Source organism: Heptranchias perlo, chromosome 24 (genome assembly GCF_035084215.1).
Source record: "Heptranchias perlo isolate sHepPer1 chromosome 24, sHepPer1.hap1, whole genome shotgun sequence".
Classification (NCBI taxonomy): Eukaryota; Metazoa; Chordata; class Chondrichthyes; order Hexanchiformes; family Hexanchidae; genus Heptranchias; species Heptranchias perlo.
This window is the reverse complement of record NC_090348.1, coordinates 3,738,714-3,860,127: the sequence shown is the minus strand read 5'-3', so window position 1 is coordinate 3,860,127 and position 121,414 is coordinate 3,738,714. Positions and strand designations below refer to the sequence as shown.

At 47.0% G+C, this 121,414-nt stretch overlaps 1 protein-coding gene across 6 annotated transcripts; it reads right to left on the bottom strand.

Annotated features, from left to right (window-relative positions):
• Positions 1–17,644: 17,644 nt before the first annotated feature.
• Positions 17,645–116,202, bottom strand: LOC137341501 (histidine ammonia-lyase-like). 6 transcript variants are annotated; one of them, XM_068004618.1, is made up of 20 exons: positions 116,000–116,202; positions 94,251–94,305; positions 91,311–91,332; positions 91,013–91,087; positions 90,851–90,923; positions 90,433–90,499; positions 90,317–90,354; positions 84,214–84,339; positions 83,942–84,081; positions 83,793–83,840; positions 77,376–77,523; positions 75,627–75,722; positions 75,492–75,550; positions 75,257–75,337; positions 72,940–73,005; positions 71,825–71,990; positions 70,930–71,064; positions 67,017–67,125; positions 27,508–27,577; positions 17,645–19,329 (listed from the first exon to the last, which is right to left on the bottom strand). In XM_068004618.1, the coding sequence occupies exons 2-20, from the start codon at positions 94,259–94,261 to the stop codon at positions 19,270–19,272; spliced, it is 1,590 nt and encodes a 529-aa protein (XP_067860719.1). In that variant the 5' UTR covers positions 94,262–94,305; positions 116,000–116,202; the 3' UTR covers positions 17,645–19,269. The 6 variants fall into 6 exon arrangements, with proteins under 6 accessions (XP_067860719.1, XP_067860718.1, XP_067860720.1 ...); XM_068004617.1 differs by lacking the exon at positions 116,000–116,202 and adding an exon at positions 109,749–109,794; XM_068004619.1 differs by lacking the exon at positions 116,000–116,202 and adding an exon at positions 102,935–102,953.
• Positions 116,203–121,414: the final 5,212 nt, after the last annotated feature.

Genomic DNA, 121,414 nt, shown 5'->3' with positions numbered 1-121,414 from the left:
GTTGAGTATATTCAAGGCTGAGTTCGATAGATTTTTGGACTCTAAGGGAATCAAGGGATATGGGGATCGGGCAGGGAAGTGGAGTTGAGGTCGAAGGTCAGCCGTGATCTGATTGAATGGCGGAGCAGGCTCGAGGGGCCGTATGGCCTACTCCTGCTCCTATTTCTTGTGCTCTTATATAGGGCATTATTTTAGCCTGAAAAAATGGGTGGGTTGGGAGTGGGGCAGTAAAAATTACAAAAATGTAAAACCCGCCCCCAACCCGCCCATTTCCGGTTTTCCCGGAGGTGGGATGAGGGACGGACAACCAACCCGCTCCCAGGGGGCTGGTCGTGCATTAAAAGCTTTCAAGGAGTCTACAGGCCTCCATTTTCAAAGCTTTTTAACCCCTGGGAGCCAGGATTCCCAGGCCTTCAACTTCACGCCACGTGAGAGGAGGCGAGAAGGCCCGCAGGTAAGTGCCTTTATAGCACAGGTTGTGGGCCCGGAGGAGCAGGAGTGCTTCCCCCAGGCTCAATAAGCCTGCAGCGATCACCCCATGATCTCCGCACTCCCCCCCCCGCAACCATCGATCGCCGACCCCCGTGATGACCCCGGCCCCTCCAACGATCGCTGACCCCCACAACGATCACCGACCCCCTCCAATGATCGCCAACCCTCCGATGACCTCTGATCCTCCCCGATGACTGACCCCCGATGACTGACCCCAATGACTGACCCCTCCCCCTGATGACTGACACCTCGACACCCCTCCCCAATGTCCCCCACAGGCACCCCCCCATTCCTCCCAACTAACACTGACCTGAACACATCCTCTTCCTTCCTCTTCTCCCGTCCGACTGAGACCAGCCTGTCATTCAGGCCGGCCTGTCAGGCAGGAAACAGTCAAAAAAAACACGGGTCCTTACGTCAAAATCGTAACCCGTACTTCCAGGTTTCCTGTCCGCAATTCAGCCCCCGCCCCCTTCCCAGCTCCGGGCTAAGATTATGCCCATACACTCATAAACTCACACACACACTCACACATAAACTCACACACACACAAACTCACACGTAGAAATACTCACACTCACCCACACACTCACATATGCACACAAACACTCCCACGAACACACGCACACACATAAACTCACACATAGAAATACTCACTCACACAAATTCACATACTCACATACACTCACAAACACAAACTCACATGCACACACACCCGCACTCACTCACACAGACATACTCACACTCACACTCACTCTCACACTCACTCACAAACTCACACACACATACTCATACACACAAACTCACATGGGTCAGTCATGTGTGTATGAGGTGAGAGTGACTGCCCTTGACATCAAGGCAGCATTTGACCGAGTGTGGCACCAAGGAGCCCTAGTAAAATTGAAGTCAATGGGAATCAGGGGGAAAACTCTCCAGTGGCTGGAGTCATACCTAGCACAAAGGAAGATGGTAGTGGTTGTTGGAGGCCAATCATCTCAGCCCCAGGACACTGCTGCAGGAGTTCCTCAGGGCAGTGTCCTAGGCCCAACCATCTTCAGCTGCTTCATCAATGACCTTCCCTCCATCATAAGGTCAGATGTAGGGATGTTCGCTGATGATTGCACAGTGTTCAGTTCCATCTGCAACTCCTCAGATAATGAAGCAGTCTGTGCCCGCATGCAGCAAGACCTGGACAACATCCAGGCTTGGGCTGATAAGTGGCAAGTAACATTCACGCCTGACAAGTGCCAGGCAATGACCGTCTCCAACAAGATGTGGAGATGCCGGTGATGGACTGGGGTTGACAATTGTAAACAATTTTACAACACCAAGTTATAGTCCAGCAATTTTATTTTAAATTCACAAGCTTTCGGAGACTTCCTCCTTCCTCAGGTAAATGTTTACCTGAAACATTTACCTGAGGAAGGAGGAAGTCTCCGAAAGCTTGTGAATTTAAAATAAAATTGCTGGACTATAACTTGGTGTTGTAAAATTGTTTACATCTCCAACAAGAGAGAGTCTAACCATCTCCCCTTGACATTCAATGGCATTACCATCGCCGAATCCCCCACCATCAACATCCTGGGGGTCACCATTGACCAGAAACTTAACTGGACCAGCCATATAAATACTGTGGCTACAAGAGCAGGTCAGAGGCTGGGTATTCTGTGGCAAGTGACTCACCTCCTGACTCCCCAAAGCCTTTCCACCATCTACAAGGCACAAGTCAGGAGTGTGATGGAATACTCCCCACTTGCCTGGATGAGTGCAGCTACAACAACACTCAAGAAGCTCGACACCATCCAGGACAAAGCAGCCCACTTGATTGGCACCCCATCCACCACCCTAAACATTCACTCCCTTCACCACCGGCGCACCGTGGCTGCAGTGTGTACCATCCACAGGATGCACTGCAGCAACTCGCCAAGGCTTCTTCGACAGCACCTCTCAAACCCGCGACCTCTACCACCTAGAAGGACAAGAGCAGTAGGCTCAGGGGAACAACACCACCTGCACGTTCCCCTCCAAGTCACACACCATCCCGACTTGGAAATATATCACCGTTCCTTCATCGTTGCTGGGTCAAAATCCTGGAACTCCCTTCCTAACAGCACTGTGGGAGAACCGTCAACACACGGACTGCAGTGGTTCAAGAATCGTAGAATCATAGAAAGTTTCGGCACAGAAGGAGGCTATTCGGCCCATCGTGTCCGTGCCGGCCAAAAAAGAGTTATCCAGCTTAATCCCACTTTCCAGTATTTGGTCCGTAGCCCTGTAGTTTACGGCACTTCAAGTGCACATCCAAGTACTTTGTAAATGAGTTGAGGGTTTCTGCCTCTACCACCCTTTCAGGCAGTGAGTTCCAGACCCCCACCACCCTCTGGGTGAAAAAGTTTCTCCTCAGCTCCCCTCTAATCCTTCCACCAATTACTTTAAATCTATGCCCCCTGATCACTGACCCCTCTGCTAAGGAAAATAGGTCCTCCCTATCCACTCTATCTAGTCCCATCATTATTTTATACACTTCAATTAAATCTTCCCCTCAGCCTCCTCTGTTCCAAAGAAAACAATCCCAGCCTATCCAATCTTTTCTCATAGCTAAAATTCTCCAGTCCTGGCAACATCCTCGTAAATCTCCTCTGTACCCTCTCTAGTGCAATCACATCCTTCCTGTAATGTGGTGACCAGAACTGTGCACAGTACTCAAGCTGTGGCCTAACTAGTGTTTTATACAGTTCTAGCATGACCTCCCTGCTCTTATATTCTATGCCTTGGCTAATAAAAGAAAATATTCTGTATGCCTTTTTAACCACCTTATCTACCTGTCCTGCTACCTTCAGGGATCTGTGGACATGCACTCCAAGGTCCCTCACTTCCTCTACACCTCTCAGTATCCTCCCATTTATTGTGTATTCCCTTGCCTTGTTTGCTCTCCCCAAATGCATTACCTCACACTTCTCTGGATTGAATTCCATTTGCCACTTTTCTGCCCACCTGACCAGTCCATTGATATCTTCCTGCAGTCTACAGCTTTCCTCCTCACTATCAACCACACGGACAATTTTTGTATCATACAAAAATTGGCCATGTGGTTGATAATGAGGAGGAAAGCTGTAGACTGCAGGAAGATATCAATGGACTGGTCAGGTGGGCAGAAAAGTGGCAAATGGAATTCAATCCAGAGAAAAGCTGTAGATAAGGACAGGTAGATAAGGTGGTTAAAACTTCTTGATCAAGCTCCCCCATTCAAGTCCAAATCATTAATATATAACACAAAAAGCAAGGGACCCAGTACTGAGCCTTGTGGAACCCCACTGGAAACATGTTTCCAGTTGCAAAACACCCTTGAACCATTACCCTTTGCTTCCTGCCACTGAGCCAATTTTGGATCCAACGAGCCACTTTCCCTTGGATCCCATGGGCTTTTACTTTTCTGACCAGTCTGCTACATGGGAACTTGTCAAAAGCCTTGCTAAAATCCATGTAGACTACATCAAACACGTTACCCTCATCGACCCTCCTTGTTACCGCCTCAAAAAATTCAATCAAGTTAGTCAGACACGACCTTCCCGTAACAAATCCATGCTGACTGTCCTTGATTAATCCGTGCCTTTCTAAAAGACGATTTATCCTGTCCCTCAGAATCGATTCAAATAATTTGCCCACCACTGAGATTAGACTGACTGGCCTGTAATTACTTGGTCTATCCCTCGCTCCCTTTTTAAACAACAGTACAACGTTAGCAGTCCTCCAATCCTGCGGCATCACGCCTGTAGCCAGAGAGGATTGGAAAATGATGGTCAGAGCCTCCGCTATTTCCTCCCTGGCTTCTTTTAACAGCCTGGGATACATTTCATCCGGGCCTGGTGAATTATCTACTTTCAAAGATGTTAAACCTTTTAATACTTCCTCTCTCACTATGTTTATCCCATCCAATATTTCACACTCCTCCTCCTTAACTACAATCAATGCATCGTCCCTCTCCTTTGTGAAGACAGACGCAAAGTATTCATTAAGAACCATCCCCACATCTTCCGCCTCCACACATGGGTTACCTTTTTGGTCTCTAATAGGCCCTACTCTTCCTTAGTTATCCCCTTGCTCTTTATGTATTAATAAAACGGCTTAGGGTTTTCCTTAATTTTATTTGCCAGTACTTTTTCATGCCCTCTCTCTGCTTTCCTAATTTCCTTTTTAATTTCACCCCTGCACTTTCTATACTCCTCTAGGCTTTCTGCAGTATTGAGCTCTCGGTATCTGACATAAGCTTCCCTTTTTTGCCTTATCCTACACTATATGCTCCTTGACATCCAGGGGGCTCTAGATTTGGGAGTCCCACCCTTTTTCTTTGTGGGAACATGTTTACTCTGAACCCCTCGAATCTCCCCCTTGAATGTCTCCCACTGCTCTGACACTGATTTACCTTCAAGTAGCTGTTTCCAGTCCACTTTTGCTAAATCACTTCTCAGCTTAGTAAAACTGACCTTTCCCCAATTTAGAACTTTTACTCCTATTCTATCTTTGTTCTTTTCCATAACTATGCTAAATCTAACTGAATTATGATCACTACCACCAAAATGCTCTCCCACTGATACTCCTTCCACCTGCCCAGCTTCATTCCCTAAAACTAAATCCAGAACTGCACCCCCTCCTGTTGGGCTTGCTAGGTACTGGCTAAAAAAGTTCTCCTGAATGCAATTTAAGAAATCCCCTACCATTACTGTCCTATTGTTTTTGCACTTCTCAGAAATTTGCCTACATATTTGCTCCTCTATCTCCCTCTGACTGTTCGTGGGTGTATAGTACACTCCCAGAAGTGTGACTGCCCCTTTTTTGTTCTTTAGCTCAACCCATATGACCTCATTTGATGATCTTTCTAACACATCATCCCTCCTCACAGCCATAATTGTTTCTTTAACCAATATTGCCCCCCCACCTCCTTTTTTATCCCTCTCTATTTCGTCTGAAAACCCTGTAACCAGGAACGTTGAGCTGCCAGTCCTGCCCCTCTTTAAGCCATGGCTCACCACCACCTTCTCAAGGGCAATTAGGGATGGGCAATAAATGCCGGCCTTGCCAGCGACGCCCACATCCCATGAATGAATTTTTTAAAAAACACACACTCACACTCATACATGCAAACTCACATACACACTTACACACACACACACACACACACACACACACAAACTCATACACACACTCACTCACATAAGCGCACACACACATACTCACATACATACACGTACACACATACTCACAACTCACTCACACACATACTCACACTTGCACACATACTGACACACCCACCCTCACACATTCTCACACATAGACACACACACACTCACACACTCATTCTCTTTCCCATGCCGGTGAACACGAGCAGTTCACTCCTCAGGGGGATGGAGTGGGAAATCTGCCGCTGTTCTGCAGAGCCAAACGGAAGCCTGATGTTAAGGGGGGAGGCAATGGATGGGTGGGCGTTGGGCAGGAAGATTCATGTGGGCCAGGAGGAACATTGATCTCCCTCGAGGCCACACAGAAATCTTTTTTAAAAATTTTACTTACCTGTTTTCTGAGTGTCTGCAGCGGCTCCTTTAAGGGCCACTAGTTGGGTTTCCTGGTACCAATGGTTAAGCGTTTAAAAAAGCAAACGAGATCCTGGGCTTTATAAATAGAGGCATAGAGAACAAAAGTAGGGCAGTCATCATGAACCTTTATAAAACACTAGTTCAACCACAACTGGAGTATTGTGTCCAGTTCTGGGCATCGCACTTTAGGAAAGGTGTGAAGGCCTTAGAGAGGGTGCAGAAGAGATTTACTAGAATGATTCCAGGGATGAGGGACTTTAGTTACGTGGATAGACTGGAGAAGCTGGAGTTGTTCTCCTTGGAACAGAGAGGGTTGTGAGGAGATTTGATCGAGGTATTCAAAATCATGAGGGGTCCAGACAGAGTAGATAGAGAGAAACTGTTCCCATTGGCGGAAAGGTCAAGAACCAGAGGACATAGATTTAAGGTGATTGGCAAAAGAACCAAAGGTGACATGAGGAAAAACTTTTTTACACAGCGAGTGGTTATTATCTGGAATGCGCTGCCCGAGGGGGTGGTGGAGGCAGATTCAATCATGGCTTTTAAAAGGGAACTGGATAAGTACTTGAAAGGAAAAAATTTGCAGGGCTATGAGACTAGGGCGGGGGAGTGGGACTAGCTGGATTGCTCTTGCATAGAGCTGGCGCGGATTTGATGGACCGAATGGCCTCCTTCTGTGCTGTAACCTTTCTATGATTCAATGCAGAGACTGGCACAAGTGGGTTGCTGGGCTAGCCTAGTGAACACCCTTGGGTTATTGGGCGGATCGGAAGGGGGAACATGGCAGTAAATTCTGTGCCATGATTTTTGAGGCACTATCGCCCTGTTCCTGTCAGGCAGAGGCCCTCAAAATCGACTTTATCAACTTAACCCTCCCACTTTTAAAGATTTGTGAACCTGAGCCTACAAGTCCCTGTGCTCCTCTACACCTTCTAAAGTCTTACCATTTCGTCTTCCTCCCAAAATATTACACCTCACATTTCTCCGCGTTAAATTTCACCTGACATCTATCTGACCAATTCACTAATCTGCCTAAATCCTGAAGTCATTTACAGTCCTCATCACAGTTAACCATTCTCTTTATTTTTATATCATCTACAATCGTTGGTATTATGCCCCCTTTCTCCAAGTCCAGGTCATTCCTTTATATTGAGACGAGCATTGGTCCCAACACTTGACCCCTGGGGGATACCACTGTTTAAATAACCTCCATTCTGAAAAACATCCATTAACATCTGCTCACTATTTTCTGTCCTTTAACCAAATTTCTACCCATGCTGCCACATTCCCTTTAATACTGTGTGCCTTAATTTCATCAACAAGCCTCCTGTGTGGCACCTTATCGAATCCATATACGCAACACCTTCAGACTGGAGGGAGGTGTACAGTGGTGTTCCCCAGGGGTCGGTACTGGGACCACTGCTTTTCTTGATATATATTAATGACTTGGACTTGGGTGTAGATGGCACAAAACTTGGAAAGGTTGCGAACAATGTGGAGGATAGTGATAGACTTCAAGAGGATGTAGACAGGCTGGTGGCATGGGCGGACACATGGTAGATGAAACTTGACCTGACGAAGGAGGAAGCCTCCGAAAGCTTGTGGAATTAAAAATAAATTTGTTGGACTATAACTTGGTGTTGTAAAATTGTTTACAATTTATAAATAGAGGCATAGAGTACAAAAGTATGGAAGTCATGATGAACCTTTATAAAACACTGGTTCGGCCACAATTGGAATATTGTGTCCAGTTGTGCACTGCACTTCAGGAAAGATGTGAAGGCCTTAGAGAGGATGCAGAAGAGATTTACTAGAATGATTCCAGGGATGAGGGACTTCAGTTACGTGGATAGACTAGAGAAGCTGGGGTTGTTCTCCTTGGAACAGAGACGGTTGCGAGGAGATTTGATCGAGGTATTCAAAATCATGAGACAGAGTAGATAGAGAGAAACTGTTCCCATTGGTGGAAGGGTCAAGAACCAGAGGACATAGATTTAAGAACCAAAGGTGACATGAGGAAAAACTTTTTTTACGCAGCGAGTGGTTATGATCTGGAATGCACTGCCCGAGGGGGTGGTGGAGGTAGATTCAATCATGGCCTTCAAAAGTGAAGGCTACGATAGAAAGGAAAAAAAATTGCAGGGCTATGGGGATAGGGCGGGGAAGTGGGACTAGCTGGATTGCTCTTGCATAGAGCTGGTGCGGACTCGATGGGCCGAATAGCCTCCTTCCATGCTGTAACCTTTCCATGATTCTATGATTCTATGATCTACTACAGTTCTTTCATCAATACATGTTTATTCCTTGAAGAACTCTATTAAACTTCTCCATCCTTAATTAGCTCATGTTTTCAGGTGATTATTCGTTTCATTCTGTATTATGTCCTTTACATACTGCTGATGTTGTCCTATAGTTACCTGGTTTATCCCTTTTGAATAGAGGTGTTACACTGGTAACTCTCCAGTCCAAAGTTGTTTGACAGATTGTGGTCAGAGCCTCTGCTGTTTCTTCTCTGACTTCACTCAGCATTTTAGGATGCAGCAATCAGGGCCCAGGGCCTTTCCCATTTTAAGTTCCACCAATTCTTTTCAGTGCAACTTCCTTCTCTGTAGTTATCCAATCTAATTGCTCCACCTCCTCCGCTTCTCACCTTTAATTCCCATCACCCCTCCCTCCTGTGAAGTTTCTGCCATTCTTTCATTCCCGATAAGAAAATTCCCTTTATCATCTGTAATTGGCTTTCCCCCATCCTTAACCAATTCTACGTTTTATGTCTTTATAAAATTCTTTACTGATTCTCCTTATACCTTACCTGCCGGATTCTTCTCATAGCCTCTCTTAGTCTTTCTAATCTTTTTTGCTACCCTGTATTTCCTGTACTCTGCTGGATTTTTTCTTGTGTTATTAGCCCTGATCCCCTTGCCTACACTGATCCAGATTTACTGACATGGTGCTGGAACCGACACCACAGCGGGTGAGGGCAGGGGTAGGAAGTGAGGGATGGCAGGGAATGAGGTGATGGAGAAGTGTTTTCTTTGGCGTGGCGAGCCTGGTCACATATGAGGTCAATGCTGCCTGCAGCCGCCAGAGGACCTGGGTGCAAATTCTTATACCTTGGCACATCCAATGAAACTTGGGAAGGCAAAGCTCCTAAACTGCTTTCTGTGCCAAGTAAGCATGTCAAACAGTGATTGTTCACCATCTATAATTCATTACACATTGCCCCACCCAAAGAATTCTCCCAGTGTTCAGCCCTTTGAATGTTCACCGTGCACGGCACCAAACACAAGACACAACATTGATCTGAAACTCCTGTCACATCAACATCTGAAGGGAGCTTCACACAAGGTGACCTTCTTTTTATTTATTCTCAGAATCTGGGCATCACTGGCATTTACTGCCCAATCCCAGTTGCACTGAGAAGGTGGTGGTGGGCCAACTGAGGGGGCTTGCTGGGCCACTTCAGAGTCAAACACATTGGTGTGGGACTGGAGTTACATATAGGCTCAGACCAGGTAAGGACGGCAGGTTTCCTTCCCTAAAGGACATTAGTGAACCACTTGGGTTTTATGACAATCCGACAGCTTCATGGTCACTTTTATTGATTCCAGCTTTTTATTTCCAGATTTGAACTATATTCAAATTGTCAAACTGGTGGGATTTGAACTCATGTTCTCAGCATTACTAATCCAGTAACATAACCACTACACTAGCGCACCCGGCAGGATGAGAGCTCTTTGTAGTTTTGGAGTACGCAACAAGAGGATAATGATGTTGAAGACAATGAGAGATTCCCCCTCAGATATTGAGACAGCGAGGCACTGCTTCAAGATGCCAATGATATCCTCTGTAAAGATCCTGACAGCAGCCTGGGCCTTGCTGTACACGGGCTCTGCTTCTGTCCAAGGTGTTGCAAGGGTTTCATTTAGCTCAGGCTGAAGTGGGTAATCTCGGTGCCCTAAAAGTGGTTCTGCCACTCTCCATCTGCCTTCAGATAAGCCTGGCACAGATAACTGCCCGGGAGGTGAGCATTGATCGGCAATACACAGTGCCCTCACTCAGAGTACACACCCCCTGCCCTCACTCAGAGTACACACCCCCTGCCCTCACTCAGAGTACACACCCCCTGCCCTCACTCAGAGTACACACCCCCTGCCCTCACTCAGAGTACACACCCCCTCCCTCACTCAGAGTACACACCCCCTGCCCTCACTCAGAGTACACACCCCCTGCCCTCACTCAGAGTACACACCCCCTGCCCTCACTCAGAGTACACACCCCCTGCCCTCACTCAGAGTACACACCCCCTCCCTCACCCCCTCCCTCACTCAGAGTACACACCCACTGCCCTCACTCAGAGTACACACCCCCTGCCCTCACTCAGAGTACACACCCCCTCCCTCACCCCCTCCCTCACTCAGAGTACACACCCACTGCCCTCACTCAGAGTACACCCCCCCTCCCTCACTCAGAGTACACACCCCCTCCCTCACTCACAGTACACACCCCCTGCCCTCACTCAGAGTACACACCCCCTCCCTCACCCCCTGCCCTCACTCAGAGTACACACCCCCTCCCTCACTCACAGTACACACCCCCTCCCTCACCCCCTGCCCTCACTCAGAGTACACACCCCCTCCCTCACTCACAGTACACACCCCCTCCCTCACCCCCTGCCCTCACTCAGAGTACACACCCCCTCCCTCACTCACAGTACACACCCCCTCCCTCACCCCCTGCCCTCACTCAGAGTACACACCCCCTCCCTCACTCAGAGTACACACACCCTCCCTCACCCCCTGCCCTCACTCACAGTACACACCCCCTGTCCTCACTCAGAGTACACACCCCCTCCCTCACTCACAGTACACACCCCCTCCCTCACCCCCTGCCCTCACTCACAGTACACACTCCCTGCCCTCACTCACAATACACACTCCCTGCCCTCACTCACAGTACACACTCCCTGCCCTCACTCCCTGCCCTCACCCCCTGCCCTCACATCCGGCACACTGATGTAGTGGAACTCCTTTCTAAGAACATAAGAACATAAGAAATAGGAGCAAGAGTAGGCCATTCGGCCCCTCGAGCCTGTTCCGCCATTCAATCAGATCATGGCTGATCTTCAACCTCAACTCCACTTTCCCGCCCGATCCCCATATCCCTTGATTCCCTTAGAGTCCAAAAATCTATCCATCTCGGCCTTGAATATACTCAACGACTCAACATCCACAGTCCTCTGGGGTAGAGAATTCCAAATATTCACGACCCTCTGAGTGAAGAAATTCCTCCTCACCTCAGTCTTAAATGTCCGACCCCTTATCCTGAGACTACATTTCCTAGTTCTAGACTCTCCAGCCAGGGGAAACATCTTCTCAGCATCAACCCGTCAAGCCCTCTTAGAATCATTTTTGTTTCAATGAGATCACCTCTCATTCTTCTAAACTCTTCTAAACTAGTCCTTAGGTAAGGAGTCCAAAACTGTACACAGAACTCCAGGTGTGGTCTCACCAAAGCCCTGTACAATTGCAGCAAGACTTCCTTACTCTTCTGCTCCAACCCCCTTGCAATAAAGGCCATTTGCCTTCCTAATTGCTCGCTGTACATGCATGTTAACTTTTTGTGTTTCATGTACAAAGACGCCTAAATCCTTCTGAACACCAACATTTAATAGTTTCTCACCATTTAAAAAAATATTCTGTGTTTCTATTTTCCTTCCGAAGTGAATAACCTCACATTTCCCCACATTATACTCCATCAGCCACCTTCTTGCCCACTCACTTAACCTGTTTATATCCCTTTGTAGACTCTTTGTGTCCTCCTCACAGCTTACTTTCCCACTTAGCTTTTTATCGTCAGCAAACTTGGATACATTACACTCGGTCCCTTCATCTAAGTCATTAATATAGATTGTAAATAGCTGAGGCCCAAGCACAGATCCTTGCGGCATCCCACTAGTTACAGCCAGTCAACCTGAGAATTTTTTTTTGATTCGTTCATGGGATGTGGGCGTCGCTGGCGAGGCTGGCATTTATTGTCCATCCCTAATTGCCCTTGAGAAGGTGGTGGTGAGCCGCCTTCTTGAGCCGCTGCAGTCCGTGTGGTGACGGTTCTCCCACAGTGCTGTTAGGAAGGGAGTTCCAGGATTTTGACCCAGCGACGATGAAGGAACGGTGATATATTTCCAAGTCAGGATGGTGTGTGACTTGGAGGGGAACGTGCAGGTGGTGTTGTTCCCATGTGCCTGCTGCTCTTGTCCTTCTAGGTGCTAGAGGTCGCGGGTTTGGGAGGTGCTGTCGAAGAAGCCTTGGCGAGTTGCTGCAATGCATCCTGTGGATGGTACACACTGCAGCTACAGTGCGCCGGTGGTGAAGGGAGTGAATGTTTAGGGTGGTGGATGGGGTGCCAATCAAGTGGGCTGCTTTATCTTGGATGGTGTCGAGCTTCTTGAGTGTTGTTGGAGCTGCACTCATCGAAGCAAGTGGAGAGTATTCCATCACACTCCTGACTTGTGCCTTGTAGATGGTGGAAAGGCTTTGGGGAGTCAGGAGGTGAGTCACTCGCCAGAGAATACCCAGCCTCTGACCTGCTCTCGTAGCCACAGTATTTATATGGCTGGTCCAGTTAAGTTTCTGGTCAATGGTGACCCCCAGGATGTTGATGGTGGGGGATTCGGCGATGGTAATGCCGTTGAATGTCAAGGGGAGATGGTTAGACTCTCTCTTGTTGGAGATGGTCATTGCCTGGCACTTATCTGGCGCGAATGTTACTTGCCACTTATGAGCCCAAGCCTGGATGTTATCCAGGTCTTGCTGCATGCAGGCTCGGACTGCTTCATTATTTGAGGGGTTGCGAATGGAACTGAACACCGTGCAATCATCAGCGAACATCCTCATTTCTGACCTTATGGTGGAGGGAGAATGACCCGTTTATTCCTATTCTCTGTTTTCTGTATGTTAACCAATCCTCAGTCCTTGATAATATATTACCCCCAACCCCATGAGCCTTAATCTTGTGTAACAACCTCTTATGAGTATGATATTGTTGCTGTCACAGAGACATGGCTGAGGGAGGGGCAAGACTGGCAGCTCAATATTCCGGGGTACAGAATCTTCAGGCGAGACAGAGGGGGAGGTATAAGAGGAGGGGGGGTCGCAATATTAATTAAAGAATCAATTACTGCCATAAGGAGGGATGATATATTAGCAGGTTCCTCTAATGAGGCCATATGGGTGGAGCTTAAAAACAAAAAGGGGGCAAGCACTTTGATGGGAGTGTACTATAGGCCCCCAAACAGTCAGGGGGAGATAGAGGAACAGATATGTAGGCAAATCTCAGAAAATTGTGCAAATAATAGGGTAATAATAGTGGGGAATTTCAACTTCCCCAATATTAACTGGGATACTCAGAGTGTAAAAGGCTTAGAGGGTACAAAATTCTTAACGTGCATCCAGGAGAGCTTTTTGAGCCAGCATGTAGAAAGTCCTACAAGAGAGGGGGCGGTACTGGACCTAATTCTAGGGAATGTGGCCGGCCAAGTGGAAGAAGTGCTAGTAGGTGAGCACTTTGGTGACAGTGACCATAATTCGGTGAGATTTAAGGTGGTCATGGAAAAGGACAGGGAGGGGCCGGAAATAAAGGTTCTAAATTGGGGGAAGGCCGATTTTAATAGGATAAGGCAGGATCTGGCCAAAATGGACTGGGATCAGCTGCTTGTAGGAAAATCCGCATCGGAGCAATGGGAGTCTTTCAGAAGGGAGATTGAGACCATACAATGGCAACATGTTCCCGTAAAGGTCAAGGGTGGTTCCAAGAACTCCAGGGAACCGTGGATGTCAGGGGATATACGAGAATGGATTAGGAAAAAAAGGAGGGCTTTTGGCAGATACAAAAGGCTAAAGACGGAGGAAGCCCTAGAGGAGTACAAAAAGTGCAGGGGGATACTTAAAAAAGAAATTAGGAGATCAAGGAGGGGCCATGAAATAACACTGGCGAGCAAAATAAAGGAAAATCCTAAGATGTTTTATAAGTATATTAAGGGTAAGAGGATGACTAGGGAAAAAATAGGGCCCATTAGGGACAAAAATGGCAATCTGTGTGTGGAGCCGGCAGATGTAGGAGGGGTTCTAAATGAATTTTTTGCATCTGTTTTCACTATGGAGAAGGACGATGTGGACATAGAAATACGGCAGGGCGACTGTGACATACTCGAACATATTAACATCGAGCGGGAGGAGGTATTGGCGGTTTTAGCAGGCCTAAAAATGGATAAATCCCCAGGCCCGGACGAAATGTATCCCAGTCTACTGTGTGAGGCAAAGGAGGAGATTGCGGGGGCTCTGACACATATATTCAGAACCTCTCTGGCCACAGGGGATGTGCCAGAGGACTGGAGAACCGCTAATGTAATACCATTATTCAAGAAGGGGAGTAGGGAAAAACCGGGGAACTACAGGCCAGTGAGCCTAACATCAGTGGTAGGAAAATTATTGGAAAAAATTCTGAAGGACAAAATTAGTCTCCACTTGGAGAAGCAAGGATTAATCAGGGATAGTCAACATGGCTTTGTCAAGGGAAGATCATGTCTGACTAATTTGATTGAATTTTTTGAGGGGGTGACTTGGCGTGTGGATGAGGGTAACGCAGTGGATGTGGTATACATGGATTTCAGTAAGGCCTTCGATAAAGTCCCCCACAGGAGACTGGTCAAGAAGGTACGAGCCCATGGAATCCAGGGTGCCTTGGCACTTTGGATACAAAACTGGCTTAGTGGCAGAAGGCAGAGGGTGATGGTCGAAGGTTGTTTTTGTGACTGGAAGCCTGTGGCCAGTGGGGTACCACAGGGATCGGTGCTGGGTCCCTTGCTGTTTGTGGTCTACATTAATGACTTGGATATGAATGTAAAAGGTATGATCAGTAAGTTCGCTGATGATACAAAGATTGGTAGGGTGGTAAATAGCGAGGAGGATAGCCTCAGTCTGCAGGACGATATAGATGGGTTGGTCAGATGGGCGGAACAGTGGCAAATGGAATTTAACCCGGAAAAGTGCGAGGTGATGCACTTTGGAGGGACTAACAAGGCAAGGGAATACACAATGAATGGGAGGACCCTAGGCAAGACAGAGGGTCAGAGGGATCTTGGTGTGCAAGTTCACAGATCCCTGAAGGCGGCGGAACAGGTAGATAAGGTGGTAAAGAAGGCATATGGGATACTTGCCTTTATTAGCCGAGGCATAGAATATAAGAGCAAGGAGGTTATGATGGAGCTGTATAAAACACTGGTTAGGCCACAGCTGGAGTACTGTGTGCAGTTCTGGTCGCCACACTACAGGAAGGATGTGATCGCTTTGGAGAGGGTGCAGAGGAGATTCACCAGGATGTTACCAGGGCTGGAGCGCTTCAGCTATGAAGAGAGACTGGGAAGATTGGGTTTGTTTTCCTTGGAGCAGAGGAGGCTGAGGGGGGACATGATTGAGGTGTACAAAATTATGAGGGGCACAGATAGGATGGATACTAAGGAGCTTTTTCCCTTCGTTGAGGGTTCTATAACAAGGGGACATAGATTCAAGGTAAAAGGCGGGAGGTTTAGAGGGGATTTGAGAAAGAACTTTTTCACCCAGAGGATGGTTGGAGTCTGGAACTCACTGTCTGAAAGGGTTGTGGAGGCAGGAACCCTCACAACATTCAAGAAGCATTTGGATGAGCACTTGAAATGCCATAGCATACAAGGCTACGGACCAAATGCTGGAATATGGGATTAGAGTAGACAGGGCTGATGGCCAGTGCGGACACGATGGGCCGAAGGGCCTCTATCCGTGCTGTATAACTCTATGACTCTATGACCTTATCGAATGCCTTTTGAAAATCCAAATATACTACATCCACTGGTTCCCCTTTATCTACCCTGCTAGTTACATCCTCAAAAAACTTGAACAAATTTGTCAAACACGATTTCACTTTCATAAAACAGTGTTGACTCTGCCTAATCATATTATGAGTTTCTTAGTGCCCTGTTACTACGTCCTTAATAATAGGCAGCATTTTCCCTACTACTGATGTCAGGCTAACTGGCCTGTAGTTCCCTGTTTTCTCTTTTCCTCCTTTCTTGAATAACGGGGTTACATTTGCTACCTTCCAATCCACTGGATCATTGTCGAATCTAGGGAATTCTGGAAGATCATAACCAATGCATCCACTATCTCTGCAGCCACCTCTTTTAAAACCCTAGGATGTAGGCCATCAGGTCCAGGGGATTTGTCGGCTTTTAGTCCCATAAATTTTTCTAAAACGTTTTCTTTACTAATCCAATTACTTTAAGTTCCTCCCTCTCATTAGCCCCTTGGTTCCCCACTATTTCTGGTCTGCTTTTTGTGTCTTCTACTGTGAAGACAGATACAAAATATTTGTTTAACTTCTCTGCCATTTCCTTATTCCCCATTATAATTTCTCCTGTCTCAGCCTCTAAGGGACCAACGTTTACTTTTGCTACTCTCTTCCTTTTTACATACTTGTAGAAGCTCTCACAATGCACTTTTATATTTCTTGCTAATTTACTCTCATATTCAATTTCCAGCTCTTTATCAATTTCTTGGTTATCCTTTCTGTTGACGTAGACCAGTGCATTATGGCTAGGGGCCTGACGGGCAAGTGTCATCAACGACCACCTGCCCTGGACTTTCAGCCGCACACTGAAATTGACCAGCCCCATCTCGCTGCTGTTGATAAACAGAGCAACTGTTTGGTATGTCTGCGCACAGCAAGATGGCAGACTCTGCAGATGTTCCTCCAATGCCAATCTCTCATTGGCATCTGGAAGGAGACAGCAACACCTCGATTTTAAAATTCTCATGCTTGTTTTCAAATCCCTCCATGGCCTCGCTCCTCCCTATCTCTGTAACCTCCTCCAGCCCTACAACCCTCCGAGATCTCTGAGCTCCTCCAATTCTGGCCCCTTGCACATGCTCGATTTTAATCGCTCCACCATCAGTGGCTGTGCTGTCAGCTGCCTAGGCCCTAAGCTCTGGAATTCCCTCCCTAAACCTCTCTACCTCTCTCCTCCTTTAAGATGTTCCTTAAAACTCTTTGACCAAGCTTTTGGACACCTGTCCTAACATCTTATTTGACACAGTGTCAAATTTTGTCTGATTAGGCTTCTTTGAAGCACTTTGGGACATTTTACTACGTTAAAGGCACTGTAATAATACAAGTTTTTGTTATTGTTGTATAAAGGTTCAGGGTGATGATTGTGACTGGTTAAAATTTACCTCCCAATAGGTCAGGGATCATCACCCCAGTGAAATTATTGGGAAGTTTTGATCTTGGTTTATAAGTGTGGGGTGTGATGTATAATTGTCAATGCAACACAGCAATTTGTGTCACTGGGACATTGTTCATATCACTAAGATGTTGTTCCATTGCTCACACATAATGACAAACTAACACTTGTCTCTCTCAGGACTGAATGATTGATGCTTGCTCCTTAAAATAGCGCTAAATCTCTTTGAATGGAATTAAATAAAGTGTAAAATCTGACAGTTTGTAGAAAAATAATGGCATTTCAGCACGTTGTTATCTGTATTTATTTATATTCCGATCACATTAAAAGAGACATGTTTTCATTGACATGATGATTGGACAGTACATCCCCCACTATGACACAGGCTGAAATGGACAAAGGTTTGTATTTTGTGTTTATGATCATGTCACACACTGGTGTTAGCGCATGAAATAACAGAGGCAATTTTCTTATCACATTGTAGAGAAAAAAGAAAAACAGCAAATGCTGAAAATCCGAAATGAGATGGAAAATACTGGAAATACGGAGCAGGTCAGTCTGAAAACCAGGTGGCTTCATGTTTCAGGTGTAGGCCCTTCTTCACAAGGACCGAAAGTTCTGACCAACCTCCTTTTTTATAGTGGACCTGGACTTCCAGAAAGCCTTCGAGAAAGTTCCACATGAAAGGCTGCTAGACAAGAGTAAGACTGTGGGTATAACAATTCAATTGGAATTGCAGAAGGAATTGGCTGAAAGAGAGGAAGCACAAGGTACTAATGTTGGACTGGGGACCATGTACTGAGTTCAGTGTCTAGGGATTGGTGTCAGGGCCCTACTGCTGCATCTATATAAATGGCCTGGATTGAGAAATGCAATGCAGGTTGGTGAAAACCGAAGACGATACGAAACCTGGTGGGGAGGGGGTGATGAAGAGCTACAGAAGGATCGAAACAAAATTTTCATGTGAGTGGAACTATGGCAAATGAAATTTAATACAAATATAAGGTGGACAAATGGGAGATGTGCTCGCTCAATGGACGGCATTGAACTTGCAGGAAGATTAGTCGACTCAACACTTACCACATCCAATCATTGCAATCACCAAATGCAAACAGGACGGGGAGACAAAGTGCCGGATTAATAGAGTGAAAGTCTGAGGCTATACAGCGCTCGAATAGTCAAGTCACAAGATGAGTCCTGTGAGACACAAAGCGAGACAAAAAAGGAAACATCGATGCAGGATAGGACCACGAGGCTGGTCCCTAGTGTCAGAGGTCAGAGTGATGAGGACAGGTTAGAAAAACTCAAGAGTCTTCAGCCTTGAAAAGTAGTGAAAGAGAGGGGCGTTATAGAAATATATGAGATATCTAGTGCAAAGGAACGAGGTTAACCTGAAGAACTATTCAAGTTAAGTTACAAGACAAGGGGACATTGGTACAAACTGGGAAAAAGACAAGTTCAGGACTGATGTCAGAAAGAACGTCTTCATTCAAAGAGAAAGCAAGGGAGAACCTTCACCACACGGACTGCAACAGTTCAAGGAGAAGGCCCACCCTTTCTCAAGGGCAACTAGGGACGGGCAATAAATCCCGACCTTGCCAGCGACGCCCACATCCTGAGTTTGAATAATAAGAAAAAAGATTAATACCTGGAATGGGGTCTGGTATTGGAGGCAAAAACTCGGGAATCATTCTGGAGGCTGTTGCTATGATGGGAGGCTAACAGTTTCTATGGTAACAGGAGCTAGGCAGGGCAAATAGCCTCCCCTCTCTCTTCGATTTTCAGATGCTGAGGGGATTACTGCATCCCTCTGTCTCTTTTTGTTTTTATTTCTGATCATATTGTGGTTTATCTTACAAGCGCACATTTACTGATGGAATCTTTGGAAGAGGCGGTGAGTAGAGCAGATGTCTATTCTCGTGTTTGAACTAATCTGTAGCGTTCCATGTAGGATTCTGCTGCTTGCCAAACCTGGGAAAAGAAACCATTGTGGACACACCATTAGACCAAGAGTGATAACAATAACGATGAATGAAATAAGAATCACTTTTCTCACTACCTGTCTCTGGGATGGAGCTGTCCCCAGATCTCACAGCAATTTGCTCAATCAGAATCCAAACTACTGCATTTTCAGGAGGTGGTGTAGTGTGATGTCAAACTACTTTGACTAAGGTTACTCAATATGGAGCTGTTATGGGCACGTGAAGTGATTCTCTATAGGATGTGACCCAACTCATCGAGCTCCCAATTCTCTCACAGCAGATTATAATCTCGCAGTTACAGCGGATCAGTAAGTCCCAGCTCCAGAATCCACAGCAACAGGGAAATGTAGGTTTAATAGGGCATGTTCATCAGCATTATGGATTCTGACTAAGCCTTGTCTTCTAAGTGTAATGATGTGGAGATGCCGGTGATGGACTGGGGTTGACAATTGTAAACAATTTTACAACACCAAGTTATAGTCCAGCAATTTTATTTTAAATTCACAAGCTTTCGGAGACTTCCTCCTTCCTCAGGTAAATGTTTACCTGAGGAAGGAGGAAGTCTCCGAAAGCTTGTGAATTTAAAATAAAATTGCTGGACTATAACTTGGTGTTGTAAAATTGTTTACAATTCTAAGTGTAAGAAAGTTAACTCACAGTAATGACATTAACTGCAGACCAGTGGGCTGTGAAAATAGAAATAGAAAATAAAAACAGACACACAGACACATACAGGCACAGACACACACAGATACACAGATACACAGACACACACAGGCACACCCACACCCACACCCACAAACACACAGATACACAGACACAAACATCCAGACACACACAAACATTCACACACACACAGACACGCACACACACAGACACAAACATACACACAAACTGGTCCAGGTCATTGATAGTGTTAAAGGTAAAATAAATACTTAAGGTCCCGAAAAAAATATAGGCAATATTAACAAAATAACTGATCAAAATACAACAGAAGTGATGAAAAACAACAAATGTGATAAGTTAAAACATGTGTTAAAAACATAAAGGCAGGGTAGGGTCTATTGCCAAATTAAAAGTTCTTTACACTAATGCACGTAGCATAAGAAATAAAACAAGTGAATTGGAAGCACAAGTTCAGCTAAAAGCATTTGATGCAGTGGCTATCATTGAGACCTGGCTACAAGCTGGGCATGACTGGAAAATAAATATTCCAGGTTGTAAAGTCTTTAGAAAGGACAGGGAAATTGGCAAAGTAGGAGGAGTAGCAATAATGATAAGGGATATTATTACAGCATTAGAAAGAGGGGATATCAGTAAGGGTGAGCAAGCAGTAGAAATGCCATGGGTAGAATTGAGGAATAGAAAAGAATGCAAAACTTTGGTGGGCGTTGTTTATAGACCTCCAGAGAGCAGTGATAAAGTAGCGAGATACATAAACGTGGAGATCAGAGAAGCTTGTTGCAAAAACGGAGTGGTTATAATGGAAAACTTTAATTGTCACATAGACTAGGGGTAGGAGAACAGCTCGAGTCCCAAAGGCAGTGAATTTCTAAAGTGCGTTCAAGACAGTTTTCTGGAACAACTAGTTTCTTGAACCAACAAGAGAACAGGCCATCTTAGATTTAATAATGAGTAATGAGCCTTAATTAGTCAATAATCTAATGGTAAGGGAACACTTAGCTAACAGTGACCATAATATGATAGAATTCGATATTAGGTTTAAGAGTGAGACGGGTGGGTCACAAACTGAGGTTTTAAATTTAGGCAAGGTTGACTTTGGAGAGATGAGGCAGGAATTGACCACAATAGACTGAGCAGAACTATTAACGGATAAAACTAGGGATGAACAGTGGGAGGTGTTCAAAAAAGTATTTGGTAGGATGCAAGATCTGTACATACCCCCTAAAGGGCAAGAGTTCTACGTGTGTAATTAAACAACCTTGGTCAATAAGGGAAGTGAGAGTTAGTATAAAACTAAAAGAAAGGGCTTATACAAAGGCAAAGAACAGTGGAGATCCCACAGACTGGAAGAGATATAAAGATTAGGAAAGGGATACAAAGAAAGTGGTAAGAGCTGCAAAAAAGGAATACGAGAATAGGTGAGGGATATCAATCATAGAATCATAGACATTTACGGCACAGAAGGAAGCCGTTCGGCCCATCTTGTCCATGCCGGCTCAAAAAGAGCTAGCCAGCTTATTTTTCCAGCTCTTGGTCCGTAGCTCTGTAGTTTACGGCACTTCAGGTGCACATCCAGATACCTTTTAAATGAGTTGAGGGTTTCTGCCTCTACCACCCTTTCAGGCAGGGAGTTCCAGATCCCTACCACCCTCTGGGTGAAAACATTTCTCCTCAGCTCCCCTCTAATCCTTCTACCAGTCATGTTAAATCTATGCTCCCTGGTCACTGACCCCTCTGCTAAGGGAAATAGGTCCTTCCTATCCACCCTATCTAGGCCCCTCATAATTTTATACACCTCAATTAAATTTCCCCTCTGCCTCCTTCATTCCAAAGAAAACAACCCCAGCCTATCCAATCTATCCTCATAGCTAAAATTCTCCAGCCCTGGCAACATCCTCGTAAATCTCCTCTGTACCCTCTCTATCTTTCCTGTAATGTGGTGGCCAGAACTGTACGCAGTACTCAAGCTGTGGCCTAACCAATGTTTTATACAGTTCTAGGATAATCTCACTGCATAGAATATCAATGCCTCAGCTAATAAAGGAAAGTATCCTGTATACCTTTTAAACCATCCTATCTACCTGTCCTGCTACCTTCAGGGATCTGTGGACATGCACTCCAAGATCCTTCTCTTCCTCCACACCTCTCAGTGTCCTCACATTTATTGTGTATTCCCTTGCCTTGTTTGCCCTCCCCAAATGCATTACCTCACACTTCTCCAGATTGAATTCCATTTGACACTTTTCTGCCCACCTGACCAGTCCATTGATATCTTCCTGCAGTCTACAGCTTTCCTCCTCAATATCAATCACAAGGCCAATTTTTGTAACATCTGCAAACTTCTTGATCAAGCTCCCCCATTCAAGTCCAAATCATTAATATATATCACAAAAAGCAAGGGACCCAGTACTGAGCTTTGTGGAACCCCACTGGAAACAGCCTTCCAGTCACAAAAACACCCGTCAACCATTACCCTTTGCTTCCTGCCAGTGAACCAATTTTGGATCCAACTTGCCACTTTCCCTTGGATCCCATGGGCTTTTACTTTTTTAACCAGTCTGCCATGTGGGACCTTGTCAAAAGCCTTGCTAAAATCCATGTACACTACATCAAACGCGTTACCCTCATCGACCCTTGTTACCTGCTCAAAAAATTTAATCAAGTTAGTCAGACACAACCTTCCCTTAACAAATCCATGCTGACTGTCCTTGATTGACCCATGTCTTTCTAAATGACGATTTATCCTGTCCCTCAGAATTGATTCCAATAATTTGCCCAACACCGAGGTTAGACTGACTGGCCTGTAATTACTCGGTCTATCCCTTTCTCCATTTTTAAACAACGGTACAACGTTAGCAGTCCTCCAAACCTCCGGCACCATGTCTGTAGCTAGAGAGGATTGGAAAATGATGATCAGAGCCTCCGCTATTTCCTCCCTTGCTTCTCTTAGCAGCCTGGGATACATTTCATCCGGGCCTGGCGATTTATCTACTTTCAAAGATGCTAATCCCTTTAATACTTCCTCTCTCACTATGTTTATCCCATCCAATATTTCACACTCCTCCTCCTTAACTACAATGTCTGCATTGTCCCCCTCTTTTGTTAAAGACAGACGCAAAGTATTCATTAAGAACCATACACATAACTTCTGCCTCCACACATAAGTTACCTTTTTGGTCTCTAATGGGCCCTACTCTTTCCTTAGTTATCCTCTTGCTCTTTGTGTATTTAGAAAACATTTTTGAGTTTTCCTTAATTTTATTTGCCAGTATTTTTTCATGCTATCTCTTTGCTTTCCTAATTTCCTTTTTAATTTCACCCCTGCACTTTCTATACTCCTCTAGGCTTTCTGCAGTATTGAGCTCTTGGTGTCTGACATAAGATTCCCTTTTTCTGCCTTATCTTATCCTGTACGTTCCTTGTCATCCAGGGGGCTTTAGATTTGGGAGTCCCACCCTTTTTCTTTGTGGAAACATGTTTACTCTGAACCCCTTGAATATCTCCCACTGCTCTGACACTGATTTACCTTCAAGTAGCTGTTTCCAGTCCACTTTTGCTAAATCACTTCTCAGCTTAGTAAAATTGGCCTTTCCCCAATTTAGAACTTCCACTCCTGTTCTATCTTTGTCCTTTTCATATTTGTCCACATCAAGGACAACACTAAAGGTTTTTACAAATATATTAAGAGAAAGAGGGTGGCCCAGGGTAATGTGGGCCCTTAATGACAGACACAGGTGATATTGTAATTGGAAATCAGGAAATGGTAGACTTACTAAATAGTTACTTTGTATTGGCCTTCACAGGGTGTAGAGGATGAGGATAAAGTACAGGAAAACTAAAAATAAATCAAGGGGAGGAACAAACTAGATTCAATATAAGTAATAAAAAAGGTGATGGAGAAAATAATGGGATTAAAGATAAACAAATCTCCAGGACCCAATCGTTTCCATCCCAGGGTATTAAAAGAAGTGGGTGAGGAAATTGTCGATGCTCTAGTCATGATCTTTCAAAACTCTCTCGATTCAGGAATTGTCCCCTTGGATTGGAAAATTGCCAATGTCACTCTATTATTTAAGATGGGTAAGAGAGATAAAACAGGAAATTATAGGCCTATTAGTCTAAAGTCAGTTGTGGGGAAGTTACTAGAATCTGTTAATAGGGACAGAGAGACTGAGCATTTGGACAAATATGAGCTGATCGGAGAGAGTCAGCATGGATTGTAAAGGGTAAGTCATGTCTAATGAATCTAGTTGAATTTTTTGAGGAAGTAACAAACGTGGTAGATAAGGGCGTGTATATGGATGATATTTATATGGACTTCCAGAAGGCATTCGATAAGGTTCCACATAAGAGACTGTTAACAAAAATGTGACACATGGAATTAGAGGCAACCTATTGGCTTGGACAGGGAATTGGTTAGGAGTTCGGAGACAGAGGGCCCGATTTTACCAGGGGTGCGGGTTCTGGGCGGGTGGGCCAGCGGGCGCGTTTTCAACGCGCCCGGTGAAATTAGTGGGTTGCCTGCGCGATCGTAGCAGGCAACACACTAATTGGATCCACTTACCTGCTCCTCCGGGTTCCCCGATGCTGATCTGCGCGTCGGGCGGGCTGCGCATGCGCAGTAAGATCTGTCAGCTGGAGGCGCTCTATTTAAAGGGGCAGTCCTCCACTGACAGATGCTGCCACAAACAGCAAAAATTATATCATGGAGCAGCCCAGGGGGAAGGCAGCTCCCAGTTTAATGATGCCTCACCCCAGGTATCATTAGATGGGGTGAGGAGGAGGGGGAGGACAGAGATCTTCCCCTCGGCGGGCGGGAGGAAGCGGCCTGCCTCTGCCACCAAGAAGGCCTGGCTCAAGGTGGCAGAGGAGGTCACCAGCGCCACCAACATATCGCCCACCTGCATACAGTGCAGGAGGCGCTCCAATGACCTCAGTAGGTCAGCCACAGTGAGAACACGTAGTCTTTCCCCTACACTCCGCCTGCCACAACACTGCCCCCACCCCACATCTCCTTCGGCACTGCCAACACTACTCTGTCACATCACCCCTCATACCCACTCAAACCTCATCCTCATCTTACCTGCACCTACTCACCTCGCGAGTACTCACCCTCTCGTGCATCTCTCTCATGGCCAGCCTCACTCAACCTGCCACTACCTGTGCTGCAGCCACAGGGCATGCATCACATATGTGCAGTAGGCAGCGTAAGGCAAACGTGTCGTGAGCATGAAGGGGATGCACAAGGGTGTTTGAGGGTTTTTCATGGTTCTTACTTCTATTGAATTAAAGAACAACTCACATCACACATTATATTGGCACCACTACTGCCATGTCTTCGCGAATCCTGTCCGGTTTGTGCAATAATGCCCGCTCCTGGGTATCCCTATGAGGACCCACCACTGATGCCACCCAGTGTGTCACTGCAGAGTGGGTGTAGGTGTATTTGCAGGGTTCTTCTGCGCAGACGACTGAGAGATGTCGGGGATGTCCCCGGTTGCAGCCTGGAAGGCTGTGGAGCAGAAGTTGTGGAGGGCAGTGGTGACTTTGACAGCGACAGGTAAGAAGATGGTGCTCGGGCCAGCCAGGAGCAGCTCAGCATGAAAGAGGCTGCAGATGTCCACGGCTACATGTCGAGTGACTCTGAGCCTCCGTGTGCACTGCTGCTCAGAGAGGTCCAGGAGGCTGAGCCTCGGTCTGTGGACCCTGTGGCGAGGGTAGTGCCCTCTGCGACGCATCTCTCTCTGCGGTTGCCCTCCCTCCTGCTGTACAGGTGGATGTGTCACAGCACTCTGTTGTGGAGCTCCACGTGTCAGAGGTGGACGGCGTGGATGGTGAGGCTGGTGATGCTGTTCGCCCTCCGAGGAGGTCATGACTGCAGCTACGGCGGCCCCCATCCGCAAGATGTACATCTGAGGGGGTCCGCAAGGTAGGTACATGTCTCCGGACCCCGGGGTAAGTGTGCAGGTTGGTGACTTTGACCGTCAGGAGGAGGGTGGTGGAGGCCAAACTTTGTCCCAAGTGACAGAGCGGCCTCTTGCAATGGCTGAGGGTCTCCCCCCCAACCTGTCAAATGGACCTTTGCAGCTGCCACAGGCTGACAGCTGCAACACGTCCATTTCAACTGGGAGTGTTTCCCCCAGTGTGGGAAACAGTCCCATGTTTATCCAAAATCACACACAGTCCCTTAATCAGGTCAGTTAATGACCTGAAATAGCAAAGTAAATACACTCAAGTGGCATCCCGCTGGCTTTAATTGCCTGCGGGATTCCCACCAGCGGGGGCTGCGCGTGCACGCCGGCGCGTCATTGGGGAACCCGGAAGTGGGCGGGATCGAGGCGCGATCCGGTCCCGCACCTGGATTTCGGGATTTTCGGGGGGCCCCTGCCGAGAACGCACCCGGTAGCGGGTGCTAAAATCGGGCCCAGAGAGTACGATAATGGGAATGTACTCCAATTGGCAGGATGTGACTAGTGGTGTCCCCCAGGGATCTGTACTGGGGCCTCAGCTTTTCACTATTTATAAATGATTTGGATAAAGGAATGGAGAGTCGTATCTATGTTTGCTGATGGCACTAAGTTAGGTGGCACAATAAATAGTGTAGATGGGAGCAGAAAGTTGCAAAGGGACATTGATAGATTAAATGAGTGAGCAAAACTGTGGCAGATGGAGTTCAATGTGGGGAAGTGTGAGGTCATCCACTTTGGACCTAAGAAAGAGAGATCAGAGTATTTTCTAAATGGTGAGAAGCTCGGAACTGTGGGGGAGCAGAGAGATTTAGGGGTCCAAGTACAGAAATCACTAAAAGCTAGTGGACAAAGGGGTGGAAGTAATGTTACAGTTATATAAAGCTCTGGTTAGACCCCATCTGGAGATTGCGTTCAGTTCTGGGCACCGCACCTCAGGAAGGATATATTGGCCTTTGAGGGGGTGCAGCACAGATTCACCAGAATGATACGTGGGCTAAAAGGGTTAAATTATGAGGACAAGTTACATAGACTAGGTTTGTATCCCCTCGAGTACAGAAGAGTAAGGGGTGATCTAAATGAGGTGATTAAAATGATTAAAGGATTTGATAGGGTAGATAGAGAGAAACTATTTCCTGTGGTAGGATAGTCCAGAACAAGGGGGCATTACATTAAAATTGGAGCTAGGCCGTTCAGGGGTGATGTCAGGAAGCTTTTCTTCACACAAAGGGGAGTGGAAATCTGGAACTCTCTTCCCCCAGAAAGCTGATGAGGCTGGGGGTCAATTGAAAATTTCAAAACTGAGATTGACAGATTTTTGTTAGGTAAGGGTATTAAGGGTTACAGTACCAAGGCGGGTAGATGGAGTTATGATACAGATCAGCCATGGGTATAACTGAACGGCAGAATAGGGTCGAGGGGTTGAATGGCCTGCTCCTGTTCCTATGCTCCTAGGCGTCTGTAAACCCTTGAGGTGTCTGTAAACCTGTGAAGTGTCTGATGCAGTAATAACTTGCCTTTTCTTCAGTCAGCAGCCTTCGAACGATTTCAAAGTCTGGGGCCATAAATCGATCTTTAACTAAGGGCCTGCGAAGGAGAAGCAGGAAAAATGGAATGTTAAGGGAGGAGCAACACATTAGTGAAAACACATACACTTTCTACGACAAAATATTACATGTTTGGGTTTTAATACTGGATATTTTCCACCAGTTCGGTATCACGGACCATTTCTGTGAGTTCAGTATCACGGACCATTTCTGTGAGTTCGGTATCACGGACCATTTCGGTGAGTTCAGTATCACGGACCATTACCTTGAGTTCAGTATCACGGACCATTTCGGTGAGTTCAGTATCACGGAACATTTCTGTGAGTTCAGTATCACGGACCATTTCTGTGAGTTCAGTATCACGGACCATTTCGGTGAGTTCAGTATCACGGACCATTTCTGTGAGTTCGGTATCACGGACCATTTCCTTGAGTTCGGTATCACGGACCATTTCCTTGAGTTCAGTATCACGGACCATTTCCGCGAGTTCAGTATCACGGACCATTTCTGTGAGTTCGGTATCACGGACCATTTCCGTGAGTTCAGTATCACGGACCATTTCGGTGAGTTCAGTATCACGGACCATTTCGGTGAGTTCAGTATCACGGACCATTTCCACCAGTTCGGTATCACGGACCATTTCCGTGAGTTCAGTATCACGGACCATTTCCGTGAGTTCAGTATCACGGATCATTTCGGTGAGTTCGGTATCACGGACCATTTCCGCGAGTTCAGTATCACGGACCATTTCCGCGAGTCCGGTATCACGGACCCCATTTCTGTGAGTTCGGTATCACGGACCATTTCGGTGAGTTCAGTATCACGGACCATTTCCGTGAGTTCAGTATCACGGACCATTTCCGTGAGTTCAGTATCACGGACCATTTCCGTGAGTTCAGTATCACGGACCATTTCCGCGAGTTCGGTATCACGGACCATTTCTGTGAGTTCGGTATCACGGACCATTTCCGCGAGTTCAGTATCACGGACCATTTCCGTGAGTTCAGTATCACGGACCATTTCCGCGAGTTCAGTATCACGGACCATTTCCGTGAGTTCAGTATCACGGACCATTTCCGTGAGTTCAGTATCACGGACCATTTCCGTGAGTTCAGTATCACGGACCATTTCAGTGAGTTCAGTATCACGGACCATTTCCGCGAGTTCAGTATCACGGACCATTTCCGTGAGTTCAGTATCACGGACCATTTCTGTGAGTTCAGTATCACGGACCATTTCTGTGAGTTCAGTATCACGGATAATTTCCGCGAGTTCAGTATCACGGACCATTTCCGTGAGTTCAGTATCACGGACCATTTCCGTGAGTTCAGTATCACGGACCATTTCTGTGAGTTCAGTATCACGGACCATTTCTGTGAGTTCAGTATCACGGATAATTTCCGCGAGTTCTGTATCACGGACCATTTCTGTGAGTTCAGTATCACGGACCATTTCTGTGAGTTCAGTATCACGGACCATTTCCGCGAGTTCAGTATCACGGACCATTTCTGTGAGTTCAGTATCACGGACCATTTCTGTGAGTTCAGTATCACGGACCATTTCCGCGAGTTCGGTATCACGGACCATTTCTGCGAGTTCAGTATCACGGACCATTTCCGCGAGTTCAGTATCACGGACCATTTCTGTGAGTTCAGTATCAAGGACCATTTCTGTGAGTTCGGTATCACGGACCATTTCTGTGAGTTCAGTATCACGGACCATTTCCGCGAGTTCAGTATCACGGACCATTTCCGTGAGTTCAGTATCACGGACCATTTCCGTGAGTTCAGTATCACGGACCATTTCCGTGAGTTCAGTATCACGGACCATTTCCGTGAGTTCAGTATCACGGACCATTTCAGTGAGTTCAGTATCACGGACCATTTCCGTGAGTTCAGTATCACGGACCATTTCCGCGAGTTCAGTATCGCGGACCATTTCGGTGAGTTCAGTATCACGGACCATTTCTGTGAGTTCAGTAACACGGACCATTTCCGCGAGTTCAGTATCACGGACCATTTCGGTGAGTTCAGTATCACGGACCATTTCCGTGAGTTCAGTATCACGGACCATTTCCGTGAGTTCAGTATCACGGATCATTTCGGTGAGTTCGGGATCACGGACCATTTCTGTGAGTTCGGTATCACGGACCATTTCCGCGAGTTCAGTATCACGGACCATTTCCGCGAGTCCGGTATCACGGACCCCATTTCTGTGAGTTCGGTATCACGGACCATTTCGGTGAGTTCAGTATCACGGACCATTTCCGTGAGTTCAGTATCACGGACCATTTCCGTGAGTTCAGTATCACGGACCATTTCCGTGAGTTCAGTATCACGGACCATTTCCGCGAGTTCGGTATCACGGACCATTTCTGTGAGTTCGGTATCACGGACCATTTCCGCGAGTTCAGTATCACGGACCATTTCCGTGAGTTCAGTATCACGGACCATTTCCGCGAGTTCAGTATCACGGACCATTTCCGTGAGTTCAGTATCACGGACCATTTCCGTGAGTTCAGTATCACGGACCATTTCCGTGAGTTCAGTATCACGGACCATTTCCGTGAGTTCAGTATCACGGACCATTTCAGTGAGTTCAGTATCACGGACCATTTCTGCGAGTTCAGTATCACGGACCATTTCCGCGAGTTCAGTATCACGGACCATTTCCGTGAATTCAGTATCACGGACCATTTCTGTGAGTTCAGTATCACGGACCATTTCTGTGAGTTCAGTATCACGGACCATTTCCGCGAGTTCAGTATCACGGACCATTTCTGTGAGTTCAGTATCACGGACCATTTCTGTGAGTTCAGTATCACGGACCATTTCCGTGAGTTCAGTATCACGGACCATTTCCGTGAGTTCAGTATCACGGACCATTTCGGTGAGTTCAGTATCACGGACCATTTCGGTGAGTTCAGTATCACGGACCATTTCTGTGAGTTCAGTATCACGGATAATTTCCGCGAGTTCAGTATCACGGACCATTTCTGTGAGTTCAGTATCACGGACCATTTCTGTGAGTTCAGTATCACGGACCATTTCCGCGAGTTCAGTATCACGGACCATTTCTGTGAGTTCAGCATCACGGACCATTTCTGTGAGTTCAGTATCACGGACCATTTCCGCGAGTTCGGTATCACGGACCATTTCTGCGAGTTCAGTATCACGGACCATTTCCGCGAGTTCAGTATCACGGACCATTTCTGTGAGTTCAGTATCAAGGACCATTTCTGTGAGTTCGGTATCACGGACCATTTCTGTGAGTTCAGTATCACGGACCATTTCCGCGAGTTCAGTATCACGGACCATTTCCGTGAGTTCAGTATCACGGACCATTTCCGTGAGTTCAGTATCACGGATCATTTCCGTGAGTTCAGTATCACGGACCATTTCCGTGAGTTCAGTATCACGGACCATTTCCGTGAGTTCAGTATCACGGACCATTTCCGTGAGTTCAGTATCACGGACCATTTCCGTGAGTTCAGTATCACGGACCATTTCCGTGAGTTCAGTATCGCGGACCATTTCCGCGAGTTCAGTATCGCGGACCATTTCGGTGAGTTCAGTATCACGGACCATTTCTGTGAGTTCAGTAACACGGACCATTTCCGCGAGTTCAGTATCACGGACCATTTCGGTGAGTTCAGTATCACGGACCATTTCTGTGAGTTCAGTATCACGGACCATTTCCGCGAGTTCAGTAACACGGACCATTTCCGCGAGTTCAGTATCACGGACCATTTCGGTGAGTTCAGTATCACGGACCATTTCTGTGAGTTCAGTATCACGGACCATTTCCGCGAGTTCGGTATCACGGACCATTTCTGCGAGTTCAGTATCACGGACCATTTCTGTGAGTTCAGTAACACGGACCATTTCCGCGAGTTCAGTATCACGGACCATTTCGGTGTGTTCAGTATCACGGACCATTTCTGTGAGTTCCATTTCCGCGAGTTCGGTATCACGGACCATTTCTGCGAGTTCGGTATCACGGACCATTTCGGTGAGTTCAGTATCACGGACCATTTCCGCGAGTTCAGTATCACGGACCATTTCTGTGAGTTCGGTATCACGGACCATTTCTGTGAGTTCAGTATCACGGACCATTTCTGTGAGTTCAGTATCACGGACCATTTCAGTGAGTTCAGTATCACGGACCATTTCTGTGAGTTCAGTATCACGGACCATTTCTGTGAGTTCGGTATCACGGACCATTTCTGTGAGTTCGGTATCACGGACCATTTCTGTGAGTTCAGTATCACGGACCATTTCGGTGAGTTCAGTATCACGGACCATTTCGGTGAGTTCAGTATCACGGACCATTTCTGTGAGTTCAGTATCACGGACCATTTCTGTGAGTTCAGTATCACGGACCATTTCTGTGAGTTCAGTATCACGGACCATTTCGGTGAGTTCGGTATCACGGACCATTTCCGCGAGTTCGGTATCACGGACCATTTCTGTGAGTTCGGTATCACGGACCATTTCTGTGAGTTCAGTATCACGGACCATTTCTGTGAGTTCAGTATCACGGACCATTTCGGTGAGTTCAGTATCAGGGACCAATTCGGTGAGTTCAGTATCACGGACCATTTCCGTGAGTTCAGTATCACGGACCATTTCCGCGAGTTCAGTATCACGGACCATTTCGGTGAGTTCAGTATCAGGGACCAATTCGGTGAGTTCAGTATCACGGACCATTTCCGTGAGTTCAGTATCACGGACCATTTCCGCGAGTTCGGGATCACGGACCATTTCTGCGAGTTCAGTATCACGGACCATTTCCGCGAGTTCAGTATCACGGACCATTTCTGCGAGTTCAGTATCACGGACCATTTCCGCGAGTTCAGTATCACGGACCATTTCTGTGAGTTCAGTATCAAGGACCATTTCTGTGAGGTCGGTATCACGGACCATTTCTGTGAGTTCAGTATCACGGACCATTTCCGTGAGTTCAGTATCACGGACCATTTCCGTGAGTTCAGTATCACGGACCATTTCCGTGAGTTCAGTATCACGGACCATTTCCGTGAGTTCAGTATCACGGACCATTTCCGTGAGTTCAGTATCACGGACCATTTCCGTGAGTTCAGTATCACGGACCATTTCCGTGAGTTCAGTATCACGGACCATTTCCGTGAGTTCAGTATCACGGACCATTTCCGCGAGTTCAGTATCACGGACCATTTCCGTGAATTCAGTATCACGGACCATTTCTGTGAGTTCAGTATCACGGACCATTTCTGTGAGTTCAGTATCACGGACCATTTCCGCGAGTTCGGTATCACGGACCATTTCTGTGAGTTCGGTATCACGGACCATTTCTGTGAGTTCAGTATCACGGACCATTTCCGCGAGTTCGGTATCACGGACCATTTCTGTGAGTTCGGTATCACGGACCATTTCCGCGAGTTCGGTATCACGGACCATTTCCGCGAGTCCGGTATCACGGACCCCATTTCTGTGAGTTCGGTATCACGGACCATTTCGGTGAGTTCAGTATCACGGACCATTTCCGTGAGTTCAGTATCACGGACCATTTCCGTGAGTTCAGTATCACGGACCATTTCCGTGAGTTCAGTATCACGGACCATTTCCGCGAGTTCGGTATCACGGACCATTTCTGTGAGTTCGGTATCACGGACCATTTCCGCGAGTTCAGTATCACGGACCATTTCCGTGAGTTCAGTATCACGGACCATTTCCGCGAGTTCGGTATCACGGACCATTTCTGTGAGTTCAGTATCACGGACCATTTCTGTGAGTTCGGTATCACGGACCATTTCTGTGAGTTCGGTATCACGGACCATTTCTGTGAGTTCAGTATCACGGACCATTTCGGTGAGTTCAGTATCACGGACCATTTCGGTGAGTTCAGTATCACGGACCATTTCTGTGAGTTCAGTATCACGGACCATTTCTGTGAGTTCAGTATCACGGACCATTTCTGTGAGTTCAGTATCACGGACCATTTCGGTGAGTTCGGTATCACGGACCATTTCCGCGAGTTCGGTATCACGGACCATTTCTGTGAGTTCGGTATCACGGACCATTTCTGTGAGTTCAGTATCACGGACCATTTCTGTGAGTTCAGTATCACGGACCATTTCGGTGAGTTCAGTATCAGGGACCAATTCGGTGAGTTCAGTATCACGGACCATTTCCGTGAGTTCAGTATCACGGACCATTTCCGCGAGTTCAGTATCACGGACCATTTCGGTGAGTTCAGTATCAGGGACCAATTCGGTGAGTTCAGTATCACGGACCATTTCCGTGAGTTCAGTATCACGGACCATTTCCGCGAGTTCGGGATCACGGACCATTTCTGCGAGTTCAGTATCACGGACCATTTCCGCGAGTTCAGTATCACGGACCATTTCTGCGAGTTCAGTATCACGGACCATTTCCGCGAGTTCAGTATCACGGACCATTTCTGTGAGTTCAGTATCACGGACCATTTCTGTGAGGTCGGTATCACGGACCATTTCTGTGAGTTCAGTATCACGGACCATTTCCGTGAGTTCAGTATCACGGACCATTTCCGTGAGTTCAGTATCACGGACCATTTCCGTGAGTTCAGTATCACGGACCATTTCCGTGAGTTCAGTATCACGGACCATTTCCGTGAGTTCAGTATCACGGACCATTTCCGTGAGTTCAGTATCACGGACCATTTCCGTGAGTTCAGTATCACGGACCATTTCCGCGAGTTCAGTATCACGGACCATTTCCGCGAGTTCAGTATCACGGACCATTTCCGCGAGTTCAGTATCACGGACCATTTCCGTGAATTCAGTATCACGGACCCCATTCTGTGAGTTCGGTATCACGGACCATTTCCGTGAATTCAGTATCACGGACCCCATTTCCGTGAGTTCAGTATCACGGACCATTTCCGCGAGTTCGGTATCACGGACCATTTCTGTGAGTTCGGTATCACGGACCATTTCCGCGAGTTCGGTATCACGGACCATTTCCGCGAGTCCGGTATCACGGACCCCATTTCTGTGAGTTCGGTATCACGGACCATTTCGGTGAGTTCAGTATCACGGACCATTTCCGTGAGTTCAGTATCACGGACCATTTCCGTGAGTTCAGTATCACGGACCATTTCCGTGAGTTCAGTATCACGGACCATTTCCGCGAGTTCGGTATCACGGACCATTTCTGTGAGTTCGGTATCACGGACCATTTCCGCGAGTTCAGTATCACGGACCATTTCCGTGAGTTCAGTATCACGGACCATTTCCGCGAGCTCGGTATCACGGACCATTTCCGAGAGTTCGGTATCACGGACTATTTCCGCGAGTTCAGTATCACGGACCATTTCGGTGAGTTCAGTATCACGGACCATTTCTGTGAGTTCAGTAACACGGACCATTTCCGCGAGTTCAGTATCACGGACCATTTCTGTGAGTTCGGTATCACGGACCATTTCTGTGAGTTCGGTATCACGGACCATTTCTGTGAGTTCAGTATCACGGACCATTTCTGTGAGTTCAGTATCACGGACCATTTCGGTGAGTTCGGTATCACGGACCATTTCCGCGAGTTCGGTATCACGGACCATTTCTGTGAGTTCGGTATCACGGACCATTTCTGTGAGTTCCGTATCACGGACCATTTCTGTGAGTTCAGTATCACGGACCATTTCGGTGAGTTCAGTATCAGGGACCAATTCGGTGAGTTCAGTATCACGGACCATTTCCGTGAGTTCAGTATCACGGACCATTTCCGCGAGTTCGGTATCACGGACCATTTCTGCGAGTTCAGTATCACGGACCATTTCCGCGAGTTCAGTATCACGGACCATTTCTGCGAGTTCAGTATCACGGACCATTTCCGCGAGTTCAGTATCACGGACCATTTCTGTGAGTTCAGTATCACGGACCATTTCTGTGAGGTCGGTATCACGGACCATTTCTGTGAGTTCAGTATCACGGACCATTTCCGCGAGTTCAGTATCACGGACCATTTCCGTGAGTTCAGTATCACGGAACATTTCCGTGAGTTCAGTATCACGGACCATTTCCGTGAGTTCAGTATCACGGACCATTTCCGTGAGTTCAGTATCACGGACCATTTCTGTGAGTTCAGTATCACGGACCATTTCCGTGAGTTCAGTATCACGGACCATTTCCGCGAGTTCAGTATCACGGACCATTTCTGTGAGTTCAGTATCAAGGACCATTTCTGTGAGTTCGGTATCACGGACCATTTCCGCGAGTTCAGAATCACGGACCATTTCCGTGAGTTCAGTATCACGGACCATTTCCGTTAGTTCAGTATCACGGACCATTTCCGTGAGTTCAGTATCACGGACCATTTCCGTGAGTTCAGTATCACGGACCATTTACGTGAGTTCAGTATCACGGACCATTTCCGTGAGTTCAGTATCACGGACCATTTCCGTGAGTTCAGTATCACGGACCATTTCCGTGAGTTCAGTATCACGGACCATTTCTGTGAGTTCAGTATCACGGACCATTTCCGCGAGTTCAGTATCACGGACCATTTCTGTGAGTTCAGTATCACGGACCATTTCTGTGAGTTCAGTATCACGGACCATTTCCGCGAGTTCGGTATCACGGACCATTTCTGCGAGTTCAGTATCACGGACCATTTCCGCGAGTTCAGTATCACGGACCATTTCTGTGAGTTCAGTATCACGGACCATTTCTGTGAGTTCAGTATCACGGACCATTTCCGTGAGTTCAGTATCACGGACTATTTCCGCGAGTTCAGTATCACGGACCATTTCGGTGAGTTCAGTATCACGGACCATTTCTGTGAGTTCAGTAACACGGACCATTTCCGCGAGTTCAGTATCACGGACCATTTCGGTGAGTTCAGTATCACGGACCATTTCTGTGAGTTCAGTATCACGGACCATTTCCGCGAGTTCGGTATCACGGACCATTTCTGCGAGTTCGGTATCACGGACCATTTCGGTGAGTTCAGTATCACGGACCATTTCCGCGAGTTCAGTATCACGGACCATTTCTGTGAGTTCGGTATCACGGACCATTTCTGTGAGTTCAGTATCACGGACCATTTCTGTGAGTTCAGTATCACGGACCATTTCAGTGAGTTCAGTATCACGGACCATTTCTGTGAGTTCAGTATCACGGACCTTTTCTGTGAGTTCAGTATCACGGACCATTTCTGTGAGTTCGGTATCACGGACCATTTCTGTGAGTTCAGTATCACGGACCATTTCGGTGAGTTCAGTATCACGGACCATTTCGGTGAGTTCAGTATCACGGACCATTTCTGTGAGTTCGGTATCACGGACCATTTCTGTGAGTTCGGTATCACGGACCATTTCTGTGAGTTCAGTATCACGGACCATTTCTGTGAGTTCAGTATCACGGACCATTTCGGTGAGTTCGGTATCACGGACCATTTCCGCGAGTTCGGTATCACGGACCATTTCCGCGAGTTCAGTATCACGGACCATTTCGGTGAGTTCAGTATCACGGACCATTTCTGTGAGTTCAGTATCACGGACCATTTCTGTGAGTTCAGTATCACGGACCATTTCTGTGAGTTCAGTATCACGGACCATTTCGGTGAGTTCAGTATCACGGACCATTTCGGTGAGTTCAGTATCACGGACCATTTCGGTGAGTTCAGTATCACGGAGAATTTCCGCGAGTTCAGTATCACGGACCATTTCTGTGAGTTCAGTATCACGGACCATTTCGGTGAGTTCAGTATCACGGACCATTTCCGCGAGTTCAGTATCACGGACCATTTCCGTGAGTTCAGTATCACGGACCATTTCTGTGAGTTCAGTATCACGGACCATTTCCGCGAGTTCGGTATCACGGACCATTTCCGCGAGTTCAGTATCACGGACCATTTCCGCGAGTTCAGTATCACGGACCATTTCTGTGAGTTCAGTATCAAGGACCATTTCTGTGAGTTCGGTATCACGGACCATTTCCGTGAGTTCAGTATCACGGACCATTTCAGTGAGTTCAGTATCACGGACCATTTCCGCGAGTTCAGTATCACGGACCATTTCCGTGAATTCAGTATCACGGACCATTTCTGTGAGTTCAGTATCACGGACCATTTCCGTGAGTTCAGTATCACGGACTATTTCCGCGAGTTCAGTATCACGGACCATTTCGGTGAGTTCAGTATCACGGACCATTTCTGTGAGTTCAGTAACACGGACCATTTCCGCGAGTTCAGTATCACGGACCATTTCTGCGAGTTCAGTATCACGGACCATTTCCGCGAGTTCAGTATCACGGACCATTTCTGTGAGTTCAGTATCACGGACCATTTCTGTGAGGTCGGTATCACGGACCATTTCTGTGAGTTCAGTATCACGGACCATTTCCGCGAGTTCAGTATCACGGACCATTTCCGTGAGTTCAGTATCACGGACCATTTCCGTGAGTTCAGTATCACGGAACATTTCCGTGAGTTCAGTATCACGGACCATTTCCGTGAGTTCAGTATCACGGACCATTTCCGTGAGTTCAGTATCACGGACCATTTCCGTGAGTTCAGTATCACGGACCATTTCTGTGAGTTCAGTATCACGGACCATTTCCGTGAGTTCAGTATCACGGACCATTTCCGCGAGTTCAGTATCACGGACCATTTCTGTGAGTTCAGTATCAAGGACCATTTCTGTGAGTTCGGTATCAAGGACCATTTCTGTGAGTTCGGTATCACGGACCATTTCTGTGAGTTCAGTATCACGGACCATTTCTGTGAGTTCAGTATCAAGGACCATTTCTGTGAGTTCGGTATCAAGGACCATTTCTGTGAGTTCGGTATCACGGACCATTTCTGTGAGTTCAGTATCAAGGACCATTTCTGTGAGTTCGGTATCACGGACCATTTCTGTGAGTTCAGTATCACGGACCATTTCCGCGAGTTCAGTCTCACGGACCATTTCCGTGAGTTCAGTATCACGGACCATTTCCGTGAGTTCAGTATCACGGACCATTTCCGTGAGTTCAGTATCACGGACCATTTCTGTGAGTTCAGTATCACGGACCATTTCCGCGAGTTCAGTATCACGGACCATTTCTGTGAGTTCAGTATCACGGACCATTTCTGTGAGTTCAGTATCACGGACCATTTCCGCGAGTTCGGTATCACGGACCATTTCTGCGAGTTCAGTATCACGGACCATTTCCGCGAGTTCAGTATCACGGACCATTTCTGTGAGTTCAGTATCAAGGACCATTTCTGTGAGTTCGGTATCACGGACCATTTCTGTGAGTTCAGTATCACGGACCATTTCCGCGAGTTCAGTATCACGGACCATTTCCGCGAGTTCAGTATCACGGACCATTTCCGCGAGTTCAGTATCACGGACCATTTCCGTGAGTTCAGTATCACGGACCATTTCCGTGAGTTCAGTATCACGGACCATTTCCGTGAGTTCAGTATCACGGACCATTTCCGTGAGTTCAGTATCACGGACCATTTCCGTGAGTTCAGTATCACGGACCATTTCCGCGAGTTCAGTATCGCGGACCATTTCGGTGAGTTCAGTATCACGGACCATTTCTGTGAGTTCAGTAACACGGACCATTTCCGCGAGTTCAGTATCACGGACCATTTCGGTGAGTTCAGTATCACGGACCATTTCTGTGAGTTCAGTATCACGGACCATTTCCGCGAGTTCAGTAACACGGACCATTTCCGCGAGTTCAGTATCACGGACCATTTCGGTGAGTTCAGTATCACGGACCATTTCTGTGAGTTCAGTATCACGGACCATTTCCGCGAGTTCGGTATCACGGACCATTTCTGCGAGTTCAGTATCACGGACCATTTCTGTGAGTTCAGTAACACGGACCATTTCCGCGAGTTCAGTATCACGGACCATTTCGGTGAGTTCAGTATCACGGACCATTTCTGTGAGTTCCATTTCCGCGAGTTCGGTATCACGGACCATTTCCGCGAGTTCAGTATCACGGACCATTTCGGTGAGTTCAGTATCACGGACCATTTCTGTGAGTTCAGTATCACGGACCATTTCTGTGAGTTCAGTATCACGGACCATTTCTGTGAGTTCAGTATCACGGACCATTTCGGTGAGTTCAGTATCACGGACCATTTCGGTGAGTTCAGTATCACGGACCATTTCTGTGAGTTCAGTATCACGGATAATTTCCGCGAGTTCAGTATCACGGACCATTTCGGTGAGTTCAGTATCACGGACCATTTCTGTGAGTTCAGTATCACGGACCATTTCTGTGAGTTCAGTATCACGGACCATTTCCGCGAGTTCAGTATCACGGACCATTTCTGTGAGTTCAGTATCACGGACCATTTCTGTGAGTTCAGTATCACGGACCATTTCCGCGAGTTCGGTATCACGGACCATTTCTGCGAGTTCAGTATCACGGACCATTTCCGCGAGTTCAGTATCACGGACCATTTCTGTGAGTTCAGTATCAAGGACCATTTCTGTGAGTTCGGTATCACGGACCATTTCGGTGAGTTCAGTATCACGGACCATTTCCGCGAGTTCAGTATCACGGACCATTTCCGTGAGTTCAGTATCACGGACCATTTCCGTGAGTTCAGTATCACGGACCATTTCCGTGAGTTCAGTATCACGGACCATTTCCGTGAGTTCAGTATCACGGACCATTTCAGTGAGTTCAGTATCACGGACCATTTCCGCGAGTTCAGTATCACGGACCATTTCCGTGAATTCAGTATCACGGACCATTTCTGTGAGTTCAGTATCACGGACCATTTCCGTGAGTTCAGTATCACGGACTATTTCCGCGAGTTCAGTATCACGGACCATTTCGGTGAGTTCAGTATCACGGACCATTTCTGTGAGTTCAGTAACACGGACCATTTCCGCGAGTTCAGTATCACGGACCATTTCTGTGAGTTCGGTATCACGGACCATTTCTGTGAGTTCGGTATCACGGACCATTTCTGTGAGTTCAGTATCACGGACCATTTCTGTGAGTTCAGTATCACGGACCATTTCCGCGAGTTCGGTATCACGGACCATTTCTGTGAGTTCGGTATCACGGACCATTTCTGTGAGTTCAGTATCACGGACCATTTCTGTGAGTTCAGTATCACGGACCATTTCGGTGAGTTCAGTATCAGGGACCAATTCGGTGAGTTCAGTATCACGGACCATTTCCGTGAGTTCAGTATCACGGACCATTTCCGCGAGTTCGGTATCACGGACCATTTCTGCGAGTTCAGTATCACGGACCATTTCCGCGAGTTCAGTATCACGGACCATTTCTGCGAGTTCAGTATCACGGACCATTTCTGTGAGTTCAGTATCACGGACCATTTCTGTGAGTTCAGTATCACGGACCATTTCTGTGAGTTCAGTATCACGGACCATTTCCGCGAGTTCAGTATCACGGACCATTTCTGCGAGTTCAGTATCACGGACCATTTCCGCGAGTTCAGTATCACGGACCATTTCTGTGAGTTCAGTATCACGGACCATTTCTGTGAGGTCGGTATCACGGACCATTTCTGTGAGTTCAGTATCACGGACCATTTCCGCGAGTTCAGTATCACGGACCATTTCCGTGAGTTCAGTATCACGGACCATTTCCGTGAGTTCAGTATCACGGAACATTTCCGTGAGTTCAGTATCACGGACCATTTCCGTGAGTTCAGTATCACGGACCATTTCCGTGAGTTCAGTATCACGGACCATTTCCGTGAGTTCAGTATCACGGACCATTTCCGTGAGTTCAGTATCACGGACCATTTCCGTGAGTTCAGTATCACGGACCATTTCCGCGAGTTCAGTATCACGGACCATTTCTGTGAGTTCGGTATCAAGGACCATTTCTGTGAGTTCGGTATCACGGACCATTTCTGTGAGTTCAGTATCACGGACCATTTCCGCGAGTTCAGTATCACGGACCATTTCCGTGAGTTCAGTATCACGGACCATTTCCGTTAGTTCAGTATCACGGACCATTTCCGTGAGTTCAGTATCACGGACCATTTCCGTGAGTTCAGTATCACGGACCATTTCCGTGAGTTCAGTATCACGGACCATTTACGTGAGTTCAGTATCACGGACCATTTCCGTGAGTTCAGTATCACGGACCATTTCCGTGAGTTCAGTATCACGGACCATTTCTGTGAGTTCAGTATCACGGACCATTTCCGCGAGTTCAGTATCACGGACCATTTCTGTGAGTTCAGTATCACGGACCATTTCTGTGAGTTCAGTATCACGGACCATTTCCGCGAGTTCGGTATCACGGACCATTTCTGCGAGTTCAGTATCACGGACCATTTCCGCGAGTTCAGTATCACGGACCATTTCTGTGAGTTCAGTATCAAGGACCATTTCTGTGAGTTCGGTATCACGGACCATTTCTGTGAGTTCAGTATCACGGACCATTTCCGCGAGTTCAGTATCACGGACCATTTCCGTGAGTTCAGTATCACGGACCATTTCCGTGAGTTCAGTATCACGGACCATTTCCGTGAGTTCAGTATCACGGACCATTTCCGTGAGTTCAGTATCACGGACCATTTCTGTGAGTTCAGTATCACGGACCATTTCCGTGAGTTCAGTATCACGGACCATTTCCGCGAGTTCAGTATCGCGGACCATTTCGGTGAGTTCAGTATCACGGACCATTTCTGTGAGTTCAGTAACACGGACCATTTCCGCGAGTTCAGTATCACGGACCATTTCGGTGAGTTCAGTATCACGGACCATTTCTGTGAGTTCAGTATCACGGACCATTTCCGCGAGTTCAGTAACACGGACCATTTCCGCGAGTTCAGTATCACGGACCATTTCGGTGAGTTCAGTATCACGGACCATTTCTGTGAGTTCAGTATCACGGACCATTTCCGCGAGTTCGGTATCACGGACCATTTCTGCGAGTTCAGTATCACGGACCATTTCTGTGAGTTCAGTAACACGGACCATTTCCGCGAGTTCAGTATCACGGACCATTTCGGTGAGTTCAGTATCACGGACCATTTCTGTGAGTTCCATTTCCGCGAGTTCGGTATCACGGACCATTTCTGCGAGTTCGGTATCACGGACCATTTCGGTGAGTTCAGTATCACGGACCATTTCCGCGAGTTCAGTATCACGGACCATTTCTGTGAGTTCGGTATCACGGACCATTTCTGTGAGTTCAGTATCACGGACCATTTCTGTGAGTTCAGTATCACGGACCATTTCAGTGAGTTCAGTATCACGGACCATTTCTGTGAGTTCGGTATCACGGACCATTTCTGTGAGTTCGGTATCACGGACCATTTCTGTGAGTTCAGTATCACGGACCATTTCTGTGAGTTCAGTATCACGGACCATTTCGGTGAGTTCAGTATCACGGACCATTTCGGTGAGTTCAGTATCACGGACCATTTCTGTGAGTTCGGTATCACGGACCATTTCTGTGAGTTCAGTATCACGGACCATTTCTGTGAGTTCAGTATCACGGACCATTTCTGTGAGTTCAGTATCACGGACCATTTCGGTGAGTTCGGTATCACGGACCATTTCCGCGAGTTCGGTATCACGGACCATTTCTGTGAGTTCGGTATCACGGACCATTTCTGTGAGTTCAGTATCACGGACCATTTCTGTGAGTTCAGTATCACGGACCATTTCGGTGAGTTCAGTATCAGGGACCAATTCGGTGAGTTCAGTATCACGGACCATTTCCGTGAGTTCAGTATCACGGACCATTTCCGCGAGTTCAGTATCACGGACCATTTCGGTGAGTTCAGTATCAGGGACCAATTCGGTGAGTTCAGTATCACGGACCATTTCCGTGAGTTCAGTATCACGGACCATTTCCGCGAGTTCGGGATCACGGACCATTTCTGCGAGTTCAGTATCACGGACCATTTCCGCGAGTTCAGTATCACGGACCATTTCTGCGAGTTCAGTATCACGGACCATTTCCGCGAGTTCAGTATCACGGACCATTTCTGTGAGTTCAGTATCACGGACCATTTCTGTGAGGTCGGTATCACGGACCATATCACGGACCATTTCCGTGAGTTCAGTATCACGGACCATTTCCGTGAGTTCAGTATCACGGACCATTTCCGTGAGTTCAGTATCACGGACCATTTCCGTGAGTTCAGTATCACGGACCATTTCCGTGAGTTCAGTATCACGGACCATTTCCGTGAGTTCAGTATCACGGACCATTTCCGTGAGTTCAGTATCACGGACCATTTCCGTGAGTTCAGTATCACGGACCATTTCTGTGAGTTCAGTATCACGGACCATTTCCGCGAGTTCGGTATCACGGACCATTTCTGTGAGTTCGGTATCACGGACCATTTCTGTGAGTTCAGTATCACGGACCATTTCCGCGAGTTCGGTATCACGGACCATTTCTGTGAGTTCGGTATCACGGACCATTTCCGCGAGTTCAGTATCACGGACCATTTCCGCGAGTCCGGTATCACGGACCCCATTTCTGTGAGTTCGGTATCACGGACCATTTCGGTGAGTTCAGTATCACGGACCATTTCCGTGAGTTCAGTATCACGGACCATTTCCGTGAGTTCAGTATCACGGACCATTTCCGCGAGTTCGGTATCACGGACCATTTCTGTGAGTTCGGTATCACGGACCATTTCCGCGAGTTCAGTATCACGGACCATTTCCGTGAGTTCAGTATCACGGACCATTTCCGCGAGTTCGGTATCACGGACCATTTCCGAGAGTTCGGTATCACGGACAATTTCGGTGAGTTCAGTATCACGGACCATTTCTGTGAGTTCAGTATCACGGACCATTTCCGCGAGTTCAGTATCACGGACCATTTCTGTGAGTTCGGTATCACGGACGATTTCCTTGAGTTCAGTATCACGGACCATTTCCGTGAGTTCAGTATCACGGACCATTTCCGTGAGTTCAGTATCACGGACCATTTCTGTGAGTTCAGTATCACGGACCATTTCCGCGAGTTCAGTATCACGGACCATTTCTGTGAGTTCAGTATCATGGACCATTTCTGTGAGTTCGGTATCACGGATCATTTCTGTGAGTTCAGTATCACGGACCATTTCCATGAGTTCGGTATCACGGACCATTTCCGCGAGTTCAGTATCACGGACCATTTCGGTGAGTTCAGTATCACGGACCATTTCCGCGAGTTCGGGATCACGGACCATTTCCGTGAGTTCAGTATCACGGACCATTTCCGCGAGTTCAGTATCACGGACCATTTCTGTGAGTTCAGTATCAAGGACCATTTCTGTGAGTTCGTTATCACGGACCATTTCGGTGAGTTCAGTATCACGGACCATTTCGGTGAGTTCAGTATCACGGACCATTTCCGCGAGTTCAGTATCACGGACCATTTCCGTGAGTTCAGTATCACGGACCATTTCCGTGAGTTCAGTATCACGGACCATTTCCGTGAGTTCAGTATCACGGACCATTTCCGTGAGTTCAGTATCACGGACCATTTCAGTGAGTTCAGTATCACGGACCATTTCCGCGAGTTCAGTATCACGGACCATTTCCGTGAATTCAGTATCACGGACCATTTCTGTGAGTTCAGTATCACGGACCATTTCCGTGAGTTCAGTATCACGGACTATTTCCGCGAGTTCAGTATCACGGACCATTTCTGCGAGTTCAGTATCACGGACCATTTCTGTGAGTTCAGTAACACGGACCATTTCCGCGAGTTCAGTATCACGGACCATTTCGGTGAGTTCAGTATCACGGACCATTTCTGTGAGTTCAGTATCACGGACCATTTCCGCGAGTTCGGTATCACGGACCATTTCTGCGAGTTCGGTATCACGGACCATTTCGGTGAGTTCAGTATCACGGACCATTTCCGCGAGTTCAGTATCACGGACCATTTCTGTGAGTTCGGTATCACGGACCATTTCTGTGAGTTCAGTATCACGGACCATTTCTGTGAGTTCAGTATCACGGACCATTTCTGTGAGTTCAGTATCACGGACCATTTCAGTGAGTTCAGTATCACGGACCATTTCTGTGAGTTCAGTATCACGGACCATTTCTGTGAGTTCAGTATCACGGACCATTTCTGTGAGTTCGGTATCACGGACCATTTCTGTGAGTTCAGTATCACGGACCATTTCGGTGAGTTCAGTATCACGGACCATTTCGGTGAGTTCAGTATCACGGACCATTTCTGTGAGTTCGGTATCACGGACCATTTCTGTGAGTTCGGTATCACGGACCATTTCTGTGAGTTCAGTATCACGGACCATTTCGGTGAGTTCGGTAGCACGGACCATTTCCGCGAGTTCGGTATCACGGACCATTTCCGCGAGTTCAGTATCACGGACCATTTCTGTGAGTTCAGTATCACGGACCATTTCTGTGAGTTCAGTATCACGGACCATTTCTGTGAGTTCAGTATCACGGACCATTTCGGTGAGTTCAGTATCATGGACCATTTCTGTGAGTTCAGTATCACGGATAATTTCCGCGAGTTCAGTATCACGGACCATTTCTGTGAGTTCAGTATCACGGACCATTTCTGTGAGTTCAGTATCACGGACCATTTCCGCGAGTTCAGTATCACGGACCATTTCTGTGAGTTCAGTATCACGGACCATTTCTGTGAGTTCAGTATCACGGACCATTTCCGCGAGTTCGGTATCACGGACCATTTCTGCGAGTTCAGTATCACGGACCATTTCCGCGAGTTCAGTATCACGGACCATTTCTGTGAGTTCAGTATCAAGGACCATTTCTGTGAGTTCGGTATCACGGACCATTTCCGCGAGTTCAGTATCACGGACCATTTCCGTGAGTTCAGTATCACGGACCATTTCCGTGAGTTCAGTATCACGGACCATTTCCGTGAGTTCAGTATCACGGACCATTTCCGTGAGTTCAGTATCACGGACCATTTCCGTGAGTTCAGTATCACGGACCATTTCAGTGAGTTCAGTATCACGGACCATTTCCGCGAGTTCAGTATCACGGACCATTTCCGTGAATTCAGTATCACGGACCATTTCTGTGAGTTCAGTATCACGGACCATTTCCGTGAGTTCAGTATCACGGACTATTTCCGCGAGTTCAGTATCACGGACCATTTCGGTGAGTTCAGTATCACGGACCATTTCTGTGAGTTCAGTAAAACGGACCATTTCCGCGAGTTCAGTATCACGGACCATTTCTGTGAGTTCGGTATCACGGACCATTTCTGTGAGTTCGGTATCACGGACCATTTCTGTGAGTTCAGTATCACGGACCATTTCCGCGAGTTCGGTATCACGGACCATTTCTGTGAGTTCGGTATCACGGACCATTTCCGCGAGTTCGGTATCACGGACCATTTCTGCGAGTTCAGTATCACGGACCATTTCCGCGAGTTCAGTATCACGGACCATTTCTGCGAGTTCAGTATCACGGACCATTTCCGCGAGTTCAGTATCACGGACCATTTCTGTGAGTTCAGTATCACGGACCATTTCTGTGAGGTCGGTATCACGGACCATTTCTGTGAGTTCAGTATCACGGACCATTTCCGCGAGTTCAGTATCACGGACCATTTCCGTGAGTTCAGTATCACGGACCATTTCCGTGAGTTCAGTATCACGGAACATTTCCGTGAGTTCAGTATCACGGACCATTTCCGTGAGTTCAGTATCACGGACCATTTCCGTGAGTTCAGTATCACGGACCATTTCTGTGAGTTCAGTATCACGGACCATTTCCGTGAGTTCAGTATCACGGACCATTTCCGCGAGTTCAGTATCACGGACCATTTCCGTGAATTCAGTATCACGGACCATTTCTGTGAGTTCAGTATCACGGACCATTTCTGTGAGTTCAGTATCACGGACCATTTCTGTGAGTTCAGTATCACGGACCATTTCCGCGAGTTCAGTATCACGGACCATTTCGGTGAGTTCAGTATCACGGACCATTTCTGTGAGTTCAGTATCACGGACCATTTCCGCGAGTTCAGCATCACGGACCATTTCGGTGAGTTCAGTATCACGGACCATTTCGGTGAGTTCAGTATCACGGACCATTTCTGCGAGTTCGGTATCACGGACCATTTCTGCGAGTTCGGTATCACGGACCATTTCTGTGAGTTAAGTATCACGGACCATTTCTGTGAGTTCGGTATCACGGACCATTTCTGTGAGTTCAGTATCACGGACCATTTCCGTGAGTTCAGTATCACGGACCATTTCTGTGAGTTCGGGATCACGGACCATTTCGGTGAGTTCGGTATCACGGACCATTTCTGTGAGTTCGGTATCACGGACCATTTCTGTGAGTTCTGTATCACGGACCATTTCTGTGAGTTCTGTATCACGGACCATTTCTGTGAGTTCAGGATCACGGACCATTTCTGTGAGTTCAGTATCACGGACCATTTCTGCGAGTTCAGTATCACGGACCATTTCCGCGAGTTCAGTATCACGGACCATTTCCGTGAGTTCAGTATCACGGACCATTTCTGTGAGTTCAGTATCACGGACCATTTCTGTGAGTTCGGTATCACGGACCATTTCTGTGAGTTCGGTATCACGGACCATTTCTGTGAGTTCAGTATCACGGACCATTTCTGTGAGTTCAGTATCACGGACCATTTCGGTGAGTTCAGCATCACGGACCAATTCGGTGAGTTCAGTATCACGGACCATTTCGGTGAGTTCAGTATCACGGACCATTTCTGTGAGTTCGGTATCACGGACGATTTCCTTGAGTTCAGTATCACGGACCATTTCTGTGAGTTCAGTATCACGGACCATTTCCGTGAGTTCAGTATCACGGACCATTTCCGTGAGTTCAGTATCACGGACCATTTCTGTGAGTTCGGTATCACGGACCATTTCTGTGAGTTAAGTATCACGGACCATTTCCGTGAGTTCGGTATCACGGACCATTTCCGCGAGTTCAGTATCACGGACCATTTCGGTGAGTTCAGTATCACGGACCATTTCGGTGAGTTCAGTATCACGGACCATTTCCGTGAGTTCGGTATCACGGACCATTTCGGTGAGTTCCGTATCACGGACCATTTCGGTGAGTTCAGTATCACGGACCATTTCTGTGAGTTCAGTATCACGGACCATTTCTGTGAGTTCAGTATCACGGACCATTTCGGTGAGTTCAGTATCACGGACCATTTCGGTGAGTTCAGTATCACGGACCATTTCCGCGAGTTCAGTATCACGGACCATTTCCGCGAGTTCAGTATCACGGACCATTTCTGTGAGTTCAGTATCACGGACCATTTCCGTGAGTTCAGTATCACGGACCATTTCCGCGAGTTCGGTATCACGGACCATTTCTGCGAGTTCGGTATCACGGACCATTTCCGCGAGTTCAGTATCACGGACCATTTCTGCGAGTTCAGTATCACGGACCATTTCCGCGAGTTCAGTATCACGGACCATTTCCGTGAGTTCAGTATCACGGACCATTTCTGTGAGGTCGGTATCACGGACCATTTCGGTGAGTTCAGTATCACGGACCATTTCCGCGAGTTCAGTATCACGGACCATTTCCGCGAGTTCAGTATCACGGACCATTTCCGTGAGTTCAGTATCACGGACCATTTCCGTGAGTTCAGTATCACGGACCATTTCCGTGAGTTCAGTATCACGGACCATTTCCGTGAGTTCAGTATCACGGACCATTTCCGTGAGTTCAGTATCACGGACCATTTCCGTGAGTTCAGTATCACGGACCATTTCCGTGAGTTCAGTATCACGGACCATTTCTGTGAGTTCAGTATCACGGACCATTTCCGCGAGTTCAGTGTCACGGACCATTTCGGTGAGTTCAGTATCACGGACCATTTCTGTGAGTTCAGCATGACGGACCATTTCGGTGAGTTCAGTATCACGGACCATTTCTGTGAGTTCAGTATCACGGACCATTTCCGCGAGTTCGGTATCACGGACCATTTCTGCGAGTTCGGTATCACGGACCATTTCTGTGAGTTAAGTATCACGGACCATTTCTGTGAGTTCGGTATCACGGACCATTTCTGTGAGTTCAGTATCACGGACCATTTCCGTGAGTTCCGTATCACGGACCATTTCTGTGAGTTCGGGATCACGGACCATTTCGGTGAGTTCGGTATCACGGACCATTTCTGTGAGTTCGGTATCACGGACCATTTCTGTGAGTTCTGAATCACGGACCATTTCTGTGAGTTCAGGATCACGGACCATTTCTGTGAGTTCAGTATCACGGACCATTTCTGCGAGTTCAGTATCACGGACCATTTCCGCGAGTTCAGTATCACGGACCATTTCCGTGAGTTCAGTATCACGGACCATTTCTGTGAGTTCAGTATCACGGACCATTTCCGTGAGTTCAGTATCACGGACCATTTCCGTGAGTTCAGTATCACGGACCATTTCCGTGAGTTCAGTATCACGGACCATTTCCGTGAGTTCAGTATCACGGACCATTTCTGTGAGTTCAGTATCACGGACCATTTCCGTGAGTTCAGTATCACGGACCATTTCCGTGAGTTCAGTATCACGGACCATTTCCGCGAGTTCAGTATCACGGACCATTTCCGCGAGTTCAGTATCACGGACCATTTCTGTGAGTTCAGTATCACGGACCATTTCTGTGAGTTCGGTATCACGGACCATTTCCGTGAGTTCGGTATCACGGACCATTTCTGCGAGTTCAGTATCACGGACCATTTCCGCGAGTTCAGTATCACGGACCATTTCTGTGAGTTCAGTATCACGGACCATTTCTGTGAGTTCAGTATCACGGACCATTTCTGTGAGTTCAGTATCACGGACCATTTCCGCGAGTTCGGTATCACGGACCATTTCCGCGAGTTCGGTATCACGGACCATTTCTGCGAGTTCGGTATCACGGACCATTTCTGCGAGTTCAGTATCACGGACCATTTCCGTGAGTTCAGTATCACGGACCATTTCTGTGAGTTCGGGATCACGGACCATTTCGGTGAGTTCGGTATCACGGACCATTTCTGTGAGTTCGGTATCACGGACCATTTCTGTGAGTTCCGTATCACGGACCATTTCTGTGAGTTCTGTATCACGGACCATTTCTGTGAGTTCAGTATCACGGACCATTTCTGTGAGTTCAGGATCACGGACCATTTCTGTGAGTTCAGGATCACGGACCATTTCTGTGAGTTCAGGATCACGGACCATTTCTGTGAGTTCGGGATCACGGACCATTTCGGTGAGTTCGGTATCACGGACCATTTCTGTGAGTTCGGTATCACGGACCATTTCTGTGAGTTCTGTATCACGGACCATTTCGGTGAGTTCAGTATCACGGACCATTTCTGTGAGTTCAGGATCACGGACCATTTCTGTGAGTTCAGTATCACGGACCATTTCCGCGAGTTCTGTATCACGGACCATTTCCGCGAGTTCTGTATCACGGACCATTTCTGTAAGTTCAGGATCACGGACCATTTCTGTGAGTTCAGTATCACGGACCATTTCCGTGAGTTCGGTATCACGGACCATTTCTGTGAGTTCAGTATCACGGACCATTTCTGTGAGTTCTGTATCACGGACCATTTCTGTGAGTTCAGGATCACGGACCATTTCTGCGAGTTCAGTATCACGGACCATTTCCGCGAGTTCAGTCTTACGGACCATTTCCGTGAGTTCAGTATCACGGACCATTTCTGTGAGTTCAGTGTCACGGACCATTTCCGTGAGTTCAGTATCACGGACCATTTCCGCGAGTTCAGTATCACGGACCATTTCCGTGAGTTCAGTATCACGGACCATTTCTGTGAGTTCAGTATCACGGACCATTTCCGCGAGTTCAGTATCACGGACCATTTCGGTGAGTTCAGTATAACGGACCATTTCTGTGAGTTCAGTATCACGGACCATTTCCGCGAGTTCAGTATCACGGACCATTTCGGTGAGTTCAGTATCACGGACCATTTCCGCGAGTTCGGTATCACGGACCATTTCTGCGAGTTCGGTATCACGGACCATTTCTGTGAGTTCAGTATCACGGACCATTTCCGCGAGTTCGGTATCACGGACCATTTCTGTGAGTTCGGTATCACGGACCATTTCCGTGAGTTCAGTATCACGGACCATTTCTGTGAGTTCAGGATCACGGACCATTTCTGTGAGTTCGGGATCACGGACCATTTCGGTGAGTTCGGTATCACGGACCATTTCTGTGAGTTCGGTATCACGGACCATTTCTGTGAGTTCTGTATCACGGACCATTTCTGTGAGTTCAGGATCACGGACCATTTCTGTGAGTTCAGTATCACGGACCATTTCCGCGAGTTCTGTATCACGGACCATTTCTGTGAGTTCAGGATCACGGACCATTTCTGTGAGTTCAGTATCACGGACCATTTCCGTGAGTTCGGTATCACGGACCATTTCTGTGAGTTCTGTATCACGGACCATTTCTGTGAGTTCAGGATCACGGACCATTTCTGCGAGTTCAGTATCACGGACCATTTCCGCGAGTTCAGTCTTACGGACCATTTCCGTGAGTTCAGGATCACGGACCATTTCTGCGAGTTCAGTATCACGGACCATTTCCGCGAGTTCAGTCTTACGGACCATTTCCGTGAGTTCAGTATCACGGACCATTTCTGTGAGTTCAGTGTCACGGACCATTTCCGTGAGTTCAGTATCACGGACCATTTCCGCGAGTTCAGTATCACGGACCATTTCCGTGAGTTCAGTATCACGGACCATTTCTGTGAGTTCAGTATCACGGACCATTTCCGCGAGTTCAGTATCACGGACCATTTCGGTGAGTTCAGTATCACGGACCATTTCCGCGAGTTCGGTATCACGGACCATTTCTGCGAGTTCGGTATCACGGACCATTTCTGTGAGTTCAGTATCACGGACCATTTCCGCGAGTTCGGTATCACGGACCATTTCTGTGAGTTCGGTATCACGGACCATTTCCGTGAGTTCAGTATCACGGACCATTTCTGTGAGTTCGGGATCACGGACAATTTCGGTGAGTTCGGTATCACGGACCATTTCGGTGAGTTCGGTATCACGGACCATTTCGGTGAGTTCAGTATCACGGACCATTTCTGTGAGTTCAGTATCACGGACCATTTCGGTGAGTTCAGTATCACGGACCATTTCTGTGAGTTCAGTATCACGGACCATTTCTGTGAGTTCAGTATCACGGACCATTTCTGTGATTTCAGTATCACGGACCATTTCGGTGAGTTCAGTATCACGGACCATTTCGGTGAGTTCAGTATCACGGACCATTTCCGCGAGTTCAGTATCACGGACCATTTCCGCGAGTCCTTTATCACGGACCCCATTTCTGTGAGTTCGGTGTCACGGACCATTTCGGTGAGTTCAGTATCACGGACCATTTCCGCGAGTTCAGCATCACGGACCATTTCCGCGAGTTCGGTATCACGGACCATTTCTGTGAGTTCGGTATCACGGACCATTTCTGTGAGTTCGGTATCACGGACCATTTCGGTGAGTTCAGTATCACGGACCATTTCTGTGAGTTCGGTATCACGGACCATTTCTGTGAGTTCGGTATCACGGACCATTTCGGTGAGTTCAGTATCACGGACCATTTCTGTGAGTTCGGTATCACGGACGATTACCTTGAGTTCGGTATCACGGACCATTTCTGTGAGTTCGGTATCACGGACCATTTCGGTGAGTTCAGTATCACGGACCATTTCTGTGAGTTCGGTATCACGGACGATGACCTTGAGTTCGGTATCACGGACCATTTCTGTGAGTTCGGTATCACGGACGATTACCTTGAGTTCAGTATCACGGACCATTTCGGTGAGTTCAGTATCACGGACCATTTCTGTGAGTTCAGTATCACGGACCATTTCCGCGAGTTCAGTATCACGGACCATTTCCGTGAGTTCAGTATCACGGACCATTTCTGTGAGTTCAGTATCACGGACCATTTCCGCGAGTTCAGTATCACGGACCCCATTTCCGCGAGTTCGGTATCACGGACCATTTCCGTGAGTTCAGTATCACGGACCATTTCTGTGAGTTCGGTATCACGGACCATTTCTGTGAGTTCGGTATCACGGACCATTTCTGTGAGTTCGGTATCACGGACCATTTCTGTGAGTTCGGTATCACGGACCATTTCTGTGAGTTCGGTATCACGGACCATTTCTGTGAGTTCGGTATCAGGGACCATTTCTGTGAGTTCGGTATCACGGACCATTTCTGTGAGTTCAGTATCACGGACCATTTCTGTGAGTTCCGTATCACGGACCATTTCTGTGAGTTCAGTATCACGGACCATTTCTGTGAGTTCCGTATCACGGACCATTTCTGTGAGTTCGGTATCACGGACCATTTCCACGAGTTCAGTATCACGGACCATTTCCGTGAGTTCGGTATCACGGACCATTTCCGCGAGTTCGGTATCACGGACCATTTCCGTGAGTTCCGTATCACGGACCATTTCTGTGAGTTCGGTATCACGGACCATTTCCGCGAGTTCGGTATCACGGACCATTTCCGCGAGTTCGGTATCACGGACCATTTCCGCGAGTTCGGTATCACGGACCATTTCCGCGAGTTCGGTATCACGGACCATTTCCGCGAGTTCGGTATCACGGACCATTTCTGTGAGTTCGGTATCACGGACCATTTCCGTGAGTTCGGTATCACGGACCATTTCCGCGAGTTCCGTATCACGGACCATTTCTGTGAGTTCGGTATCACGGACCATTTCCGCGAGTTCGGTATCACGGACCATTTCTGTGAGTTCGGTATCACGGACCATTTCCGCGAGTTCGGTATCACGGACCATTTCCGTGAGTTCCGTATCACGGACCATTTCTGTGAGTTCGGTATCACGGACCATTTCCGCGAGTTCGGTATCACGGACCATTTCTGTGAGTTCGGTATCACGGACCATTTCCGCGAGTTCGGTATCACGGACCATTTCCGTGAGTTCCGTATCACGGACCATTTCTGTGAGTTCGGTATCACGGACCATTTCGGTGAGTTCGGTATCACGGACCATTTCGGTGAGTTCGGTATCACGGACCATTTCCGCGAGTTCAGTATCACGGACCCCATTTCCGCGAGTTCGGTATCACGGACCATTTCCGTGAGTTCGGTATCACGGACCATTTCCGTGAGTTCGGTATCACGGACCATTTCCGCGAGTTCGGTATCACGGACCATTTCCGCGAGTTCGGTATCACGGACCATTTCTGTGAGTTCGGTATCACGGACCATTTCTGTGAGTTCGGTATAACGGACCATTTCTGTGAGTTCGGTATCACGGACCATTTCCGTGAGTTCGGTATCACGGACCATTTCCGCGAGTTCGGTATCACGGACCATTTCTGTGAGTTCGGTATCACGGACCATTTCGGTGAGTTCGGTATCACGGACCATTTCCGCGAGTTCGGTATCACGGACCATTTCCGCGAGTTCGGTATCACGGACCATTTCCGCGAGTTCAGTATCACGGACCATTTCCGCGAGTTCAGTATCACGGACCCCATTTCCGCGAGTTCGGTATCACGGACCATTTCTGTGAGTTCGGTATCACGGACCATTTCCTTGAGTTCAGTGTCACGGACCATTTCCGCGAGTTCAGTATCACGGACCATTTCCGCGAGTTCAGTATCACGGACCATTTCTGTGAGTTCAGTATCACGGACCATTTCCTTGAGTTCAGTATCACGGACCATTTCAGTGAGTTCAGTATAACGGACCATTTCCGCGAGTTCGGTATCACGGACCATTTCCGTGAGTTCTGTATCACGGACCATTTCCGTGAGTTCAGTATCACGGACCATTTCTGTGAGTTCAGTATCACGGACCATTTCCGTGAGTTCTGTATCACGGACCATTTCCGTGAGTTCGGTATCACGGACCATTTCCGTGAGTTCTGTATCACGGACCATTTCCGTGAGTTCAGTATCACGGACCATTTCTGTGAGTTCGGTATCACGGACCATTTCTGTGAGTTCAGTATCACGGACCATTTCGGTGAGTTCAGTATCACGGACCATTTCCGCGAGTTCAGTATCACGGACCCCATTTCCGCGAGTTCGGTATCACGGACCATTTCCGTGAGTTCAGTATCACGGACCATTTCTCTGAGTCCGGTATCACGGACCATTTCTGTGAGTTCGGTATCACGGACCATTTCTGTGAGTTCGGTATCACGGACCATTTCTGTGAGTTCGGTATCACGGACCATTTCTGTGAGTTCGGTATCACGGACCATTTCTGTGAGTTCGGTATCAGGGACCATTTCTGTGAGTTCGGTATCACGGACCATTTCTGTGAGTTCAGTATCACGGACCATTTCTGTGAGTTCCGTATCACGGACCATTTCTGTGAGTTCAGTATCACGGACCATTTCTGTGAGTTCCGTATCACGGACCATTTCTGTGAGTTCGGTATCACGGACCATTTCCGCGAGTTCAGTATCACGGACCATTTCCGTGAGTTCGGTATCACGGACCATTTCCGCGAGTTCGGTATCACGGACCATTTCCGTGAGTTCCGTATCACGGACCATTTCTGTGAGTTCAGTATCACGGACCATTTCTGTGAGTTCAGTATCACGGACCATTTCGGTGAGTTCAGTATCACGGACCATTTCGGTGAGTTCAGTATCACGGACCATTTCCGCGAGTTCAGTATCACGGACCATTTCCGCGAGTCCTTTATCACGGACCCCATTTCTGTGAGTTCGGTGTCACGGACCATTTCGGTGAGTTCAGTATCACGGACCATTTCCGCGAGTTCAGCATCACGGACCATTTCCGCGAGTTCGGTATCACGGACCATTTCTGTGAGTTCGGTATCACGGACCATTTCTGTGAGTTCGGTATCACGGACCATTTCTGTGAGTTCAGTATCACGGACCATTTCTGTGAGTTCAGTATCACGGACCATTTCTGTGAGTTCGGTATCACGGACCATTTCTGTGAGTTCAGTATCACGGACCATTTCTGTGAGTTCAGTATCACGGACCATTTCTGTGAGTTCGGTATCACGGACCATTTCTGTGAGTTCAGTATCACGGACCATTTCTGTGAGTTCAGTGTCACGGACCATTTCGGTGAGTTCAGTATCACGGACCATTTCTGTGAGTTCAGTATCACGGACCATTTCTGTGAGTTCGGTATCACGGACCATTTCGGTGAGTTCAGTATCACGGACCATTTCTGTGAGTTCGGTATCACGGACGATTACCTTGAGTTCGGTATCACGGACCATTTCTGTGAGTTCGGTATCACGGACCATTTCGGTGAGTTCAGTATCACGGACCATTTCTGTGAGTTCGGTATCACGGACGATGACCTTGAGTTCGGTATCACGGACCATTTCTGTGAGTTCGGTATCACGGACGATTACCTTGAGTTCAGTATCACGGACCATTTCGGTGAGTTCAGTATCACGGTCCATTTCTGTGAGTTCAGTATCACGGACCATTTCTGTGAGTTCAGTATCACGGACCATTTCCGCGAGTTCAGTATCACGGACCATTTCCGTGAGTTCAGTATCACGGACCATTTCTGTGAGTTCAGTATCACGGACCATTTCCGCGAGTTCAGTATCACGGACCATTTCCGCGAGTTCGGTATCACGGACCATTTCTGTGAGTTCGGTATCACGGACCATTTCCGCGAGTTCGGTATCACGGACCATTTCCGTGAGTTCCGTATCACGGACCATTTCTGTGAGTTCGGTATCACGGACCATTTCCGCGAGTTCGGTATCACGGACCCCATTTCCGCGAGTTCGGTATCACGGACCATTTCCGTGAGTTCAGTATCACGGACCATTTCCGTGAGTTCAGTATCACGGACCATTTCCGTGAGTTCAGTATCACGGACCATTTCCGCGAGTTCGGTATCACGGACCATTTCCGCGAGTTCGGTATCACGGACCATTTCCGCGAGTTCGGTATCACGGACCATTTCCGTGAGTTCCGTATCACGGACCATTTCTGTGAGTTCGGTATCACGGACCATTTCCGTGAGTTCGGTATCACGGACCATTTCCGCGAGTTCGGTATCACGGACCATTTCCGCGAGTTCGGTATCACGGACCATTTCCGCGAGTTCGGTATCACGGACCATTTCCGCGAGTTCGGTATCACGGACCATTTCTGTGAGTTCGGTATCACGGACCATTTCCGTGAGTTCGGTATCACGGACCATTTCCGCGAGTTCGGTATCACGGACCATTTCCGCGAGTTCCGTATCACGGACCATTTCTGTGAGTTCGGTATCACGGACCATTTCCGCGAGTTCGGTATCACGGACCATTTCTGTGAGTTCGGTATCACGGACCATTTCCGCGAGTTCGGTATCACGGACCATTTCCGTGAGTTCCGTATCACGGACCATTTCCGTGAGTTCGGTATCACGGACCATTTCCGCGAGTTCGGTATCACGGACCATTTCTGTGAGTTCGGTATCACGGACCATTTCCGCGAGTTCGGTATCACGGACCATTTCCGTGAGTTCCGTATCACGGACCATTTCTGTGAGTTCGGTATCACGGACCATTTCGGTGAGTTCGGTATCACGGACCATTTCGGTGAGTTCGGTATCACGGACCATTTCCGCGAGTTCAGTATCACGGACCCCATTTCCGCGAGTTCGGTATCACGGACCATTTCCGTGAGTTCGGTATCACGGACCATTTCCGCGAGTTCGGTATCACGGACCATTTCCGCGAGTTCGGTATCACGGACCATTTCCGTGAGTTCGGTATCACGGACCATTTCTGTGAGTTCGGTATAACGGACCATTTCTGTGAGTTCGGTATCACGGACCATTTCCGTGAGTTCGGTATCACGGACCATTTCCGCGAGTTCGGTATCACGGACCATTTCTGTGAGTTCGGTATCACGGACCATTTCGGTGAGTTCGGTATCACGGACCATTTCCGCGAGTTCGGTATCACGGACCATTTCCGCGAGTTCGGTATCACGGACCATTTCCGCGAGTTCAGTATCACGGACCATTTCCGCGAGTTCAGTATCACGGACCCCATTTCCGCGAGTTCGGTATCACGGACCATTTCTGTGAGTTCAGTATCACGGACCATTTCTGTGAGTTCGGTATCACGGACCATTTCCTTGAGTTCAGTGTCACGGACCATTTCCGCGAGTTCAGTATCACGGACCATTTCCGCGAGTTCAGTATCACGGACCATTTCTGTGAGTTCAGTATCACGGACCATTTCCTTGAGTTCAGTATCACGGACCATTTCAGTGAGTTCAGTATAACGGACCATTTCCGCGAGTTCGGTATCACGGACCATTTCCGTGAGTTCTGTATCACGGACCATTTCCGTGAGTTCAGTATCACGGACCATTTCTGTGAGTTCAGTATCACGGACCATTTCTGTGAGTTCGGTATCACGGACCATTTCTGTGAGTTCGGTATCACGGACCATTTCGGTGAGTTCAGTATCACGGACCATTTCCGCGAGTTCAGTATCACGGACCCCATTTCCGCGAGTTCGGTATCACGGACCATTTCCGTGAGTTCAGTATCACGGACCATTTCTCTGAGTCCGGTATCACGGACCATTTCTGTGAGTTCGGTATCACGGACCATTTCTGTGAGTTCGGTATCACGGACCATTTCTGTGAGTTCGGTATCACGGACCATTTCTGTGAGTTCGGTATCACGGACCATTTCTGTGAGTTCGGTATCAGGGACCATTTCTGTGAGTTCGGTATCACGGACCATTTCTGTGAGTTCAGTATCACGGACCATTTCTGTGAGTTCCGTATCACGGACCATTTCTGTGAGTTCAGTATCACGGACCATTTCTGTGAGTTCCGTATCACGGACCATTTCTGTGAGTTCGGTATCACGGACCATTTCCGCGAGTTCAGTATCACGGACCATTTCCGTGAGTTCGGTATCACGGACCATTTCCGCGAGTTCGGTATCACGGACCATTTCCGTGAGTTCCGTATCACGGACCATTTCTGTGAGTTCAGTATCACGGACCATTTCTGTGAGTTCAGTATCACGGACCATTTCGGTGAGTTCAGTATCACGGACCATTTCGGTGAGTTCAGTATCACGGACCATTTCCGCGAGTTCAGTATCACGGACCATTTCCGCGAGTCCTTTATCACGGACCCCATTTCTGTGAGTTCGGTGTCACGGACCATTTCGGTGAGTTCAGTATCACGGACCATTTCCGCGAGTTCAGCATCACGGACCATTTCCGCGAGTTCGGTATCACGGACCATTTCTGTGAGTTCGGTATCACGGACCATTTCTGTGAGTTCGGTATCACGGACCATTTCGGTGAGTTCAGTATCACGGACCATTTCTGTGAGTTCAGTATCACGGACCATTTCTGTGAGTTCGGTATCACGGACCATTTCGGTGAGTTCGGTATCACGGACCATTTCTGTGAGTTCGGTATCACGGACGATTACCTTGAGTTCGGTATCACGGACCATTTCTGTGAGTTCGGTATCACGGACCATTTCGGTGAGTTCAGTATCACGGACCATTTCTGTGAGTTCGGTATCACGGACGATGACCTTGAGTTCGGTATCACGGACCATTTCTGTGAGTTCGGTATCACGGACGATTACCTTGAGTTCAGTATCACGGACCATTTCGGTGAGTTCAGTATCACGGTCCATTTCTGTGAGTTCAGTATCACGGACCATTTCTGTGAGTTCAGTATCACGGACCATTTCCGCGAGTTCAGTATCACGGACCATTTCCGTGAGTTCAGTATCACGGACCATTTCTGTGAGTTCAGTGTCACGGACCATTTCCGCGAGTTCAGTATCACGGACCATTTCCGCGAGTTCGGTATCACGGACCATTTCTGTGAGTTCGGTATCACGGACCATTTCCGCGAGTTCGGTATCACGGACCATTTCCGTGAGTTCCGTATCACGGACCATTTCTGTGAGTTCGGTATCACGGACCATTTCCGCGAGTTCGGTATCACGGACCCCATTTCCGCGAGTTCGGTATCACGGACCATTTCCGTGAGTTCAGTATCACGGACCATTTCCGTGAGTTCAGTATCACGGACCATTTCCGTGAGTTCGGTATCACGGACCATTTCCGCGAGTTCGGTATCACGGACCATTTCCGCGAGTTCGGTATCACGGACCATTTCCGCGAGTTCGGTATCACGGACCATTTCCGTGAGTTCCGTATCACGGACCATTTCCGTGAGTTCGGTATCACGGACCATTTCCGCGAGTTCGGTATCACGGACCATTTCCGCGAGTTCGGTATCACGGACCATTTCCGCGAGTTCGGTATCACGGACCATTTCCGCGAGTTCGGTATCACGGACCATTTCTGTGAGTTCGGTATCACGGACCATTTCCGTGAGTTCGGTATCACGGACCATTTCCGCGAGTTCGGTATCACGGACCATTTCCGCGAGTTCCGTATCACGGACCATTTCTGTGAGTTCGGTATCACGGACCATTTCCGCGAGTTCGGTATCACGGACCATTTCTGTGAGTTCGGTATCACGGACCATTTCCGCGAGTTCGGTATCACGGACCATTTCCGTGAGTTCCGTATCACGGACCATTTCTGTGAGTTCGGTATCACGGACCATTTCCGCGAGTTCGGTATCACGGACCATTTCTGTGAGTTCGGTATCACGGACCATTTCCGCGAGTTCGGTATCACGGACCATTTCCGTGAGTTCCGTATCACGGACCATTTCTGTGAGTTCGGTATCACGGACCATTTCTGTGAGTTCGGTATCACGGACCATTTCGGTGAGTTCGGTATCACGGACCATTTCGGTGAGTTCGGTATCACGGACCATTTCCGCGAGTTCAGTATCACGGACCCCATTTCCGCGAGTTCGGTATCACGGACCATTTCCGTGAGTTCGGTATCACGGACCATTTCCGTGAGTTCGGTATCACGGACCATTTCCGCGAGTTCGGTATCACGGACCATTTCCGCGAGTTCGGTATCACGGACCATTTCCGTGAGTTCGGTATCACGGACCATTTCTGTGAGTTCGGTATAACGGACCATTTCTGTGAGTTCGGTATCACGGACCATTTCCGTGAGTTCGGTATCACGGACCATTTCCGCGAGTTCGGTATCACGGACCATTTCTGTGAGTTCGGTATCACGGACCATTTCGGTGAGTTCGGTATCACGGACCATTTCCGCGAGTTCGGTATCACGGACCATTTCCGCGAGTTCGGTATCACGGACCATTTCCGCGAGTTCAGTATCACGGACCATTTCCGCGAGTTCAGTATCACGGACCCCATTTCCGCGAGTTCGGTGTCACGGACCATTTCTGTGAGTTCAGTATCACGGACCATTTCTGTGAGTTCGGTATCACGGACCATTTCCTTGAGTTCAGTGTCACGGACCATTTCCGCGAGTTCAGTATCACGGACCATTTCCGCGAGTTCAGTATCACGGACCATTTCTGTGAGTTCAGTATCACGGACCATTTCCTTGAGTTCAGTATCACGGACCATTTCAGTGAGTTCAGTATAACGGACCATTTCCGCGAGTTCGGTATCACGGACCATTTCCGTGAGTTCTGTATCACGGACCATTTCCGTGAGTTCAGTATCACGGACCATTTCTGTGAGTTCAGTATCACGGACCATTTCTGTGAGTTCGGTATCACGGACCATTTCTGTGAGTTCGGTATCACGGACCATTTCGGTGAGTTCAGTATCACGGACCATTTCCGCGAGTTCAGTATCACGGACCCCATTTCCGCGAGTTCGGTATCACGGACCATTTCCGTGAGTTCAGTATCACGGACCATTTCTCTGAGTCCGGTATCACGGACCATTTCTGTGAGTTCGGTATCACGGACCATTTCTGTGAGTTCGGTATCACGGACCATTTCTGTGAGTTCGGTATCACGGACCATTTCTGTGAGTTCGGTATCACGGACCATTTCTGTGAGTTCGGTATCACGGACCATTTCTGTGAGTTCGGTATCAGGGACCATTTCTGTGAGTTCGGTATCACGGACCATTTCTGTGAGTTCAGTATCACGGACCATTTCTGTGAGTTCCGTATCACGGACCATTTCTGTGAGTTCAGTATCACGGACCATTTCTGTGAGTTCCGTATCACGGACCATTTCTGTGAGTTCGGTATCACGGACCATTTCCGCGAGTTCAGTATCACGGACCATTTCCGTGAGTTCGGTATCACGGACCATTTCCGCGAGTTCGGTATCACGGACCATTTCCGTGAGTTCCGTATCACGGACCATTTCTGTGAGTTCAGTATCACGGACCATTTCGGTGAGTTCAGTATCACGGACCATTTCGGTGAGTTCAGTATCACGGACCATTTCCGCGAGTTCAGTATCACGGACCATTTCCGCGAGTCCTTTATCACGGACCCCATTTCTGTGAGTTCGGTGTCACGGACCATTTCGGTGAGTTCAGTATCACGGACCATTTCCGCGAGTTCAGCATCACGGACCATTTCCGCGAGTTCGGTATCACGGACCATTTCTGTGAGTTCGGTATCACGGACCATTTCTGTGAGTTCGGTATCACGGACCATTTCGGTGAGTTCAGTATCACGGACCATTTCTGTGAGTTCAGTATCACGGACCATTTCTGTGAGTTCGGTATCACGGACCATTTCGGTGAGTTCAGTATCACGGACCATTTCTGTGAGTTCGGTGTCACGGACGATTACCTTGAGTTCGGTATCACGGACCATTTCTGTGAGTTCGGTATCACGGACCATTTCGGTGAGTTCAGTATCACGGACCATTTCTGTGAGTTCGGTATCACGGACGATGACCTTGAGTTCGGTATCACGGACCATTTCTGTGAGTTCGGTATCACGGACGATTACCTTGAGTTCAGTATCACGGACCATTTCGGTGAGTTCAGTATCACGGTCCATTTCTGTGAGTTCAGTATCACGGACCATTTCTGTGAGTTCAGTATCACGGACCATTTCCGCGAGTTCAGTATCACGGACCATTTCCGTGAGTTCAGTATCACGGACCATTTCTGTGAGTTCAGTATCACGGACCATTTCCGCGAGTTCAGTATCACGGACCATTTCAGTGAGTTCAGTATAACGGACCATTTCCGCGAGTTCGGTATCACGGACCATTTCCGTGAGTTCTGTATCACGGACCATTTCCGTGAGTTCAGTATCACGGACCATTTCTGTGAGTTCAGTATCACGGACCATTTCTGTGAGTTCGGTATCACGGACCATTTCTGTGAGTTCGGTATCACGGACCATTTCGGTGAGTTCAGTATCACGGACCATTTCCGCGAGTTCAGTATCACGGACCCCATTTCCGCGAGTTCGGTATCACGGACCATTTCCGTGAGTTCAGTATCACGGACCATTTCTGTGAGTTCGGTATCACGGACCATTTCTGTGAGTTCGGTATCACGGACCATTTCTGTGAGTTCGGTATCACGGACCATTTCTGTGAGTTCGGTATCAGGGACCATTTCTGTGAGTTCGGTATCACGGACCATTTCTGTGAGTTCAGTATCACGGACCATTTCTGTGAGTTCCGTATCACGGACCATTTCTGTGAGTTCAGTATCACGGACCATTTCTGTGAGTTCCGTATCACGGACCATTTCTGTGAGTTCGGTATCACGGACCATTTCCGCGAGTTCGGTATCACGGTCCATTTCTGTGAGTTCGGTATCACGGACCATTTCCGCGAGTTCAGTATCACGGACCCCATTTCCGCGAGTTCGGTATCACGGACCATTTCCGTGAGTTCGGTATCACGGACCATTTCCCTGAGTTCGGTATCACGGACCATTTCCGTGAGTTCGGTATCACGGACCATTTCCGCGAGTTCGGTATCACGGACCATTTCCGCGTGTGAGTTCGGTATAACGGACCATTTCTGTGAGTTCGGTATCACGGACCATTTCCGTGAGTTCGGTGTCACGGACCATTTCCGCGAGTTCGGTATCACGGACCATTTCTGTGAGTTCGGTATCACGGACCATTTCGGTGAGTTCGGTATCACGGACCATTTCCGCGAGTTCGGTATCACGGACCATTTCCGCGAGTTCGGTATCACGGACCATTTCCGCGAGTTCAGTATCACGGACCATTTCCGCGAGTTCAGTATCACGGACCCCATTTCCGCGAGTTCGGTATCACGGACCATTTCCGTGAGTTCGGTATCACGGACCATTTCTGTGAGTTCAGTATCACGGACCATTTCTGTGAGTTCAGTATCACGGACCATTTCCGCGAGTTCAGTATCACGGACCATTTCTGTGAGTTCAGTATCATGGACCATTTCTGTGAGTTCAGTATCACGGACCATTTCTGTGAGTTCAGTATCACGGACCATTTCCGCGAGTTCAGTATCACGGACCATTTCTGTGAGTTCAGTATCATGGACCATTTCTGTGAGTTCAGTATCACGGACCATTTCTGTGAGTTCAGTATCATGGACCATTTCCACCAAACCTCACTCCATTTCCTCGCCCAATATCTACATAAATGTAGGGAGCCCAGGGGTCAAACAGAGAACCTTCATCACTGCATTTAAGCTTATTGGATCTATCACATGATTCCCTTGACTGTAGAAGGGCAGAAGAATGAATCAGACCAGTGAGTTTAACGTCTGTGGTGCAAAGATACTGGGAGGCATCGTTGGAGGTGCACAGGGTACAGATGTAGAGCATGGTGTGAGTGGGTGTAGGTTAAAGGTTACAAGGAGGGAGAAAGACCTGGGGGTGGTCATTGACTGCTCCCTAAAGGTTCAAGTCCAGCGTCAGTAGTTGGCAGTCAATATGAACAGGCTGTATGGCCTAGACTATTCAGTACAAAACTAGGGCCACAATAATATGGTTATATGAGGCCTCATTTGGAGTACTGTGTAGAATTTTCTACTTGAGGAAGGATATTGTGGCCCTAGAGAGGGCACAGAGAAGGACAACAATGGTCTAAGGTCATTGAGCTACGGACTTGGACATCATGCCTTCGGTTGGCTTCACTGTGGAAGCGGAGATTTAAAGGGGATATGATTCAGGTATTTAAAATGATTAACGGTATCATCAAGACAGACAGATTGTTTGAGGTGAGGGGGTCCGATAGAACTGGGGGGGCCACTCATATAAATGGAGGAAGCCAGGAGTGCAGTTTTCTCAGAGGGAGACTGATCTGTGGGACAGGGTTCTGGGGGTGGGAGTGAGGACTGAGGCTGTGTTTCTTCATGGAGAACGAGGTGAATGTGGAGTATGGAAGGTAAGACTCAATATTTTAGACACAAAAGGCGTCAAGGGTATGGGGAGAGAGCGGGTTAATGGTATTGAGATAGAGGATCAGCCATAATCATATTGAATGGTGGAGCAGGCTCGAAGGGCCGAATGGCCTTCTCCTGCTCCTATTTTCTATGTTTCTATTCCAGAACATAATTGAAAGGTTTGGGGCCTGTCTGATCACCTGTGAGGGGCTGGAGAGAAATTTTTGATGTAAGATTCCTGAATTGGCCAGTGTGGGGGGGTTTGCCTCTTCCAGGAGGTGGGGGGAGGAAGAGTAGGTACACGGAATGAGATCCAACAAAAAGTGGGGTGAGCACGTATGAGGCTGACGGCCATTTGTTGTCCTATGTACTAAACATACAAAACTGTGTCTTGGGCTACAAACTAATAGCCTGATTTATTAAACAGTAACCCAATAAGTAAACAGCATTAAATAAAAATAGTAGATTTACAGCAATTGCAGACTTTCCTATTCCCCTCGGCATATATAAATCAAGAATGGATCGATATTCGACATAGAACTGAACCTCAAAACACAGTCTCTGGTTACTCTGAGGTGTCAGTTTGTTATCAGTCTCTGGCTGTCATCTCTAACAGCTTCAGACTGGTTCAGACTGGGAAAATGTCAGCTTCCGATGTATGGTTCAGAATCCTTTGATGATGCACTGAAACAAAGGATATTAAAAATGTAGCTCTCATAACCAGTGGTCAGGCATTCACCGGATTCAAAATGGCACTTGTCCACACAAATACAGCTACCAATCAAACATATCCTCCAAAACATATTCACACAGTCCCAGTTTTTGGACAGAATGGCTTGACTTTCTGACACCAGACTGTCCTCTCTCACCCGATGAAACAATCCAATTGTCCCCTTTTTGTAACGATATTTTAGATCAATATGAACCAGGCAATGAGCCACAGAATTACAAACCACATTTACATACCCAGACAGAGGGCTGGGAGCTGGAGTGTATCGAATGGGCTGTCCATTTTCTTGAAGTGAACTTGAGTTTTTAACCCTATAGGGGTGAAATTGGACTTCAGGGCCAAAGAGGGTGACAGCGAATCAGCCGCCTGTTTTACACCACACCTGATTTTCTGTTCCATTTCCCGAAGACCACATTCACCCCCTCCGTCCACAGTGACCAGCAGAACAGAAGCCAATAGCAGAGCAGAAACGCTTCATTTTTCACACACAAACAACACTTATTTCTCTAAACATTTTAGTTTGAGCAGAACTTTTAACTTACTTCACCACTGAGCGGACGAGCTCATAGACCCTTTCCAGTGGTTCCGTCGTGTGCAGCGGGCGCACAAACTCAAGACCCTGACAGGCTGCAAGAAGTTCAATAGCAAGCACTGGAAGAAAACAAATTCCTCACAGGAGTTAACTATTTAACCGTCAATCTAAATGTTAACTAATCTAGTCTGGTGCAAAGTAACCAAACTCATTAACAACAACAACTTGCATTTATATAGAGCCTTTAATATAGTCAAAACATCCCAAGGTTAGAGTTAAGAAATAAAAGAGGTGCCATTAAACTACTGGGTGTATTCTATAGGCCATCAACTAGTGGGAAGGATATAGAGGAGCAAATTTGCAGGGAAATTACAGAGAGGTGCAAAAGCTATAGAGTAGTGATAACTGGGGACTTCAACTATCCTAATATAGACTGGGATAACAATAATAAGGGGCACAGAGGGGGAGCAATTTTCGAAGTGTGTTCAGAAGGACTTTCTTGACCAGTATGTTTCCGGCCCAATGAGGAAGGAGGCATTGCTGGATTTGGTTCTGGGGAATGAGGCGGGCCAAGTGAAGCAAGTGTGTGTGGGGGAGCATTTAGGGAACAGTGATCATAGTATTATAAGGTTTAGAATAGCTATAGAAAAGGACACAGACCACTCTAAAGTAAAAATACTCAATTGGAGGAAGGCCAATTTCAGGATGAGAACAGATCTGGTCCGGGTAAATTGGAATCAAAGATTGGCAGGCAAAACTGTAATTGAGGAGATGGTTCAGGTACAGTCTAGGTACATTCCCAGGAGGGAGAAAGGGAAGGCAACTAAAGCCAGACCTCCCTGGATGACAAAAGAGATGGAGCTGAAAAAAGGGGCACATGACAGATGTCAGGTTGATACCACAAGTGAGAACCAGGCTGAATATGGAAAGTTCAGAGGGGAAGTGAAAAAGGAAATAAGAGGGGCAAAGAGAGAGTCTGAGAATAGACTGACAGCCAGCATAAAAGGGAATCCAAAAGTCTTCTACAGGCATATAAACAGTAAACGGGTAGTAAGAGGAGGGGTGGGGCCGATTAGGGACCAAAAAGGAGATCTACTCATGGAGGCAGAGGGCATGGCCGAGGTACTAAATGAGTACTTTGCATCTGTCTTTACCAAGGAAGATGATGTTACCAGAGTCTCAGTAAAGGAAAATGTAGTTGAGATACTGGAAGGGCTAATAATTGATAAAGTGGAGGTAGTAGAAAGGCCAGCTGTACTTAAAGTAGATAAGTCACCCAGTCTGGATGGGATGCATCCTAGGTTGCTGAGGGAAGTAAAGGTGGAAATTGCAGAGGTACTGGCCATAATCTTCCAAACATCTGTAAATACGGGGGTGGTGCCAGAGGACTGGAGAATTGTAAATTTTACACCCTTATTCAAAAAAGGGTGTAAGGATAAACCCAGCAACTACAGGCCAGTCAGTTTAACCTCGGTGGTGGGGAAACTTTTAGAAATCTGGAACAGAATTAACAGTCACTTGGACGAGGGTGGATTGATTAGGGAAAGCCAGCACGGATTCATTAAAGACAAGTCGTGTTTAATTAACTTGATAGAGTTTTTTGATGAAGTAACAGAGAGGGTCGATGAGGGCAATGCAGCTGATGTCGTGTCTATGGACTTTCAAAAGGCGTTTGATAAAGTGCCGGATAATAGGCTTGTCATCAAGATTGAAGCCCATGGAATAAAGGGGGCAGTAGCAACATGGATAAGAATTGGCTAAGTGACAGGAAACAGAGAGTAGTGGTGAACGGTTGTTTTTCGGACTGGAGGGAGGTGTACAGTGGTGTTCCCCAGGGGTCGGTGCTGGGACCACTGCTTTTCTTGATATATATTAATGACTTGGACTTGGGTGTACAGGGCACAATTGCAAAATCTGCAGATGACACAAAACTTGGACATGTAGTGAACAGTGAGGAGGATATAGACAGGCTGGTGGCATGCGCGGACACGTGGTAGATGAAATTTAACACAGAAAATTGTGAAGTGATACATTTCGGTAGGAAGAACGAGGAGAGGCAATATAAAATAAAGGGCACAATTCTAAAAGGGGTACAGGAACAGAGAGATCTGGGGGTATATGTACACAAATCGTTGAAAGTGGCAGGGCAGGTTGAGAAAGTGGTTAAAAAAGCATACAGGATCCTGGGCTTTATAAATAGAGGCATAGAGTACAAAAGCAAGGAAGTCATGATGAACCTTTATAAAACACTGGTTTGGCCACAACTGGAATATTGTGTCCAGTTCTGGGCACCGCACTTTAGGAAAGATGTGAAGGCCTTAGAGAGGTTTTGAAGAGATTTACTAGAATGATTCCAGGGATGAGGGACTTTAGTTACATGGATAGACTGGAGAAGCTGGGGTTGTTCTTCTTGGAACAGAGACGGTTGTGAGGAGATTTGATCGAGGTATTCAAAATCATGAAGGGCCTAGACAGATTAGATAGAGAGAAACTGTTCCCATTGGTGGAAGGGTCAAGAACCAGAGGACATAGATTTAAGGTGATTGGCAAAAGAAGCAAAGGTGACATGAGGAAAAACTTTTTTACACTGCGAGTGGTTATGATCTGGAATGCGCTGCCCGAGGGGGTGGTGGAGGCAGATTCAATCATGGCCTTCAAAAGGGAACTGGATAAGTACTTGAAGGGAAAAAATTTGCAGGGCTACGGGGATAGGGCGGGGGAGTGGGACTAGCTGGATTGCTCTTGCATAGAGCTGGCATGGACTCGATGGGCTAAATGGCCTCCTTCCATGCTGTAACCTTTCTATTATTCTAGGTGCTTCACATAAGCATAATCAGACAAAAATTGACACAGAAACAAATATGGAGCTATTAGGACAGATGGAGGTAGGTTTTAAGGAGCACCTTAAAGGAGGGAAGAGAGGTAGAGAGGTTTAGGGAGGGAATTCCAGAGCTTAGGTGCTAGACAGCTGAAGGCACAGCCTCCAATGGTGGAGCGAAGGAAGTGGGGGATGAACAAGAGGCCAAAATAGGTGGAGCACAGAGATCTCAGAGGGTTGTAGGGCTGGAGGAGGTTACAGAGATAGGGAGAAGCGAGGCCATAGAGGCATTTGAAAACAAGGAGGAGATGTTGTTGGACCGGGAGTCAGTGTTTTGTTCATTCTCAGGATGTAGGCATCACATTGATTGCCCATCCCCATTTGCCCTTGAGTGTCTTGCTGGGCCACTTCACAGAGCAGTCAAAATTCAAACATGTTGGTGCGGGACTGGAGTTAAGTATAGGCCAGGCCGGGTAAGGACGGCAGGTTTCATTCTATAAAGGACGTTAGTGAACCAGTTGGGTGTTTATGACAATCCTACACTTTTACGGATTCCAGCTTTTAAAAATTTTTATTTCCAGATTTTTTTAAAAACTGAATTCAAATTCTCAAACTGCTATGGTGGGATTTGAACTCATCTTCTGTGGATTATTGGTCCATATCTTTGGATTACTAGTCCAGTAACATAACCACTACACAACTGTTCCCAAATGTAGGTCGGTTATGTGGGTTGGCTAGAAACCCTGGGAATGTTCTCCTTAGAGCAGAGAAGGTTAAGGGGAGATTTAATAGAGGTGTTCAAAATTATGAGAAGTTTTGATAGAGTAAATAAGGAGAAACTGTTCCCACTGGCAGGAGGCTCGGTAACCAGTGGATACAGATTTAAGATAATTGGTAAAAGAAGCAGATATGTGCACCAGATACAATGGTTTAAGGTTAATTTAGGGTTTGGGATCTCAATAGAATTACAACAGATTAATGGAGTGCAATGAAGCATTATAATTAAAGGTACCAATTTTACAAGAACTGGCTGGATGGGTCAGAGGATTTTTACTCCTTTCCCTACACCACAAGGTCTAATATTGCTCCCTCCCATTAGTCTTACCTTGTTCAACGTGCTCAATGACTCTCAGTGCTTTCCTGGCAGCCCATCCGCCCATGGAGACATGGTCCTCAGTGGCAGCGCTGGTCGACAGGGAGTCAACCGATGACGGGTGACACAGTACCTTGTTCTCAGAGACTAGAGAGATGTTAGGTTACTGCCTAGTGGTCTGATATTCTCATTGTTCTATTTTGCTGTGTTTCATGTGTAATTGCTAAACAGCTCATCACCACAACAAATGTAAAGAAAAAATCCTAGAGGTTTTATTAAAAAGAAAAACGAAAGACATGATTTCTATAGCGTCTTTCACGACCTCAGGACGTCCCAAAGCCTTTACAGCTAATGAAGTATTTTTGAAGTGTAGTCACTGTTGTGATGTAGGAAACATAACAGCAAATTTGTGCACAGCAAGATCCCACAAACAGCAATGTGATAATGACCAGATCATCTGTTCTAGTGATGTTGGTTGAGGGATAAATATTGGCCAGGACACTGGGGAGAACTCCCCTGCTCTTCTTTGAAATAGTGCCATGGGATCTTTTACATCCACCTGAGAGGGCAGACTGGGCCTCAGTTTAATGTTTCATCCGAATGACAACACCTCCGACAGTGCAGCACTTTGTGGAGAGAGGAAGGAAGAGTTAACGTTTCTGACGTTTCATCGACCCGAATCGCTAACTCTTCCATCCTCTCTCCACGGATGCTGCCTGACCCGCTGAGTATTTCCAGCATTTTCTGTTTTTACCTCAGATTAATGCATTTCACAGAAAATGCTACCTTTTTTATTTACATTTAGTTAAAGCAAATGCTTTCATAATTTGCAATTGTGCAGGTTGCTCTGATTAGACGTTTTTGAGTTAGTGCATGCCGAAATAATACAGTAAATAAATGTTTGTACCTAATGCAGCTGCTGTACAGTGAGCCATCATAAAACCACAGTTCAGGCCCCCTTCATTGACCAGAAAGGCTGGCAGTTGACTCAGGGATGGATTACACAGTCTTTCAATTCTCCTCTCGCTGATTGAAGCGAGTTCGTGAACACCAATCGCCAGGTAGTCAAGGGCCTGCAGGCATTACAAGGAGACAAGCTACAAGTGTCAGTCCGTCCATTTTAGATGTCATTCCAATTAGATTACCAATCCTTCGAGTGTATCGAGGCTATCTCTTCTGCTGATTACATCATCCCCAAAACATTAGCCTACAAATGACAGTTGGCCACATTCTTGGATGTTTAAGGGGTTGTATTAACCCCGGGGGGGGGGGAAGCTGGTGGGAAGCACAGTCCACCTGCCCAGGAATCTCCGTGTGAGGGAGGGAGGCCGAGCCGATACTAACTCCTAGGCCTCACTCACAAGCCGCCGGCCAGCTTACCGCCCAACACAGCTACCTGGCGAAGATTGGGCTCCCACCGGCACTCGGGTAAGGAATATAGGGGAAAACAGACGGATTAAATCCGCTGTGGGGAGGGAATAGAGGGGAAAACAGACGATTAAACCCACTGTGGGGAGGGAATAGAGGGGAAAACAGACCTGCTCGATTTTAACTCCCATTCCGCCTGGTTTGCACAGGGCGGAGGGAGTTAAAATTGCCCCTTTAATGCATTTGTAGGACTCCTCTCTCTCTGCTATTTTAATACAGGTTACTATCTCGGTGACAATGATGGACTAAGGAATGTCATGTGAATGAGTTAAGTGTTTGTTGGCTAATATTACCACAATAATATCTATATTCTCATTTCCTAAATCATAAAAGCTCACACTGGAATATTATTTGGGCTGAATTGTATTTTCCTTCTTAGTAGAAACAACAAGTGACTTTTACAATGAGATGTAAAAGTTTATAACAAAGTGAGGAGAGACCAATTCAATTTACCCAGCTGGATAGTGATTCTGTAACATTAGTTTTTTCAGGTATTGGTGTTTTTGGTTACTGTGGTTTACTTAGAATTTCTTTAAACCAGGATACTTCCCCCGGAGAAAATCATGAAACGTCCCTAACAGACTGAACACTTACTTTAGCAGGATATTCACCATGGAAATTCCCACCTGAAATAATTTCCCCCCTCTCCGCAATCACAATCTGGAAACAGATTAAGGGCAAAAATTGCTCAGATTTTAGAGGATGCAAGATGGAACTCGTTAGAAATAACATTGGGTGAGCACTCCAATATTTCCAACTGATAGGTTGATTATTGGTTAGTCAGATGTGATAGGTTAGAGATCATTTTCCCGGTGAAACTGAATACTTTCAAAATGGCACAAACATTGGAAAAAAGAGTTTAAACCCAATGTCAAGTTTTGCATAATAATTGTAACTTGAAAATAAAGACACTCACCATTTGTGTTCAGTGACATACCAAGATGGTTCAATTGCCTATCATGGGATATCATTATCTGATTGGTTTCCCAAGGCTGGGTTTAATCAAACAATTGGCAAAAGTCTTCACTGAATTGAAGATTCAACTTGTTATAACTTCAAGTTAGCTAAAATTAAAGCTCATGGAATTGAAGACGAATTATTGACCTGGTTAGGAGATTGGTTTGGCGGTAGAAGAGAGAGTAGGGATAATGGGTATATACTCGAATTGGAAGGAAGTGATTAGTGATGTCCCACAAGGATCTGTGCTGGGGCCTCAACTATTCACTATATTTATTAATGACTTAAATAACACAATAGTGAGACAAATATCCATGACATGCTGATGACACAAAGATTGGTGGCATAAAGTTACAAAGGGACATTGATAGATTAAGTGAGAGGGCAAAACTGTGGCAGATGGAGTTCAACACAGGTAAATGTGAGCTCATCCATTTTGGACCAAAAAAATCGATCCGAATATTTTTGAAATGGTGAATAGCTAGGAACAGTGGCGGTCCAAAGAGATTTAGGGGTCCATGTACACAAATCACTAAAAAGTAGTGGTTGGGTACAAAAAATAATCAAAAAGGTTAATGGAATATTAGTCTTTATATCTAGAGGGATGGAATATAAAAGGGAGGAAGTTTTGCTACAGTTATACAAAGCCCTGGTTAGACCACATATAGAGTACTGTGTACAGTCCTGGGCACCGCACCTTAGAAGGGATATATGGGCCTTGGGAGGAGTAGAGCACAGGTTCACCAGAATGTTACCAGGGTTCCAAGGGTTAAATTACGGGAGAGATTACATAAACTAGGCTTATATTCCCTGAAATATAGAAGGTTAAGGTGTGATTTGATTGAGGTTTTTAGCATTTTGAAAGGAATTGATGGGATAGATAGTGGGAAATTTTTTCCACTGGTGGGTGAGTCTAGGACAAGGGGACATAACCTTAAAATCAGAGCCAGGCCATTCAGGAGAGAAGGTCGGAAACACTTCTTCACACAAAGGGTGGTTGAAGTGTGGAACTCTCTCCCACAAAAAGCAGTAGATGCTCAATTAATAATCTTAAATCTGAGATCAATAGATTTTTGCTATCCAAGGGTATTAAGGGATATGGAGCCAGGGCGGGTAATGGATCAGCCATGATCTCATTGAATGGCGGAACAGGCTAGAGGGGCTGAATGGCCTTCTCCTGTTCCTATGTTCCAAATCAGAAAATATTTGGACTACCATCTTTTCAGTTACCCAATAGTTTATTTGAGCACTGTAGAAGCTTTTGGGTTTTTGTGGGTCTAAGGTGTTCAGTTTTAAGATCTCACTCAACTAATACATTGCAGATGCAATCCAAATAAATATTAGAAAGACTTGCATTTATATAACACCTTTCATGACCTCAGGATGACCCAAACAGCCTTTACAGCCAATTAAGTACTTAGAAGTGTAGTCACTGTTGTAATGTAGAGAAACACGGCAGCCAATTTGTGCACAACAAGATCCCACAAACAGCAATAAAATAAATAACCAGATTAATCTTTTCAGGTGTTAGTTGAGGGATAAAAGTTGGCCAGGACACCGGGAGAACTCCCCTGCTCTTCTTCCAATAATGCCATGGGATCTACTATGTTAACACAAGAGAGCAGACAGGGCCTTAATTTAACGTCGCATCTGAAAGACGGCACCTCTGACAGTGCTGCACTCCCTCAGTACTGTACTGAAGTGTCAGCCTGGATTATGTTTTTCAAGTCTCTGGAGTGGGGCTTGAACCTACGACCTTCTGACTCAGAGGTGAGAGAGTTACTCACTGAACCAGGGCTGACACCAAAATTAGGAACCAAAATGAAAGGTAAATTTGTTGCCTTTATGTTGCTGTTCATTTATTTTTTGTTTATTATTATCGGAATATGCTGAAATTATACTGAGGGTAGCATCAGGCCTGTACTGCGGTGAAACTAGCCCCACTAAAGGATACTGGGTTATCAGTAACACTGTTCATTTCAGTCACCAGAATACCTTTCACAAAAGCAATTGTGTCGTGGACTATACCATGGACCTGGAAGAGATAATGCCCAAATCAGGAGAAATGTTATCAATTATACAATATTTAAAACCAGAACTTATGTGGCCACTTTATTTATAGTGATTAGATTATAAGTAATAGTAAATAAATAAAAGCCTGTCATACTGCTGTGCTTTATAATACCTACCTGCGGGCAGCATCGTAGGGTGTAAGCATCCTGAACACGATCACAGAACTTGTGGCTTCCTGTGAAAGTTTCACAAGGTTACAAGGACAATCAAACAGCGGTGAAGTCATTGTTACAACGAGGCAAACGCTTTACCTGCAATTTCAGACGGGTGAACGTCAGAATCCAAAAGTGATCGCAATCGAGCAGCTACTTCTATCTGGCCCTGGTGAGGTCGTAGGTCATGGATATCTGTTTAACGTACAAGGCAATATCACTGCGTTACCCCCAAATCAATGATTTTCTTTAAAAAGCCACGAAGATTATTCGAGCCCCTTGAGATGGTGATTCACATTTTCGCACATAGGTTTCGCACTAGGTGGTAAAATTTTAACGATTCTGGCTCGACAACATTTAACCCAATTAATACGATTGGGGAAATCAATTAATGTGATTGGGAATTCAATTCATGTGATTTTGGAATTCAATTCATGTGATTGTGGAATTCAATTAATGTGATTGGGGAATGCAATTCATGAGATTTTGGAATTCAATTCATATATGGGGAAATTCAATTCATATGATGGTGAATTCAATTCATGTGATTGGGGAATTCAATCCATGAGTTTTTGGAATTCAATTAATGAGATTTTAGAATTCAATTCATGTGATTGGGAAGTCAATTCATATGATGTTGGAATTAGATTCATATGATGGGGAATTCAATTAATGTGATTGGGGAATTCAATTCCTGTGATTGGGGAATTCAATTCCTGTGATGGAGCATTCAATTAATGTGATGGGGAATTCAATTCATGTGATGGGGAATTCAATTCATGAGATTTTGAATTCAATTCATATGATTGGGGAAATTCAATTCATATGATGGGGAATTCAATTCATGTGATAGGGAATTCAATGCATGTGATTGGGAAATTCAATTAATGTGTTTTTGGAAATCAATCCATCAGGTTTTGGAATTCAATTCATGTGATTGGGAATTCAGTTCATGATATTTTGGAATTCAATTCATGTGATTTTGGAATTCAATTAATGAGATTTTGGAATTCAATTAATGTGATTGGGAAGTCAATTCATATGATGTTGGAATTAGATTCATGTGATGAGGAATTCAATTAATATGATTGGGGAATTCAATTCCTGTGATTGGGGAATTCAATTCATGTGATTTTGGAATTCAATTCCTGTGATTGGGGAATTCAATTCATGTGATTTTGGAATTCAATTCATGTGATTGGGGAATTCAATTCCTGTGATTGGGGAATTCAATTACTTTTAGCCAAGCAGCAATTCACAAATCACATTGTGGTGAATATACCGAAACTTTTCAGTTACTGTGTGTCGAGACACGATTTAATACCAATCAGTGCATTGAGGAGAAATTTTTAATTTCATCGGGCTCAAGCACAGTAATGAAAGCAGCTAACCCTGCTCGATAAATGGCTTGAACTCATAGAATCATAGAGTCTTACAACATAGAAGGAGACCATTACTGTGCTGGCTCTTTGAAAGAGCTATCCAATTAGTCCCACTCCCCCGTTCTTTCCCCATAACCCTTCACATTCATCCTCTTCCAGTATTTATCCAGTTCCCTTTTGAAAGTTATTATTGAATCTGCTTCCACCATCCATTCAGGCAGCGCATTCCAGATCATAACAACTCGCTGAGTAAAAAAAATCCTCATCTCTCCTTTGGTTTTTTTTGCCAATGATTTTAAATCTGTGACCTTTGGTTACCGACCCTCCTGCCAGTGGAAATCGTTTCTCCCTATCTACTCTGGTTCAAAGTGTACAGACTGTTATAGGAAGGCATCATACTGGGGTGGAGCAAGGAGTCCTTCATTCAGTAGGACAGTCTGTATAGAGTCTGCAACAGACCACTCACCACTGTCAAAGGCTTTGGTCGTGCCTTTCAGAACCTCCAGTGTAAGAGCTGCTACAATGTCCGCCTGTCGGGCTATAGCGGTCGCTCGCTCCACTGCCTCAGCGCCCAGCGACGTGATCATCTGAGTCCCATTAATGAGGGCCAGTCCCTAGGCATGAATAACCAGTTGAGTTGGATGTAAAATCAATTCAATAAACACTAAACAGATAACAACTGAGTCATACTCCACACTTAAAATACAAATTTGTAGGAATAAATGTTAGCCCCTGAGATATCTGTAAATGTACCCTAAATATCATTTATGGAGAGAGCAGTGTTTACACATCAGGGTGAAATGTGTAAACCTTGTTGACTAGGCTGTACATCTAAACAGACGATTCAACCACTGAGTGCAATTAATTTTATCAATGAGTAATTATTCATTAGTAACAAAATATGGAAATGGTAGATTTGTTGAATAATGACTTTGTGTCAGTCTTCACAGTAGAGGAAGAGGATAATATACCCGACATTCCAGGGAAACTAACAATGAATCAAGGACTGGAACACACTAAAGTTAACGTAAGCAAGAAAACAGTATTAGAAAAAATAATGGCACTAAAGACTGACAAATCCCCAGGACCTGATGTTTTCCACCTCAGGGTTATAAAGGAAGTAGGTGAGGAAATTACAGATGTTTTAGCCATAATCTTCCAAAGCGCTCTCGAGTCAGGAATTGTCCCTTTTGAGTTGAAAATTGCAAATGTAACTCCATTAATTAAGAAAAGTGAGAGAGGGAGAGAAACCAGGAAATTATAGACTTGTTAGTCTAACATCTGTTGTGGGGAAGTTATTGGAATCTATAATTCAGGAAAGAGTGTCTGAGCACTTAGAGAAATTTGAGCTGATTAGAGAGAGCCAACATGGATATGTAATGGATAGGTCATGTTTAACGAACCTAATTGAAGTAACCAAAATAGTAGACAGGGGAATGTCTATGGATGTAGTTTAAATGGACTTCTAGAGGGCATTTGATAAGGTTCCACATAAAAGACTGTTTGCTGAAGTTAAAGCTAATGGAATTGAAGGCAAATTATTGACCTGGTTAGGAGATTGGTTAGGCGGTTGAAGACAGAGAGTAGGGATAGTGAGTATGTGGTTGAATTGGAATGAAGTGACTAATGGTGTCCCACAAGGATCTGTGCTGGGGCCTCAACTATTCACTATATTTATTAATGACTTAGATAATATAATAGAGTTTGCCAATGACACAAAGATTGGTGGCATAGTAAGTAGTGTAGACGGGAGCATAAAATTACAAAGAGACATTGATAGATTAAGTGAGTGAGCGAAACTGTGGCAGATGGATCATAGAATCATAGAAGATTATAGCACGGAAGGAGGCCATTCGGCCTATCGAGTCCATGCCGGCTCTATGCATGAGCAATCCAGCTAGCCCCACTGCCCCGCCCTATCCCCGTAGCCCAGCACATTTCTTCGTTTCAAGGATTCACTGGAATATTACCAGGGCTCCACGGGGTAGATTATGATGGGAAATTACATAAAACAGGTTTGTATTCCCTGGAATGTAGAAGGTTAAAGGGTGATTTGATTGAGGTTTTTAGAATCTTGAAAGGAATTGATAAGGTAGATAGAGAGAAACATTTTCTGCTAGAGGGGTAGCCTAGGACCAGGGGACATAACCTTAAAATCAGAGCCAGGCCAGTCAGGTGAGAAGTTAGGAAATATTTCTTCACGAAAAGGGTGGTTGAAGTGTGGAACTCTCTCCCACAAAAAGCAGTAGATGCTAGCTCAATTAATAATATTAAATCTGAGATCAATAGATTTTTGCTATCCAAGGACATTAAGGGATATGGAACCAAGGCGGGTGGATGGAGTTAGGATACAGGTCAGCCATGATTTCATTGAATGGCAGAACAGGCTTGAGGGGCTGAATGGCCTACTCCTGCTCCTATGTTTGCACTTTCAAGTTGTTGTTTCAAGCAAGCATCAAATAATTAGGCAAGAATAGGTGTTACTTTAAACGAAGAGAATTCTTACAGATCTATAGTTTATATTGTCCCTTATACACCTCTTTCCCAGATCATGGGCTCGATTTTAAAACGGAACTGCAGGTGCGTTGGGGGTGGGGGGACGAAGAAAATCGGGATTTCCAGGAGCGGGCAGAAATCCCGGCTCCAACACGCCTAAGAACACGGATAACCCAGAGCCATCTGGGTGCGCACCATTCCCGAACCCGGAAGTCCCGCCGGCAATTAAAGCTGGCGGGACGATATTTAAACAAGGAATTCAAGTAGTTAAAGTACTTGAAATGTACATAAATCTAATTAAGAGTGAAGGCAAGCAATTCCAACACTGCCTCAACGTGTTTCCCGTGCTGTGTAAAACACGCTGTGGGAAACGAGTCGTGTTTCAGCCGGTAGCCATTTGGACATTTAAATCCCTGTTTGACAGATGGGGATAAAAGGCCAATTATTGCAGCAGGGCGCTTAGTTCTCTCAGACAAACTTCTGGCTGCGAGATCTTTGTGTTTAGACTGAAAATTCTTGGTTTCCACTCATAATTGATCTGATTACACATATTTAAACTGACACCATCAGGATGGGGGGTGGGGGGGGCGGCGAGATGGCTGCATTCACCAGTACATCAGAGGACGAGGAATATCACCATCCTCACCGGGCACGGCGTGCACCTCCGCCACGTGGAGGCTCCACAACATAGTGCTGCCCCACAGGCACCTGCACAGGAGCAGAGAGGGGAACAACAGAGGGAGCGACGTCGCAGGAGGCACTACCCTCGCCAGAGGGTCTATAGACTGAGGCTCAGCTTCTTGGACCTCTCTGAGGAGCAGTGCATACAGAGGCTGAGAGTGAGTTGCCAGGTGGTCACAGACATCTGCAGCCTCCTTCATGCCAAGCTGTTCCCGGCTGGGCCTGGCAGCATCTCATTACCCATTGCAGTTAAAGTGACCACTGCCCTCAACTTCTTCGCTTCCAGATCATTCCAGGATGCCACCGGGGACATCGCCGGGGTCTCTGTCGTCTGCCCACAAGTGCATAAGGCAGGTCACCAACGGTTTGTTTTGCAGAGCCTCGCAATACATCAACTTCCCCATGGACGACCTCAGCCAGACGGAGAGGGCAGTGGGATTCCACTCTGTGGCTGGCTTCCCACGTGTACAGGGTGCAATCGATTGCATGCATATAGCAATCCGAGCACCTCCACACGAGCCAGGACTGTTCATTAACAGAAAGGATTATCACTCCATTAATGCTCAGCTCGTTTGTGACCACCGCAAAAAAATTCTTCCCTGGCAGCTGCCATGACTCGTTCATTCTGAGGGAATCCAACATCCTGGGCCTCTCTCACGCACCAAACTCCCTTAAGGGCTGGCTCCTCGGGGACAGGGGATACCCCCTGCACACGTGGCTTATGACACCTCTGAGGCACGCAATCAGCAAGCAACAGCATCGATACAACGACAGTCACATCACCACCAGGTCTGTAATTGAACATGCGATAGGACTGCTAAAGATGCGATTTCGGTGCCTTGATTGTTCTGGGGGAGCGTTTCAATACGCACCAGACAGAGTGGGTCGCATTACAGTAGTGTGTTGTGTCCTGCACAACATGGTGCAACAGGGAGGGATACCGGTTGATGACGCCCCATGCCCTCATCCACCATCCACATCTGCAATGAGCATTGAGGAGGAGCAAGAGGAGCAGCAGCAGCAGGAGGAGCAGGAGGAGAAGGAAGAGGAGGAGGAGGACGAACCCATGGACAGAGCAGCGGCTCACCTGGCTGCTCGTGAGGCCAGGGAGTCACTCACATGTGAATGGATCTCGTAAGATCATAAAGTGAGAAGGGTCCAGTCCTCACACCACCTGGAAAGAGCAGCACCAACATCAGTCCCCCCCACTCACTGTACAAAACAGTCCTGCAACTACACATACACCCACTGTAAAATGACCCACTGGGTGGCATCAAGTGTCCCCATTCACAGTGAAGCACATGAAAGGGCACTATCACAAAATCCAGTCAAGAATGGGCAAGACGTGGCAGTAGTGGTGAGAATGATCACATTTAATGTGACTTTAACAAAAAACAAATATAAATGAAAAATATGACAGTCTGTCAGACACCCTTGTGCATCCCCTTCGTGATCACAAAACCTTAGCCTTTCGCTTCCGACTACTTCTACGTGGTGCATCCCCTGTGGCTGCAGCAGAGGTAGTGGCAGGTTGCTCATGTCCATGCCAAACTGCTTAGATGCTTAGCGCGCCCTCTGGGTTTTGGAGCTCGTGAGGGCCCCCCCAAAGACTGCTCCACCTGCACCTGTGCAGAGGCTGACTCGGCCTCCTGGAGAGGAGGCAGCATTGTGGGTACTGGTTGAGAAGGGGGCAACGGGTGAGACGTGGGAGCGCTTTGAGTGGCGTCCCCACTTCCATGTCCCCTTTCGCCATCATCCCTGTCCTGGGCCGGGCCCACATCACTCCAACCACCCTACTGGAGAACAGTTTGGAGGTCATGTATGATGCCTTGGAAGCCCAGTTGTAAAGTTTCTGTCTGTCTATTTAAGGCGGCAGAATGTTATTCATCGTGAGTCCGAACGGCTGTTGTCAGGGCCTGAATAGACTCATTTGTGAGCCGTGCTTGAAACTCAATGGAGGCTAGCCTTCTCTTCATCTCAGGCATTCCTGCACTTACCTTCGACACTGTCTCAGAGATTTGCTCACGTACCTGTGCCACCATTCCACTCATGCAGGAGTTGGACTCCTCCATCCTCTGCACTGTTCCAGTACCACGCAAACGTGCTGCTGTCCCTCGATCATTCTCCTTTTGAAGGATGGCCCCCGGGGTTCAGCATCTGCGTCCAGCTGAGCAGAGCCTGGAGAGGAGTGCTCCCACTAACGCAGACTCTCCACAGCTGCCCCTGCCACCAGTGCCTGCTCATGCTCACTTGTGTGTGGTGACTCACCAGGTGCCAACCCAACTAACTGACTACGAGGGCCCACCGAGGTGTGAGTATCTGCACTGGTGGATGGCTCGCTAAGATGTGACAGTGCGCCCTCAGAGGCCAGGAGCTCCTCTGAGGAATCGTCCTCTGCCGTCACTGCAGTCACTGAAGGGCCTGTAAGAGAACAGAAGGCAATATTAAGCATCATCACAGATGTGTCATGTTGTGATGAGCATACTGAGGTGTTCAACATGCCAAACATTGTTAACATCAATTCATGTTGTGTGTGATGAATGTTAAAGTTGTGTCACCAGACGTTTGTGGGGTGCCAGTCTCGACGTCCCCGACGGACAGACACTCGAGGGTGCGGCTGATCTCCAGGGCCTCCTCCTCCGCCTCTGTGAGGACCACTGCTTGTTGTGACCTCCCTCCAGTCCTCGCCCTCTCCTGTGCATTCTGAGATCTCTTCTCCCAGAAGGGGAGAAAGTGCAGACGTGTGAGTGAGTGATGGTGAAGTGGTCAGCCGATGAATGCATTGCTTTGGGTGAGGCTGACCGTGAAAGAGGTGCATCAGAGGGTGAGTATGAGACAGAGACATCGCATTGGATCAGGATTGGGGTGAGTGGTAGTGGTGGAGTCACAGATGGGGAGGTGAGGAAGTACTGAGGAAGAGATGGTAAGTTGAGGATGAGCCTTAAGTGGGTGTGAGCAGTGATGTGATGGAGTAGTGTTGGCAGTACAGAATGAGTTGGTTGGGGGGTGGTGATGTGGAACACGGAATGCAGGAGAATCAGTAAGTGTACTCACTTTAGCTGACCTAGTTAGGTCATTGAAACACTTCCTGCACTGGATCCAGGTGCGGCAGATGTTGCTCCTGCTGGTGACCTCCTCTGCCACCTCGAGCCAGGCCTTCTTGGTGGCAGAGGCAGGCCACTTCCTCCTTTCGGCCGGGTAAAACACATCCCTCCTCCTCCTCACCTCCTCACCCCGGCCAGTAGCAGCTGAAGTGAGGCATCTCTGAATCTTGGAGCAGCCTTGTCCCTGTGCTTCTCCATTGGGTCTTCTTGCTCTTCGTTTCAGCAAAATCCACTGGAGCAATGGCCCTTTAAATACAGATGCTCCAGCTGACAGCAGGGCATGCGGGTGCGCAGTTTGCAGCTTTCAGACGGAAAACCCGGAAACAAGGTTAAGGGGCACCAATTAAATCGCGATCGTGTGGAGAACGGTTAGTTTTTATTAACCGGGTTTGATCCCCTGCCGCCCTTTTAAAATCGAGCCCTATATGTCAGTGAATAACAAGCATTCCAAAAAACAATAATTGAATATTAAAAACTCTTACAGATATGGCAATTAGTTATGTTGTTGCTTGATGAGATATGAGTTAGTAACGTCTATAACTTTGGTCAAATCTTGTTTAATCACACGGTTTACTGATAAAAGCATTGTGCTGGTTTATTACCTCTTTAGCTTTGGGAGAAATCGGCTGGAGGCCATGAGCTTGCAAAACCTAAAGGAGTGAGATAGAGTCACATTTCAGAACGTCTGTTTTAATCGGATGAAATCCATATAAGAAACAATAAACAGGAATTGCAGGAATGGAGAACTCACGTAGTTAGCATCAGCCCAGCCACTTTTTGGCGACCACATTTTGCCTTCACCCATCAGTCCCAGGGCAAGGTGAGCAAGAGGAGCAAGATCCCCACTGGCCCCGACAGTTCCCTTCTCTGGGACGTAGGAGAGACAGGAAGCTACAGGAGACACAGAGAGAGACAAAACGTAGCAGGAACACAGCTTGACAAAACATAACCTCTTACTAAATCAATATTATATGAAATATATCATTCGTATAGAAGACAGTGAGGTACAAAATAAAACATTACCATTAAATGCCTGGACCATTTGATCGAGGGTCTCTAAGGAGATTCCACTATAACCCTTGGCAAGAACATTGATCCTGAGGGCCAGCAGCATACGGGACCTCACTGGTGACAAGGGTTCACCAACACCTGGAGGAGAAGCACAGATTCGTCAGCAGATTCCCAACAGCTGAAGCAGTGCAGGCTCCTTGTAATGTGTATGGTCAATGAAAGGGATCTGGGGGTCCTGACTGATATTAAATTGAAGCTATCATAACAATGCTCAGTGACAGTGAGTAAAGCAAATCAGACGTTGGGATGTTTTAAAGGTCAATATTGAGCTGAAATATTGAGGTGATCCCGCCAATTTATAAATCACTGGTGTGGCTGCACTTCGAATACTGTGTACAATACTGGTCACCACAATACAAAAAGGATATTGTGGTTATTGAGAGGATACAGAAGAGGGCAACCAGAATGATTGAGGGCCCGGAGGGATTGGATTATGAGGAGCGATTATGTAAATTAGGCATGTTCTCACTGGGAAAGAGAAGGTTGAGAGATGATCTGATTACTGTTTTTAGGATTCCAAAGGGACTGGATAATGTAGATCATGACAAACTGTTTCAACTTATCCAGAACAGTAGAACCAGAGGACATGGCCTGCGCTCGAAGGGTGGGGGTAAATTCAAAACTGAATCTGTGAAACATTATTTCAATGAGTGAGTGGTCAATCTATGGAACAGGCTCCCTGGGGAGACGGTGAAACAGACAGTGTTGATTCATTCAAATTTTTTTTTTTATTATTCGTTCATGGGATGTGGGCGTCGCTGGCGAGGCCAGCATTTATTGCCCATCCCTAATTGCCCTTGAGAAGGTGGTGGTGAGCCGCCTTCTTGAACCGCTGCAGTCCGTGTGGTGAAGGTTCTCCCACAGTGCTGTTAGGTAGGGAGTTCCAGGATTTTGACCCAGCGACAATGAAGGAACGGTGATATATTTCCAAGTCAGGATGGTGTGTGACTTGGAGGGGAACGTGCAGGTGGTGTTGTTCCCATGTGCCTGCTGCCCTTGTCCTTCTATGTAGGAAGAGATCGCAGGTTTGGAAAGTGCTGTCGAAGAAGCCTTGGCGAGTTGCTGCAGTGCATCCTGTGGATGATACACACTGCAGCCACTGTGTGCCGGTGGTGAAGGGAGTGAATGTTTAGGGTGCCAATCAAGCAGGCTGCTTTGTGCTGGATGGTGTCGAGCTTCTTGAGTGTTGCTGGAGCTGCACTTATCAAAGCAAGTGGAGAGTATTCCATCACACTCCTGACTTGTGCCTTGTAGATGGTGGAAAGGCTTTGGGGAGTCAGGTGGTGAGTCACTCGCCGCAGAATACCCAGCCTCTGACCTGCTCTTGTAGCCACAGTATTTATATGGCTGGTCCAGTTAAGTTTCTGGTCAATGGTGACCCCCCAGGATGTTGATGGTGGGGGATTTGGCGATGGTAATGCTGTTGAATGTCAAGGGGAGGTGGTTAGACTCTCTCTTGTTGGAGATGGTCACTGCCTGGCACTTGACTGGTGTGAATGTTACTTGCCACTTATGAGCCCAAGCCTGGATGTTGTCCAGGTCTTGCTGCATGCGGGCTCGGACTGCTTCATTATCTGAGGGGTTGCGAATGGAACTGAACACTGTGCAATCATTAGTGAACATCCCCATTCCTGACCTTATGATGGAGGGAAGGTCATTGATGAAGCAGCTGAAGATGGTTGGGCCTAGGACACTGCCCTGAGGAACTCCTGCAGCAATGTCCTGGGGCTGAGATGATTGGCCTCCAACAACCACTACTATCTTCCTTTGTGCTAGGCATGACTCCAGCCACTGGAGAGTTTTCCCCCTGATTCCCATTGACTTCAATTTTACTAGGGCTCCTTGGTGCCACACTCGGTCAAATGCTGCCTTGATGTCAAGGGCAGTCACTCTCACCTCACCTCTGGAATTCAGCTCTTTTGTCCATTTTTGGACCAAGGCTGTAATGAGGTCTGGAGCCGAGTGGTCCTGGCGGAACCCAAACTGAGCATCGGTGAGTAGGTTATTGGTGAGTAAGTGCCGCTTGATAGCACTGTCGACAACACCTTCCATCACTTTGCAAATTAGATCGATTTATTTCAGAAAATAATATTTTGGGATACAGTATATGAGTAATTTGGCCATGACATGTGGTGAGTGTAACAGGCTCGGGAGGAACAGGTGACTTTGGACCTCTGGTTCCCAAAGCTCTCCACCTCATGTCTGCTGTAGACTCATTGATAGAGATTGATTGCTATGATTAGTCAACAACTCCATTATCGTCGTATCATGCGACGACCAGGGTGGTAGATGGCAATCTAGATGGACCTTGGTCTTTTATTGTCCAGCAGTTCCTATGTTTCCTATGTATGAATTTCGTGGTCATTCTTTGCCTTTGGCGCTTTGTTTTCCTCCAATTGAACAATGTGGACAGATTTTGTTTTAACAATACCATTTTAACCAAACATTCACCATATCACCTGATAACTTCCATTTGTGTTTTGTTAATAATCAGCTCATGTGTGCAAGCTGTGAGGGGAAAGCAAATCAGGATGGTTTGTTGCCTCCCTGGTGCCAGGGTCATGGATGTCACTGAGCGGCTTCAGGGCATTCTCAAGGGGGAGGGTGAGCAGGCAGAGGTCGTGGTCCACATTGGGACCAACGACATAGGTAGGAAGGGAGATGAGGTCCTGCATCAAGAATTTAGGGAGCTAGGTAGCAGATTAAAGAGCAGGACCTCAAAGGTTGTAATCTCTGGATTACTCCCAGTGCCACGGGCTAGTGAGTATAGAAATAGGAGGATAGAACAGATGAATGCGTGGCTAAAGAGTTGGTGCAGGAGGGAGGGTTTCAGTTTCCTGGATCACTGGGCCTGCTTCTGGGGAAGGTGGGACTTGTACAAGTCGGACGGGTTGCATCTGAACCAGAGCGGGACAAATATCCTTGCGGGGAGGTTTGCTAGCACTGTTGGGGGGGGTTTAAACTAACTTGGCAGGGGGATGGGATACAGAGTGGAGCGACAATAGGGGGTGATGTGCAGCCAAATATAGAGAAAAAAACAAGTCAGCTTGGAAGACAGGGCAAATATGTAAGAGCAAGGCTGGATGGCATCTATTTTAATGCAAGGAGTCTTGCAAATAAGGTGGATGAACTGAAGGTGTTGATAAACACATGGGAGTATGATATTGTTGCTGTCACAGAGACATGGCTGAGGGAGGGGCAAGACTGGCAGCTCAATATTCCAGGGTACAGAATCTTCAGGCGAGACAGAGGGGGAGGTATAAGAGGAGGGGGGGTCGCAATATTAATTAAAGAATCAATTACTGCCATAAGGAGGGATGATATATTAGCAGGTTCCTCTAATGAGGCCATATGGGTGGAGCTTAAAAACAAAAAGGGGGCAAGCACTTTGATGGGAGTGTACTCTAGGCCCCCAAACAGTCAGGGGGAGATAGAGGAACAGATATGTAGGCAAATCTCAGAAAATTGTGCAAATAATAGGGTAATAATAGTGGGGGATTTCAACTTCCCCAATATTAACTGGGATACTCAGAGTGTAAAAGGCTTAGAGGGTACAAAATTCTTAACGTGCATCCAGGAGAGCTTTTTGAGCCAGCATGTAGAAAGTCCTACAAGAGAGGGGGCGGTACTGGACCTAATTCTAGGGAATGTGGCCGGCCAAGTGGAAGAAGTGCTAGTAGGTGAGCACTTTGGTGACAGTGACCATAATTCGGTGAGATTTAAGGTGGTCATGGAAAAGGACAGGGAGGGGCCGGAAATAAAGGTTCTAAATTGGGGGAAGGCCGATTTTAATAGGATAAGGCAGGATCTGGCCAAAATGGACTGGAATCAGCTGCTTGTAGGAAAATCCGCATCGGAGCAATGGGAGTCTTTCAGAAGGGAGATTGAGACCATACAATGGCAACATGTTCCCGTAAAGGTCAAGGGTGGTTCCAAGAACTCCAGGGAACCTTGGATGTCAGGGGATATACGAGAATGGATTAGGAAAAAAAGGAGGGCTTTTGGCAGATACAAAAGGCTAAGGACGGAGGAAGCCCTAGAGGAGTACAAAAAGTGCAGGGGGATACTTAAAAAGGAAATTAGGAGATCAAGGAGGGGCCATGAAAAAACACTGGCGAGCAAAATAAAGGAAAATCCTAAGATGTTTTATAAGTATATTAAGGGTAAGAGGATAACTAGGAAAAAAATAGGGCCCATTAGGGACAAAAATGGCAATGTGTGTGTGGAGCCGGAAGATGTAGGAGGGGTTCTAAATGAATTTTTTGCACCTGTTTTCACTATGGAGAAGGACGACGTAGACAGAGAAATACGACAGGGGGACTGTGATATACTCGAACATATTAACATCGAGCGGGAGGAGGTATTGGCGGTTTTAGCAGGCCTAAAAATGGATAAATCCCCAGGCCCGGACGAAATGTATCCCAGGCTACTGTGTGAGGCAAAGGAGGAGATTGCAGGGGCTCTAACACATATATTCAGAACCTCTCTGGCCACAGGGGATGTGCCAGAGGACTGGAGAACCGCTAATGTAGTACCATTATTCAAGAAGGGGAGTAGGGAAAAACCGGGGAACTACAGGCCAGTGAGCCTAACATCAGTGGTAGGAAAATTATTGGAAAAAATTCTGAAGGACAAAATTAGTCTCCACTTGGAGAAGCAAGGATTAATCAGGGATAGTCAACATGGCTTTGTCAAGGGAAGATCATGTCTGACTAATTTGATTGAATTTTTTGAGGGGGTGACTAGGCGTGTGGATGAGGGTAACGCAGTGGATGTGGTATACATGGATTTCAGTAAGGCCTTCGATAAAGTCCCGCACAGGAGACTGGTCAAGAAGGTACGAGCCCATGGAGTCCAGGGTGCCTTGGCACTTTGGATACAAAACTGGCTTAGTGGCAGAAGGCAGAGGGTGATGGTCGAAGGTTGTTTTTGTGACTGAAAGCCTGTGGCCAGTGGGGTACCACAGTGATCTGTGCTGGGTCCCTTGCTGTTTGTGGTCTACGTTAACGATTTGGATATGAATGTAAAAGGTATGATCAGTAAGTTCGCTGATGATACAAAAATTGGTAGGGTGGTAAATAGCGAGGAGGATAGCCTCAGTCTGCAGGACGATATAGATGGGTTGGTCAGATGGGCGGAACAGTGGCAAATGGAATTTAACCCGGAAAAGTGCGAGGTGATGCACTTTGGAGGGACTAACAAGGCAAGGGAATACACAATGAATGGGAAGACCCTAGGCAAGACAGAGGGTCAGAGGGATCTTGGTGTGCAAGTTCACAGATCCCTGAAGGCGGCGGAACAGGTAGATAAGGTGGTAAAGAAGGCATATGGGATACTTGCCTTTATTAGCCGAGGCATAGAATATAAGAGCAAGGAGGTTATGATGGAGCTGTATAAAACACTGGTTAGGCCACAGCTGGAGTACTGTGTGCAGTTCTGGTCGCCACTCTACAGGAAGGATGTGATCGCTTTGGAGAGGGTGCAGAGGAGATTCACCAGGATGTTACCAGGGCTGGAGCGCTTCAGCTATGAAGAGAGACTGGGAAGATTGGGTTTGTTTTCCTTGGAGCAGAGGAGGCTGAGGGGGGACATGATTGAGGTGTACAAAATTATGAGGGGCATAGATAGGATGGATACTAAGGAGCTTTTTCCCTTCGTTGAGGGTTCTGTAACAAGGGGGCATAGATTCAAGGTAAAAGGCAGGAGGTTTAGAGGGGATTTGAGAAAGAACTTTTTCACCCAGAGGGTGGTTGGAGTCTGGAACTCACTGCCTGAAAGGGTTGTGGAGGCAGGAACCCTCACAACATTCAAGAAGCATTTGGATGAGCACTTGAAATGCCATAGCATACAAGGCTACGGACCAAATGCTGGAATATGGGATTAGATTAGACTGGGCTTGATGGCCGGCGCGGACACGATGGGCCGAAGGGCCTCTATCCGTGCTGTATAACTCTATGACTCTATGACAGTACTCACAGAAAGGGCCGTTCTCAAGTGTAGTGTCTTAGCAAAGTGCTCAACAATTAAAATAGCAAAAAGGGATTCCTTCACCTACCTACTGCGGTGGAGTGGATAACGTTCTTCTGGAGCTCCCTGTGAAAACAGAGGGCTTAATAATGAAGAGTGCAATGGAAAGTAACGTGATGCAGTATTGTATTAGAATATACTCACTCAAGCTTATCACGGGGGATAATGGTCCTGGCAAATTTCCCGAATCCTGTGTTTATTCCATACCTAACTGTAAAACAAAACATTTACACCACAGGGATGTCATCTGTGAGACAGACACTTTAGGTTTTAATGTTCGTTCGCAAAGTTTCTGTTAATTACACGACAATTTTACACACTGGATTGCTAAATATGAATAAAAAATAAAGGGGGTAATTTTAACCTGTCGGGAAACCCAGGGGTTTTACATCCCGCCCAACATTACTGTCCACTGACTTCAACAGAAAGTTTAATCAGACGGAGTGTAAAACCAGCGTTCCACCCAATCCCGTCAGTTTCCCAACGGGCAGGTTAGGTTAAAATTACCCCTAAAGTAACTGCATTTATTTCACACAGATTTTTGGATGAAATAATATGCGACCTTGATCTTCATTGATGATTTTTTCCACCAGGTCTCTTGATTTGTTGACCCTCCTTTCAACATCTGGGGTGAGCTAAAAGAAAATAGTCACTTCTGTAATCACACTCGGCCGTATGTTTCTGCACATTTAAACATCACTTGAATTGGGAGAGAACATCTCACCTTGATTTTGTAGGTCCCTTCACCGATCTGGACTAGTTGTTCTGTTGTTAAGCTATTTCCATCCAAATAAATATACTAAATAGGGGGAAAAAATCACTCAAAAGATGAACTACAGTCTATTGTTGTAGACAAATTATTATCTTCCCAGATGTATCTTCATCAGAATTATCCATTCAGAACTACCTAATCTAAATTAGCAGAGTAATTTATTATATAACTATTTAGAGAAATCAGTGCACAATCTCATACAAGCACATATCTAAAAGGGGAATTCATATTCAAAGCTGCCCTCACTCACCTGCTGAGCCTCCTGGTGTTTTCTGTGTTTAGTCATTAAGAACTTGTAAGATTGAATCAACAGTTTTACAGCACAGTTCGTCAATTGTGAGATTGATCAGAATAGATCAATGCATAAAACAGTTCAGAAATCAATATCGTGTATCATTTGGACTCTCATTCATGGTCACAAAATAGCTGGTATGGGATAGGATCAAGAGTCAGGTTGGTGGAGGTAGGGGTTAATCTTCTGAGGTTGGTGTGAGGCACATTGCTACACTGAAGACTGTGCTCTGCCTGATCTAGGGGATCGAGGGTGACCTTTCACCTCAACGATCACAATATAACCGATGCTACCTAGTTACAGAAATATCTGAAATGTGGATGGAAATTACTGCAATATTCATTCATTTGCCTCCAAACTCAAAGATAGGGGATGGAAAGTAATGTCCTCTGGTATACTCTCGGTATTAGAGAGAGGAAGGGAGTTCACCAAGAAAAGTGAGGAGGTAAATGAGTGGCCGGCAACATGCTGCATAAACAACAATGCTATTTTCATAAATAACTAGGAACACTTTCAGAATAAAAAGGACTGGAGCAGGAGGGAGGGCTGCATCTAAAACATAACTTGTGAAGAGCATTGGGAGAGTAATCATGAATCATTTAAACTAGACAGGTGGGAGGGTGGGGAGCAGGAAGGGAACTCAATCCCAGATGAGACACATCGAAGGGTACTGTCCCCCTCCCTTTCAAACCTGCCATCATCACTCCCTGCTCAAAAAACCCAACCTTGACTCCACTGCCCTCACAAACTACCGCCTCATTTCTAATCTCCCTTTCCTCTCCAAAGTCCTTAAACAGGTGCTTATCTTTCCTGCAACTCCATATTTGAATCTCCAATCAGGTTTCTGCCCCTGCCACAGCACTGAAACGGCTCTTATCAAAGTCACAAATGACATCCCCCGTGATTGTGACCGTGGTAAATGATCCCTCCTCATTCTTCTCCACCTTCTGCGGCCTTTGACACGGTTGACCACACCATCCTCCTCCAACGCCTCTCCTCCATCGTCCAGCTCAGTGGGACTCTCCTTGCTCAGTTCCACTCTTACCTATCTGATCGTAGCCAGAGAATCTCCTGAAATGGCTTCTCTTCCTGTACCATCAACATTCTGGGGGTCACCATTGACCAGAAACTTAACTGGACCAGCCATATAAATACTGTGGCTACAAGAGCAGGTCAGAGGCTGGGTATTCTGCGGCGAGTGACTCACCTCCTGACTCCCCAAAGCCTTTCCACCATCTACAAGGCACAAGTCAGGAGTGTGATGGAATACTCTCCACTTGCCTGGATGAGTGCAGCACCAACAACATTCAAGAAGCTCGACACCATCCAGGACAAAACAGCCCGCTCACCATCCACCACCCTAAACATTCACTCCCTTCACCACCGGTACACTGTGGCTGCAGTGTGCACCATCCACAGGATACACTGCAGCAACTCGCCAAGGCTTCTTCTTAAGCGCCTCCCAAACCCGCAACCTCTACCACCTAGAAGGACAAGAGCAGCAGGTACATGGGAACAGCACCACCTGCACGTTCCCCTCCAAGTCACACACCATACAATAATACCATCATCGTCGCTGGGTCAAAATCCTGGAACTCCCTTCCTAACAGCATTGTGGGAGAACCTTCACCACACGGACTGCAGTGGTTCAAGAAGGCGGCTCACCACCACCTTCTCAAGGGCAATTAGGGATGGGCAATAAATGCCGGCCTCGCCAGCGATGCCCACATCCCATGAACGAATAAAAAAAAACTAAATGGTAAAATTCTAAAGGGGGTGCAGGAACAGAGAGATCTGGGGGTATATGTGCACAAATCTTTGAAGGTGGCAGGACAATTTAAGAAAGCGGTTAAAAAAACATACGGGATCCTGAGCTTTATAAATAGAGGCATAGAGTACAAAAGCAAGGAAGTTACGTTGAAGTTTTATAAAACACTGGTTTGGCCACAGCTGGAATATTGTGTCCAATTCTGGGCACCACTCTTTAGGAAGGATGTGAAGGCCTTGGAGAGGGTACAGAAAAGATTTAGTAAAATGGTTCCAGGGATAAGGGACTTCAGTTACGTGGATAGACTGGAGAAGCTGGGGTTGTTCTCCTTAGAGCAGAGAAGGTTAAGAGGAGATTTAAAGAAGTGTTCAAAATTATGAGGAGTTTAAAGTAAATAAAGAGAAACTGTTCCCATTGGCGGAAGGGTTGAGAACCAGAGGACACAGATTTAAGGTGATTGGCAAAGGAACGAAAAGGTGACATGAGGAAAAACTTTTTTGTGCAGCGAGTAATTATGATCTGGAATGCACTGCCTGAAAGGGTGTTGGAAGCAGATTAAATCATGGCTTTCAAAAAGGAATTGGATAAATACTTGAAGGGAAAGAATTTGCTGGCTATGGGGAATAAGCGGGGGAATGGGACTAACTGGATTACCCCTACAAATTTAGCCGGCACAGGCTTGATGGGCCGAATTGCCTCCTTCTCTACTGTGACCATTCTATGATTTCTATGATTCTATGATTTCTATGATTCTGTGATACACAAAGTGCGATCAACGTATGGAATTGATTCCCAGGTAAAGTAGTGGAGACAAAATCCTGAAATATTTTAAGAAACAATTAGATCTTAAAATGGGTAGACTGTCGAGTTTTTATAGACAGGCGAATTAAGATTAGCCGAATGGCCTTTCTCATTGTAATTATCTTGTGATCTTGTGATTTATACGATGGTGAGAATTGCATTATCAGAAAAACAACCTCCTTAAAATAAACACACTTAGCAAAGCAGAATCAATGAATATGAAATCCAACTTTTGAAAAACAAGAGAGAAGAAAAGCAATACGGAGACAACTGTTAAACATCTGGAGGAGTTCCCTGACTGTTCAAGATAAGCCCAATAGAAAGGATACAGAGAGTCCATGTCTGGGTTCAGTGGCTCGAGTTCGGTTTCTTGCTCTTGGATAACTGTGATGGAGAAACCAAAAGGCTTTAGAAGTTCAGAATACCGCAATTAATTATGTTAAACTCGTTTGATTATGCGATAAGCTGCAGTTGTTTTTAATGCTGATTTTTCTCTGAGAAAGTAAACATAATTTGCAAATATCAAAACTAATCATTATTCTGAGGTGGTGACTGATAGCAGAACATCGACTTCTGTGAGGACAACACAGTGTGCTGAGAGTTCGGTAAGTGTGGGAGTTTGGTGAAGTGGGGGAAGGAGGTGCTGCTTTGCCTTGCTTTTCCTGCAGAGCGGTAGTGGACCTGAGAGTAGAAGACTGAGATTGTGGAATAAAAGCAGCAGCAGACCTGCAACAAGAGACAACTACTGTGCGACATCACAGGGACTCAACTCCTGGACCTAAGATAAATAAGAAGCAAAAAGTAATCCAAGTGGGACGTCACCAAGGAAGAGGTAAGTGATTGGCTGGTGAGTATTTTCCTGCTGAATTTGTCTAAGGTTAGAGTTTGTGGATTCTCTGGTCTCTGTTGTGTAGTGGGGGACTGCTGTTCAGCAAGGGCCCTTGAGTATACCTTTTTAATTGAAGTGAAATTGGTGGGATTCATTTAATTTGAGGGAGCGTCCGATAAAAGGCGGGATTTCAGAGCGCTGAGAACAGCTGAGAGGAGCCGAGCCGAGCGGAGCTGCGACCGAGTTCGAAGTGACGTCAGGAATCAGATCGGGACGCGACACAGGGGAGGCACCTGATTGGTGAGTAGGTTCAGGTGAGTATTTCTACTTATCGACAGTAACTAAAGTAAAAGGAAAGGGAAGGTCTGCAGGTCTTATAGGAAGTAGCGTTTATTTTTTAGTGAATCAAGGTCCCTAGTGTAGTTAACATTCTCTAAATTGAGAACAATTTAAAGGAGTAAACTCCTTAAAGGGAGTGGTAAGTAGTTTTTCTTTCCTTTTTTTTCTCTTGACATTGCAGTTGTTGTTAAGCTAATTTAAGGGTTAAGTCATGGCAGGAGATCCCAGAGCCGTGTCATGTTCCTCTTGTGAGATGTGGGAATTCAGGGCTCCTTCCTGTATCCCTGATTCCTTCACCTGCGGGAAGTGTGTCCAGCTGCAGCTATTGTTTGACCGCTTGACGGCTCTGGAGCTGCGGATGGACTCACTTTGGAGCATCCGCGATGCTGAGAAAGTCGTGCATAGCACGTTCAGTGAGTTGGTCACACCGCAGATAAAAATTACTGAGGGAGATAGTGAATGGGTGACCAACAGACAGAGGAAGAGTAGGAAGGCAGTGCAGGGGTCCCCTGCGGTCATCTCCCTCCAAAACAGGTATACCGTTTTGGATACTGTTGGGGGAGATGGCTCACCAGGGGAAGGTGGCAGTGGCCAGGTTCATGGCACCGTGGCTGGCTCTGCTGCACAGGAGGGCAGGAAAAAGAGTGGCAGAGCTATAGTGATAGGGGACTCGATTGTAAGGGGAATAGACAGGCGTTTCTGCGGACGCAACCGAGACTCCAGGATGGTATGTTGCCTCCCTGGTGCAAGGGTCAAGGATGTCTCGGAGCGGCTGCAGGACATTCTGGAGGGGGAGGGTGAACAGCCAGTTGTCGTGGTGCATATAGGCACCAACGATATAGGTAAAAAACAGGATGAGGTCCTACAAGCTGAATTTAGGGAGTTAGGAGTTAAACTAAAGAGTAGGACCTCAAAGGTAGTAATCTCAGGATTGCTACCAGTGCCACGGGCTAGTCAGAGTAGGAATGACAGGATAGCTAAGATGAATACGTGGCTTGAGAGATGGTGCAAGAGGGAGGGATTCAAATTCCTGGGCCATTGGAACCGGTTCTGGGGGAGGTGGGACCAGTACAAATTGGACGGTCTGCATCTGGGCAGGACTGGAACCAATGTCCTAGGGGGAGTGTTTGCCAGTGCTGTTGGGGAGGGTTTAAACTAATGTGGCAGGGGGATGGGAACCGATGCAGGAAGTCAGTGGGAAATAAAATGGTGACAGAAACAAAAGGCAGTAAGGGAGAGTGTACAGAACATGACCGGACAGATGGTCTGAGAAAGCAGGGCAAGGACCAAGGGAAGTCTAGATTAAACTGCATTTATTTCAATGCAAGAAGTCTGATGGGCAAGGCAGATGAACTCAGGGCATGGATGGGTACATGGGACTGGGATGTTATAGCTATTACTGAAACATGGCTAAGGGAGGGGCAGGACTGGCAGCTCAATGTTCCAGGGTACAGATGCTATAGGAAAGATAGAGCAGGAGGTAAGAGAGGAGGGGGAGTTGCGTTCTTGATTAGGGAGAACATCACGGCAGTAGTGAGAGGGGATATATCCGAGGGTTCGCCCACTGAGTCTATATGGGTAGAACTGAAAAATAAGAAGGGAGAGATCACTTTGATAGGATTGTACTACAGACCCCCAAATAGTCAACGGGAAATTGAGGAGCAAATATGTAAGGAGATTACAGACAGCTGCAAGAAAAATAGGGTGGTAATAGTAGGGGACTTTAACTTTCCCAACATTGACTGGGACAGCCATAGCATTAGGGGCTTGGATGGAGAGAAATTTGTTGAGTGTATTCAGGAGGAATTTCTCATTCAGTATGTGGATGGCCCGACTAGAGAGGGGGCAAAACTTGACCTCCTCTTGGGAAATAAGGAAGGGCAGGTGACAGAAGTGTTAGTGAGGGATCACTTTGGGACCAGTGATCATAATTCCATTAGTTTTAAGATAGCTATGGAGAAGGATAGGTCTGGCCCAAAAGTTAAAATTCTAAATTGGGGAAAGGCCAATTTTGATGGTATTAGACAGGAACTTTCAGAAGTGGATTGGGAGAGTCTGTTGGCAGGCAAAGGGACGTCTGGTAAGTGGGAGGCTTTCAAAAGTGTGTTAACCAGGGTTCAGGGTAAGCACATTCCTTATAAAGTGAAGGGCAAGGCTGGTAGAAGTAGGGAACCTTGGATGACTCGGGAGATTGAGGCCCTAGTCAAAAATAAGAAGGAGGCATATGACATGCATAGGCAGCTGGGATCAAGTGGATCCCTTGAAGAGTATAGAGATTGCCGGAGTAGAGTTAAGAGAGAAATCAGGAGGGCAAAAAGGGGATATGAGATTGCTTTGGCAGATCAGGCAAAGGTGAATCCAAAGAGCTTCTACAAATACATAAAGGGCAAAAGGGTAACAAGGGAGAGAGTAGGGCCTCTTAAGGATCAACAAGGTCATCTATGTGCGGAACCACAAGAAATGGGTGAGATCCTGAATGAATATTTCACATCGGTATTTACGGTTGAGAAAGGCATGGATGTTAGGGAACTTGGGGAAATAAATAGTGATGTCTTGAGGAGTGTACATATTACAGAGAGGGAGGTGCTGGAAGTCTTAACGCGCATCAAGGTAGATAAATCTCCGGGACCTGATGAAATGTATCCCAGGACGTTATGGGAGGTTAGGGAGGAAATTGCGGGTCCCCTAGCAGAGATATTTGAATCATCCACCGCTACAGGTGAGGTGCCTGAAGATTGGAGGGTAGCAAATGTTGTGCCTTTGTTTAAGAAGGGCGGCAGGGAAAAGCCTGGGAACTACAGACCAGTGAGCCTGACATCTGTAGTGGGTAAGTTGTTAGAGGGTATTCTGAGGGACAGGATCTACAGGCATTTGGAGAGGCAGGGACTAATTAGGAACAGTCAGCATGGTTTTGTGAGAGGAAAATCATGTCTCACGAATTTGATTGAGTTTTTTGAAGGGGTAACCAAGAAGATAGATGAGGGCTGTGCAGTAGACGTGGTCTACATGGACTTCAGCAAAGCATTTGACAAGGTACCGCATGGTAGGTCGTTACATAAGGTTAAATCTCATGGGATCCAAGGTGAGGTAGCCAATTGGATACAAAATTGGCTTGACGACAGAAGACAGAGGGTGGTTGTAGAGGGTTGTTTTTCAAACTGGATGCCTGTGTCCAGCGGTGTGCCTCAGGGATCGGTGCTGGGTCCGCTGTTATTTGTTATTTATATTAATGATTTGGATGAGAATTTAGGAGGCATGGTTAGTAAGTTTGCAGATGACACCAAGATTGGTGGCATTGTGGACAGTGAAGAAGGTTATCTGGGATTGCAACGGGATCTTGATCAATTGGGCCAGTGGGCCGACGAATGGCAGATGGAGTTTAATTTAGATAAATGTGAGGTGATGCATTTTGGTAGATCGAATCGGGCCAGGACCTACTCCGTTAATGGTAGGGCGTTGGGGAGAGTTATAGAACAAAGAGATCTAGGAGTACAGATTCATAGCTCCTTGAAAGTGGAGTCACAGGTGGATAGGGTGGTGAAGAAGGCATTCGGCATGCTTGGTTTCATTGGTCAGAACATTGAATGCAGGAGTTGGGATGTCTTGTTGAAGTTGTACAGGGCATTGGTGAGGCCACACTTGGAGTACTGTGTACAGTTCTGGTCACCCTATTATAGAAAGGATATTATTAAACTAGAAAGAGTGCAGAAAGGATTTACTAGGATGCTACCGGGACTTAATGGTTTGACTTACAGGGAGAGGTTAGACAGACTGGGACTTTTTTCCCTGGAGAGTAGGAGGTTAAGGGGTGATCTTATAGAAGTCTATAAAATAATGAGGGGCATAGATAAGGTCGATAGTCAAAATCTTTTCCCAAAGGTAGGGGAGTCTATAACGAGGGGTCATAGATTTAAGGTGAGAGGGGAGAGATACAAAAGGGTCCAGAGGGGCAATTTTTTCACTCAAAGGGTGGTGAGTGTCTGGAACGAGCTGCCAGAGGCAGTAGTAGAGGCGGGTACAATTTTGTCTTTTAAAAAGCATTTGGACAGTTACATGGGTAAGATGGGTATAGAGGGATATGGGCCAAGTGCAGGCAATTGGGACTAGCTTAGTGGTATAAACTGGGCGACATGGACATGTTGGGCCGAAGGGCCTGTTTCCATGTTGTAACTTCTATGATTCTATGATTCTATGATTCTACCAGGTCAGATTGAATTCCCTACCAACCTGGATAAAATCATTATCCAATAAACCCAGCCCCTGACAACACAGCCCAGGCCACCACTGTCCACGCTATTTTTCACGTAGCGTCTCAGAGCTTCTTGTCCCAACCACTGGATATTATAAGAAGGGTCTTTACAGGGAACAGTCAGCCATTCCTCCCTCACATGCACAGTGAAACGAAGTGTTTCCACAAAGGGATCGATAGTCAGAGTCCATAGAAATCATCTCCAAAGATATTCCTTCTGCAATTAGGGTTTGTGAAGGTTGCTGTCAATTAGTAGTTATAGTCTGTTAAAAATTACTAGAAATCGTTACTAATTCACGTCACACATTAATTTCCACTTGATCTGTGACCAACTGTTGAAAAGAATCAGTAAAGGAACTTGTTTGGTTTTAATTTATTCTGAATTAGGTTTTATACCTGATTTTTTTTATTTCGGGTGTATAATTGACAAGGGCAGAGCTGACAGAGTTTAAAATTAAATGAGCAGATATCCCATGGCTGCTGATGGTCAGAGGTTACCCGGTGAGGGGTTGTAATGCAGGGATGTGCAAGTGGGGAAGGGCTGCACACCGTTAATGAAATCATTTGGAAAACGACCACAGCACCTTGTCTTTGTATAGCATCTTTTACCAAGGAAAAGGTCCCACAGCGCTTCACAGAGGCAAAAATTGACACCAAGCCAAAGAAGAAGATATTAAGAGGGGTTACTAAAAGCTTGGTCAAAGAGGTAGGATTTAAGGAGGGTCTTAAAGAAGGAAGTGAGGTGGAGTGGCAGAGGAGTTTAGGGAGGGAATTCCACAACGTGGGGTCCATGCGGCTGAAGGTACGGCCGCCATTGGTGGGGCGGCGAAGGCAATGGAAAATGCGTAAGCGGCCAGAGTCAGAGATGTCACATCCCCTCATATTGGGTATGGGACACCTTGATGGGAAGAAGATTGATGAGTTGGCAATGGAGACAGAGAGTCTTGCATCCTCATGAAGTCCATGCTCCAGCAACTCAAAGGCATCCCCAGGACCCTCTGTGTTTATTAGAAGTCATGATGTGGAGATGCCGGTGATGGACTGGGGTTGACAATTGTAAACAATTTTACAACACCAAGTTATAGTCCAACAATTTTTATTTGAAATCTACAAGCTTTCGGAGGCTTCCTCCTTCGTCAGGTAAATGTTCAGGAGCTCCTTGAAGCCTACGCATTTATACATATAGAACAATACATGGTGTTTACAGACTGCCCCTGCAACTGCCCGTTGCCAAGGCAATCACCGTGTTCAGACAGAGAGGTGTCACCTACAGAACCCCCGAATACACATTCAACAAAAAAACAAACAGGAAAAAAAACAGAGAGAGGCAGAAACATCCGGCAGAGAAAGCCAGCAAATGACCCATTATATTAAAAACAGATAGCTTTTGTTCGCTGGTGGGGTAACGTGTAGCGTGACATGAACCCAAGATCCCGGTTGAGGCCATCCTCATGGGTGCGGAACTTGGCTATCAATTTCTGCTCGACGATTTTGCGTTGTCGAGTGTCTCGAAGGCCGCCTTGGAGAACGCTTACCCGAAGATCGGTGGCTGAATGTCCCTGACTGCTGAAATGTTCCCCGACTGGGAGGGAACCCTCCTGTCTGGCGATTGTTGCGCGGTGTCCGTTCACCCGTTGTCGCAATGTCTGCATGGTCTCGCCAATGTACCATGCTCCGGGGCATCCTTTTCTGCAGCGTATGAGATAGACAACGTTGGCCGAGTCACAGGAGTATGAACCATGCACCTGGTGGGTGGTGTCCTCTCGTGTGATGGTGGTATCTGTGTCGATGATCTGGCATGTCTTGCAGCGGTTACTCCTACAAAAACTCAGTACCCACGGACCAGTTGAACCAGGAACACTTCTCACCACGATGGACGTCTCGGCACTATACACCAGTATCCCCCACGATGACGGCATCGCTGCGACAGCATCAATACTCAACACCAACAACAGCCAATCTCCAGACGCCATCCTACAACTCATCCGCTTCATCCTGGATCACAATATCTTCACCTTCGATAACCAGTTCTTTACCCAAACACACGGAACAGCCATGGGGACCAAATTCGCACCCCAATACGCCAACATTTTCATGCACAAGTTCGAGCAGGACTTCTTCACTGCACAGGACCTCCAACCAACGCTATACACCAGATACATCGACGACATTTTCTTTCTATGGACCCACGGCGAAGAATCACTAAAGAGACTACACGATAACATCAACAAGTTCCATCCCACCATCAAGCTCACCATGGACTACTCCTCAGAATCAGTTTCTTTCTTGGACACACGAATCTCCATCAAAGACGGGCACCTCAGCACCTCACTCTACCGCAAGCCCACGGACAATCTCACGATGCTCCACTTTTCCAGCTTCCACCCTAACCACGTCAAAGAGGCCATCCCCTATGGACAGGCCCTGCGAATACACAGGGTCGGCTCAGACGAGGAGGAACACGATGGACACCTACAGACTCTGAAAGACGCCCTGGTAAGAACGGGATATGACGCTCGACTCATCGATCGACAGTTCCGACGGGCCACAACGAAAAATCGCATAGACCTCCTCAGAAGACTAACACGGGACGCAACCAACAGAGTACCCTTCGTCATCCAGTACTTCCCCGGAGCGGAGAAACTACGCCATGTTCTCCGCAGCCTTCAACATGTCATCAATGACGGCGAACACCTCGATATGGCCATCCCCACACCTCCACTACTCGCCTTTAAACAGCCACCCAACCTCAAACAGACTATCGTTCGCAGCAAATTACCCAGCTTTCAGGAGAACAGCGTCCACGACACCACACAACCCTGCCACGGTAACCGCTGCAAGACATGCCAGATCATCGACACAGATACCACCATCACACGAGAGGACACCACCCACCAGGTGCATGGTTCATACTCCTGTGACTCGGCCAACGTTGTCTACCTCATATGCTGCAGAAAAGCATGGTACATTGGCGAGACCATGCAGACATTGCGACAACGGATGAACGGACACCGCGCAACAATCGCCAGACAGGAGGGTTCCCTCCCAGTCGGGGAACATTTCAGCAGTCAGGGACATTCAGCCACCGATCTTCGGGTAAGCGTTCTCCAAGGCGGCCTTCGAGACACACGACAACGCAAAATCGTCAAGCAGAAATTGATAGCCAAGTTCCGCACCCATGAGGATGGCCTCAACCGGGATCTTGGGTTCATGTCACGCTACACGTTACCCCACCAGCGAACAAAAGCTATCTGTTTTTAATATAACAGGTCATTTGCTGGCTTTCTCTGCCTTCCGGATGTTTCTGCCTCTCTCTGTTTTTTTTCCTGTTTGTTTTTTTGTTGAATGTGTATTCGGGGGTTCTGTAGGTGACACCTCTCTGTCTGAACACGGTGATTGCCTTGGCAACGGGCAGTTGCAGGGGCAGTCTGTAAACATCATGTATTGTTCTATATGTATAAATGCGTAGGCTTCAAGGAGCTCCTGAACATTTACCTGAGGAAGGAGGAAGCCTCCGAAAGCTTGTAGATTTCAAATAAAAATTGTTGGACTATAACTTGGTGTTGTAAAATTTACATTTATTAGAAGTGACTGACCTCAAAAGGGGTGAACCCTTCTAACGCATGTGTCACTCAGATTGGTCAATTGAATGTAAGTAGCTTCTCTTTGAATGTAAAGTATAAAAAGGAGAGGTTGGGACATCTCTGGTGGTGATGGAGTAGTGGAGGAAGCAGAAGTAGTAGACGCTCTTAGTCTCTCAGACTCTCTTTGCCTTCACTAGATGAAGCTTCTTTTGTTTGTTAGGAGAAGATTGTCTCATTTTCTCAAATCTTCTTCTGTAAGTAACCTTTACCTAGCAGATGTAGGAAGGTACCTTAATCAGCACAACTAAATCCAGGACAGAGAATAAGAGGTTAAAGAAGTCAAATTGAATGACTACACCAGCTTGATTACAGGCAGATATACGAGTGTCACTTAACTGTACAAGTGTCTGAGATCAAGGAAGGTGAGAGAAAGCCACCTAGCAGATATCGTCACTCGTGCGAAGGTGGGCTCAGCTGGAGCCCAGGTTCCAAGTGGATCAGGTAGCCCCACTGCCGAAGGGGATCTTCGACTTGTCACTCCAGAAGCTAATTATTTTTTTTTTATTACTGATTCTCTGGATGTGGGCATCACTGGCAAGACTGGCATTTATTGCCCATCTCTGGTTGCCCTGAAAAGGTGGTGGTGGGCCTCCTTCTTAAATCGCTGCAGTCCGTGCGGGGAAGGTTCTCCCACAGTGCTGTTAGGTAGGGAGTTCCAAGATCTTGACCCAGAAATGATGAAGGAACAGTGATTATATTTCCAGGTCAGGATGATGTGGCCACTCGCCACAGAATACCCAGCCTCTGACCTGCTCCAGTAGCCACAGCATTTATGTGGTTGGTCTTGTCGAGTTTCTGGTCAATGGCAACCCCTAAGATGTTGATGGTGGGGGATTCGGCGATGGTAACGCTGTTGAATATCAAGGGGAGGTGGTTAGACTCTCTCTTGTAGGAGATGGTCATTGCCTGGCACTTGTGTGGTGTGAATGTTACTTGCCACTTATCAGCTCAAGACTGGATGCTGTCCAAGCCTTGCTGCATGTGGGCTCGGACTGCTTCATTATCTGAGGGGTTGCGAATGGAACTAATCATCAGCAAACAACTCCATTTCTGACCTTATGATGGAGGGAAGGGCATTGATGAAGCAGCTGAAGACGGTTGGGCCCAGGCTGCTGCCCTGAGGCACTTCTGCAGCAATGTCCTGGGGCTGAGATGATCGGCCTCCAACAACCTCTACCATCTTTCTTTGTGCCAGGTATGACTCCAGCAAATGAAGAGTTTTCCCCCTGATCCCCATTGACCAGTGGCTCCTTGGTGCCACACTCAGTCAAATGCTGCGTTGAGGTCAAGGGCAGTCACTGTCACCTCACCTCTGGAAGTCAGCTCATGTCCATGTTTGGACCAAGGCTGTAATGAGGTTTGGAGCAGAGTAGTCCTGACGGAACCCAAACTAAGCATTGGTGAGCAGGTTATTGGTGAGTAAGTGCCACTTGATAGCATTATTGACGACACCTTCCATCACTTTGCTGATGACTGAGAGTAGACTGATCGAACGGGTATTGGGCGGGTTGGATTTGTCCTGCTTTTTGTGGACGAGGATATACCTGGGCAATTTTTCACATTGTTGGGTAGATGCCAGTGTTGTAGCTGTACTGGAACAGCTTGGCTAGAGGCGCGGCTACTTCTGGAGCACAATACTTCAGCACTACAGCCGGGGTGTTGTCAGGATCCGTAACTTTTATTGTATCTAGTGCACTCAGCCATTTCTTGATATCACGTGGAGTGAATCGAATTGGCTGAAGACTGGCATCTGTGATGGTGGGGATATCGGGAGGAGGCCGAGAAGGATCATCCACTCGGCACTTCTGGCTGAAGATGGTTGCAAACGCTTCAGCCTTGTGTTTTTCACTCACGTGCTGGGCTGTGCCATCATTGAGGATGGGGATGTTCATGGAGCCTCCTCCTCGCATTAGTTACTTAATTGTCCACCACCACTCACGACTGGATGTGGCAGGACTGCAGAGCTCTGACCTGATCCGTTGGTTGTGGAATCACTTAGCTCTGTCTATAGCCTGCTGCTCTGCTGTTTAGCATCGCATGTGCTACGTTGTAGATTCACCAGGTTGGCACTTCTTGTTCAGGTACGCCTGGTGCTGCTCCTGGCATTCTTATCTACACTCATTGAACCAAGGTTGGTCGTCTAGCTTGATGGCAATGTTAGAGTGAGGGATATTCCTGGCTATGAGGTTACAGATTGTGCTGGAATACAATTCTGCTGGTGCTGATGGCCCACAGCGCCTCATGGAAGCCCAGTTATGAGCTGCTAAATTTGTTTTCAATTTATCCCGCTTTGCACGGTGTTAGTGCCACACAACACCATAGGGGGTGCCCTTAGTGTGAAGATGGGACTTGGTTTCCACAAGGACTGTGCAGTGGTCACTCCTAGCAATACTATCAAGGACAGATGCATCTCTGACAGGTAGATTGGTGAGGACGAGGTCAAGCAGGTTATTCCCTTGTGTTGGTTCGCTCACCACCTGCCACAGGTCCAGTCTGGCAGCTATATCCTTCAGGACTCGTCCAGCTCAGTCAGTGGTGGTACCAACAAGCCACACTTGGTGATGGACATTAAGTCTCCCACCCAGAGTACATTCTGTGCCCTTGCTACCCTCAGTGCTTCCTCCAAGTGGTGCTCAACATGGAGGAGGACTGATTCATCAGCTGAGGGAGGGCGGTAGGTGGTAATCAACAGGAGGTTTTCTTGCCCATGTTTGACCTGATGCCATGAGACTTCATTGGGTTTAGAGTCAATGTTTAGGACTCCCATGGCCACTCCCTCCTGACTGTATACCACCGTGCCCCCACCTCTGGTGGGTCTGTCCTGTCGGTGGGGCAGGACATTTTAAAAATATTTTTTATTCGTTCACGGGATGTGGGCATCGCTGGCAAGGCCGGCATTTATTGCCCATCCCTAATTGCCCTCGAGAAGGTGGTGGTGAGCCGCCTTCTTGAACCGCTGCAGTCCGTGTGGTGACGGTTCTCCCACAGTGCTGTTAGGATGGGAGTTCCAGGATTTTGACCCAGCGACAATGAAGGAACCGCGATATATTTCCAAGTCGGGATGGTGTGTGACTTGGAGGGGAACGTGCAGGTGGTGTTGTTCCCATGCGCCTGCTGCCCTTGTCCTTCTAGGTGGTAGAGGTCGCGGGTTTGGGAGGTGCTGTCGAGGAAGCCTTGGCGAGTTGCTGCAGTGTATCCTGTGGATGGTACACACTGCAGCCACAGTGCGCCGGTGGTGAAGGGAGTGAATGTTTAGGGTGGTGGATGGGGTGCCAATCAAGCGGGCTGCTTTGTCCTGGATGGTGTCGAGCTTCTTGAGTGTTGTTGGAGCTGCACTCATCCAGGCAAGTGGAGAGTATTCCATCACACTCCTGACTTGTGCCTTGTAGATGGTGGAAAGGCTTTGGGGAGTCAGGAGGTGAGTCACTCGCCGCAGAATACCCAGCCTCTGACCTGCTCTCGTAGCCACAGTATTTATATGGCTGGTCCAGTTAAGTTTCTGGTCAATGGTGACCCCCAGGATGTCGATGGTGGGGGATTCGGCGATGGTAATGCCGTTGAATGTCAAGGGGAGGTGGTTAGACTCTCTCTTGTTGGAGATGGTCATTGCCTGGCACTTATCTGGCGCGAATGTTACTTGCCACTTATGAGCCCAAGCCTGGATGTTGTCCAGGTCTTGCTGCATGCAGGCTCGGACTGCTTCATTATCTGAGGGGTTGCGAATGGAACTGAACACTGTGCAGTCATCAGCGAACATCCCCATTTCTGACCTTATGATGGAGGGAAGGTCATTGATGAAGCAGCTGAAGATGGTTGGGCCTAGGACACTGCCCTGAGGAACTCCTGCAGCAATGCCCTGGGGCTGAGATGATTGGCCTCCAACAACCACTACCATCTTCCTTTGTGCTAGGTTTGAGTCCAGCCACTGGAGAGTTTTCCCCCTGATTCCCATGGACTTCAATTTTACTAGGGCTCCTTGGTGCCACACTCGGTCAAATGCTGCCTTGATGTCAAGGGCAGTCACTCTCACCTCACCTCTGGAATTCAGCTCTTTTGTCCATGTTTGGACCAGGGCTGTAATGAGGTCTGGAGCCGAGTGGTCCTGGCGGAACCCAAACTGAGCATCGGTGAGCAGGTTATTGGTGAGTAAGTGCCGCTTGATAGCACTGTCGACGACACCTTCCATCACTTTGCTGATGATTGAGAGTAGACTGATGGGGCGGTAATTGGCCGGATTGGATTTGTCCTGCTTTTTGTGGACAGGACATACCTGGGCAATTTTCCACATTGTCGGGTGGATGCCAGTGTTGTAGCTGTACTGGAACAGCTTGGCTCGAGGCGCAGCTAGTTCTGGAGCACAAGTCTTCAGCACTACAGCTGGGATGTTGTTGGGGCCCATAGCCTTTGCTGTATCCAGTGCACTCAGCCGTTTCTTGATATCACGTGGAGTGAATCGAATTGGCCAAAGACTGGCTTCCGTGATGGTGGGGATATCGGGAGGAGGCTGAGATGGATTATCCACTCGGCACTTCTGGCTGAAGATGGTTGCAAACGCTTCAGCCTTGTCTTTTGCACTCACGTGCTGGACTCCGCCATCATTGAGTATGGGGATGTTTGCAGAGCCTCCTCCTCCCGTTAGTTGTTTAATTGTCCACCACCATTCACGACTGGATGTGGCAGGACTGCAGAGCTTTGATCTGATCCGTTGGTTGTGGAATCGCTTAGCTCTGTCTATAGCATGTTGCTTCCGCTGTTTAGCATGCATGTAGTCCTGAGTTGTAGCTTCACCAGGTTGGCACCTCATTTTTAGGTACGCCTGGTGCTGCTCCTGGCATGCTCTTCTACACTCCTCATTGAACCAGGGTTGATCCCCTGGCTTGTTGGTAATGGTCGAGTGAGGAATATGCCGGGCCATGAGGTTCCAGATTGTGCTGGAATACAATTCTGCTGGTGCTGATGGCTCACAGCGCCTCATGGATGCCCAGTTTTGAGCTGCTAGATCTGTTCTGAATCTATCCTATTTAGCACGGTGGTAGTGCCACACAACACGTTGGATGGTGTCCTCAGTGCGAAGACGGGATTTCATCTCCACGAGGACTGTGCGGTGGTCACTCCTACCAATACTGTCATGGACAGATGCATTTGCGACAGGTTGATTGGTGAGGACGAGGTCAAGTAAGTTTTTCCCTCGTGTTGGTTCGCTCACCACCTGCCGCAGGCCCAGTCTCGCAGCTCTGTCCTTCAGGACTCGGCCAGCTCGGTCAGTAGTGGTGCTACCGAGCCACTCTTGGTGATGGACATTGAAGTCCCCCACCCAGAGTACATTCTGTGCCCTTGCTACTCTCAGTGCTTCCTCCAAGTGGTGTTCAACATGGAGGAGGACTGATTCATCAGCTGAGGGAGGACGGTAGGTGGTAATCAGCAGGAGGTTTCCTTGCCCATGTTTGACCTGATGCCATGAGATTTCATGGGGTCCAGAGTCAATGTTGAGGACTCCCAGGGCCACTCCCTCCTGACTGTATATCACTGTACCGCCACCTCTGGTGGGTCTGTCCTGCCGGTGGGACAGGACATACCCAGGGATGGTGATGGAAGAGTGTGGGACGTTGGCTGAAAGATATGATTCTGTGTCAGGCTGTTGCTTGACTAGTCTGTGGGACAGCTCTCCCAATTTTGGCACAAGTCCCCAGATGTTCGTAAGGAGGACCTTGCAGGGTCGACTGGGCTTGGTGTTTTGCCGTTGTCGTGTCCGGTGCCTAGTGGTCCGATGCCGGGTGGTCCGTCCGGTTTTATTCTTATTATGACTTTTCGTAGCGAGATTTTACAACTGAGTGGCTTGCTAGGCCATTTCAGAGGGCAATTAAGAATCAACCACATTGCTGTGGGTCTGGAGTCACATATAGGCCAGACCGGGTAAGGGCGGCAGGCTTCCTTCCCTCAAGGACATTCGTGAACCAGATGGATTTTTACGATAATCCGGTAGTTTCATGGCCATCACTGATACTTGTATTTTAATTCCAGATTTTTATTTAATTAATTGAATTTAATTAATTAATTGAATTTAAATTCACCAGCTGCCGTGGCGGGATTTGAACTCATGACTCTGGATTTTAGTCCAGGCCTCTGGATTACTCGCCCAGTAACATAACCACTATGCTACCGTACCCAGGGAGGGTAATGGAAGAGTCTGGGATGTTGGCTGATGGGTTTGATTCTGTGAGTATGACTATGTCAGGCTGTTGCTTGACTGGTCTGTGGGACAGCTCTCCCAATTTTGGCACCAGTCCCCAGATGTTAGTGAGGAGGACTTTGCAGGGTCGGCTGGGCTGGGTCTACCTTCATCGTGTCTGAAACCGATGCCTCGGTCAAAACAGAGTGTTCCGTCCGTTTTATTCTTCTTATCCTTTTCTATCGCGGTTTGATACAACTGAGGGTCTTGCTGGGCCATTTCAGAGGGCAGTTAAGAGTCAACCATATTTGTATGGGACTGGAGTCACGTATAGACCAGACCGGGTAAGGACGGCAGGTTTCCTTCCCTAAAGGACATTAGTGAACCAGTTGCGTTTTTACGATGATTCGACAGCTTCACGGTCACTTTTACTGATACCAGATTTTTATTCCAGATTTATTCAAGTTTTTTTTTAAAAAACTGAATTCAAATTCACAAACTCACATTCTCTGGATTATTAATCAAGGCCTGACTGGATTAACCACCACCTCCCGCATCTCAGGAAAAGAAGAAGATCGACACAACCACACTACTCACAAGGACGAGGTCGTATAAGCTCTGGAATCATTGATAACCACCAGCATCTAGCCGTTAATCTATCCACTAGACCGATGATCTGATTCTATTAACATGTCAGCTGTCTAGAGATTTAGCCCTAATTTAACCTCACCAATTTGCAGTAGTCTCAGACAGTGACTCTGTTACTGCTGAAATACGGAGACACCACTGAGTTGCCTTTACAACCTCAGTTACTCATTTTATGAAGTAACTCTGTCTATTAATTGTTTGTTATTCAAACTGCTAGGTGACCCTCAGGATATCTATTAATTATTTGTACATTCAATGTTTTACTATAAGTTGTGATTCTGTAGTCAATAATTAGTTGTTAGTGTCTGACTTCTTCCTTGAAGATTTGGCCATAAAGCATTAACCATTCACTCAAATATCCCGATCGAGGGTTGGTAAGGAAGCCAATTCAATCTGAACTGGGTGGTGTAAGACAGCTGACTTAGGCATCCCTCTCCCCCAGACGCAAGGTGGATGGTAAACCCCTGATAGTCCCTTAACGGCGAGGGATTTGGTTCCTTAGCATATATTTGTCAGGATAGCTAAAACCCAGTGTTCTTACATTTAATGAGGGCTCCTGGCCAGGATTAGAATCTCCCCAGACTTTTGGGGGGCAATATTCGGCTGGGATTATCCTTTTAAAGCTATAATTTAACTTGATGCCTTGTAACCTGCAGTGTGCCTCAGGGATCGGTGCTGGGTCCGCTGTTATTTGTTATTTATATTAATGATTTGGATGAGAATTTAGGAGGCATGGTTAGTAAGTTTGCAGATGACACCAAGATTGGTGGCATTGTGGACAGTGAAGAAAGTTATCTAGGATTGCAACGGGATCTTGATAAATTGGGCCAGTGGGCCGATGAATGGCAGATGGAGTTTAATTTAGATAAATGTGAGGTGATGCATTTTGGGAGATCGAATCGGGCCAGGACCTACTCCGTTAATGGTAGGGCGTTGGGGAGAGTTATCGAACAAAGAGATCTAGGAGTACAGGTTCATAGCTCCTTGAAAGTGGAGTCACAGGTGGATAGGGTGGTGAAGAAGGCATTCAGCATGCTTGGTTTCATTGGTCAGAACATTGAATACAGGAGTTGGGATGTCTTGTTGAAGTTGTACAAGACATTAGTAAGGCCACACTTGGAATACTGTGTACAGTTCTGGTCGCCCTGTTATAGAAAGGATATTATTAAACTAGAAAGAGTGCAGAAAAGATTTACTAGAATGCTACCAGGACTTGATGGTTTGACTTATAGGGAGAGGTTGGATAGACTGAGACTTTTTTCCCTGGAGAGTAGGAGGTTTAGGGGTGATCTTATAGAAGTCTATAAAATAATGAGGGGCATAGATAAGGTAGATAGTCAAAATCTTTTCCCAAAGGTAGGGGAGTCTATAACGAGGGGGCATAGATTTAAGGTGAGAGGGGCGAGATACAAAAGGGTCCAGAGGGGCAATTTTTTCACTCAAAGGGTGGTGAGTGTCTGGAACGAGCTGCCAGAGGCAGTAGTAGAGGCGGGTACAATTTTGTCTTTTAAAAAGCATTTGGACAGTTACATGGGTAAGATGGGTATAGAGGGATATGGGCCAAGTGCAGGCAATTGGGACTAGCTTAGTGGTATAAACTGGGCGACATGGACATGTTGGGCCGAAGGGCCTGTTTCCATGTTGTAAACTTCTATGATTCTATGATTCTATAAGCATAACTGAGTGAATTGAATCCTTGCTGAAAAATCAAACGTCGAAGTACTTGTACAATTTTGTGTTGTGTTTGCTGAATAATTGATGTGTTAGCCAATCCAGAAGCTGCATGAGTAAGAAGAGAAACTTGCATTTATCTAGCACCTTTCATGACCTCAGGATGTCCCAAAGCGCTTTACAGCCAATGAAGTACTTTTCAAGTGTATACACTGTTGTAGTGTCACAAACGCAGCAGCCAATGTGTACACAGCAAGATCCCACAAACAGCAATGTGATAATGTCCAGATAATCTATTTTAGTGATGTTGGTGGAAGGATAAATATTGGCCAGGACACCAGGGAGAATTCCCCTGCTCTTTTTCAAAATAATGTCATGGGATCTCTTATGCCCACCTGAGAAGGCAGACGGGCCTCAGTTTAACATGTTATCCGAAAGACGGTACCTCCGACAGTGCAGCACTCCCTTAGTACTGCATTGATGTGGCAGCCTGGATTATGTGCTCAAGTCTCTGGAGTGGGACTTGAACCCACGACCTTCTGACTCAGAGGCACGAGTGTAATCACTGAGCCACAGCTGACACTTGAGCAAAGGGTTAATACAGCGAGAGGCCCGAGAGTTGTCTGTGAATAAAGGGGCGGAGTCAGCCACAGCACAAGGGAACTAGCAGTTCCAAATGACACTTGCTGTACATGAGTGCATTTAAAGGGGCAGTCCACTGAACTGACTGAAAGCAATTGACTGAAATATTAAATATAATTCTCAATTAGTGTTCAACTTGGATTAATTGGACGGAGTCATCATGCCTCTGTCCGATATGTTGCCTCCTGAAATTTTAAAGCAAATGCATGGTGCTGTCAAAAATCATTCGTGAGAAGTCTGAACATAGACAGGCTGAAAAATCAAGATTACCCATCACCTCTTCTCTTGTTGCGTCAATGTATTTCCATACTCAAAATTTAAGCACGGAGAGAACATTGTTTAAGCAACAGTCAGCTCAAAGAGAGCTAGAATTTAAAAAGCAACTAACTCAGAGAAAGTTCCTGACAAGCAGAGTTTAAATGAAAAGAGCTGGAATTTAAACAGCAGGTGGTCCAAGCAGTACAGGCTCAGGAAACAGCCTTACCAATAGAATTCCAATGGTGGGTAACCAGGAACTCCAACTTAAGGAAACTGTCGCTGCTAAAAGAATGGCAGAACTTAAGCAGCATCTAATTCAGAAAGAACTAGAATTCACCCAACGGTTGAGCCAGAAAAGGCCAGCCATGCAGAAGTTCCAGTTTCATTGCAATGGCAGGGGCGGAAACCTGATTGGAGGGGTTCAAAAATGGAGTTGCAGGAGAGATGGGCACAGATTTGGGAAGAGACAACACGTTCAAGGACTTGAGAGGAAAGGGAGGTTGGAGATGGGGCAGTAGTTTGCAAGGTCAGAGGGGTCAATGGTGGGTTTTTGAGGAGGGGGATGATGATGGCAGATTTGAAAAGGAGACAGTCCCTGAGGAGAGGGAACCATTTACAATGTCAGCTAACATGGGGGCCAGGAAGGGAAGTTGGGTGGGAATAGGGTCGAGGGAGCAGGAGGTGGATCTCATGTTCAAGATGAGCTCGGAGAGACATGAGGGGAGTTAGGAGAGGAACTAGAGAAAGCTGCGGATTCAGGGCCCAGGGCGGAGGGAGCTTTGGGGGAGTTTGGCTCGGTGGGATAGGGGAAGGGAAGGAAGCAGCAGAGGCAGCTGAATGGATGGTCTCAATCTTAGTGACAAAGAAGTTCATGAGCTCCTCGCACTTGTTGATAGGAACATCAACAGTTACCCTACTTGATAGGAGTAGGCAATTCATCCCCTCGAGCCTGCTCCGCCATACAATGAGATCATGGCTGATCTGTATCTCAACCCCATTTACCCGCCTCTGCTCCATATCCCTTGATACCCTTACCCAACAAAAATCTATCGATCTCAGTCTTGAAAGCTCCAACTGTCCCCCACCATCCACAGCCTTTTGGTGCAGAGAGTTCCAGATTTCTACTACTCTTTGTATGAAAAAGTGCTTCCTCATTTCTGTCCTAAATGGCCCAGCTCTAATTTTAAGATTATGTCCCCTCATTCTTGATTCCCCCAGCAGGGGAAATAATTGTTGGAGGTGAGGGTGGAGGGGGCAGGGGAGAGGCATTTAAGGAGACAGTTAGTAGCGAAGAGAAGCCGGGGGTTATCTTTGCTCTCCGGGATGATCCTGGAGCAGTGAGCAGGTTTGGCAGAGGAGAGCTGGACCCGACAGTGCTTGATATGGTCCAGCCAGATCTGGCGATGAATGGCCAATCCAGTTGTGTGCCAGATACGTTCAAGTCTTCGTACCTTGGACTTGAAGGAGTGAAGATGGGGGCCGTTCCTGGGGGAACAACCGGGGTGGGAAAAGAGTTAGAGTTTTACTGGGGACAAGGGCATCAAAAGTGGAGGTCAGAATTATTGAGATGATCGATAGCTGCAGAAGTATCTTCGCAAATGAAGGGCCAGAGGCTAGATAGTAGAAGGTTTGAAAGTGAATTATAAGTGACTTGGAGGAGAGTTTTTTTCCAGGGACGGATGCAGAAGGAAATGGAGTTGCAAAGGGGAAGGGAGACGTGAGTGGTGCAGGATACAAGGAAGTGATCAGAGATGGCCTTGTCTCTTATTGAGATGCTGGGAATAGAGAGGCCACGTAAGATAGCAAGGTTGAGGGGGTGGCCATGAATATGGGTAGGAGGATTTATATGGAGGGAGAGATTAAGGGAGGACAAGAGGGCAGTGAACTCAGAGGAGAGCATGGAGATTGAGATGGAGATTGAAATCACCAAGGAATGAGGAGTTGCTCAGTGCAGAGGCTGAGGGAGGAAAGAAGTGAGAATATCTCAGTGAGAAACATGGAGTGGGGCTTGGATGGGCAGTAGAGAAAGAGGATTTTGAGGGAGAGGTGAGAGGTGTGGAATGAGATGAAATGCTCAAAGGAGGAGAAGGTGCCAGAGGAGTAGGGGGATAGATCACGATGAGATTTGGAGATAAGGGCCACACCGCCACTGTGGAGGATTGGGTGGGGCAAATGAGAGAAGGTGTAGCAGGTGGGGGGAGCTTCAGTGAGGGGCCAGGTGTCGCCACCTGTGAGCCAAGTTTCCATCAAGGCCACAAGGTCAATGTAATCATCCACAATAATGGCAATGATTTTCTTCACAACGAGGGGATATTCTGGAGGGAGATGCGAAGAGGGGCGGTGATTGTTGACCCGCTGACAGAGTCCAAGGGGTCAGTGGGTGGATGGGCGAGTGGGATGTAAAGGAGGTTGGCAAAATTACTCCCAAGCCGACGCGCTGGCCAGGAAGGTCAGCGAGAGAGTAGGGTGGGGCAGTTGGGGTTGCTGCTCATAAGGAGGCAGCGACGGGTGCCTCGATGGGCCCCTCAGAGAATGCCAGGAGAGGGATTTGGGTGGGCAAAGTACTCTAGAGGGGAGAAATGAAAGGTGGCATGACTGGGTGACAGGAAGTGGAGAAGACAGGTGGGAAGGGCCCAAGAGGGTAAAGAGAGGAAAAAAAAGACAGAAGCAATGGGCTTGGGTCTGGAGCAGCAGCCAAAATACACATGGACACAGAGGAAATTCAGGTTACATAGGCATGGCAAAGATTACAGTAGATATGTCCTGGTCGTAAACAGAGAACAGGGAGGAGACAGTAAGAGAGTCCAAAGTTAAACTCAGGGGTTCTGTGGTGGGATGAAGTTGACTTGTAGATAGGGTGGAGCCAGCTTAGATCCAGTATACCAGTGGAGGGATGACTGGAGTCAGCGGCAGTGGGAAGCATGCGGAAAGTGGCAGAGCAAAGATCATTCGGCAGCAGTGGAGTAGAATCCAGAGCAGAATGGGAACCATCAGGACCAGATCAGAGCTGGCTCAACGTAGAGTGAAAGATTCCTGGCAGGGAAGCAGAAAACTGAGGATGCAGGAGCAGACCTGGTACTAGATTAGAGATGACCCAGCACAAATCAGAAGTCTCCATAGAAAGTGGTGGTGATGGTGGAGGTCACCATAAGGTCTAGAAGCCAGCGGAGAAATGGATTTTAGCAGCCAGGGTTCCCAATTTTGATTGGACATACTCCTGGAGGTTTCATCACATGACTTCCTGCCTCCAACCACCCATCCAGTCAAACCGCCTTTCTCTCCCATCTCCAATATTTTTATAACCAATAAAGGAAATGAAAAAAGACACAATGGGGGGTGATTTTAAACTCAAAGAATGGGTGGGTTCGGTGGGCGAGGGGGCAGGTGGGAGTTGAAAACAGTTGTTTTTTGGGTTGCGACCGCAACCTGGCTTTATTTCTGGGTTTAACGTCGGTCGGAAAAGTACAGGCTTCCCACTGGGAATGCCAAGACCAAAAATTTTGCGATTGCAACCCGAGAAAACAACTATTTTCAACTCCCACCCGCCCCCAACCCACCCATACTTGGAGTTTAAAATCACCCCCAATATTTTTAAATGCCCCCCATTACTTTTCTCCTGGGTTACTCACAGCAGCGACCAGGAGATTAATCTTCAATTCCTGTAGGTTTGGCAACCCAATGAAAGTTCGGCTGAGGAGAAGGTGGATATCTGTCCAGGATCCACACAGCAGCAAAATAAAGTTGTGAAACCCGCAGTGCATCGAAATACAGCCAGAAGCTCAGCATGTAACAGCTAGGGTTGCCAGCTCTCGTTGTATGAATGCCTGGAGGGTTGATCATGTGACATTTGATCATGTGATGTTTGATCACAAATGTCATTGCATTTACCTTAGTTGAGTGTCTCAGTACTGTAGCATTTCTAAAATAATAAGACATGGTAGATAAGAAATCAGGAACTCCCCCAAAAAGCTGTTGAGGCTGGGGGTCAATTGAAAATTTCAAAACTGAATTTGATAGATTTTTGTTAGGCAGGAGTGTTAAAGGTTTCAGATCCAAGGCAGGTAAATGGAGTTAAGATAGAGATCAGCCATTACCTAATTGAATGGTGGAACAGGCTCAAAGGGCTGAATGGCCTACTCCTGTTCCTAATTTTTAAAAAACTAAATGCCACAATTAGGACAGAAATGTTCTGCCATCATGTTATGTAGACATTTGTGTGTGCCAGGATTGGAGTAGCCAAGGATAAAATATATTGCAAGCTATTCATATACATCAGCAACCTTGCATATATTACAGAGAACTACTTTGTTGTAACTGTCTGGTTTACAATTCCGTCACATGCTAGAAAATAAACCGGTTTTAGAACGTAAAAGTCTGAGAGAAAGGGCCATTTTTATCAAGCTCTGGTACCTTAATCCAGGGTCAACAAATTAATCAATGTCAGCTGATTGAGAGGAGCTGCTGCTTTCATAACGATATCTCCAGCTGGGCAACTCCATGAAGGCAACTTTTGTTTGTCTCACAACCAGCTTCTGACCTTTACATTTTTATAGTGAACAGAGCAGAAATCAGAGTACGAGGTGGTCATTTAAAACTGACTGCTAATTGGAACCTGACACATAACGTACTTCCCAAGTGCACTTGCTGGACGCGGTGACCAATTTGGAGCACAGTTTTTGGCACATCGATCAGATTGCACGAGAAAAGGCCCTTTCTCTCACATTTAGTCAGAATAATAACTTTGCTTACTAGTTGTAAACTTGCAGGCTGCGACAGTTGAAATTCTTATAAGTATAGTCCTGGAATTTCCTTATGCTCTGGATCCCCCCCAATAGAGAAAATAGTTTCTCTATCTACCCTTTAAATCCCTTTATCATTTAAAGACCTCGATTAGATCACCCCTCAGTCTTCTAAAGCAAGCCTAGTCTATGCAACCTGGCCACATACTTTAACCCTTTTAGCCCCCAGTATCATTCAGGTGAATTTGCACTGCACCCCCTCCAAGGCCAATATATCCTTTCTGAGTTGCAGTGTCCAGAACTGAAGGCAGTCTCCAGATGGGGTCGGTATCTTTTGATGGTAAAGAGCCTTTCATAGATAAAAGTGGCAAGCTCTGAAACGAGCCTTTGGGTTCTGTTAGTTCTTGATCACTAGTGAGAAACCCCGAAAGTAAAGAGGGGATTTCTCAAACTGGCTGTCTCCCGCAAAATATGAAAAGGAGGACAAATACTTCATCTGCGAACACATCACAGGGGCTGCTGCTGCTGGTGAGATGGACACTCAGCCTTCCACTATTGGTATGTGCAGGTCTGAGTGCATTTATCTGTCTCCTGTACTGTGTGGAAAGGTGCACAGTACTGGTCAGTCTCTGCCACTCAGTGTTAGTATTCTACTGAAAATGTGTTTGTCTTTTGCTAACTCAGTCTAATTTCACGTGAATCAAATTCACGTCCATCACCGGCATCTCCACATCATAATTTCACGTGAATCAAACATATTTGTCTGCAGCTTAATTATAGCTTAAAACTAGCCACAGCTGTGACAGGCGACAGGCTCCTGCTCCTAGAATCTGGGTAATGGACACTATGAGGAATGCCGGCCTCAGTGTGTTTAACAGTTACTGAGCTGGGACACTTCAACGAACCAACGAGATACCGCAGCGCAGACTGAGCGGAGAGGAAAGCCTGCCCTGGGAACTGTAAATCTGACAAACAGTTTGTCCTTTGAATGTGCAGATGTGAACCACGGAATAGAAATCGCTTGGACAGCAAATTAACAGATTTCCTGGATCGTACGTTCCAGGAGGTGGTCACCCCACAGCAACAGAGAGTTCAGCATAGCAAGTGGGTGGCCATCCGAAAGGGTAGGAAGAGGCAGGCAGTGCAGGAATCTTCTGGTCACCCTATTATAGAAAGGATATTATTAAACTAGAAAGAGTGCAGAAAAGATTTACTAGGATGCTACCGGGACTTGATGGTTTGACTTAGAGGGAGAGGTTGGATAGAGACTTTTTTCCCTGGAGAGTAGGAGGTTTAGGGGTGATCTTATAGAAGTCTATAAAATAATGAGGGGCATAGATAAGGTAGATAGTCAAAATCTTTTCCCAAAGGTAGGAGAGTCTATAACGAGGGGGCATAGATTTAAGGTGAGAGGGGAGAGCTACAAAAGGGTCCAGAGGGGCAATTTTTTCACTCAAAGGGTGGTGAGTGTCTGGAACGAGCTGCCAGAGGCAGTAGTAGAGGCGGGTACAATTTTGTATTTTTAAAAAGCATTTGGACAGCTACATGGGTAAGATGGGTATAGAGGGACATGGGCCAAGTGCAGGCAATTGGGACTAGCTTAGTGGTATAAACTGGGCGACATGGACATGTTGGGCCGAAGGGCCTGTTTCCATGTTGTAAACTTCTATGATTCTATGATTCTGGGTGTGTAGCATTCTCAAACCGGTATTCAATACCAGGGAGGGTGACGATACCTCAAAGGAGTGCAGTCCTGAGCATGGCACCGTGGTAGAAATGCAGTAGTCAGAGGGGATTCAATAGTCAGGGGGACAGAGACGTTTCTGTGACCGCTGACGTGAGTCCCACATGGTGTGTTGCCTCCCTGCCGCCAGGTAAAGGACATCACGGAAAGGGTGCAGAACATTCTGCAGGGGGAAGGGGAACAGCCAGAAGTCGTGATCCATGTGGGTACCAACGACTTAGCGAAGAAAAGGGATGAGGTCCTGTGGGCAGAGTTTCAGGAGCTAGGGAGGAAGTTAAGAAGCAGGTCCTCAAAAGGATTACTCCCAGTGCCACGCACTAGTGAGTATAGGAATAATCAGGTAAGACAGGTGAATGCGTGGCTAGAGACATGGTGCAACAGGAATTGCTTCAGATTCTTGGGGCAATGAGACCAGTTCTGGGGCAGGAGGGATCTGTTCAAGACGGACAGGTTGCACTTCCATCTTCAGCCAGAAGTGCCGAGTGGATGATCCATCTCAGCCTCCTCCCGATATCCCCACCATCACGGAAGCCAGTCTTCGGCCAATTCGATTCACTCCACGTGATATCAAGAAACGGCTGAGTGCACTGGATACAGCAAAGGCTATGGGCCCCGACAACATCCCGGCTGTAGTGCTGAAGACTTGTGCTCCAGAACTAGCTGCCCCTCTAGCCAAGCTGTTCCAGTACAGCTACAACACTGGCATCTACCCGACAATGTGGAAAATTGCCCAGGTATGTCCTGGCCACAAAAAGCAGGACAAATCCAATCCGGCCAATTACCGCCCCATCAGTCTACTCTCAATCATCAGCAAAGTGATGGAAGGTGTCGTCGACAGTGCTATCAAGCGGCACTTACTCACCAATAACCTGCTCACCGATGCTCAGTTTGGGTTCTGCCAGGACCACTTGGCTCCAGACCTCATTACAGCCTTGGTCCAAACATGGACAAAAGAGCTGAATTCCAGAGGTGAGGTGAGAGTGACTGCCCTTGACATCAAGGCAGCATTTGACCGAGTGTGGCACCAAGGAGCCCTAGTAAAATTGAAGTCCATGGGAATCAGGGGGAAAACTCTCCAGTGGCTGGAGTCATACCTAGCACAAAGGAAGATGGTAGTGGTTGTTGGAGGCCAATCATCTCAGCCCCAGGGCATTGCTGCAGGAGTTCCTCAGGGCAGTGTCCTAGGCCCAACCATCTTCAGCTGCTTCATCAATGACCTTCCCTCCATCATAAGGTCAGAAATGGGGATGTTCGCTGATGACTGCACAGTGTTCAGTTCCATTCGCAACCCCTCAGATAATGAAGCAGTCCGAGCCCGCATGCAGCAAGACCTGGACAACACCCAGGCTTGGGCTCATAAGTGGCAAGTAACATTCGCGCCAGATAAGTGCCAGGCAATGACCATCTCCAACAAGAGAAAGTCTAACCACCTCCCCTTGACGTTCAACGGCATTACCATCGCCGAATCCCCCACCATCAATATCCTGGGGGTCACCATTGACCAGAAACTGAACTGGACCAGCCGTATAAATACTGTGGCTACGAGAGCAGGTCAGAGGCTGGGTATTCTGCGGCAAGTGACTCACCTCCTGACTCCCCAAAGCCTTTCCACCATCTACAAGGCACAAGTCAGGAGTGTGATGGAATACTCTCCACTTGCCTGGATGAGTGCAGCTCCAACAACACTCAAGAAGCTCGACACCATCCAAGATAAAGCAGCCCGCTTGATTGGCACCCCATCCATCACCCTAAACATTCACTCCCTTCACCACCGGCGCACTGTGGCTGCAGTGTGTACCATCCACAGGATGCACTGCAGCAACTCGCCAAGGCTTCTTCGACAGCACCTCCCAAACCCGCGACCTCTAGCACCTAGAAGGACAAGAGCAGCAGGCACATGGGAACAACACCACCTGCACGTTCCCCTCCAAGTCACACACCATCCCGACTTGGAAATATATCGCCGTTCCTTCATCGTCGCTGGGTCAAAATCCTGGAACTCCCTTCCTAACAGCACTGTGGGAGAACCGTCACCACACGGACTGCAGCGGTTCAAGAAGGCGGCTCACCACCACCTTCTCGAGGGCAATTAGGGATGGGCAATAAATGCTGGCCTCGCCAGCGACGCCCACATCCCGTGAACGAATAAAAAAAAAACTTCAAGCGAGCTGGGACCAATGTCCTCGCGGGGAGGTACAGTAGTGCTGTGGGGGAGGGTTTAAACTAACTTGGGGATAGGCACCAGGATGTCGCATTGGAAAGGAGAAACAAGGTGTACAAAGGATTAGGAGAGAAAGATAGCACTAGAGTAAGAAACAGTACAGTTTAGGTGGGATCAGACTAAGAGAGAATACGAGAAGGTCTAAGACTGGTGCGCATGTGTGTAAATGCATGAAGAGTGGTAAATAAGGTTGGTGAGCTGTAGGTGCAAATAGCCACATGGGAATATGATGTAGTGGCGACAATGGAGATCTGGCTCAAAAAAGGACAGGATTGGGTACTAAATATTCCTGGATACAAGGCGGGGTGGGGGGGGCGCAGTATTGATTAAGGAGAATATT

Excerpts from the sequence above, each read along its gene's own strand:
- LOC137341501 (XM_068004617.1), bottom strand. The coding sequence starts at position 109,779 with ATGATTCCAGAGCTTATACGACCTCGTCCTT. Across the intron at positions 84,082-84,213 it reads AATGGTCCAGGCATTTAATG|CTTCCTGTCTCTCCTACGTC; the intron begins GTAATGTTTTAT and ends TGTCTCCTGTAG. Across the intron at positions 75,551-75,626 it reads TCACCCGTCTGAAATTGCAG|GAAGCCACAAGTTCTGTGAT; the intron begins GTAAAGCGTTTG and ends AAACTTTCACAG.